The 144,179-nt window shown below is 40.3% G+C and overlaps 4 protein-coding genes and 1 long non-coding RNA gene across 8 annotated transcripts; 1 reads left to right on the top strand and 4 right to left on the bottom strand.

Annotated features, from left to right (window-relative positions):
- Positions 1-37,251: 37,251 nt before the first annotated feature.
- Positions 37,252-46,180, bottom strand: RWDD3 (RWD domain containing 3). 2 transcript variants are annotated; one of them, XM_075759985.1, is made up of 4 exons: positions 46,055-46,180; positions 39,789-40,273; positions 38,952-39,067; positions 37,252-38,853 (listed from the first exon to the last, which is right to left on the bottom strand). In XM_075759985.1, the coding sequence occupies exons 1-4, from the start codon at positions 46,137-46,139 to the stop codon at positions 38,739-38,741; spliced, it is 801 nt and encodes a 266-aa protein (XP_075616100.1). In that variant the 5' UTR covers positions 46,140-46,180; the 3' UTR covers positions 37,252-38,738. The 2 variants fall into 2 exon arrangements, with proteins under 2 accessions (XP_075616100.1, XP_075616101.1); XM_075759986.1 differs by lacking the exon at positions 37,252-38,853 and having other exon boundaries at positions 39,740-40,273.
- Positions 46,181-51,145: 4,965 nt separating this feature from the next.
- Positions 51,146-58,508, bottom strand: HCCS (holocytochrome c synthase). Its single transcript, XM_075759984.1, has 7 exons — positions 58,378-58,508; positions 57,669-57,818; positions 56,776-56,924; positions 56,020-56,168; positions 54,769-54,888; positions 53,863-53,949; positions 51,146-53,606 (listed from the first exon to the last, which is right to left on the bottom strand). Exons 2-7 carry the CDS (start codon positions 57,781-57,783, stop codon positions 53,408-53,410), a joined length of 819 nt encoding a protein of 272 aa, XP_075616099.1. The 5' UTR covers positions 57,784-57,818; positions 58,378-58,508; the 3' UTR covers positions 51,146-53,407.
- Positions 58,509-64,923: 6,415 nt separating this feature from the next.
- TLCD4 (TLC domain containing 4) lies at positions 64,924-106,121 on the bottom strand. Of its 3 annotated transcripts, none has more exons than XM_075759982.1 (7): positions 105,919-106,121; positions 85,427-85,592; positions 80,745-80,834; positions 75,281-75,339; positions 73,359-73,453; positions 71,105-71,178; positions 64,924-68,404 (listed from the first exon to the last, which is right to left on the bottom strand). In XM_075759982.1, exons 2-7 carry the CDS (start codon positions 85,579-85,581, stop codon positions 68,089-68,091), a joined length of 789 nt encoding a protein of 262 aa, XP_075616097.1. In that variant the 5' UTR covers positions 85,582-85,592; positions 105,919-106,121; the 3' UTR covers positions 64,924-68,088. The 3 variants fall into 3 exon arrangements, with proteins under 3 accessions (XP_075616097.1, XP_075616096.1, XP_075616095.1); XM_075759981.1 differs by lacking the exon at positions 105,919-106,121 and adding an exon at positions 90,836-91,025; XM_075759980.1 differs by lacking the exon at positions 105,919-106,121 and adding an exon at positions 90,479-90,644.
- Positions 106,122-106,402: 281 nt separating this feature from the next.
- ALG14 (ALG14 UDP-N-acetylglucosaminyltransferase subunit) lies at positions 106,403-129,688 on the top strand. Its single transcript, XM_075759983.1, has 4 exons — positions 106,403-106,717; positions 108,940-109,091; positions 113,932-114,054; positions 129,308-129,688. Exons 1-4 carry the CDS (start codon positions 106,528-106,530, stop codon positions 129,536-129,538), a joined length of 696 nt encoding a protein of 231 aa, XP_075616098.1. The 5' UTR covers positions 106,403-106,527; the 3' UTR covers positions 129,539-129,688.
- LOC142602765 (uncharacterized) lies at positions 107,683-142,563 on the bottom strand. Its single transcript, XR_012836555.1, has 6 exons — positions 142,305-142,563; positions 130,211-130,283; positions 125,406-125,859; positions 124,177-124,433; positions 122,080-122,151; positions 107,683-108,220 (listed from the first exon to the last, which is right to left on the bottom strand). It is a non-coding gene; the product is annotated as an uncharacterized LOC142602765 (long non-coding RNA).
- Positions 142,564-144,179: the final 1,616 nt, after the last annotated feature.

Genomic DNA, 144,179 nt, shown 5'->3' with positions numbered 1-144,179 from the left:
TCCTTTTGGGGGAGGGGGGAAGAGGATCACACCTACTTTCTTAATTCTCACCTTCAGAATAAGCGTAAGTATTTATGGAGGTAGCAAAACTCTATGCCTTCAGAATTATATCCTCCTTTTGCTGGAGACAGACACTGTGAACACTCACAGCGTCCTTTTCCGTTTCCGAACCAGGCAAACTGCCCCAGCCACTCCTCGCTGAGACTGATCAAGCAATGAGACTTGCTTGAGGCTATACATAATTCTTAAAATTGTACTTTGAAGAATGATTTTTAACTCAAAAGGGTGGTGGGGTTTTTTTTATTTCAGTCTAAATGGCTTATGGTGACACATATTTCTATTGGTCAGCTAAATGAAAAGATTGGATCTGCCAGACATTTCAGTACATGAGCAGTGTCGATCAGGAAAAAAAAAACCCAAAACCCCACAAGATTTACAACTGTGTGGGTAGTTTATATCTCAGTCTACTTTCTTAGTCTGCCTTTTCTAAGGCCATTAAAAACTTCTTTTGAGTTGTACTTACGACAAACCTTCTAATATATTACAAGAGAAATATCAGTACAAGATTTCTTTGCTTCTTCAAAGGGCTGTTCTTGCAGACACGTGGGCTCCCATCCCACAAGGAAACATTTCATGCGTTCAGTATCTATCACAAGTGCTCCACTTACTATCCCAGTTTTGTTGCCTGGCTGAGCACGTTTAAGCAGCAACACCAGGGGAAGCACCAGGCGCCGAGGGAGAGACCTCGGGCTCCTCACCGGGGACCGATGCGGCAAAGCCACCCCCGCTGCCCCCAGCCCTCACATCCTGCACCGGGGCACGGTCCGGGCACACAGCAAGGGGGGTGCTCGCCCAAACCGGGAAACCACGGTGCTCATTGCGTTAGGAAGTAGATTTCCATTTAGGAGCAGAAAAGGCTGTCGTGTTACAAGGTCATTGTATTTCCTATTTCCCCAGCCTCTCTCCTTTCTTCTTTCTTTTTTAATCTAGGAATGCATTTGATTTTGACCATAAACAGAGAGGAATATATAGAGCTCAAGCATCAAAATCCTTCAATCTATAACTAGATGTATGAAGTGCTTAACAGCTAGCACAAAAGAGCTCCTGAATAACAGTAGGAAAAGCACAAATGTGGCTGAAATGACATCTACAAAATTAAGACTCAAATTTCTGGCATTTCCTAAAAGCATTGGTTGCAAGAAAATTGCACTAGTGGTGTACTAGCGTGGGGAGCAACCCTCCTCCAAGTTGCTGACAAAATAGCTCACTGCTGGATGACTGGTAGTTTTTGCATCATTCAGAAGAAAAATTAAAAATAAAATTTGAGGAGCTGAGCTTAGTATATAGCAACATTGAATGGTTATTATGTTCTGGTCACCTGTGAGAAAGCTGTTAGAAGATGATACCCGCTTTTCAGAAGAAAACCATACTTAAACAGAGCTTATATCTCTTAAGTGTGATTGATTTTTTTTAAGGGATGCTCACTCAATATTTTTTCAGACATATTTCTTCTTGTCCTTTCCGACAGCCTAACCATAGATCCATTGTTGCAAATCTGACGGATACCACTCCATCCTCTGCAGGAGTCATGGTCTACTTACAGATAAGAAGGCACTTCCACCACAAGGTCCAAGTTACGGTTTGGCTTTTCAATGCTCCTAAAACACCAAAGTGTCCTACTTCCTTCTTCAGCCCAATCTCAACCTCTTAAATAATTGAGTCCGGGTTTCTACATTATGTGCAAATAGAGCTGTTGCTACTTAAAAGAAGGCAGGGAAGTCGAACACAGGATTTCATTTTAGAACAGGGTCGCTTCTCAGATATTAATGACAATTAGGATATGCAGATATATGCAGGTTATGGACTGGTTTGATGAGGAGAAAATCCATAACATCCCCTAGAAAATGCTCTAGCCAGTGCAGGAAAGGTATAAAATATAAAAATTAAAAATCTAGCTAAAGACTGCCCCTCCATCCACAGACTGATTGGTGTGAGGGTTGGTTGCAACAGCCAGTTCTTTACTAAAGTCAACCGAGTACAGAGAAATACAGAGATAATACGAAAGTTTCTTCTGGTGTTCTTTAGGGAATTAGTGGAAAACCTAGGGAATAATTAAATATTTTGATTGGCTGGGATGTCCATTTCAGCAATTCAGGGGACAAAATATTAACTTGAGAAGCTACTTGCAGGAAATTTCAAAAGTCAAGCACAAAAGAGGTTAGCACCACAGGATACAATGAAAAAATAGTGTAGTCTGTGATACAGAGTACTGTATTATTTTTTAAAAGCTTCCACAATGCTGGAAAACTGTACGCTGTGCTGCCAGCAAATAGTTTCAATAATAAGTTTTTTGAATGGCAATTCTTGCTTTTGGTGCTCATTTAAAACTGGTTTTTGTTTCTTTTGTACCATTGCTCATCATGTTTTGCTGTTCTGGACCAATTCTTTCCTTCTTGATGTTTCTGGGATGCTCAATCTTCAGAATAACTTATCTTTTAATCGTGACATTAAATATAGCACAGCAGTACTACTTTTTTGTTATCGTCCTTAAGTATCTTTTTTTGAAGCCCTGTCAGAGAGATTGACCTTCCACTCTCTTGCCTTGAGTCAATGGATTGTCACCGAAGTCTGTGCTGAGCTTTTTCTCTTTACATACGTTTCCATCCCTGTATTTTGTCCCCGAAGGTTGCTAACTTCCCAAAAGTCAACAGAGCATCACCTCTTACTGACGGTGCTACAGGCCGATACATCCAGGTACATATACCATAATTACACTCCCATGCAAACAATAGGTGGTTTATCCCCACGAGGGGTTTTACAAACCGTGTAGTTACCAATACTTCATTTCAGTTCTTAGCTGCTGTGACAATTACTCTCAGGAAAACTAAGCATAAAGGCTCAATTTTACCCTTCACCAGTTCAGAACCAATTGTTTTATGAACTCCATTAGAAAACATTTGTTTATGGACACATTCGTCTGGACCAGAATATTTGTATTTCTCTACTATTGGTTAGGATTTCTCTTCCACCCTGACTCACTATGCCCACCTCTGGACAGATAACAGCACAGGCCAGGCACCATTATTTAATTGCAGTTGCATAACACAATAATTTTGAGTCTATTATTCCCATTCTGAAAGGTCTTGTCAAAAATTAGCTTTTTAAACCAGTGATATACTCAGGTAGTCTAAGTCCTGAAAAGGTATGCATTGGCTGTTTGAATCAGGAAACTGAAAATTTTAGCCGCATGAAATATTTTAAGTTAAAAAACTACAAAGAACAAATCATTGTACAGTTTGGTTTGTGACCGATTCCACACTGCCTTGGCCCATTTCAGGGATGCATCTCTGTTCAGGAAAGCAATCATGGACAACTTCAAAATAAGCATTTGCTTAGGTGCTATCCTGAACGTAGGCAATATCCGGGCAGTTTTTATAAATCAGCTGCCTTAGGAAGGTTTGGACAATCTATATTTTTGCCTTTCTGTTTTTGAATGCAGAATTCAAGCCGAGTAGTCATTACAAAACATTGCCAACTGTGCAGTGATGAGGGCAGATACTGACAGAAGGACTTTACCTGCTTCTGGTTCCGGCTGTGCAATGTACTCACTCACTCTCATGCACACAAAGGAGGTGAATCTCCCGTTTCGTTCATTATTACACCCCTGATTCTAAGACTTTCTAGAGTTTTTGCTAGGAATATGCATTTTCAAACAACGCTTACTCCAAGCTATCCCTTTGACAGCATAAGGACCTCCACAGCAGTTCTTGGAAATCTTCGCTCCTTGCAGCAGGTTCAGCCTACCCCAGTACTCCTGCACAGCTACGCGAGACCTTGCAAGACAGGGTGATACGTGGCACTGAGTATTGCTATGAGGAGAGGAGCGTTCTCACTCATGCATGCACGTGCAATAATGTGCTGCAATCACCAACAGTCCTTTCTATTTAAAATTTTACTCCCTTTTCATGTCACCTCCAAGGACCAGTAGAATAATAGACATATCTGCAAAGGGGAGCAGGAGATCTTTACCGATCCTCCTGCCCTACCATAATTTACTGCCTTTACATCCCATCCGGATGCCTGGTTGCTTCCTTCATCACCACCGTGCTTTTTCCATTATGACACAAAACAATGAGGCAAGAGGAAAAGACCTGCAATCACGAAGCAACCCAGCGATAGCCCAGCTAATAACATGAAATAAAACGCATTGCGCTTCCCTGCTTCTGTGAGAGAAAATGATGAAGCACAAACCCAGCTCTCATCATTCAGCAGTCTGGCTTAAGTCAGAAAAGAAAAAAAAAAAAAAAGAAGAGACACCACATGACAGCTGAAGAAAAAGATTTTGGACTGTGTCACAGAAATTGTTCTACTTTCTGTATTTCATAACTGACCATTTTTAGGTCTGTCTTTGTACCCACATCTGTGAAATTGTCAGTCCTGAGAAAAGTGAAGGGATACTACAGTATTTGACAATAAATCACGTTCTTGGCAAGCAGTAACAGCCGTTACATTTCAGAAAGCACATGCATGTTCTGCTTTGCATGTGGATTGTTCCTTCCAACAACTTGTGATCAAACTTCTCCTCATTGCATTTCCCATACTCCAAAAACTGCAATGATAATTGTAATGTGAAAATCGTTGTAACTTTATTGTGTTTAGTCTTTTTCCTAAAAGCTAAAATGTTAGAAACACAATCCAATAAAACAAAGAATGTCTTTGCAGTTCATTTCATGACCTTTCAGCAAAAATTTTATTTTTTCTAGAAGGTTTTTACCATTTTCTCCAAAACCAGAAAGAAGTCTTTATCGCTTTCCACAAAAAAAAAAAAAAAAAAAAAAGGTTTGAAAAGCTCTGACTTTCAACAATATATTGCCTCTTGTCATCTTTTCCAACAATGGCTGGATTTTGTAATCCAAACTTTTATTTATTCCTTAAGCAGTCTGACTTCTTGAGGAATTGATGAGAGCAGTCAAAACCAGCCTGAAAATCAAGAGAGGCCCCCAGAGCCCCCCAGGCACAAGGCGAACGGAGGTGAGGACCGACGCCGCACAGCGCCGGGCGCCGCCGGGAGATGGGGCACGAAGCACCTGGCAGGGCCGGTAACCCAAAAAGCGCTTTGCACGCAGATGTGCAGAGCCTCTTGCAACAAGAGGCGACAGGTGGTAACACGCTTCGAGTCACGCGTGACCCGCACAGGGCTTTCCAACGGGAATGGCCGAGCTGTCCGCCACCCAGCCCGCCTCACAGGATTTTTTTAAAGGAGGTGAGGAGTTTTCAGTCTCTGCTTCTCTGCCTCCAAGCGCTTGATCCGAACACAAAGTGAGCACCCTCAGGATCACAGGGGGAAGAGATCTAAACCTCTTCTGCCAAAGACATCACCAGACTTGCCTGGTTTTCACTCCTATGATTTTATAATTAAGTAAACACCATTTTTTAAGAATATTGCAAAGTGTTGGGTACCATCTGAGTACGTATACTATCAAACAAGGGGTTTTTTCTTCAAATTATTTCCTTCCATCTTAAATACAAAATATTACATTCCGTTTGCATTACTTTTTTGTTGTTGTTGTTATTTGTATTATCTCTGTGCATACAGAGACTACATATTCTTTGCTATTTTACAGAGGAGCTCTTTGAAAACAAGCAAAGGCATAAGTCAATTTATGAGATACAGAAGTGTATTAGCCCCTGAAATTGTAGCTTCCCATATTACTGTAGGTCCACATTTCTTTGCAGCATTTCCATTTTTATCAGTGTTTCATCAGAGTACAATGATGAACGGCTGTTGCATACCCCCAGGCTCACAAGCAGTTGAGAAAAGATCTGCCATTACAAGAACACACAAATGCGAGATTTTAATAAATACACTGTGCCATGCAGCTGTATGGAGCAGACATGTATAACATATTGGTGTTAGAGGCACAGGCATATTATATAACTTCATTCGAATAATGCATTTATACCCTGATTTATTCAAACTCTATGTGATAATCTTAATTATAAACAGAGACAAAATAAGCAGTGTATCACAATCTTCAGCTCAGAGGCCAGTACCTACTGTGGTGGCCTTCCGCACAGGGATGAATTTTCCTCTTAAAAACCACTGCGCACCATAATTTGGAAGGAAATCACCTCCTTTGTCATGTTTGCATCTACCCAGCAAAAGGAAGCTAGTGATTAATGCTTGAGATATTTTCCACAATGCAAGAATCTGCTTCTTCCATATACTTTGATTTACTCTCTCTTATTAGTGTGTTGTATTTTGATAAAGGACGTTGTACCTGTCTATCAGGCCTGGTCTTAATCTTTGTAACTAACTCCGCTCCTGAAATACTCAGGCTTCACGCAAACCATTAGTGTTTGTACACAACCACATTACCAACTGCAGCAGAAATAAAGCCGCTCCTTGCTGCCAGGCTACCCTTTTAAAAAGCCTCAATATTTTCTCTTATAGGGAGAAATATAATCAAAACAAGGCACCAGAATTCACCCTGCAAAGTGATATTCATTGTATAACTTTATGGCAGCAACTTCATTTCCTGCCAGTTGCCAATATATTGGATCACAAGTTGTTTGCTCTCAAAATCAGTACAACTGATTTTTCCCCCTCACGAGGTTTTGCAATACACCCAGCCAGGGGGCAAGCGCCCTGTTCCACGCCACACAGCGGGCTGGGGTGCCGGGGCAGCAGCGGCAGTGCAGGGGCTCACCCTGACACCGCTGAGCACCCTCTTGCGCAGGCACGAGCACCCACCCGGCAGGTATCCAGCCCGTCCTGACCACAAGTCCATGCCTTCCTAAAAACACCGAGCACACGCAGCGTTCCCTTCCCCATCGGGGGTTCACTGCACAGGTGCCACAGTCCTAAACCTCCACGGTCCCCTCAGTCTTCTTCCCATCTTCCCTTCCCCTCCTAGCTACGTCTGTCTCGAGCCATCCCAGCACAGGGCCGAGACGTCTTGCATCTCTCACACCCTGCGGTCCGCAACCAACCGCAGGGCAAAAGCCGCAGCAGCGGCCATGGCCAGGGAGGCTCCTGACTGCGAGGCAGAGCAGCCTGCGCAGAGACCCCGGCCGCCGCTTACAAGCCACGCTTGATGTGAATGCTACCACCTGCTTGGCTATGACATTTGTCTAAATAACAATTTAAAAAAACCCCAAACCCCAACACTTTAATTCTAATTGGAATATATTTAAAAACACTTGCTGAACAGAGACAACAACTTGCCAGGAGCACATGATGCTCCAGGAGTCCCTGCATCAACCCTCGGTATGAGTACCAGCATTTATTCCCTGCAACTTATTGCTCAAAATGGGATAAATGCTGGAAAATCTCTTGACTTACATCACTCAGGAGCCACAGTGCAAAGCAACGTTTGTTTTGGAAGTAAGATTACAACATATACAGTGATTCATAAATATTTGCATTTTATAATTGTTTCTGCAAACGAATTGGCAAGTCTATCTACACAGGGATGAGATTGTTCCCCCTACGAAGGGAACGAGCTGCAGAATTTTAACTAGTTTCCTTCTTAGCCCTGTGACCCTGGTTGCTTTTCTGCTCTCAGAGCTCTTCCCTCATGATATGCAAGGGAAAAATTACTAATTTTTCCTTTGCATGTCTTCTTACTTGGAGCTGTGTGGGAAAGGCAGCCGTTCCCAAAAGCAACAAGACTGGCGGGAATAAAGCAATGGTCCATTTCAAAATAGAGTGGCGTTTCATTCAGACTCCTGCAGTTCCTTCCCTGTATATACATTCGTACAAGAATGTATATCCTTAAGGCGATGCTGCCACAAAGAGGCAACGTGCTCCGGCTCTTGCAGCACACAGAAATCCACCCATTTGGTTCCAGACAGAAGGACAACCATTCCTACAAATACTGTTTACAGTGACATTAAAGAATTCCCTAGTAATACTGGGGAAACTAGAAGCAGCTTAACTAGCCCATGACACCAGGGCAATGCACACCCTTACGGGTGCTGTTCCTGAAGTCCAGGTATCTGGAGGGCCAATCCCAGACGTTCTCTTCATCCTGCCTGACCTACGGACATACGGAGGCTGGAGATCCCTCCCCAGGCTGCTGAATGGCAAAATCAGGAGTACATGGAAAGGAACTACTGAGTCACTTCTCTCTCCTGCCTCATACACCGTGGAAAGAAAGGGAGGGAACCTTAAACGGTTTTAAAAAAAAAAAAATCAAGTCACAAAACAAGTATCACAGGGCAGCCCAAAAGTGAGGTGGTCAACCTACGAGTGCACAAAGCAATGACAGCATTACATGGAGACAAAAAGCACCTAAAGCTGTAGCTTGTGGCCAAAACACCATGAGACAGCCTTCTACCGTGCTTTGTGCAGATCCTTTGTTGCTCTCCCAGGCCTCTCCTGGGAGAAAGAAGAGAAAGTGGCATGAGCAGGGTTTCACTTGGGAACAACGACACCCAAGCCTCCTCCCCCCTGCTCCTTCCCTCCTCCACCCAGACAGACGGGTATACGCACTTGGAGGTTCTGCTCTTTTTCCGCACTGAGGTGGACTCTCAAGAAAACGTGAGGCAGAAGCTGGTGCTGCAAATGCATCACCCGGAGGGTCTGCCCGCTCCACCAGCGGGAAAGCACTGCCTTCAGGACAAGTTTGCTTCTCAAGTAGACCGTGCTGAGGACAGAGAAGATAAGCGTGTCTAAAAATGAAGGAAAATATGCACATTTACAAACATCACAAAGAAACTATCCCTGTTCACCTGCCACAGAACAAGCCCTCCATTACTGCAACAGTGATCGGGGCGTACCAGGAACCCCGGCCGTGCCAACCTAGGCAACCGGCAGCGCATTTCAAACCAAGTTGGATCAAGTGCACGTGCCTAAACTGATCGCAGTAGGGGTTTCCCTCTCCATTTTGGACATCGGCTCCTTTCTCTCTTTAGCCCGTGTACCTGGCAAGCTCCCTGAGATGTCTCCCAAATTCCAGCAAGTATACCAATTTCTGATCATTTGAATGAGGCTGTTGCTAAGCAACACCTTTTCTCTCTCTTTCTGCCCTCTTTTTTTTTTTTTTTTTTTTTTTTTGGTTCAATTACACTTAAAAAAATCCAGGCTGTGCTGGATGTGAGCAGAAAAATGTTGCTTAAAGTTTTACTAATGTTATCACGGATTCTCTAACAACACACACACACAAAAAAAAAAAAAAAGAAGTTAAGATTTAAAATTTTCAAGTCTTTAACCATAATAATGCCTCAAAAAAAGATCACTTTTGTGGGACACTAATCTCAGTGCAATTGTATTTCCTATCTTCTTCTCAGTCTTCAAATGAAAACCAAGTTTGTTGGTTAATAATATGATGTTACTAATTCTTACCTACAGCCCATCCTACATTTTTGAGGGTTCCAGTACTTTCTTACATCCAGCCTTTCCTTCCCACACGTAGTTCTGCTCATGAGTGTGAAGCCTTAAGGAGCCTTTTCCCTTACTGAGTTACTGCAAGCACGTGAAATAAGAAAATCCACATATGAGATGACCCAGCAATACTAATGGGGGATTTTCTTTCCATTTCAACGGATTTTGGATCGGACTCTAAGAAAAGAGTCGGGCCATTTACAAATTTCCTTGCAGACACTGCACATAAAATTATGAAGCGATTTCTGTAAAAGCAGCTCATTAATTTAAAAGGGTGGCTGATCCCTGAAGGGAAGACCCACTTCAACAGGAAGGTTCTGATGTCACACCGGGATTTCATTAGTGCACCGGCTAGAAAAGATGCTAAAATAAAATGTAAATAACTAACTAATTATGCATGCACTACAAAATGGAGCGCCTCCAAAGTAATTAGAAATGTCCATACATGGCAGTCGGAACTGTAAGCTGAGCGCAGAGGGTTCACGTTCTCCAGCTATGACAACGGAATGATCACGGAGAGTTTCTAGGCTGCGATGGGGCAAAAGGAGATGGCATTTCCTAAGCGCACTGCCTGCCACTAAATTTAAATTAATAAAATTACAAGAGATTAAACCATTGCCAAATCAAGACATTCTGGATTCATCCTTGTCTGTCAGCCCCGTGTTAAGGAAGGCTGAAATCTTACGTTAGCAGAGAGATGAAACTGGATTGTTTTTAACAGAGCTGAACCTCAGTAAAGACAAATATAGTTCTGATTATTGCCAGTGAAAATGGTGGGAGCTACGAGAGAGAATGAACACAGTGACAAGTCGGGAACTAAGATGTTTCCCCTTCCCTTCACCAATTAAAATTTTCTTTTATTTTTGTGTCATTATTCTACCTGTAAAACCAAAGGATTCAATGTAAATGCTTCATTATTTTTTTAGAACTCCTTGTTAGACCTTTTTAATCCTTGGCACAAAGCAATGTCATTTTGAAATTATTTTCCTTCTAATGAAAGTACCATCTTTGCAAGGAGATGTAGGAAACTTTCTTTGTAGAGAATACAATTATGCAGAATGGCACAAATTTTGCTGTCATTTGTAATCCAAAAACTCCTGTGGAGCTATTGAAGTTACATGGGCATTTCAGAGAAGAATCTATTTTAGCTCTTATGCACTCTCCACTTTCTTTACAGCAAGAGCTGTCACTTCCCACTCAATTCTTCCGCTAAGACATCACTTCTTCTCTGCTGCAATCTGCACTGAGCCCCGTTCTGTCACAGCGATGTGACGCTCGGTACCTGCGCCAGAGGTTTTGTACCTGAGGTCGGGTCACTCCTGTAGGAGTATTAGCAGCCAGCATAAACACCGGGCAAGGCTCCTCGGTCTAGTTCTTCCCTCCATTTTGATCTAAAAATCGGTACGCTGGGGGAGAGCCTCTCACGGCTCTCCTTCTTGGCTGGGTGTTGTGGCTGCTACTGCTACACACGTACCTTTTTTTTTTGTCATTGCATAGTAAAACAAGAAACACCCCTCAGTTTTAAGGTTCCTTACGGTTCACGCTATGGGCACCCAAGCCACGGTGTTTCCTCCTATAGATCAACTTTCTGTGCTTCATGCAAATGGCTTTCTTCTTGTTGCCTTTGTCATATCTATTCATAACTTCCACTCCTCCCAGCATCTATCTGAAAATGCTCCTGTCTAGGAAAGCCAGATTCCTCCTCCTTTCTTTTTTTTCAGAGTTATTTAAAGCCTTGCATGTTACAAGAGGTATTGCAGCCCAACCAGCAATAATTTTATATGTGCTTGTATATTTCCTTACATGCCACAGGTCTCTTTTGGTTTAAACCATACTGGATTAGACACCCCTGACCACCGTGTCCCCGAGCCTGGTCTGTGTTTTACCTCTCTTGCATCTTTAGGTGGAAAACAGAGCTCAACAACACCCCGAACCAAAGTCCTGCTCTGAAACAGCCTTGGGTCTAGTTACCTGGTACCCCCTGCAAAACGAAAGCAGCCAACACCACACTTGTCATAGTAACCTACATTTTGGAACAGACGCCAGATAAAGTGTGAGCTGCTCTCACTGCGTGGTTTCAGTGCATTTCTCAGGTCAGGTTTCAGATGTACGCTCCTAGAGAAAGCACCGCTGCTCCCCCGCTCTCCCCTCCTGCTCCCCTCAGGCCAGCAAAGACAAATAAATTTGAGGCAAATAACGAGGGAAGAGCTGACGGTCTGGAAGAACAGTGCCTTCTGGTAAGAAGAGCCCAAGATTATCGTGGGCTCGGTTGCAATTTCTGTGCATTTTTCTTCAAACCGTGACGTATGTTTACCTCGGGCGCCTGGGGTTCCTGACACAGGGCTGATTTTTGCATGTTTTAAGGGAGAGACCGTGCTCGTGGGGCAGAGCAGCGGAGGGGCGAGGCAGGGGTGGAGGTGCCGGCCAGCCCGCCCGCGGAAGGCACGGACCCCGCGACGCGGGGCCAAGGGGGGCTCGCCTCGCACGACGCCCCAGTGCCGCCAGTAACGCGTGTTCCATAGGTAGCGTGTGGTGGTTGCCGTGGCAACCACCTGTATTTTCCCCGGCAGAGTACACAGATGTGTGCAGCCCAACTCGCTCGCTGTAAATTAGTGCTTTCCCAAGGGGTCAGTAACTTACGAAGGCTCCTCTCCAGAAGTTGCTTGAAGCATTGTTAAATAGGCTCCTTTTTGGGGTACAGAAACGACACCCGTGCCAAGAAAGGCAGGCGGCTGCCCAGAGAGAACAGGGGAGCGAGGGGCAGGAGATGGGGTGCGCAAAGGCCATTGGGTGCCCCGTCCTTCAGAGCTCCCGCACGGCCACGGAAATAAAGGGAAACAGGTGAAGGAGGGACGTGAATTCATTGATCAATTATAGCAGGTTTCACTGGAGCCACTATTATAAGTCCTTAAAACCCATAGGGGTTTTTTTAATAGCATGTAATTTTAAAAACCACCTGCAAGTTTAAAAGCATACCTCAGTTGAAGCTGAGAATTGAGAACAGAGCGTGAACGAGGTGGGTTTATTTTGCTATGATTATTAAATAAAAATAAATGCTCTTTTCAAAGTTTTAGAAATGTTTTAGAAATGAAAAAACCCACAATTTAATACAGATGTACACTGTATACTCTTTCAGGATTAAAAAAAAAAAAGTTAGAAATCCTTTCTGCATAAAATTTAGTTACCAAAATTTAAGAAAAAAAAAAAAAATCAGTGCATTCACAGTCATTTACTTCTTTGCCTTAGCAAACTCTCCAGAAATAAACACACAATTACTAAGCTAGAAATCCTCTGCTTTGTTGAAGTCCAGGGGTGAACACTGGATTCTGAAAAGACGACAGATCCGAAGGGCAAAACACACTCAAATTTCCCTGGGAAGCTTTTGCTGTGTGAGCAGAGCATTTACAACTCTCTCTGTGCAGTCTTCAGCATTTCCTTTTTTTTTTTTTTTTTTTTCCTTTTTCTTTTTTTAGAAAATAAAGAAGGGGGGAGAGCTGCTTCTGGTTTACAGGCTACAAGACGGGATTTGCAACATGCCATATTTTGTGTGGTCTAGCAAGCTACTACTGGTTCAGGGAGCATACTATTTGCAACTGTTTTCCCAGATAATAACACCACGTGCAAGTGTTTTATAGCCGAGTCACATAGAAGGTTTATAATCCAAATGTATAAATACTCAAATAACCTTGTGCTAAAGCAGGTAAGAAATGCTAGAGGGAAAACAAATAACAAGAAATCATGTTTGGGGAAGGAAAAAAATCCCACAAACCCAGGGAGAGTGAGGGAAGGTGCTGCTGCTATTTTTCCAATGCAGTGAGGTGGTTTGTGAGGAGCTTTACATTCCTGGAAGATAATGTTAAATTATAACCATACTTTATCCATTCAAATCATTAACAAGATGATTTAAGCTATCTCCTACCAAGGACTTGATCTGGGGGTAGGAATACACAGGCAAGAAGGTGCTTCACTGCTTGCTGTACTCGGGAAGTATTACTTAAATTACATTCAAGTCATCAGATAATTATGAACTTTCTTTTCCTTTATATTTATATGGAATATTTATTGAATTGCACAGTGTGCTTTTACAATAAAGTGCTTTTTACGTCGGTTTCTTTGTTCATCCAAAATAAAACTGACAGTTATCCTTTTATAAGCTATTCTGAGAACATTTTCTCTTCTTTGAAACTGATTGATGCACTACTTTAAATGTTCCTGCAAATATCGTTTCAATTCAAGTTTCTGCATAATGTAATAAGAAGATAAAAGAATTCTATACTTCAACAAGAGACATTACAAAGCAACTAGAGACATTATCAAGGACATTAACAAGCTCCTAATAGCAATAAAACCTTTTAACTGTCTGATGTAGAACATGCTCCCACCAAACCACCACATATTATGGTAATTGGCTCCAATTTCTGAATCTTTCATTGTAAAGTTACAAAGAGTTAGGTAGAACTGAAAAGTGAACCTGGAATCCACAGTTTAGTTGCTTATCCGTTTTTTATTACTGTTATTATGGTGTTTTCTTTATAATATACAGAATCAGCATGAGTCCCAGCTGCAGCAGCAGCATTTTATATTCCACTCTAAGGTTGCTGAATCTCATCTTATTCTTGTTTCTCAATATTTAAACGTATATGGTCTTAGTCCTTCTAACAGCTTATCATTTAAGGAGTAGTACAATGTGTGAATTAGTCATATTTCGGCCACTTCACGTGTTCCTTCACTGGAACATTGGACGTTTAGAAAATGAAATATAACTTAACTCCAAGGCTCTAATTGACCTTAGGAAATAACGTGGGGGATGTTGCTTACTTTTCTTTTTCGGGTTCCCCTCTTAAAAAAATAAAACTCAGGCTTCATCCAGAGTCCCACGAAAACAAACACAAAGCTCTGTAAACTATAAAAAATAAAACCAGAACCTGCAGCAGAAAAGTGGAGAAGTGACATGAGGCTCTCTGGTGATTAACCTGCAGTGTGAAGCCATATGTCCTGCTGACATGTCTATCATACCACGCCATTCTTCACAGGCTGGCAACCTGTTTACTTGAGAAGGGCAATCCTATCGGTATCTAGAATCGTGCTCCGAAAAAGAAGCTGTCATTTTGTGTCTTTGGAACAATCCTGGCTTAATGGATAAGACGCCAAGAAACAAAGAACAGCAAAAGAAACTGCAAGGGGAAAACAAACAAACCAACCAACCCAACCCTATCACGTTTCCAGTCCAAGGCTGGTGTTCAGACACCACAAGACACGTCAGGCGCGATCTGCGTTAAAACGATCGGCTTTAGGGGCGTAAGTGCCACGCTTACAGAAGCAGCACACACTGGAAACACCAAACAGGATAACTCGACTACACACGTCTCTCTCTCGGGAGAGGGAGAACTACCTCATTTCTGAAGTTCTTGCTGATGGTGTGCAAGAGGATCACTTGGACTTCACCGAGATCATAAAAGCACAGCATGCTATTTCTATCTACTCTGGAAAAGTAGTTCCACTATTTCCTGTCATGTTTAATGGCACAATCCTTTCATTACAGTGTAAATTAAAGTAATCCTTTATTATTGCCATTATCAAAGGCTGCTTTAATTAGACTCACTTAAAGGTTTGTTAAGGTTTTTGACAACAGAGCACACAATTATTATACAGTTACAAACACGCTTTTCAGCACAGCTACTGACAAGCCTCCTGAAGCCTACTCAGAACTAAAATAAAACCAGGACAAACAAAATTCTGTGAGTGTGCTCTTCCCACTGCAGCTATTGGGAAAGTTTGGGGGAGAGATATATAAAAAAAAAAAAAAAAAAAGACTTGAGGAGCAACAGAAACAGAATAAACCTGCAATGACACCAATTATGTAGGTGAAACATTTTATCAAAACATTGTAACTACCGTGACTTCACTTTCACAAAACGTGAAATGGAGTTTTTGCTTGACACCAGATTTTCTTTATAAATTCCACTGAAATCTGTGTAGCCTTGCCTTTTGCTTATTCCAATCTACTGTATCTTTGGCGTTAACTCATTAACTATTACAAGTGGGATATTAGCCTTGCGAAAACAAAACTGCATCTCTCAACGCCGCATTATCTTACGCATTACCGCAGTGAATCAAAGCCTGCTGCTAATGTTGGTCTCTGTCATGGATCAACCTTTTCAATGGTGGCATCGCTAAAGGCATTTTTAGGGCATTTGAGAAGACTTTCATTCTTAAAGCGGTACATTTTCAAGTCATTACTTTACAGGAAATAAGCAGAAAGAAGCCAACAACCACAGAGCACGAGAAGGGGAATAATCAGGCACCACAACACTGTCCTCAGTATATAGTCGCGATAAGAATCTCGCTGATAGCGCCCTAAGAAAGGGAGACACGTTAGTTATCCCCTGTAGACACAGTCACCGCTAGATTATGGCTAAGGCTGAACGACAGTCAAGCCTTCCCGATAAACAAGCGGGTCTGGACCGAAAGTTTAAATCACCGTGTTCACGCCTCGGAGGGGAGAGGCGGGGGAAAAAAACCAAAAAAAACCAAAAAAACCACAAAACAAACCACCAGAAAAGCCAACCAGCGCACGGGGAGCGGCGCGGAGGTACCACCGAGCCGCCTTACTCCTGCCGGCTCTCGGGGCCGGCACGCGGAGCGCCCCGCACGGGCGGGCGGCGCCGGGAGGAGCCGGCAGCGGGCGCCGCGGTGCACGAGCAGCCCCTAGCGGAGCCGGCGCTTCGCTCCCTCTCCCGGCGAACGGGCGGGCCCCGCGCGGCGCACCCGGCGGCACCGGCCTCCCCGCGCGGCTGGTTTGCGTTACGGTGTACGTGTGCACGCGCGGCAGCTGCCAACCACCCGTGTCGTCTCCGCGCGGCCCGTCGCTCGGTGTAGTGCCAAGGGAAGCCGGTCGGGACTGGACTCTTACCTGACTCTTCCTCGTCTGGCGTTCAGAGAGGGGGGAAAAAAAAAAAAAAAAGCGGGTAATGCTCAAAAATGTCCATTTGTCTCATTAAAGTATCATTATCTTCAGAAAGAAGATTTCACAGACAAGCTGCTGTACGCGAAGGGGGAATCCTATTAAAAACTTCCTCTTACAACTTCCTCAGATCGCCCCCCTCGCTGTGTTTAAAAGGCCATCTGTGATACTTGGGGTCTAATACGGACCCCAATTTTAGGCAACGAACCTCTCGTTTGCGGAAGACACCAGGAGCAGCCCCAAAGTGCCGAGCGTCACGGCGGGGTGGAGCGCCCGTGGCTACCTGCCCCCAGCCGGGGACGAGCTGCTGCCGGGGCCCCCCCGGCCGCCCCGCTCCCACCCCAGGACGTGCCCACCCAGCAGGAAAGCTCTAGCTGCTCCACGGCCTGGGCCCAAATGTCATCCTAACAAAGACTGCGGAGCTCTGCAAGCCTGAACTGCTCTTCCAGTACACAGGAAAATGAAAGTGGTAAGATCAGACAGTTTCTGGTTACAAAAACCAGCTTGATTATGATTTAGAGAGATCAGTGAAATCAAATAAACCGCTGAAAGGGGGATAAAAAGCTCCTTTGTAAGTTTCTACTAAATGTCACTTTATTTGAACAAGAAAGGGAGGAATGAACGTGAGGAAAGCAGTGTGAACAAACCCAGCCCAAACTAATGATTAAGAGTTGCTACTCACCTGACACCAAAAGGCACCACGAGAGCGCTGGGGGACGGGGCCCTCGCAGACACTGGGCTGCCGTTCAGAGCCTCGAGGGGTCCACGCTAAACCCCAGTCAGGGGTCACCAGGCTCCTGCACGTGGTGTCACCTCTCCTACGTCCTTGTGGTCCCCAGAAGGGAGACGCCTGGACACACCGAGCACCAAGCACGGGAGCCAGCGCTCAGTGCCGGGTGGCTGCGCGAGCACGGCGGGCAGCTCAGGAGCTCAGGCCGCCTCACAGCGGCCCCTTGGACCTTCGTATCTCACAATAACCTCTTCATGAGGACAGACCAAACCACTACACATCATCCGCTCTCCTAATGCTGCCTCCTTTTTATAGACAGAGCTGGATGCTGTTTGTAAGCGCTTCGACATCACCGGGCTAGGACGGCACGAGCAACTCGCGTGCTGCCGCTGAGCCGCGGGAACTGACTGCGGGAGCTGCCATACCAGCTGACAATGCGAGGCGAAGCACATCTGCCCAAATCACGAACCCTAGCACGATTCATGACTCATTCTTGCACCTAGGAAAGGGATTGCTTTTGCTCATTCATGGAGCTCAGGTGGCACCAGCAGCTGAATTTTACAACCAGCTTCCCAGCTTTGCTTCTCCCCGTACAAAAAGTGTGGCCCTGCATTTTGCAGAGTATTCTTGAAAGTCTACTATTGCAGTGTAGCTGCACAGTATTTAAGATGCACCCCAGCTCAGACTAACCATTTTTCAGAAATAAGCGAGCAAAATCAATCTTTTTTAAAAAATAATTAAAAATCCAAAATGAATAAAGAAAAAGAGACTCACCTTTAAGATCCTCATCTGAAGTTACAAATCCCTCCAGGGTCATTTCAGCACTAGGAGAAGTGAGCAGGACTGGGCTCTCCTGAGTAAAAGCAGCTAAATTAGCCCACGGTGTTATTTTCAGGAATTAGCAAACTAGAACAAATACAAGTGGTTAAATATAATCTAAACAGGCTGCACTGGGCAAACAGATCCTGGTCTAGGGAGTCCACGGAAATTCTGAAACCCAGATGTTTAAGATCTTCAGCATTAAGGTGTCCACTACTGAATTTCTGAGCAATGTATTTTGATCGACTCTTCTTTTTTCTCCCCTATTTCATAGGCCCGTCAGACCATTCAGGTTGGAAGGGACCACGGGAGTCCATCCTGCCCAGCCTCTGCTCAGGACAGGGTCAGCCACGAGACCAGAGCGGGTGACTCAGGGATTTGTCCAGTTCAGGCTTGAAAACCTCCAAGGACAGAGACTGCACAACATCCCTGGGCCCCTCCTGCGCTGCCGGACCACGCTCAAGGGGAAAGTCCCTCCGTGCATCAGCCTGAGCCTCTCTCCTTTCAGTTTACCACCGCTGCTTTTTCTCTCCTACTGATGTAACATAGGAAGGAATGTCAGTGTACAAACCTGCTCGATAGAATAAGCAACCCAGTCACTGGAAAAGACCATTTCTCCCACCAAAGAGTGGAGAAGTAAGAAAACCACAGGAACATCCTGCACTAGACTTTAGAGACAAGCCTGCTTATGCAGTTTGCAGCATTGCCTTCTACTCTAAGTGCCTGCGCAATTTAAGGAGTTATTACGTAGTGCAACAGATGTTTAAATACTTGACAGATCTCATTAGCAAGTAAAAGCCACACCACGTTGCTGTCACCAGCTTCAGTGCAGACAGGGAAAGAGGTAACACCCCACCCCACCCCCCCATTTTTCTTTCACAGCATTAACTTCTTTCCTCGTCACCGCCTCTCCCCTGAGTCCCCCTCGCCTTCGCCCTTCTGTCTCCCTGTGTCAAGGCCCCCATCTCCCCGCTGTCCCTAGGGTCCCTATTTCAGTTTCCCCTCTCCCGCCACCCCTGAAGGACACAAGCAGCCAAAACCAGACAGGCCAAGCCAGACCTTTTTCCGTGGTCAAAGAGACCCAGGCGAGCTTCTCCTGACTCCCACCTGTCTCCTGCTGGGGCTCTGCTGCAGGTTGCCTCCAACACTTCATGAGGAACATTTTCCATTACAGTTTTCATTTCCAACTCTCAACCTTTCTATCGTATGATTTCACGTTAAAACAGCAGGAATTTTGTACAGCTTATCTAGTTCAATATGATCTTTCTGTCAGCTGCTGGAAAAAGATTAGTAGACGTTAAAGCCAAAAGCCAAAATCCAGCTGTGATTCGTCTCCAACCTCACCCTAGAAACTTAACCTCATCCCAAACACTGGAGTTTTTCTAACTGAAACCAAGGGCTGGTACGCATGAACCATCATTCGTGACCTTAACACTCACCACAACACACTTTCAACTATCACAACCAGATTTTCCTCAGCCATGCATGTTTTTTAGTGATTAACATAGTACAACAGCTAAAATAGAAGGTACCATGTAGTTTCAGGTACTGAACCTGTATTTAACCCTGCGGGACTGCCAGTGCCAGTTTTGCAACAGGCAGGTAAAAGAAGCGCGTGAGAAGAGTCACGTTGGCTTAGACCACTGGTGCACCAGGCAAGGGCTCTAACCGGGGCCAACGGGGAAAAGAACACATACACCTACAGGGATACTCCCTCTGGCCATCTCTGGCCTTAAAGATAACGCCTTTGTTTTTAATAAGAAAACATACAAAGAAGAAGAATACCTCACTGCTGTTTCCCATTGCGTTCCTAAAAGAAAAGAGAAAGCCTCTGGCAAAAGGACTCCTTCCCCGAAGTGATGGTTTTCAGCGCTCCTGCCGGCACAGCTCTTCCAGGGGATCCAGAGCAAGCTCTTGCCCTGAGCCTAACGCATAACAGCTCTATAATGACACATGATTTATGTGTATTATCCCGGATTAGAAAAGAGATAAATGTTATTTCTGCCATTTTAAAACTATTCCCATATTTAGTAGACTTCATATATAATTTCACAGAAGGATACATACTCATTTGTTAGCTATCACGTCTGTGCCCTGGACTAGTTTCTGTCATATTTTCCATCCACCTTGTGTCGGAGCAGCGGCTCCTGGACTGTAGTCCACCAAATGACAGCAACCGATCCACAGGAAAAGGTGCACAGCTCTGCAATGCCGTTATAACATTCAGTAGAGTTTAACGAGGAGGACGCTTTATTCCTCCCATCAGCCCACCCCTTGCAACTTCACAGTTGCCTGTGGAAAGGCAAAAAAGCTTGGGAGTCGCTGTCTGCTTTCCGTTTGAAAGAATAAGGGCTTTATAATGGAATTTTCCAACGAGAAAATTAATCTGGCCATATAACCAATTAGGATAACTAAGAACTTCACAGAAGTCCGTCTCTGCAGCAAAGCACCCAGATTCCAGAATTTTGCAAATCCCAGACACTACCTGGCTTGAGCTTCTAATTTACACTGACGCCACATTACAATGACCTGCCTACATCTGACCTTAAGCATAACTTAATGCTTGTTAATCAACAGTGAGGGGAAGTGTAAGCCCTGCGTTCCTTATCTAATACTTTCCCTCTCCTCTGCTGAGAGACTTGGAGGATTTGCCTTGTTCTGTCTATCATCTTCTTTGGTAAACACCAATCACTGGAGTAAATCTGATAACTAGGCTGTCTTCTGACCTCTTTGTTCATATTTGTGTCATATATAAATATGTTGTTGGCAATATTTTCCAGTGGTAAACTTCTTGGGGTTTTTAATCCATTAAACAGAAATGCCTTATAGAATGGAACATAAGGGAATTTCAAAGTATTATAAATATAGGATTAGGAAACTTGCCAGCAATATCTATTGCTGACAGCTGACTTTATTAAAGTTCATCAGCATTAATTGCTTTATTGTTGAATGACTTTTGCATGTAATTATCACCAGTCTAAACACAGATTGCCTCAGGTACAGTATCTAATGTGATCGTGTGTTCTGAATCCTATTAAAATAGCCAAGATGTAGCAGAGATTATTCTCTCCCTAACCGTAAGGAAGCAAAAGGAGCAACAGAAACAGGGGGGGAATTATTTTGCTCAGCCTAAACAGTGTTAATTTGTCTGTCTCATTCCAACATTTCCAGCAATGCTCTGGTGCCATAGATGCTGAAGCAAGACTTAGAGATGCCAGTTCTATACCAGTGTCATTTGTCTCAAGGACAAGTGAAAATTCCTGTGCCCCACTAGAAAGAAAATGCCTGAGGCGTGATTGCTAAAATGGGCTTTAAACGTCATGCTATATTTTAATAGACAGAAAGATGGATACATCAATGTCTAAAATAATAATTCTTAGATTATATTTATCAGAACAAGGCAAGGCTGGAATTGTAATTTGGAGAAGTCTGAGCTCCAGCATTGTGAGCTAATACCCACGGAGAGAGGACACACAGCCCCTTCTTTGAACTTCTATGCTGTTTTAAGATGTTTTCAAGATCTAAAGGCTCAGCATCAAAGACAAAATTTCATACTTTTTTTACACCAACCTAGAATCTTCACACCATATTACTATCCCATTCCCAAACCTTACTTTCTCAATAAAAAATAAATAAATCAATTACTATTCCCTTTCCTCAATGTACCAGCTCTTTTGAAACTTAACAGAATACACTCTACTCTTCTGAATCATTACATGCCATAGACACATGAAGGGGTTTAAAAAAAAATTAAATAATCCAAAATTTTGCAATTTTGCTTGTAGATTTATTTAAAATCTTCAAAAGGATGATCTTAAAAGCCTCAATATCATCTTAGGAATGAGTTGCTCATCATAACAAATTCTGTCAATGTCAAATATGCACCATTCTCATGTACATGCCTTCTAATATGCGTACCTACCCATCACCTGCCAGGGTTCTGGAGAGACCTTTCAGAGAAATTCATGTTCAAGATTGTATTTCAGCCACAGATTTAACAGCAAAGTTAAAACATAACTATGTTACGCAGTATTTAAGAATACAGCATGAAAAGCTATATTGAATAAGGACTTTCAGCAGTGAAAAAAGGATTTGTCTATGGAACACAGACAGCTTCAGAAATCTTAGAATATTTTTAAACACTACGAAGCTGTTCTTGAGTTGATGTTGTATGTTGTCAAGGGCTTTTGCAGTTCTCTTGTACGAAAAGTAGCTGCAGACATAAATGCTTGAATAAAGACAAGATTTGTCACATATTACCTTCCCTTACTCCTCCTCATGTTGCTTTTTCTCTCAAGTTTATTAGCATTAATAACTGGAAGCACTGATGTAGCCTTTTAGGGTATTAGACCAAACCTGTAAATTAATGCATTGGTTCATCACAATTCATTAATCAAGCCTGTGCTGGATTTAACAGACAGCAGATTATTAAAGACACCAAATTACACAGACGGAAAAACCCAGCTCCCAGAGGGTCAGATGTAATGTGAATGGTTTTGCATAAAACCATAAACCTGCTATTAAATTAAAAACAGGCAAAAATTATGTCTGCTGCTTATCTAAAGTAATTTTTTTTACAGGGATGTTACGCTAATTTACTTCTTAACTGGTCCTGGTTACACAGCAAAGGACTAAAGGTTAACTGCAATGGCTCCTCTGATGCTTGGTTAAGCAACTTACACTAACATATCCTGACTGAGGTGAAGAAATTAATGAAATTACTACTGTAATTCATTACTAATGGAAAATTGTCAATGCTTTCAGCCAGCAGGTCACACAAATTTTCTGCAGACACGAAGACCTGGTACAGTGACTCATGCTCTTAGACTTGCTACTCTTACTTCAAGTCCTAGCACCATTCATCACGGCCGAACTTTATGCCACGCTATCAAGCGAAGTTTAGCAACCTTTGATCCCAATAGCTGAGGCCTTTCTACTTCTGTGACACGGGTTTATGAAGAAAGGAAAAATAACATGTAATTTTCAGCATCAATCTAAGGAATGCTAAAATAAAGAGAGAAGAGAGGCAGAATCACCGCGACCAGCATCCAAAATGTAACAAACATAGGAAAGATTGTAATTTGCCAACTAATGCCAAAAGCAAACTGTACTGTAAATTTTATATATCAATTACCAATTTCAAGGACAACATTTACAACAAATAGTGAACGGTAACAGTGAAGAGCCTGAACAAGACTGGTCTGTTGTGCTGCGTAATCCTGGTTTCCCTTCACGTTCTTCACTAACCCACAAAACAGAATATCAAGCTGAGAAAGGGCAGCAAAGTTGTCCAGCCCAAAGAGAGATTCATCTGTGACTACGGTAATAGTTGTCATCTACAGATAGCAGGAATGTGTTATATTCAGTGACTTTGCCATAAATGAAGTATTTAATATTACTTGACTGCATGTAACATGGAACTTCTGATAGCAGCACTCTTTTATGTTAATTTCTAGGACAATGTTTTATGGTTGTGGGGTTATGCTGGGAGGAAGCTAATAAAGATAATCTTTATGATATTCCCATTGATTTTTGCTTTTTGGTTTTGAGCAAGAAAGATACTGTTTCTGATGGCCATAAATACCCAAGAGACGAGAATTTGTGCAGCATGGTTCCCAGTGGAGCAGAAGGGTTAAATTATGCAAACAAAAATTAAAGTTTGGTTATCAGTATGATTTTCCCCCATGGGGAAGGGCAGAATTCAGAGAGGCAGGGAAATCCCTACCCATACAGGAACTCGACAAAGCACACCCCGAGCTGCTCTGACTCTGTTCTGTGCATCCCACCATGTGAAATGGAAAGAAGATCTGGCACAAAGAGAGTAACACAGCGTAGAGAGCACGCCTAATAGCAGACGACAGCAGATTTGCTGTCGCATCCTTCTCTTCCTGTGGGGCGTGGGGCTCTGCAGATGAGGTTCAGCAAGCGTGACCAGGAAGTCGCTGTACATCACCTATATTAAATGTTACATGGTCTCCTCAGGAGAAGCCAGGGCAAGTAAAAGCCGAAAGGATGTGGAGCGGGGAAGAGCCTCTCTGCGGGTGTTGCCCATTCCTTATACTCGGTCCACAAGCATCCCACCGCCTGCTCTCAGGGACCGAGTGCTGAGGCAGACAGGATCCCCGTGCACCCCGAATGGTATTTCTCAGGTTAAGCTCTTGCCGAGTTCAAAAAATTAGCATTTGTCGTAATCCAGTGAAGGGTATTACAAAACCTCTTACTCAAACTGCAGCTAACCCCGGCGTCACAGCGCACACCGAGAGCACAGCGGTGGTGAGAAGGTGTCTGTCTGCTTCACTTTGCAGTTGTTACTCCCACGGATTAGTGAGCTCAAAAATTAGGTAATGCAGCCTAGAAATCAAAGGAATGATAAGGTCTTCATAGAAAAAGGATGCTTGGAATATATTTAATGTAAAAGCCTCTGGTTATGTTATTAATACATAAAAATGACTTACAGTTCTAAGTTAACTCTCACTGAAATCAGCTGAGCACTGCCTTTGAGCACACTTCGGCTCTGATAGACTCGAACGTACTGTAACAAGTGCAGCCCTTTTGCCAGTACCCCTGGCCAAATCTCTACTTCAAACACTGGACTCGTAACATCTTACGATGCAAATGAGTAACTCTTCTATCAAGTTTTGAAGCATTATTCGTAAACCCCACTTTAGAGTTCAGTGGGATGGTATACACAGTCCCATTCTTTGCACCAAGTGTCCCAAAATACTCTGTGTCTCTGTGTTACAAGCAGATGAAAACAAGGACTATTTTAACAGCAACAACAAAGTGCACCTTCCTAGCACTATAAAAACTACAACATTTTAATATTGAATGTGTTATTTAATTATATAAAACTCTGCAAAGAATAACATGGCTTAAATTTATTATGCAAATGCTCCTAATTTATGACAGATTGCTACTTCAAATACAAGTATTAAATCTCTATTAGATTCGTTGAGGTAATGCACTAATATGCATCACTAAGGTCTTAAATTTCTAAGCAGCAATAGTGTTTGTTAGATGCAAATAAGGATTACCTTAATTAAAACACTATCCTCAGCAGCTCAGAAGATTTAATCCAAATCTTTATATAGGGCACATTCATTATCTATCTCCAGTTAATAAAAATATGACCTACTTTGGTTACATTTTAGAATTTAACGTTGATTACCATTTTGTTAATAGAAATAAGATACTAAAGACTTTAAAGACAAGCCAAAAGCAATTTTGCCAGCCTAATTAAAATATTATTTAATGGCCTCAGAAGGAGCTTTATATTTATTCATAACTGTAGAGGTAGACTTTTTAGAAATGTTTTTAAAATATCGAATTAGACAACAGACTCCTAAAAATATACCTGAGGATAACAAGTGAGATTTATAACCAACGAGCTTAAAGCAGAGCCTGAAGAGCTTCAGAGAAGAACTCCTAAACCCCACAGGGACACTTTCGAACATGCGAGCTGTTCTGATAAGCTCAACAAGACTCCTCACTTCTGCAGGAGGAGGCCCATACCATGTGCCTTTGCAGAAGCAAGGCCTAAATTAATCATAACACTCCAAATGCAGCGTCAAGTTACTGCTAAGTAGTAGTTTCCAAGGAGACACGATGCTTATCAAAATACTCGGATGCGCTGCAGCCTGCCAGATCTAAGACGGTATCTGAATGGGTTAGCGCGCTTCTTAGCAAAATGCAGCTTATTCTGGATTAAATCAGGGGCACAGCGGGCTCGGCGAGAAGGCAATGTTTTGGGAGAGCAGGGGGAATATACGTCCTCACCGTAAAGCTTCTCTTGTACCTACTACTCCTGTATTAAATAGGATAAAGGGGGTCCAGAGGGACCACAGCCAGCTGAAGCGTGTGGTCAGAGACCCCGTGGGGCCACCGCTTCGCCAGAGCGATCCACTCACCTCCATGGATTCCTCAAGCCCATACACAAAGTTGTCTTTTCACAGTTTTGCTCGGCAAACTGTAGCCTCTTCTCCATACAGAAAGGTTGGACAAAAACATGCATCCTATAGAGACATTTTGTTGGGATTTGTCCTTCAAACCCTCCCACGGGTGCCACTTCAATATCCTAAACCAAAATATTTCTTTTTAAAGGTAAGAATGTAAGGTGATGGCTGAATCCAAAGCCTTGTACACATATCACCCAACAACTCTAACATATAGAGTTTCTCTTACTAAAAATAATTCTGATTGGACACCTCTAGTTATTGCTGGGTTTAGTTTACTGAAAGGTTTTGAGGGACTGAAGAATCTTGCTGCTTTCAAGAGACACAGTGTTTATGGCCTTCTACTAAGAGTTATTATCAATTCCTACATTGTAAACCTGGAAGTATTATGGGTGAATAATGCCACGAATCTCTCATTCGGGTTCTCACCATGAGTGGAAATTCCCAGTGTAATTAAAGTCAATACACACTGTTTCCTCTTGATCTCCATCATGTAGAAGCCACTTGCTCCAGCAGCGGCTACACCTGGGGTTTACCTGAGGTTGGGAGACCAAGTGGCAGGTTCAGGCAAAGCGACCTTGGGCAGAGAGGAGGCCATGGGAAGACATCAGGACACACGCAGAGCTGAGCAGCGCCAGGGGAAGCTCCCTGTGCAGAAGATGATTCTGGCTGGAAACACAAGGAGCAGGGCTGGGAACAGCAGTGACCCTCATCCTCTGCTTCTCCCCAGGCACAGGGCAGGGAGCTGGAGGCACAGCCCGCCCCTGAGCCCCCGGGCACCCTGGGGCCACTGGGACTGGCCACCTTGCCAGCTGGCAAGTGAGGGCTGCTACCCACAGGGCAGGTGGGAGGCGGCGTGACGCCCCGCAGCCCCCAGGCAGAGGGAGCCGGGGGACCCCGGCAGCCACGCAAAGCCTCGCCGCAGCCGGTGGTCTCCATCCACACTTTGTGCTCCGTCTGGCAGTCTCTGCTCCATTCCCTCACACTGGTTTCAGCATCAGTTTCTAGTCCAATGTCTTTTCCCTTCTCCCTCATTCAGTATTTCCACTCTATTTCTTCTTTACTTTGTAATTCTTTGCCGGCCCTATATCACAAAAGTGATAGAAAAGCTCCTTCCTAACTCCCAAATGCGTGTTCAGAAAAGACACAAAAGGGTAAGGACACATTTTCCCCTCCGCCTCTGTTGCCAGGCTCAGCCCAACAGCAGCAGCCACTGCAAACGGCCCTTTTGGCTGTGCCGGGCCCCGGGACAGCAGCGTCCCACCCCGTCCCCCTCGGTCCCCAGCCCTGCAGCCTCCCGGGGCATCCACTGCACCTGCGGGGTTCTCCTCCGCAACCCCCAAAGCTGATCACCGAACACAAGGAGTTAACTTTATGAAAGAAGGAAATTTTTAAGCCTAAAAAAACTGATGACATTAGAAAGCTCACTGTAAATTTTGCATAAAGAGGTCTTGTCTCTTTATCATGTACATAAATGTCACCCACTGAAAGACTGTTGTCACAAATGCCTCCCATGAGTGCCGGATCTGTCTGTAACACGGCATATAAGATGCTTGTTCTTCCAGTAATCTGCACTTTTCAGCAATTATTAATTCCTTAAACATTTAAAATAGACCTTTTCAATTGTGCTTTCACCTCTTCAGGTCACTGCAGCAATCTCAGCCTGCTGGCTCATAGTCCCCCTCTTAGCATTCCTTCTCAAAGGCATCCCAAACACCCAGACAAACCACAAGTCAAAAGCAGACTTCTGAAGCTAAGGTATGTTTTTTCCCCAAAACTCTTCCATATGTTAATATAGCTCCCTTTTACCAGGTTTCATGCATGAGACAAGGGACTCTAAAATTTTCCTTATCTCAGGGAAAGCACAATAATCAGGATTTTTCCCCTTTCAACTCTCAGCTACTCCTTTCCATGAGTGCATAGGCTGAAAAGACGATAAGGAGAGTATTCTAGCACATCTATCCCTCTCTCTTCCTCTATTATTAAGAAAGCAGAAAAATAAAAAACCCATTACCTCCAAAATGGAGGCAGGCTTTTTGCGAGATAAGCCACTCCTCCACATCATGTATTCCACCGGAGGGATTCATATTGGGCTCAGTATCTTCTAATGGTTTCATCAGTTAGTATTAAATTGGTTTCAGATAGGAAAAAAAGAATTTTCCTTGCACCGCACTAAATAATTTGCCTGTATAATATAGACCACATGAACTACATTTCTGAGGAGGAACAAACAATTATTGTTCCATTTACATAAGTGACAGTGGATGGATTCTCACAGATTGACAGTCTGTATCCCATACTGTTCATATTTTGCTGTGTAGTTGACTTTCACTATTCAGTCATTTCCCTACACTTTACAAATGGAAAGACATTTCCCAGTAAAAACACAAAAGGATGGTGTTTCGTAGCACAGAGCTCTGGAATTAAGGTCTTCCCATCCTCCTGATGGCAAGATGGTCCCTAGTGTCACGGCTAGAATTGCCCATATGAAAACAACCCATGTAACAACTTGGACAATTAACGGGATAACATGGCACATAACGCACATGGGGTAAGTGTCAGGTGTTCCCAGAGGCACTGTCAGGAGCAGTTCTCACGCAGCCTAAAACCAGCTCTGATGCCCACCTAACCCCTTGCGCCTGTGACAAGGTTGGCCAGGGACACCCGCTGCCGGGGACGCCCTCCGCACCCTTCGCCGTTTCTTCCAGCCCTCGCTGCCAGAGCTGCTCTCTCAGTTCTAGGGCCAGCCAGACTGAAATCAGGCCCCCCCGGCGCTCCCTCAGCCAGCAGACACCAACCAAGGGAATGCGAGGAAGACCACCGCTTTCAGGACAGACCCATTCCTTGAACGAGCAAACCTTTGCTCTCCTCTTCAGGTCAGTACGGGCAAAGGCAGCAACCGAGGTGACACCCAGCCTATCCTGACCACAGGCATGCTCCGCAGGAAGCTTAGGGCGGCTTCACCGCCGCCAGCTACCGTTTCCCAGGGAAATGACGCTTCATCACTGAAAGCCTTAGGATGCTGCCATCATAAGCCAATCAGTACACGAGCCCGTTTAATTGCTCTGCCGTCTAGGTTCAGTACGAAAGGGGCTGTGAAACAAAAGGGACCAAATGAAGAGCAGCCTGCTAACCACCACACACTTCTGATTTTCACCACGCTGTGCGATAATTTCCCAGAACTGCCGAAGCTTCCTGGGCCTGCGGAGCCTCAGTTTTCTGCCTGTCACTGGGAAGTCCACCATTTTTACTTTGTATCCAAAGGGAAATTGCTACCTTTTGGAACAACTCACACCATATTTGACCTTGAGTGATGGCCTGAGGTTTACCGCAGGTTATTTCTTCACATACTAGTTCTTGTTCAAAGGTTTTAGCATGTTCCAGCATCCCCTCTGGCTTTAAGAGGAAAAAATACAATCCAAACCAAACCAAACCCAAAACCCACCCCTCACCTGTGCAGACAGTAGTCTCTCAAATACGTCCGTGCACAACCTAAGAGGTGTCAGTTCAGATGGCCACAAGCTATGTTTTGCCACGAAAGTTGCCTTTTCCCAGGCCTCTGCCTCCTCTCCTGCTTGCTGCCGGCCACTACAAAAGTAAGTCTGTTACACAAGAGAGAAAGAAAAGAATCTTCTGTTTAGGGTAAAGAAACACTTTGATATTTCCATCTGTGCGTGTTGTGGGTTTTGTTTTTGTTTGTTGGGGTTTTTTTAACTTACGAATGAGACCTACAGATTTGTTAAAAGTTGTGTTACCCCTTCGTGGTATGCTTCCAGAAGTACATCCCTTTTCTCTCTGCTCTTGGAAAATGGCGTAATAGAATCTCTTGCTGCTGGCTCAGGGGAAAAAACCCCAAAAAATCCTTATCCCTATCCAGAAAAATCTTAGACCTCTGTGCTGCTACTCCTAAGAGCCCCTGCAAAATACCGAGTAACGGAAATTACACGCACTCACATCTTTCTCTCTGGTAGTTTATTCCACAGCAGCTGAAATTTTGTAACATTTGTTGCTCCGCTTTTAATGATTTGCTGTTAAGAAATTTTCAGTGAGCTGTAACCCATTACTACTTCAGATCCATAGGAAACCTAACAGCTAAAATTTCTCTTTGGACTTTCAATCTCACATTCTACCTAAAGGCAGGAAAACTTTTTATTTTGCTGCTAAACAACTATCCACAACTCATTTGTTTCAACTTAGCAATGAATTTATAGAAAAAAAAATCCATAAACTACATGAGTAAGAATCAATTGTTGCCCTTTTTTACACAGCTATTACTAGGAACTATGCAAAAAATCCCAGTGATTCACTTTTCATTGTCCTGGCTACCGGGAACAGTCCAACCACCAGCTTTCAAAACCAGTGCTCCCCAGTACCGAGCAGCTTCACCTTCCACAGTGACTCTCTTCCTTTGGAACTGATTATATGGGCTTAATTTAGTCACCTTTTTCCAATGGATTTGATCAGTTAACTAAATATTTCTGAGCCAGTACCAGTGCTCCTGTGGGTATTACAAACCCTGTTACACATCACGGAGCCCAGCTTCCATGGCTGTTCAAAAACTGAGACCTTAAAAATTGCCAGCGTGCTGCCTGCGCTTCCAAGCTTTGCCTTTGCCTTTAGCTGTCCCCAACTCCGTGTGTCCCCCCCGGATGGGCTCTTCAGTGCCAGCAACAGGCACTACTGCTCAGGTACCAGTTCTCTGCTGAGCACTAATGGCAGCTTCTGCCAGGAGCACGGAGAGATGGCAGCACTGGAACGGTTTGGGGACATGTCTCTATGCCCGCTCTCCTTTACGATTGTCCTTGTCTTATGATAATTTTTTTCACAGCACCAATATGTAAATAAGCAGTTTCTCCTGAGGTTTTATCACTGTTCCTTTGTTTTAAAAAGCATTCCCCTGATTCTTCAAAATTAGTCTGAAGGAAACCTGTAGCATCTTTTAATAATCAGTATTGTAGGAAGCAAGTAACAGAATTCATAGCAAAAGCTTCCAGCGCCCTTTCTGCAGCTGCTTTTAAATTTAAAAAAAATAAATAATTAAACAAAAGAAATCTGGTGCTTGGCTGGCAGGAAAGACACACGCTCTGTGCCAAGCTCCAGGCACCATATAGCCCAGCAACTGACTGACACCCTCAGAGCCAGCCAAGCTTCCAGCATTTGGCTCCTTGTCAATGCAAAGGTAACCCTGAAGCCCTCCTCTGCCATACCGGTACCTCAGAAACAATTTTCTGGAACTCTTGTAGCCATTCCGGTGGAGTATTTTCTTTCCCTCATCTTTCTGCTCTTATTACACATGCCTTGACTAACCCATACCTAAAGGGTGGCTCTTAATCCTATAGCAAATCGTCGGCCCAGAATAGGTTTGCAGCACTTACATCTTAAATCACGTAATGCCACTGACCACTGTTATCATCCAAAACAATCTTTGTAATTGATGTGGAACCAAAATACCTAAGCCCCCCAAGACATTACACGCTGTTTGAGCAAGGACCATCTAACATCTCCACGCCAGGTCTCTACAATATCAATGTAGAAAAAGTCTCATAAAATTAAACACTTACCTGTGTTCTCCGATTCCACACATAAGCAGACTTTTCTTTTTCTTTTTTTTTTTTTTCCTGAAAGTGATCTGTCAACCCTCTTAGTCTTTGCTTTCCAGAATGCCCATATTTGCAGATAACCTGCTCCTGGTCACTTCTTCCATCAATCTTCCCAACCACCCAGAGGTACAACAGCCTGATTTCCCAGTCTTACGAGACTTTTGGAGGTTGTTGCCTCAACAAAGCCCCTGTCACCCGTGGCTGATTTGAGGAAAATTTCTAAGAATTGCTCTAATTCCTTTGTGGACAGCCTACAGCTCTTGGGAGAGGTTAGTCATCTCTACACCCATGAAAACTTCCATTACTTGTTCTCAGTTCCACATGCCGTTTCTGCTAAAAAGATAAAATTACAATGAAGCTGTGTATTTATTTCAGGCATTTCTACTTGGAGCTTGGATACAGTAGCAATTTCTTTGCTCATATTCCCAAACCTCTTTCCAGAGAGTAATCAATCCAAAAAAACTTTCTTTTGGCTTCTCTGAGAGCCACATCACCAGTGTTTTTATTGCCGTCTGTTCCTTTCTAACACCTCCATTTCTACCAAATAAAAATCAGCCTCTGGCATAGCTCTATCCACGCAGCTCAGCTTCTGTTCAGCATCTCACGTGGACAGTGTTCTCACAAGTAGCTCAGTTATTCTACTTCAAAAAAGAACTGCTTTTTATATTATCTTGACTGAAAGGTACTCATAGCACCAATTCCCATAAAAATGTACCATGCCTCTGTATACTACTACAGATTAGCGATTGATCAGAGACCAACAAGATCATTTGGCATTGATTTTTTTCTAAGCGCATCCCAAGAACGGTAAAGGTAAGTTGATTTTAGCACCTTCGGTCTTAAAATCGTGGCACTGACTTTGCTCTGCAGCATTCTCTGCGACTAGCACAAGTGTCAACTTCAGGTTATGAGCCCCTGTGGCACTACCAGAAACAGAGTACTGGCTTGCTCTCCTGATGTAAAGCTCAGATCAAGCAGCAGTCAACCATTCATTTTCCACATAGGTGAAATTAGCTCCCTCAATGCTCTGCAGAAAGCTCAAGGAATATCCAAGCTCATTGCTTCACTGGAGCAGTTAGACGATGCCAAAAGTGGTCCCACCCCGCCTCCAACCAGCAGTTACCAAGATCTACGATCACACAGTGAGTCGACCTGTTAACTTTGGCTCAAGGATACGGTGATCATTTGACTACCTCCCATATAAATGAGCCCTCATTTCTTATTTGCAGGAATGTAAAAGGTGACAATAGGAAAAGAAGCACCAAGTAGAGCTATTGTTCTCATCCAGAGATCTTTTGTATCAAGCCTCACCAAAAATGACTCTTCGCATTCCAGTTACAATAGATAACAATGCATACATACAATGAATCATAGATATTTATAATGGGAAATACTAATAAAATATTGACCCCAATTCCACAGTCAGCTATGTTCTAATGCAGTATACAAATGGATTACTTGTATTACACTAAGAAACACAAAAAAACCCAAAAGTGTAATAGTTATTACTTTATTAGCATAAAATTAAAGCACCTGAATGCATAATTAACTGAAAATATTAAGGGCTTCATTTTTAGAGTCCAAAGAATTCCTTAAATGAATGTGTCTTTTAGGCAAATCTTTCTGTCACTCTGAAGAGTTTTCTTCACTGCAGGTTAATACTGTGAGGTTAGAAAACACGAACTAATATTGATATAAAAGCCAACATATGAAAATAGCACAGAACAATAACTGCAAAATGCTATTAGCATATTTACATTTCAAGTTCCATTGATGTCTATAATTAAGCCTATAAACAATCATAACTCTTGCATAAGATAACATAAAATTAAGTATACATATAAAATATGAAACCAGAAGAGAGTGCTGCCAGTGTTGCATGTGTTATACACAAAGAGACAGGATGATAATGCTTAATACTACTATAAGATATATGAAAGTTGATTCCAGCAATTGCACTATTTCATAATATAAGCAATTTCAGTCTCGAACTCTGGCAGAAATACAGCGTGTGCAACATTTCATCATCTTATTTCAAATGAACTATAACATGATTATGTTTGTATTTTCACAGATAAAGCTGAACAAATCAAGGGACATCAGGTTTTAAATCCTCTGTATGTAGGGTTTATTAAAGTATTTTTAAAAGAAACAAGGTAAACAAAATATTTTTCCACTATGAAGTTTCTTTAGGCTCATTACAGTACTTCTGCATATAATTTATACTAATCGCAGTGGTTTTTGTGGGTCATTCACACAGAAATAAGAGACAAATAGTCTTACAGGAAAATGAGGTAGAACAACAAAACCACAAAATTTACCCTTATTCACAAAATGATCAAATCTACTTTCAATTTTTTTTAATTGATTATGCCAAGGATTTTAATCTATGAGGTCTTACAGTGTCTCATCCTCCCTGGAGCAGCAAAAAAACAAAGAGGGGGGTGGGGTGCACAAATTATAACCTTAATGAGACTACGTGGAAAAAGCTGGTGAATTCCCAATACTGATGATGTGCCCCATTAAAAGCATTTCGCTCCTCTGGAACTTTGCATTACTACATTCTCCTGAATGGTAGGCTACTTCACAGTATGTGCTACTCATAAAGGTTTCTTTCCAAGAGACGATAATAAAACCCCTTAAATATAAATAGTACATATTGATGCTATAAATAATGCCTTGAAAGGTTAATACAGAAAAGAAGGGAATTTTATTCCTGCTCCTCCCTCTACCGAGACAGAGATGGTTTTATCTACAGACCTCGGTCACAATGGCAGTAACCACTCTAAAAAACGAAACTGTAGAAAGATTGATTTCCTGCAGAATGGAGTAATTTAATCTGTTAGCAGTCCAATGCCCTTGTTTCCACAGACATCACTACTCTGCCGTAGTAGTAGCATATATATGCAGCCTGACCTGATGTTACGCATAATGGTAAAAATTACCTGGATCTGATGTTGCCCCTTTGGTTACTTCAATTTACACTTGCTGCACAAGGGGTGATGAGAGAGAACAGCTCCTCAGATGACCAGACCATCCTCCTTCTCGTACCACAGAAAACAGAGACATGTGACACTTGTGAATCATACGAAGGGAGCCGAAAAAGTGAATACATGCCATTCGCCAACGAACCTGCCCGACACAGCCAGTCCCATCTCCTCTAGAGACTGGTGGACACCCACCCAAGGCAATCATTCAACTGTGGCTTCGCAGAGCCTTCTGTGGATTGAGCACGTCTCTGCCGGATTAGTACGGATGCTTTGGATGCGATGTATTCACGCAAAAACAACCAGCAAACAGGGCTGATGTCGGGTTTGGGGGTTTGCTCCTATTTCTGTGTATCTTTCTCTCTTTCTTAACCCACTTTTTTGTTTTCATCACACTTAATAACCCAAGGGATTGAAAAAGGCCAATCAAACATCAGTTTTGTCCTAAAAACTTGATTCTTGAAGTAGTCAGCCCTATTACAACAGCTTTCATTTTGGCTTGATTTTCAAAGGAAACTACGATTATGCAGCTGTGCTGTCCATACGGAAGCACGTACATTTATACTATAAAGTTCTTCTAGAACTTTTGAATTCAACTCATTTCAATTAAAAGGAGAGGTTAACAGGCTGAAAGAAACCAAGTTCCTACAACTTTGACGAAAACAGGTAGCAGAGAAGAAAAATGCTATCGATATGATTTATGCAGAGAGCACAATCAGTACCAGGCATTTGGGGAACCCACCTGGGAGAGCATCATATTGAATGTCGCTTCTGCAAGAAAGGCTTCATGTGCCCAAGTGTTTAGAAACAAGGAAGTCCACAGGAAATGAGGCTTTACTAACCACAGTTCACAGAACTATTTATAATACAGTATCCACAAGAAAGCTAGCTTCTTACTTGTTAAACCATTTTTTCTTTGTGGATTTCTTTTTCCTTGCAATTGAATTGTCTGATTCTGATAGCTATATACACCTCACTAACTTTTTAGAAACTGATATGCATTCTTTAACGATTCTCAGGAGTTTTGACTTTGCTTCACTGCGTTTTGTTCTTCTGTGTCTGCTTCAGTCCCCTTGGAGGGCAGAGTATGCACCACAGTGTACATTTCGATGACTTTTGTGCCCCAGGGGCTCACGGGCTTGCCCATCTCTTTTTACTATAAATGCAAACAAACCATCAGTTAACAGACAGCTGCAACATCCTTCCAAAAGAACAACCTTTAAAAATACCGTTTACTTGTGTGAACACAAGATATCCTCCTACCCTTCAAAGTAAGTGACTGATTGATGGGTAGGCAAAAGCATTTGCTTTGACAGAATCAGACTGACATCAGTTTTCATGTTCTCTGCTGTCTGAATAGTATCAAGCTGATCAGATTTGTAATTCTCCTGAAGCACATCAAACTGGGCAAAAAAACTGCAGTCCTTTCCTACACTGGACTTGTTGATTTGTTCAACATAAGTTAGTGAATAACAAATTCAACTATGATAAAAATCCAGTGTATAAACCGCTTTTTACAACTCCTGAAATACAGAAATCATCTAACTTCTTACAACAACTTCATTTGGAAAGAAGATGAACACAGATCAGAAGAAAGCTGCAACTTCACCAATTGTCATTTTCTCTTTAACATAGAATCACAAAATGGTTTGGGTTAGACAGGACCTCAAAGACCATCTAGTTCCAACCCCCCTGCTATGGGCAGGGACACCCTCCACTAGACCACGTTGCCCAAAGCCCCATCCAACTTGGCCTTGAACACTTCCAGGGACGGGACATCCAGAACTTCTCTGGGCAACCTGTTCCAGTGCCTCACCACCCTCACAATAAAAAAATTTCTTCCTTAGATCTAATCTAAATCTACCTTCCTTCAGCTTCAGGCCATTCCCCCTTGTCCAGTCACTCCATGCCCTTGTAAACAGTCCCTCTCCAGCTTTCTTGTAAGCCCCTTCAGGTACTGGAAGGCTGCTCTAAGGTCTCCTTGGAGCCTTCTCTTCTCCAGGCTGAACAACCCCAACTCTCTCAGCCTGTCTTCACAGGAGAGGTGCTCCAGCCCTTTGATCATCTTCGTGGCCTCCTCTGGACTCGCTCCAACATTTTTTACTTTTTTTAATTGGCTGTTGCAGAATGCTAGCTCTGACCAAATACTTAATCAAGAAGGCATCAGGCAATAATATTCAAGAAAATACATGAGTTTATATCCAAGTGCATCTGGCAACCACTGACTCTACAAATGGCTTTTCTTATGCAGCCAATTACAGTAGCTGTTACAGTAAGGAGGAAAAAGTTGGAGAGTCTGCATCTAATCTTGCAAGAAAGATGACCACAACAACTGAATGACTCAATTATTTTTGCAGTCACATGCAATTTGAGATCACGTGATTAGGTACACTATTCAACTCAATTCCCAAAATCAACAGAAAGCATATACAACTGATTTATATGCATGTGGGATAAGGCCCTGGCTAGACTTGTGATATAGGCTGTGCTGAAGTGCCTTACTCTGCTCTTTCCAGAAAGGTGGAGCACTTTAAAATAAAGATCTGGCTGAGGACATCAAATCCATCTGGCAAAAGCTTAAAACATTTAGATTTGTGGAGAGATATTGATTACATTTTCTTATGCTGTATATGCATAGGTCTTTTCCTGGGTTTGATACTTGTCAGATCTATCACACAGTATAAGGACAGATCTTCTGTATCTTTTCAAGACTTTATACTCCACTGACACGCCATTTTTCAAACATAGATATTTTAACTGAGAATAGCTCAATTCTGAAAACTGTAATTTTAAATACATGTTATTTTAATATTTTAAAGATACTTCCGTTTTTTTATTCTTTATAAAAGTAAAAATTCATCTCCGCATACACTTAAAGTGATAGATAATTAGATTTCCCTTCTCCCAGGAAGCCATTTCAAAATAATATAGAACAGATTTGTAAAACCTGTTTAACCCAGTCTGTTTTCTACTGTGCCTGAAGTACTATATGTGCTACACATGAAAGACTCATTACAAAGAGCTTTTGCTACTGTCTCATTAAATAAGCCTCGGTGCATAAAATAACATGCAACATATGTATTTGAGACACTCCATATTAGAAAAATTACCAACCTCCTTAAAAACTTAAAAAACTCTCAAATAGTCTGCAACCCTTTATGCATTTGATACCTCAAATAGCAAAACCTAAAAATCTTAATAGTTTGCTTTAGTGGCTTTTCTAGTATACACAAAGAGGTATGATCTCATGGTCCGAGTATCCACTTCTCCCTAGGCAAACAGAACTGGCACAACTTGATTTGTAAAAGTGAGGTATATAATTTATAACATTATACTGAAGTAAAACACAGAGTAGTGATAAAAAAATTAAAAGCTGGCCAAGACCACTGACCAATCAAAAAATTAATGCTAAAGATAGGGAAAATTTAATAGGCAGTTTTAACTTACCAGCTTCTAAAATGACAGAAGACTTGACAGAAGTCTTGAGAGACAGAAGACTGAAGTCTGTATATATACTGTTCTGACAGTTTAATTAAATCAAGATATCTAAAGATGCACAGACAGTAAAACCAGATAAAGTGCAAAAAGGAATCTGTAAACAATCAAAGAAAATATTACAATTGGCCTTACTTTAGCTTTTTAATCAATTTAAATTCTCCAGTTGGGTGTTTTTATACATTGTAGAATAAAGACTAACATTCAAAAAGACACTTCTAAGTTTTTTCAGGCCCCAAGTGACATGAACTTTTTCTTTAAATCAACAGTCTAGCATTTACAGTCAAATAATTGGAGAAGGAAAAGTTAGCAGATGAACACCTAAGGGATATTAAGTATATGCTGTCCTCGCATATTCAAATCTGTGTTTGCTATGCTTTTTATAGCAATATCTTCATATAAGCTTTCAAAGCAAATTAATCCTGCTTTCTAGCAGGCCATTACGAAAAAACACTACCATGAGAGATAAAAACCGAAACATTGAAAAGCAGGGATTGCAAAACAGAGTCTAACTAGAAGACTATTATTTTAACATGATTTCTTCCCAATCTATTATGCTTGCCATGCAATTATCACAATTAGCTCTACATTCCTTGGAAAAAGGTTATCAATACATAAATGTCAAAAAATTATTAATTCTTAATGTATGAATTGCCTTTTCCTTCTTGCAAGAGGATGGCTACTTCTGGCATTTTTTTTCAGAAAAGCTTTAACATTGTTTGCTGAATTAGTCCTTTTATCTTCCATCAGCATCTGCAGTCAACTACTGCTTTGGTTGAGGAGTCCAGTGTTTTCTTTTAATTTTATTTTAAGAGAGGAGGCACAAACTCGGAGAAAAGAGTTGTAAGTCCTGCAGTTTCAAATTCCTTTTGTAGCTCATCCAGTGTTGAATATTCTTTCACTTCAAACATCTGAAACCTACATTGTAAAAGGGAAACTCATGAATATGCCTAGATTTGTCAGAATGTAATTATCGATTCTGTTACTTTTCTATCCACAACAGTACTAAATTATACCTTTTATGCTGTGACTGTACTTTTGTCTCACACAGTACACTAATCATTTTCTCTTTGCATTTCTTTCCGCTTGAGTCCACATCTACCTTAGAAGTTTTCTGAAGAATCAAGTACTCCTAAATGACAAAAAAAAGAACAAAATATTAAATGTCATCTAGTATCTTTGAAGTTTAGTAAAATGAAAAAAAAACTATATAAAACATCCAGATTTTTTTTCAGAACATAGCAAGCAAACTTTGAAAGTGCCCATCCCAAAAAGTGCATGACTGTTTCTATTCATCAGCTTGAAGTTAAGCACAGTCTTAAGTGATCTAGAGAACACGAGTCTGAAAAGCCAAAACATTCTCCTCCACTATCACCACAAAAACCTGCCTAATGCAGTGGGAGTTCTTAAGTACAGACAAGAAGTCCAAAGCCCAGGCGTGCACTAGGAGCATCACATGGTCTAAGTCAAGAAAAGAGACAGTTTGTAGTGAGGTAGAAATATGTCTGTTATTAATTTATCATCACGAATTTTCTGTTTTATAGGGCATTTGGGAAATACAGGAGACTGAACCTAGGCATTATTACAGTCAGGAAACACAGGGAATACAGGGGTATAATTACAGTGGGAAGCAAAGCAATACAGGTCACAGGTCTACAAGTATCACTGGCTTCTTTCTCATTGAATACTTTCTTTTTCTTAAATACAGAATATAGTTGTTGGGCCTTCCTACTCTCCTAATGATCAATCTGCTTCCAAAATTGTTTCTCTTAGAAAAACACACACAAAATATTCAGACACATACATTTCAGTGGTAAATCGATAGAACTAGTCAACATTCATTGTTCCTGCACCTTAATGTTGCTCTTGTCACCCTGAAGAAGAATCAATATTATCTTGCCCATGAACATCAGTCTTCCAGTCAGCCTCAGATCTGAAGCCCATTTTTCCACGGTTTTGATGTATTTTGCCTTTGCTCTCATGTGATCTAAATGCAAAAGGAGCATCCAGATACCATCCTCTGTACTTGTTCCTTTTGACAAAGTAGTTTTTTCATTGCAAACTGTTGTTGATTGCTTAATGACATATTTAAGATGCTGCTGTATCCAAAGAATCAGATCATGTACCATGGGTTCAGAAAGATGCATCTTCGCTTGTTCAAGTAATTTATCTTTCACGTCCATACATTGGGCCCTTGTAAGCTGGTCTGAGTTAACAGAAATATCTGGTAGAGTTGATGGATAATTGACTGGTAAATGAAATAACAGCTTTAAAAGCACATCTGTATCCAGCAGTTCTTTCACATTGATTTGAATTCTAAATGTGATTCCATGTGTCTCTGGAAAGTATCAAAAAATAAACATTAATAGTTTGCTTGAAGTTGAAATATATATATATTTTTAAGTCATGTTATTTTCTTCAACAATTCAACTCAAATGACTGCCATTCCATATAAAATAACGAGTGTGGGCTTTTTTGCATGGCGGGGTTGCAACTAATGGCTCAAGCTATATTTGCAGGGAACCCTGAAATGAAACACTTCCATATCATACTGGAAGGAAAGTTATTAACACATTCTAAAAAGCATTCACATCTTCTGGCTCTTTCAAAGTCTAGACACACCAGTAATAAAGAATTGTCTCTCTTAGAAACACATAAGTCAGCTTCTACAGCTCAAAAGCAGCAGCAAGGACAACAGAAAATACAGACTTTTCTGGATAGACTCAGCACTGCCCTAACTTTGCTCCTAGAGAAATCTGTAAGACTTCTAACATCAATACCAGCGCAAGGCAAATAGACTTGTACTGAGTATTAAGACAACCATTCAAAAGCATTTCCACACTAAAGAGAGACTTGGAAAGGAAAAAGTCAGATTCTTTGTCCCCTACAACTTTCAGAGAAAATATGCTTAATTCTTCTCTGCCAGATTCTCTACATTTACAACTGTTGGATTGGCATAATGAAAACATCTCTGTTGTACACACAACTCTAGATACTACATACATACATATATGCATATACTTGTATAAATATAAATATATGTGTATATATCTGCATATCTACTTAAAACCTATTGTTGGCCTACTTTAGAATAGAATTGTTTTCCGAGTGAAAAGGATACATACAGTATGTAGCAGGAAGGGCAATAGACTACATCCTCCTGATGAATCACACAATCAAAGATGTTCAATATCAAAGTTATATACGGTAATTCCTGCAATAAAACTTTCTTCACTAAAACATGTTTCACAGAAAAACAACACAAAACTTCAAAAAGTGAAAAGCAGGGACAAAGACCTAACCTACTTTTGCTCCTCTGCTGTGAAGAAAGAGGCTATCAGATAAAAGATGATCTTCTTCAGATGTTCTCTGCTTCACCCCTTTGATACATTCTAAACACTTCACCCCTTTTCTTTAAAAACTTGCTAAAATGTCAGGTTGATTCATTCTATGAGGGCAGTAGAAGCCAGATTTGAAAGGCAGATTAGAGCAGAGCTGAGTTTCAGAGGAGCTCTTTTGAAGTGACTTCTCCCCCTACCTTATCTTACCTTCCTTTACATGACAGTCAGTTGAATTATGTTTGATTAGCATTGCTGACGCCGCTAACCAACCTCAGTGCTCTCTATGATTTTATATTTGAACCCTACTAAATAAGTGAAAGAACCTAAAAGTGACTTGGACAGACAGAAGCACTTTAGAGAGCTTAGCCAAGGGCTTGTTTCCAAACCTGCTTCCTGGGTCAGAGAAAGAACTCTCTAAGTCAGAGCAGCCACAAAATAAAACAAGCAAACCCTCCAAAGTCAATAATCAAACTCCAGCATTACTATAAAGAAGTCTCCAAATACCTACAAACCATCACTACCTAAACAGAGTAAAATCCAGTGCTGAAAGTAGTGGACACAAATCCAGTGAATTAAATGAAATTACACCCAACCGTGCCCACACCTACAGGTCAAAGTCTCGTTCCCTGCCAACATGAGTTGGTCTCCAGTCTTCTAAGACCCTATGAAAGGTTCCAGACTATTTTTAAGGCAAGTTTATTCCTCAGAAACACACCAGCCTTGGAAGAGACCCCAGTGTCCACAGCATCCATCAGGTAGCATGCAGCCCTCACGCACGGGCAGTAGCTACACAGAAGGACCTCAAGCCTTCCTGTTCCACTCTCTGTCTTCTGCTGTCCTGACAAACATTTCTTACTGGGCACCAGCGAGGACAGCTCCTCTGCCATTACGCTAGGCTCAGTACATATAACCACGTGCACAAGAAGCAAAGCCTGCACTGCACCTCCTGGGACCCCCAGCACCCTCCCAGCCACCACGGAGGGTCTCCGCACACCCCTGAGCGTCGCACCGCACACAGACAGTGCCTGCCGACCCACCTCCTTCCAGCTGCCCCTTACACAGGGCAGCCTCACCAGGCAGGCGGCCGGCCGAAAGCAAGCTGCATTTGGCTGAACAGCATTAACGTTGTTATATTCCTGCCCGTGCATTGCTTTACTTTAAACTACATTGCCAAGAATTTTTAAAATGCACAGCCTATAAATGAGCTGAAGAATACTACTCTATTGCCAGCTTAATTACAGTGACAGAAAAACATGCTACCTTTCTGATAATCCTCCTCAGATTTTTTCACTACCTTGTCATAACAGATCTCACCAACTCAGAAGTAACCGAGGGATAAACAGAGAGGCCAGCCTTGCCCCTTTGGCAAGGGCCTCCTGCTGCAGTGATCATATTCTTAAGCCTGCAACAACCTCACACCTTCCCCTGTTCATCATTAGATGATGAACTAATCCGAAGGAAGCAGCGCAGCCTCGCATCCCAAGGTGTATCACTCTGAGCCATTGCGAAAAGCCCAGCCGTGCTCATTTACATCCGCCTCAGACTTACTTTTAAAAAGGAGAATCTGTTCAAAACGTGTGTGGAGCTAGAGCATCTAAAGTTTATTTAAACATTCCAGCGTCCATTTTCTGCACCAGCGCTGCAGACGGCTGGCAGAACAAAGAGTGAACCATCGTCGCCCTGCGTAACAAGGCTCTAAAGAAGTATTTCCTTTGTTTGCACACGCTACAGGGTCTGAGTTGTCTTCACAGCAAAATGGTGATTATTTCTGAAATAAAAGCTTGGGTATGACCGTTCTGTTGGCATTTAATGTGCTAATAAGACTAAACTCAATACATTTTTAACTCATTTTTCCCTCATAGCTGCATGCTTATCAGTATATTTAGCTCTAGCATACTTCAGATTTTTTCTTATGTTCCATGTCAACCAGACAGACATCCCCCTCCTCTCCTGCCCAAAGGCATTTTATGCAACACATGCAGTCTATTTTTAAATTCAGAAAATAGCACCTACTAACGTACAAGCTTAGAATATATAAATATATTTTTATGGCAAGCTTGGTGAGCAAACCAGAAGAGAACAGATTAACAAGTAAATTATGGATTTCTATCTGAAGGCTAATCTCTGTAAATAGATATGTAAGGTAAGACAGATACGCTGTAATTAGTTTATTTAAATTCATCAACACATTGGTTTTGATAAAAACACGTTTTACATTCTGAATACTTCATTGTTAAATTCCGGAAAGCCAAAGTTTTTAGCATACCAAGAGACCTGCAAAAGCATTTCCTGACATTCCTCAAAACCGTAAATCCCTGATGGCCTCCTTTTTGATCCTGTGGATCTACAGGCAAATTACTCTTAATGTATTAGAGATAGTATAACATAATAGTCTTACCGGAAGTTACTTCTGTGCACCATTTGTCAATGACAATTTATATGGTTTGAAGAGATAAAGCAAACATAAACTAACAAATACAGCAAAAGTTAATTGTATACAAACTAAAGGAGTCTATAGCTCCACAATAAGATAGAAGTAAATTCCCAAACCAAGAAAACTACCAATAATCACTGTGGTAAATAATCCTTTCAATTCCGGCAGAAAATGATTGAAATCAACCAGATATGCATGATCCTAATATACCATGAGCATGGTGGCCCTGCCAGGCCACGTAACATCAATACAAATATAATAGCCTGTTCCCGTTGTGCACTCGTGGCACTTTATGTCCCAGGAAAGTTTCTAAGGCTTTTACGTCCTGGTAACTTACAAACACAAAATCATTTTTCTGTATATGAAGCACAGAGAAGGATGTGCGTATATTTCTCAACAGATTTGGAGGAACAGACGCACATATGCAATGTTCAAATATGTTCACATTTTTTAAAATAAACATCTGTTAAGCCTGGATACCGTATTTTCAAACTACGCCTGAAATAACATTTCTGAACTTTTTTACTTTAAAAAAATAAAACTCAGCCAAAACATTTCATCCATCATATTTTAAAAATACACCTCTAAATATCAATCAAAAAAATAAAATGGCAGAACTACCTGCCTACACTGGAGCAAGAGGCATGTCACACAGATCTAGACACAAAACAATTCTGCTTCTAGATTGCCCCAGTTAGTTGTGCTCCATGCAGACAATAATGTCTTCATCCATCTGAGGCTGTCTACACACAAAGTCCTCTCTTCAAGTAACTGCTTGCTGTTCTGTGCAAATCTATTTCAACAACTATTTCAAATAAAAGTTTGAGGTTTATTCAATTAATTTCTTCGTAACATTTTAGTTAAAGTGAGTCACTCAAGAGCAGCCCCATGTAGTATCACACCAAAGCAGCAAAACGTTATTTTCACAGACTCACAGAGCAGTTGAGGGTGACAGGGACCTCCGGAGGTCACCTTGTCCAACCTCCCCGCTCAAGCAGGGCCACCTACAGCAGGCTGCCCAAGGCAACATCCAGATGGCTTCTGAGTGCCTCCAAGGATGGAGAGGCTCCACAACCTCTCTAGGCAATCTGTTCCCGTGCTCAGTCACTCGCACAGTAAAAAAGTGTTTCCTTATCAATTGCAGTTCTTTTGGCCTAACAACACACACAGACAAAACCTGAAGGCAGGCCACTGGATCCATTTTCAACAGCATTCTCCAGGATTATACTGCAGCCCACCCAGCAGGAAGCTGCTTGCTGGCTGTCACTCTGCAGGGGAGCAGGGCAGCTCGCTGCAATAGCTCCCAGGACACCAGGGAACAGAAAGTGATACACAATATATGCATATTCTCTGTGCGTGTGTATCTCCAACAAATATATAGGGGAGTTGTCACATCTGTGGTAAGTGCTAAGCAAAATTTACTTATGCTCTGGATCTGAAGACATGCACCACTTGCATATCCCACCTGACACTTTCTTGAAGCCTGATAGTAACTGCTGTTGTACACTGGAACTAGTGAGATTTATTCTCCCTTGTTGAAGGGGCATCTTCACAGCACTGTGACAGCACAGACTGATAAAAGTAATCTCTTAAAATTATGTTCTGATCAGTGACTACCATGGCTGGTGCGGAAAACATGGAGTAAAGGCGCCTACAGTTACTGCGTTCCTAGCCTACGGCATCCAGCAGCTGATGGGAGGAAGCACTACGAATCTTCCCACCTTCCTACTTACAGCAAACATGAAAGATTACCCTTAGTACCCTGTAAAACCTACAGGCACACGCATATTGCTGAAGCCAGAGCACATTTGGCACATCATGATGCCCAGATCACCACCTTACCCCTAGAAAGACAGAGACGACCCAAGGCTTCTCATGCATAGCAACAGCTGCACCCCTATTAAATATGACAGGATAAATACCTGTTACGTGTGAGATGCAACTGCTTATTTACCTAAACCGCAAACAGCCCATTCCCACTGCTGCTCTTCACCTAGTGCAAGTTTCCGTACACACCGCAAACAGCTGCAATTAAGAAGGTCGCTAATTATAAACGAGTAGGACCCACTAAGATTTGTCCCCTACAAAGAGGCCAGCAGCAAAGGCTACACGAAGGCATCCATCTTTGGCGCGATAGCAAGCGATTAAGGTGGTGCTGCCCGCTGGGCAAGAGCCCCCCGGGACGGGCCCCGGAGCCCCTCCTCTGTGGGCCGGGGCGGGGCAGGGCCGTGCAGCCGGCGGATCCCTGCCTGAGGCGGCGTCGCGTCTCGCTTGTGCAAGGCGACGAGACCCTGCCGAAGGGGGCGACCCGCGGCTCTGGGCAAAGGAGCGCCGTCGATTTCACCTGAGACCGCCAGCACCTCGCAGGCGTCCGGCTCGCAGTAGATGGCGGCGAGAGCCGAGAGTTCTTCCAGCGCCAGCTCCGACATGGCCGCGGCTGAGGGCCGAGGTGGTGGCGGCGCCCCCTGCCGGCGGCGGGGTCCCGCCGCCGGCAGGGGGCGCCGCCACCGCCCGCGGCCGGCGCCTCAAGGAGGGTGCCGCTGCCGACGGGCCCCTTCCAGCCCTGCGGCGGCTTCCCCCGGGGCTGGCCCTCGGTTCAGGCAGGCGCGTTGACGAGCAAGCCTCCGAGACAGCGAGCGGCAACGGGCAGCAGCACCGGGGGCGGTGGCTGGAGCCTTTCTTCTCTCGGCGCCGAACAAAATGGCCGCCCTCCGCAGCGGCCGGCGCGGCCCGTGCTGTCCCCTTCCCTATTCCTAGGTGTGCAGCTTTGCCGTGACGGTCTCTGACCCAGAGAAAGGAATAACAAGAAACGTGAGAGGGCTGAGCTGGGAATGAGGGGAGGAATGTGGGGGGAAAGACGACGGGAGCTGTCAGGAGTACTGCCAGGTAGCAGCTGTCAGAAGGAAATTAGCCTTGGAAGTGCCTCATTCTATTACGAAGAACTTCCTTGCCCCTGGTCTTTCCCCCTTCTCCTCATCGACTTTGCATATTCCATTTTACATGTTTAAATAAAAAAAAGTCGATGTAAATGTCTTTTAAATTGACACTATCGCAAGACACTGAGGTCCCTATGAATAAGTTACTGCACTCTGACATTTGGAAGTCATCAAATGAGACAGTATAATGTCAGCTTGATATTTTTCACACTATGAAAATATCAGCTTCGTGTCAAAGATCTAAATTCCATCTTAATGTAATAAATTTTCTTGTATTCGCAGACTAGTGAAAATGCTAAATATTTAAATTTGAAATGAACTTCTACAGTTACAATCTGGCCTTCATATTCCATTATTATTAAATTTGAAGTCAAGATCTTATTTTCCCTTTTTTATGTATTATTTCTTCAAACATTACAGTGTTTGATAGAATAATATTAGCCATATTCATTTCTGTAAATGAATGCTTTCCCATCAACATGTGGCAAATAAAAGTTTAAAAAAAATCTTGCTTTTTATAGTCAGCCTATATTAAACTAGCTCCAGCATCCTGCCATAAATCGATACGCCACTGACGATACCGGTATTTTCCCCTTTGCCTCACAAGGCAAACAGAATGCAACCTTTCATATATAGGTGAGATTAATCTTCCTAGTGTTATTTGCAAAAGTAGTATCCATTGCTTTCCATTTGCTATAATTGTGGTCCGAATCAATTAGGTGCTGCGTCGACAACCACTAGTGATTATATATAAAACCATGCACGCAGACCTGTTTTTTCCTAACCTGAGTGGCAAATAAGAGAGGAGCACTAGACAGACATTTGGGAAAAAATGTCAATTTCGAACATCCGTCTACATCTTTTTACCGTCATTTCCATGCCAACCTCCTGTCCCAGCTACTGCAACTGTAAGCGGTCCTAAAAGCATGTACTCTAGAAGGCATTAAAGTCTAAATATCACTGCAGTTGCCCATTTTAGGGTCACAAAACAAAGACTAACGAGGAACCCGTAACGACAGCGAAGTGTGATGGCTAACCTATGCAACACAAGTAACGTCCATCTTTTGGCACTGCTGCAGGACAGCTGCAGTTCCTCCATTTTCTGCTACAACAACGCTGACAGCTCTGATGGAGCTCGAACTGTATTCTTACTGGCTAGAACTGTTCTTAACTGAGTTAAATAGCTCTGATTTTTCAGGTACCTAAGAAAGAAGCCATTACTTCTGTAGTAACAACTGTAAGTGTTATCACAGTGGTAGAAGTTTTCCCAAAAGTGGCTTGTACAAAAATAGTAGGGAGAAAGCAAAGTGAAAATCTGTAAAAATCACACCAAATAAGCTAAAAGGCAAAAGTTTAAAGAAAACAGAAGGAGGAGAAGCAATCTCTGTAATTGTGAAAAATTGTGGTAAAACATGGCGATGTTTTTCCTCAGTTTTCTCAAATACAGCTAGTAGAAAAGTTTTCATCATTTTTCTTGGCCCAAAGTGCGTGTTCTTTTAACGTTGGAATAAATACATTTAACAAAAAAATTACGTTGCAAATTAAACCTGCCAAAATTTGCATGGTTTGTTCTAAGTTTAACATTTACATGAGGTTTTGCTCTTTGGTTTTTGAAAATGAGCTAATGAATTCTCAGTGATATATTTTAAAAAGCCTCTAATTTGAGAAAAAAAAATCAGAGGAAAAATAATTTCTATTACTTTTAAGTATTTTAGAAGGAAGTTTTTCAAGGATCTGTGGTCTAGCAGTGCTTTTTAAAGGCACTTGCATTTATCCTCCACGCATCAAACTGCTCTAAGTCAATTCCCTAAGACACTTAATCTTTTGGCAGATGGAAACTCATTTTGAAAGTCTACTAATGATCAATTAAAGCATTAGTTATCTCTATAGACAGGAGGTTTATGGGGTCACAGTCTTCAGAAGCTGGAGGCAAGAGCAGCAGCATGTTAGAAAAATAGCTAAAACTTTCTGTAGTTACCACAAAACTGGCATTGGAAAACAAAAATCATGACTCAGTCTTTAACGGTTTGGGGTTTTTGCCGTATGTTGAAAACAAATGTGATGGTTTCTATTTTATAGGAGGCACCATGGTCCAAATTGAACATCAGCAAAAGAAACTATCTATTCTTTTATATTTTTAATGGGGCCTAATAACAATCCCAATACTTCCAATAAATTTCCATTATCCTTTGAAAACTGGATTCGTTCAGACTCCAGTTGTAAATACACAGACATGTCTTGTGAGTAGCCCTCGTTGCCATCAGTGGGACTATTCCCACTGATTCCAGTGGTAAGTAACGCATCCTTTCACACGTGCTCAAGGCCACACGTTTAGTTTTGCGGTCAAGACTAGTACCCTGCACACAAGCTTCTATGCAATTTGATGCAAAAGTAGTAAGACCAAATAGGTGCAATTGTCACGTTCATAAAAGAATTGAAGATTCTTTCTCTAAGAGTTTGACAAGCCATTTTTTCTTGACAGAGATGCACATTAAAGTGATTAATCATCTACTACAAACTAAAAAGGATGCTTTTTACAAAATGGCATATCTGGTATGACCATAGGTTCCCACTAACATTGCCAAGAGAATCAATACTTACTCGATTCACTGCATATAGATCTTTGCCTGCAATTTACCTTGTACAAAGTAAGAATAGAACAACAATAGAAGAATTTTCTTCCAGTGAGAGTAAAAATGCATGAAGTTGCCTACCAAAAAATTGTTGAAAACTAGTCATGCTGTTATTTTTAAATGCACAGTAGTGCTGTGTATTTTTAAAAAGCAGGTATGTAAAGATACTTGTGTGATACCGAAGACATAGCACAGCTAGCATTATGAGTAGTACATTCTATCCTCCGAATAAGTTCATCTCCCACATCAAGTACATCTGCTTATGGAACCTCACTACATGGATTTTCCTCCAGGTGTAAGCAAAGGGACACAAAGGATTAAAGTGTCATTTAATTTAGTAAATGTTGGGGACAGATCTCTTTAACAAGTAAAGGAGTGGAGGTTTTGAAAGAGGTGTTTTTACCCCCTATGAAAACCACAACATTAGTAAGAGTCAAAGAATTACGCAGTGCTCCTTAGTTTAGCCGTTCCCTTCATGTTTAGCTGCTGAGCTACAGCAACTTTTGGATCCGTGCCTCCATCTTTGGAACTTCAGCACATTAGCTAATACTGCCCCACACTTTGACACAAGAGTTGAACGAACAAAACGGGAGTGTGTAAGGTGATCATTTTCAGAGCACTAAGAGATCTCGGGCCACTCTCGGGCCTTTTGGAGGAAGAACAATATTCATCACCATATTTTAGACTTTAAATAGTGACTTAAAGAGCACATTAAAGTCCGTCCGGATAGTAAACACATCGTGTAAACGTTAGACAGCATTGTTGTCCCTCTTCACACTAAACTAGCGTACCTCTTTCACATCGTAATTCAGAAATGGTAATCCAGAACACTTTGCTTTGGCAGTAAAATACAGCAATAATCAACAATGGACACAAACACCTTTTACCAGCAATACTACCTCTCTCTTCTATAGCAAAGTAGGGCAGAAATTCTAGGGATTAGCTGAAAAAAAACTTAAAGAGATTGGAGCTAAAACCATTGGCATAATATTGAAAGGGAGGAGCAAAGTTGTCTCTAGAGGAGGAGGAGGAGAAAAAAGGAAATTAAAAAAAAAAAAATAGTAACGTATGGCAGAAGACCTATAGCTCCCCCTTTCCAAAGCACCTGCTACTATAAAGCAAGGCCAAAATATCATAGGATGACTCAACATAGCCAGGAACTCCAGGCATCCCGGAATGACAAGCCAGTGAATTCTGTTTCTTCTGTTTCAGCCTGACTGGGACTGGGAACCTGATGCTGCTGCAGAATTCCCTGAAAGGGCCTGGTCAGGATGCTGCTTCACTTTTTTGAGCTTCATGAACTCTCCATACCTTTCTATACATACAAAGAAAGGATATAAATGTATTTATTAATGCATATACACACACACTTTATCTTTAATCTAGCCTAAACAATAGTTTTACAGTTAAAACATCCTCCCGAAGGGTAAAAAACATCCACTTAAATCACTGTGTTTCAAGTTTACATTAGAATTCTAATCACTCTGACACTGCTGTTCTGAGAAATAGCCAGTTGCCAACTTTATGCATAAAGTAACCCAAACCTAAAAGAGAAAAATCCATGTTTACTTCCTAAATTTTTATTTACACTTCAAGGACTATTTAAAAAAGAAAAAAATTCCTTCCATTCTTCTCTTCAGAAGTTAGCCAGACTCAGGATGATTGTATTTGTCATATGCTCTGAGAGCTGCTAGTTTGGTTGGCAAACACTTGAATTTAGCCCTTGGTTTTTGGTTCTGTATTCACCTAAATAACTGAGTACCATATATTCAAAGATGTAATTAGTTGTAACAGACTACAATCCCATATGCAAAAGTTCACCTTAATAATTCTTACAGCTAAAAATATGGTCACCAAATACCAAAGTTAAGAAAAGTATATTTATTTGATTCTCCTTTTTGTTTGATGACATAGTACATTTCATTAACAACAGCATAGAAAAGAACAATTCTGAATCTATGTGAGATGGAACATAAGAGAAGACAAATGCATGAAGTTGCATGTGACACCTTTCACCAGATTTAGCAGCATTTACAACTTCCATAATGTGCTCAAGATCACACTTCCAAAATCAACAAAGCAAACTCATTCTTTTGAAGCTTCTGAAGCACGCTCTACGTTGCTGTACCTTTTCCACATTTACTTGTGAGAAATACAAAATGCTGTGTATATCAAGTTACCAAATGTATACAAAAAACAATCAAACAAAAAAAACCCCCACACTAAAAAGCAGTAAAGCCTCAGTCTTTACCATTAGACCAGAGAGGAGCAGCCCTTTCATTATCAGATAAGCTTCATACAACCTCACACAATTCTCTTAGAGCTCATATATGCATTGCCTGCTCAGATGGAGATTTTTTCTCCACCCTCAAACTATTTTTCATTTATATATATGAATCACTAAAAAGGTGAAAAAGGAATCAGGAAAGTGGATAGGGGTAGGAGTGTGGTTTTCTCTTAGGATTCTGGACTTTTGGGTAATATTTATTCCTACCATGCAGGACAGTTCCCTCTGAAGTAGGAACCATTCCTCTCCTTTAGTACCTTAAAGTATGGAAGCTTCCCTGAATATTTTTTTCCTAAATGGGAAGTTACTTCACTGAAACATTGAGGACCTTTCCCCTCACGTAAAAAAAAAAAAAAAGCTTCCCATGTCAGTTAAAAATAACCGCTTTCAGAAAATAAATAAATAAATGTAAATAAATGAAATAAATGTACAGCTGGTTCCCAGTTAAGGTTGTGAAGTTTCATGACAGAACCTTCTCCCATTTGAGAAGCTACAATGTGATACTCTCTTATTCCTTCCATTCCAAGCATTTTGCATGGACTCATTCTCAAGAGCAATATATGCTGAAAGGGAGGAATAATTTAAATTCCAGGGTATGTGGTACCTGAAATTTACCAAGCCATGCAAATTTAAAGCTATTCCATTTATTATTTATACTTTAAAAAAAGTTAGCTTCCCTTATTAAGCGCAAACATTAATCAAATCTTTAAGCTACACAGCATTAACATGCATCACTCTTGGAAAAAAATCAACCTTATTTCTTGACACCTTTGATACCATTTTAGCCAAGTTATATACATATCTGTAATATGCCTCACTATAATCACTATGCAGACACATGTATGACCGTGTAGTCATACGCCCTTGTGCGATTCTGTATGATACAAAATAACTAAAAAAAAAGACCGCTACAGTATAGTTGATAAAGCCAAGATGCAAAATACAGATGCACTGCATGACAGTTTCTTTATAATAAGGCTCAATTCTGTCCTGAATGCATTGAGACACACATTAAAGACATGAAAATACTAAAAGAATAGTTTTCTTATATCAGAAAACAAATCTTTTAAATACTCAAATAAATAGCCATTACATATCAATTTTATCTCCTTTTAGAAATGTTGTTTTAAAAGTAACTGACACTCATTTCCTGCTTCTAACAGATGTTCTGCTCAAAGATAAATTGCAGGTTAAGGCATGAGTATATTCTCCTTACTTTCGACTTCACATACCTTTAAAAATACTCATACTACACTATACTTCCTTTAACAGAATAAATTTGACTAAAATTTTCTGAGGAAGCATGTATTTGAACAGGTAAAGTGCCTATGTGAAAACAAATGCATGGTTTTATATAGTTAATAAAACATGCAATTTGAAACAGTCCGTATCTTTTACCCTTTATTCATCATCTAAATATCCAAACACTGTAACTATGTGAAATTGTTTATGAAATTTCCAGTTTTCACTATTTAAGTAATACTCAAAACTCCAGGCAGAATCAGAAACCCAAAGTATTTGGTGCAGCACCGGAGTCATGAAAAGAAAAGAAGGCAAGCTTACGCAGAATCTGTGACAAAACAAGAAAAGATTTCCCAGCTCTTAAGAAAACTAAGATACATGTTTTTGCTACTGTAACTTTATTATTTCATTCAAAACACCATAAAGCATTGGTGTACTTAACAATGGATTTCCCCATCCTCCCTTCCCAACCCCAAAGAACAGTGGTGATGATGAAAATATGACAGTTACAGTGAACTTCGATTTCAAGTCCTAGTATTCACTTATCCTTAGCCTAGGAAGGAAGTGGTTTAATTTTCAATTACACACCACAGGAGTAGTTATGAAGTCCACCGCCACCAAGCTACCTTCATTCTGTCCCACACAGCCGAGAGAGAGTCAAACGCAGGGCGAACATCCAGGATAGTGAACTGGTAGTTCTTATCTACTGCTCCACCATCATAGTAATCAATAACATATCGCACTTCTTTTCCACATCGGTCAACAATCCAATCGTGTCTGTCAAAGGGAAGTTCATACCTGGAAAGACACATAGTACACCATGTAGATATTTTAATGGATATTATGAACCTGGGAGAGAGATTTGAACTCCTTCTTAAGAAGATTTAGTTATCCAGATACTGGCATAAGATCCCCACTAGTACTTCTATCTTCTGGTAATTACAACTTGCAATTCCAGTTCTGAAACATCTTAAAGTTGATTCTACACCATGTTTTCCAACACATCTCCCTGCTCTCCCATCTCCCTGGAAGACCTTCTTTCCTGCCCACGTACCCCATCCATGAACGTATTCTGGCTCTTGGTGAATACTCCTTTGCTTTGCCTCCAAACCGCATCAGTGATGGTCCACATGGACATTCCCTGTGCACACAGTTAAAAAAGAAAAGGTTTTACCTTTTAAAATAGTCTTGTTTTTTAAATGTTTAAACCACTATGGTAATTTGTTTTAGTAATAGAAGAGACAAATAGGAGAAAGAGCAACAGTAAAAAAAAAAATTAACAAGTGATCTAAATCAACGTGTTGTTTTTTTTAAAGGCTTGAAAAGCTCCCCAGTTTCTGACAGCACTTAATGCTGGTATGACAAAGTACCTTTGATATGCTCCACACCATTGTTCTAACTTATCAACACAGCAGTTCTCAGCAAATCTAAGCCACAGATTTAATAAAGAACATAAAACCATTAAAGAAAACTGTAATCCAAACTAACGTGTAACAAAGGTCATGGCATTTCAGAGAACAATTTCTACACACAAAATGCTCTACTAGTATGTCTCTTCTAGGAACAGGGACTAGACTGACCTAAAAAGTGACAGTTTGTATTACACCAGTCACTTTTAATCCAGGTTTACATCTCGTATCTTTTTCAAAACATAAAGATTTCAATTATATAATTCCCAAATAGATACAGGAAGAAGTTAATTTCTCCAAATCCACATTATACACACACCACCAAAATGCCCAGCAGTTTTATCAAATAATAATTATTCATTTCTAGTTAAGTTCTTCTGGATAATCTTCCTCCATATTAATCGAAATGCAGGCTCCTACAAGACTGTAACTTTTGAGATGTGTCAGCACCAGAATATTTCTGCGGAAACTAAAGAGACATTCTACTTTCAAAAACTTACAAAAGCAAAAGCTAAACAAAAAGATTTGCTTTTCATTTTATATGTACGTACGCAGCATGAAGAGCTTCCCACTTCAAAATCTCCTTCCAAGCTTGCTCATTATTTTGGTTGTGAATCTTAATGATGTTGGTCATGTCTTCACTTGTTATGTCATCATCTTTCCACCTCCACCTAAAAATGAAGAATTTGAAAACAGTTTATAAGCATTACTACTCCACCTTCCTCAGTTTACCTGATGGCCTTTTGAATCACGAGATTTAAGGGTTTATGCAAAGACACAAAGCAAGTATGGAAACATCTAGCTCATCTGCTAAGAATTTTGAGAAACACTTCATTTTCTGTGTAAAAGTGTAGTTATCAAAGTTATCATCATAGAGATCCACAAATTCTAGTCAGCTAAATTAACAGCTTAACTGGATCAGAAAGTTATCAGAGTGTGCAAACACCAGCACATCCACGGTGTTTGCAAAAACGCACAGGAAAAATCTCACTTGCATTCCTAATGCAGAGAAGTCCCCTATTCAAGACATTTTGCATACGCTTAGAAACGCCTTCCACCTCTCTGACCCTGCACTATGACTACACGCGTGCTTCCTTTTCAACAGGCATAAAATTGAACACATTTAAGTGTTAACAGGATCAAAATTTGTGTGTTCAATACAGACTACTTATGACATATTGTCTTAAGAACAACATTGATACATAGAACAAAGAATTACTATTAATAGTAACCGCCTTTAAAGTTGATCTCTTTGAGAATGACAAACAAATAATTACAAAAGAATGAGAAAACAGCAGCACAGAGGTTTTTTAGGCCACAGGAGACATACATGATTCAGTTAGATCTTGCCTACAACAAATTTTTGTAAAGACTGAAAACATCTACTGCTCAATTTTCACATTTTTAGCAATTTTGCAAAGTCACGTTCGACGTTCTCAGAATCACAGAACTTTTACTATCAGTTGGACTGAGTTTGGATTAGCAGGTATTGAGTTTGAAAGCTGGCAATGATGCAAAGTTTGCCTATACACTGACTTTCAAGAAAGTTTTCTGAGCTCGTGTCAGTTGCCTGATGTTCCCTACCATCTTGCTGATCACTAGAGGAGACATGGCCTTTGAGACCAGCTCACCCTTTATTTTGAAGCTGTTTATAAAAATAGTAATTTTTAAAAGAGCTAGTTATTTACTGCTTAGAGTCCACAAACTCTTAAATAGTATCGATGAATAATAACTAGTGATATTATTTCATGAATTCCAGACTCACAGCACAGACTCCATCTGACAATTCACAGTGTACTTACCCTTTCCTTAGCATCGCATTCCAGAACATTTGCTCTGAAGGGTAGACCCATTTCTTGTCAGAATGTGCTCTGGGAATGGAAGATTCTTCTCTAACAGTTGACAACGGAAATGGCTGACCTGGGGATGGCTGCTGATTAGGAGGAGGCATCTAGAAAAAAAAAAGGAGAATCAACAACAAGCGAGAGTAGGAATTACTTTTATGTTACAGTGCTTGAGAAAAATCAAAGCATAATTAATCAGCTGCTACAAAGACCAAGAAGTTCAGCCCTTATATAAGTCCACTAAAGTTACCTTTCTCTTTTGCAGTAGAACTCTCTGCACAAGTTTGTCATCTGAAGACTAACATCCCTTTTGCCTAAACTTCAACTTTCAAGAGTAGTGCTTTTTGTGAATGAGAGGAAATCTTTGAGAAATCTGAATCAGAACTTACCCATACTGCTGTTACACGGAACCTAAAACCCACTAATGTTGCATAAAAACTATGCATGTAACTAACAAATAGAAATAGACAGCAAAAGATATTTACAAACTGGAAAACCAAAAGATGTAAATTTGAAGAAGAGAATGTTGAATAAGATGTAACTTGGTTTTATACAAGTATTTGCACACAAAATGAGAAAAAGCAGTGTTAAAAATTAAAAAACAGTGCTATTTGCCAAAGTTTACACCTTAGACAGTATCACTATTTACATTTTGGGGAGAGTATTTCAGAAGAAACAAGATCGAAGAAAACATCTGAAACAAGCAAAAGTTACCATATTGCTAGGATCTATGTCATCTTTCATTTGAGATGCACCAGACTTCACCGGACACGCTACAAATTCATACGCTCTTTCTTGATGCGCAGGAACATCATCTGTGTTCTCAGTTCTGTGATCAGGAGTCTTCTTGTGCACTGGACAACCTGAAATACAGGAAAAAATAGTACAGATTTTGATACAATACAAAAACTTTAAGACACAGCAGGAAATGGAAAACAGCTCGTTGAATGCTCACGTAAATACAAACTGGTATTTTGCTTTTTCTTCTGAGCTTTGCAACCATTTTAACTATTCTCTTTCCTGCCTATTTTAGGTCCCAGCACCATGGTAAGATCTAAGATTCTGGTGTAGTCCTTGAATGCTCATTCCCCAACCCATGCTGGCCCCTGTACTGAGCTGTCTGCAGCTACAATCTCCACAGCAATGTTAATCCAATGGGTGCTGACTGTGTCACCGGAAGAGCTGATGTCCTCCTCCTCCAGACATTCACCTTATCCCATCCTTCTGCTGCCCTTTTCCAGACGTGTGTTCTCTACCGACAACCACCTGCTCCCAGTTACATCTCCAGAGGGGCCCCTGAACCCCCCGACCCTTTGTGGGCATACCGCCCGACGGGAACAGGTCTGCGGGACTGTGGTGAAATGTGACCATCAGGAGTGACCCCCAGGTTCTACAGCAAGCACCTACTGTCTCTACAGCAAAAGCAACTTGCATGCTGTTCTGGTGAACAACTCGCTCCTTTTTATGAAGGGTTACTTGGTGGCTATTTTTGCTAAAGAAAAACTCAAGTTTTTATCTATAGAGTAATTTTTCTTTTTTTGCCAATTATTTTTTGATTCGTTTTCCACGTAAAGAGTTTATGTCATTTAAGTCTCAAGAATAATTACCGTTCATTTTTTCCTGATGCATAGGACATTCTGAAGGCGGAGTTGCCGTCTGATGTTGCTTGGATGCGTTCGGCGACTGACCTGCAGCAGCCGGGGAGGATGCAGACAAACCCATGGCTTCCACACACCTCGTCTTTTTAGATCAAGTTTCTAAAGAAAAAAAACCCACAAAACATCCATAATACAAAACTATGCTAGTTGGTTATTAAGGTGAATGCGAGTACAGATATGTTGCTCCATCACAAATATTTTTTTTTTTTTTTAAATAAATAATGCAAGGGTTTAAGTATCAATCACCCTGCCTAACTAAAAACCTACAGCCCGAGCACCCACCGGGACTGGCGGGGACAGGCGGCTCCCTACAGGTTCCGCCGCACTCGCAGCCGCCTCCTCGGGCCCGCTGGCGGCGGGGCGAGGCCGCACGGCGGGAGGGCTCTGCCGCACCCCGAAACCCGCCGCAGCCCCGCCAGGCCCGCACCGGGCAGCCACGCGCACTCACACCGCACTGCCCCGCGGGCGGGCCCTCACGTGAGGCCGCCGCACCGTTACACACACCGTGACCGACCCCGCAGCCGGCGACCGCGGGCAAGGTCAGGCCCGCCCCCTCCGCCCAGCCGGCCCGGCGGTGCGCGCCCTCCCTCGGCACCCGCCTCCCACCGCCGCTGCCGCGCGTCCACAACTGCGGCCGCCGCCGCCGCCGCCTCCTCACCTCAGCCCGGCCCGGGCCTCCGCGGCCGGCCCCGACGGCAGCACGACGCCCCGCGCCCCGCCTCGCGAGAACGCGACGCCGCTGGCCCGCTCCGCGCCTGCGCCCGCCGCCGGGAGGGGCGGGACGGGGCTGCGGCAGCCCGGTCCGCGGGGGGTGCCGGCGCTGTTGCAGAGCGGGGAAGGCCGGCCGGAGGCCCCAAGCGGGCGCTGTTCCGCCAGCAGGGCGGACCGGGGGCTGCTCCCGGCCGCGGTGCCGGCTGCCGGCAAAGGCGGGGTGGCGGGACGGCCTCGCTGCGCCCCGCCAGAGGCTGCGGCTGTAGGGGCCGTACACCGTCTTCTGCGCGCACCTAACGGGGCCCAGAACGGAGGGCTCGGGCGGTTTACGTATAGAGTACAACGTTGGTTCAAAATTTGCCAACAACAGTAAGTTTTGTGTAGTGAGGCGCACGCTTAATGTCTGTACGGCTGTGTTAGCGTGAGGTACGCGTGATTTTTTTGCTTTGTGAAATCACTATCCCATACAGCCGCAAATAATTTTTTTTTGAAGTATAGAAAAAAGAATGTACCACCACCATGAATCAATATAGTAAAAGTGTATCCTTTCTGGTATAACAGAGATACTAAGGTTCCTTAAGATGCCTTTTAAACATCAACTAGTCAAGAAAAGTATCACAGCCCTATTAGATTTACTAAGAATATTGCCTTATTTCAATGCTAGAAAAAGCAGTTTAACCGTATGCGTGAAGCACTGTGCATAACACTGCAGGCTGAGGAGTCAGAAAGTGGAGCTCATTTTGCATCAGAGGAAGGAAGACTGCTTTCATCCCATCCCTTTTTGGCCAACGGATGATACGAGCGAGCTAGGCAGTGTCAGCTGTAGCAAGGAGTACAAACCTTGCAGGACTATTTCAGTGTTCATCCCACAAAGTGGGCTCTCAATAGGCTGAGAAGTGCAAAAGGCAGGTGAGGAGACACAAGACAAACGTTATCAATATGGAACTATTACAGCTGCTAAAAAAATTAATTTTTTGAAACATACTATTTCATTGGAGCAACTAAAAATAAAGTAGGAAGGAATTTGAGCTTCAAGTGGCCCAGTTATTACATTAACTTGGGATGAAGAAAATCCAAATTCAAATCTGGAAGAGGGGTCTCTTGCACCCTCTATGCATTTTGGTGTAAAGAAAGGAGTGATTCTCTCCCATTTCTTCTGAAAAAGATCAGAAGGATTAATAAATACAATTTCTAAACCACATTGAAGCAGTTCTAACAAGCATTATTTCAAAATATGTAACCACCTGAATTAAAAACTTCTTACACATTCCTCTCGAGTGCTTTTAAGAACACATTCACATACCATCTTTCAAAATAGGATCTTTCTTATTAACGAGGACATTGCCATTCAGTGTGAACACGAAATAAAAATACAAGTATGAAGCAATATCAAATATCCATCCTTTCACTCATTTTTGCCCTTCTATAGTTGTTATTATGTAAAAGGAAATAGTTTCCTACCCTTTCTGCATGCAGGAATTACTAGCACAGCATATTGAGAACCTGGAGTTAGGGAAGTGGCACCACGTCAGCTACCGAGCCCCTATATGCCATAGAAAACATTACCACTGCCTCCACCACTGCCCAAGTGTTGGGCGTGTTTGGCTTTGCTGAAATCTCTAGGGCTGCATTCACAGTAACAGCTGTGTAAGCAGCACTAAACAAGATAGATACAATCATTTCAGTCTTCGCTTGCTGCACTTTACAAGGCAGTTGAATAAGAGGAGCCTCCTGTAGGCCAGCTGACATCTCTGCTTCCAAATATTTTAAGTCAGCGGCAGAACGACTCCAAGGTAAAGCACGTTTGCTCTCTCTGATATTCTCAAACAAGGAATTGTTTCTACACCCTCCTCTCAAAGTACACTATGTTGCTGATGTTAGTATGCTGTCTCCCTGCTTTCCACCATCACGCTCCACCAGAAGCAACAACTGCTCTACTTATTAGTCGTATGGAGAATAGTTTCACCCTTTATAAGACAAGCCAAGTAGCAAATACTTTTTCCTCAATGTAAACCATTACAGACACCACCAAGGTCACAACCTCAATGAAGCACACAATCTACCCTTAGGTGTATTACACTGAGAACTCCAGAAAAGCACAGCAAAATAAGATCCAACAGTAGTCCACCATCTAAAACACGACAGATAACCACTGTGAAGATTAAATAATTAAAAAAACCCCAAACACTAATACAGAATTATCACACTGATACAAATACAGAAAACAAAGTTTTCAGCAAGAACACAAAGAGTAATAAAAAAAAATAAATTCAGGAGAAAATGAAGAGCAACTTGGCACCAGAACATGACAAAGTGGATATACAAAATACTTTCCATACCCTACATCCTGGGAGAGAGGTGTTTGTCACACTTTAAGCAAGATCTGTTGACTCTATCAGGCTGAGAATGGCATCCCTTGTTCCCAGCCATGCGTAGTCCTTCCTTTCCACCATTCCGTGTGAAAAGCTGCCCAGTGGCAATACTAACGCCTCCCACCAAGCCCCCACTGTCCTTTCTCAAGCGGTTGGAAATCTGACCCCAAATTACATTTCCAGACATTCCCAGTCTGAGTCACTTTCAAACAAACCGACTAGTTAGTAAGTAGTTTTCTACACTAACAGTGTAAAATTAGTACCCTAAGAATATAGTTTACAAATGGAACTAAATTCCCCTTAAAAGATGAGAGGGGGAAGAAGTAAAAACCACTGGAATGCTTTGTGTTTTCTTCTAGTAATTTAACCATTGCATAATACTAAAGAAAACTCAAAGAAACACAAGCAATTCCTGTGCTTGGAAGCCAACGGTTAAGACATAAACCAGCAGCAACTTCCTCTGAGGATGCTCAGAGAAACCTCCGACTTCTGCCATACAATTCATGCTTCCTAGGCATACGCTTACTGCACGTATAGAATCTAGGAATTGCTGTATTAAGGAACTTGGTCCCTCACTGAATACCAAGATGGGCAATTATGTAGTGCATCATATTTAGAATATGCTGACAGCAGTAGCTCTTTATCCCTGCAGCCTTCAGACAACTGTCCAGCTTATGTCCTGAAACATGTGGTGTAACAATACAGTGCAATATAATTATATTATCTGATATAAATGTTTTTCCTCAGTACACAACAAAATCTATAGTTTAAGTTACATTCCTGACCCCACTGATGTCCTACATAGAATTTCACCCTTTGAAAGTCCAGCCACCTGCACAACAGCATGGCTCAGACCTCATAATCCCTCCACACCATTTTTTAAATAAAAAAAAAGATACAGCACAAAATTTCAAGATACCACATAAGACAGTTTCTCTGAACTGAACCCAAACTGTTCTTTCATCATGCATTCATTATAGGTACATCAGTTATTACCATATTAAGAAAGAAAAATTCACAAAATAAGAAACTGTGTTCCTTTCCTTTATTATGAAGTACCAATACTTTGCATACAACATGCAATTTATTGCTTATTGACATTATTGCATATATCAAAGGGAAAAAAATAATCAGCCAATATCATTTTATGCAAGCTTCTAAACTGTTCAAACAAAATATAGAAGTGCTTTACAATATCACTGAAATGCAAACAAAAAAATTCAGATTTTTTTCTAATAAAACATACATTTAAACCCATAATAGTTAATCATTTGCCTCCTTACAACTGATTACTTTTCTCACTGATCTGCAGAATTGTTATATTGCATTTTTAAGTTCATGTGCCATGATAAGGATTGCTACTACAATCAGGCCACATTACTATTTGAATTTAATAATGTGATCCTGACATTTTGGGACAGTATTAATGTTTACTGCAAACCAGATTGTCAAGATTTACCAGAAATCAGTCTAGCAGAATTTACAGTTTCTGTCCTTGCTCTGCACATAAGTTAGATATATCTATCGAATTTCTTTTTAGACAGAAGATTATATAAACATTTTTTAATTACAGGCTCCATTACTTATGCCTCATTTGTTCACAACAGTTTTTGTAATTTGGTTTTATATCAGGTTAGCTGTGCTTATGTGTTAAATTATTCTACATATACAGGTATCTGTAGATATTAAAGAAAACACTGCTTGGTATATGCATGCTAGAAACAAATCCAGGATATTTGGATGTGTGCATATTAAGTGTGCAAATTATATAGCCGAGCTCATGATTAGCCCTTTTCCTCCTTTCCCCCACCATATGATGGATTTCTCTTGTGAAACTGAAATAGGGTTACAATAAACAAAACCAATATATCTCGCATTGCATTTAAAACATTATGTTCTGTATTACTGCTTAGTATTAATATTTAAATGTTGCTTTCAAACTTAGCAAATTTTTAAAAATACCAAAATTTAAAAACTTAGAAGACAATTCACATGCAACATGTTCCACTTGGGTGCAGATTCTCATATACTTAAATATTTATAGGCTCATAAAAGCATGTCCTGTCCACGAGACAAGTACAATGTTTGACATCCCACGCATAGATTAAAAATAAAGATACACTATAGAATATTTTATTTGCTTTTATATTTTCAATTTCAGTAAGTAGGAAGTTATAAATAGCACACTGAGTCATTATATGGTTGATACCAAGCCATGCTAAACTCTTCATAATTCACTCTCAAAGACATTTCCTTTACAACTAGATTAAAAATGTATATACATCATTATAATCAGATGTCCTTTCAGTGCAGGACATCACACAATGAAACTGATTCTCAGAAGAAGTGTTGCCAAAATATTTCTCGTGCCAAACAACACAATTTATTCTTCTTAGCTACCTTCCATTCTTTACTGAGCTATAAAGTGCTTGGTTATTATAAATAGAGCAAGAATGTCAAAGGAGGTAGCTAGTAGATATTTGTAATGGATAAGAAACCTTACCAACTGTTACCACCTAAAAGTATTATCCCAGATCTCTAAACATCCCAAGCAGCATGTCTTTCATCTTCTCTACCAGAAAAAGGACTTTCAAGTTGCTGTCAGAAAATCCTAAGACCTTCACCTATCCAACAAAGATTTTACCTGGGTTTGGATGAATGTTAAAGTTCATAAATATTGATCACTATTTCCATTTGACTGCTGTCAGGATCTCAGCAATGAAGTACTGTTCTTTTTCCAGCTGTCAAATATATTCCATAGATAGAGACACTCCAGCAGGAACATATCCCTCCTCGTAGCCAGATAATGATGTTGTACAGTAGACTATTAAAATATGAAAGAGGGCTGCCCATACTTTTCAAAGTCTTCTACACTTGCATTTCTTCATCTGAAAATTCTAGTCCCTTTCTCTTTGCTTTATTAATGGCTTTCACCAGCAGCCAACACTGCACCAGATCCTAAGCTGGAGTAATTGTCAAGCAGCCCTTTATTTTCCTCTGAAAGGCTCAGCAGAAGCATCACAAAAAAATTTTACAAACTTCTCTATCAAATGATCTTTTACGGAAAGCCTGCATGTACAGAAAGACACACAAGTCCGTGATAAAATGTCCTCTTCATACAGCAATCAACAACTGATAACCCATTTTATACAGCTTGAAATTTTGAAAGAATAACAGTTCATTTTCCACTGTGAACAGAGATATAGAAATACCTAAACCTTTCTGCTATGTATCAGTCTGCTGTTGTCCCAACCACAGCAGCAGGAAGACATCTGGATCTCTGTACTTGCATTCTCTAAGTCTCCTCCACCTCTCCTCTTTAAACCTGCTTGAACACATTTGCTCACTTGTGTAAGCTTTTACTCTTAGGTTAACGTTAGTTCTGCAGTATGAGTAATCTCCTCTCACAATTTTATAAGTAAAGATGGAAGTAATTATCTTCCAGACACTGTAATTAATTTAATTTCTAATAAGTTTTAATACAAAATTTGGAATTGTTAAGAATTTCTATATAAAGTCAGCTCCCCTCTTTTTCCTGTACATAGGATATTTTTCATTATTCAATAGATTCTATTTTTTAAGCAATTAAGTTATTAAATTATTGAGCTCACTCAAGATAGCATGTATTTATAGAGGTAGAGTAGGCTTCAGAGATGTAATTCTTACCACTGAAGAATGCGCACAGATAACCCATAAAGCATCTCTGTAATGTAAGGCTCTCGACTTCATTGAAATCCACTGGAACACTCACCAAGAAAATGAGTATTTGAAGTACATTTCCCCTCTGCAAGTACTGCATCCTCAAATCAATTATAAAAGCAAAACTTGACCTACCATTCCCCTGTAGTAGTTCTGAAAGTGGTATTTACTCATCTTTTGATGAAAAAGTAAAGCCATAAAAAAGGGAAACTTGCATTCCTACATACAGCCTGACCGGTACAGATAGACTCTCCCATGATCATCATGCTAATTTTAGGTCACCTGATACTGAAGAACGTAAAAGAAAAGAAAAACAAGGTATCTGAGCATTTTTTACAAGATTAACTCCTTCCGTTTGATACAGCCATGGTAAAGACTCCTGGTGACATACCAAGAGTCTGCTTTTACACTAGACAATGCAGCTGTTAAAAACAGAAGTTTTAAGCCACTAATAAGATAATATTACATTCTAAAGGTAGCATTTATTATGATGCTACTTATCATGCATTTACTTTTTTGCATAAAAAAAACAAGACACAAGCTTGCAACATTAAATTTCAGCAATATTTCAACACAGTTTTTAAATTAATAAAGTGCAATTGAAAAATGGGTGCCACAAATATCTAATTTGCTGTATTATAAGCTTTTAATGGCAAGTAAAAAGTGCCCTATACTAATGTATGCGGTACGTCGCAACTTTGCAGACTGTTTACTACAGTCTTTGCCAAATACACAAGTGTTAATGATTTTTTTCATTAGAAAGTTGTCTTCTGACACATGGTAGATGCATCAGGACATAACTGTAATACATTAAAATAACAAATCAGAAAATTTAAGCCTAATGCATTGCAAAATATTGTTTTAATTGCACTAATTTTGTACAGCAATCCAAAATATTACATGTAATAAAAATAATTATCCCACTGCCCTTCCATTCTGGATTGTTGCCCAGTGTGTATTATGCAGGGTGGGGGTTTTTTCCAATCTAGTTTTAACTTCATTTTATTATAGCTTTACTGACTTTTTTATTCCCCTATCAGACACAAGCCTATCTAGAAGTGAAGAAAATGATCCATCTTAACTAATGTTCTCTATTGAAAAAAAAATACTAACATATTAAACATTAATGCTAAGAAGGGATGAATTTCAAAAAGTTTTCATGGGTTATCACCTTAAGAGTTGCTCCAAATCATCTTCCTTGCCAGCTTTATACTTCCTGAATAACAAAAGACTTCTACTTTCAAACACATTCTCCAAAATGTTTGAATTTACTAAATTTAATATTTTTTTTTTAGAAAAGACAAACCATTACAAAATGATTCCCTGATCTAGTGACTTAAAAAGCACATGAAACAAGTATTTCATTTAGATCTTTAAACCATAAAGGTGATACCAACTTAGAGCCTTTGTACGTAGCCTAGATTATGCTTTAGATACACTGAAACCACTAATTTAAAAGATACCAGCTTTGGCACATTAGTATAAAAGGGAGTCTGTTCCTTTCAGCAAAGCAGGTCACAGGACCGAGCCACAAAGATTTACTGGTACCCGAATAAGGTGCTGCACTCACCCAAATCATACAGCTAAACAGATTAATTGGTAACTTTCCCAAGGCATAAACAGTTCTTTTGTCTGCAGGCTTGTGAAGTATTAATAAGCACAGAATCCAAAAAACCAGAAGTATTAACAATCCTTGATATCTCCCTTAACAAAACAGGATTGGGAAACTGTTTTGGAAAAATGCCTGCCCGGTTAAACAGTGGAACTGGGCCTATAAAAGTGTGTATTACGCCATCCCAAACAATACTCCCTGGCATCATTTTACCTGGAGAACTCAACTCATGGCAGCAGCCTTGGGTTGCACAGCATTTCAGCATACGTGGTCCTCACAGGGTCTTACAGGCATCTGATTCCTGGAGAATGGGAGCGCTGCGTCCCTCACTCCAGAGCACTCACACCTCCAACTGCAGAGGGGAGAGTCAGTGTCACCCAGCTTTGTGAGAGGGGACACTAATTATCTTACCCAGGGTAAATATTTTATCTTTTTGTTTAAAAATAAATTGCTTAAACGTCTGCTACAATAATTGGGATGTGCACTGAAGTACTGAGTGAGAATGGATACTTTTAGCACATCGTACCAGAAGGTATAACAAATAACAAGTAATGTCAAAAAAAAAACCCCACTAAACCAAACCAAACAAACCAAACCACCAAGGACAAAACCAGAAGTTAATCAGTCCCAATTCCGATATGGATTAAAGTAAGCAAACCAAAACCAAACTACAAATACAGCTCTCAAAATAATTTAAAAATAAAACCCAGAATTTCCTCAAATTGTATTATGAATTAGATTCTAGATGGTAAGACTCCTCTCTGATGTCCTCCAAACCTTTAAGTTTACAGAAGAAGGAACAGAATACCTATTGACAAATATGTGGGTTTTTTTAAAAAAATAAAATAAAATTAAAGAGTTGTGCCTACAGAAGTGAACTGTCATTCTACAGCATTACCGTACAGCTTTACAGAAGTTTGGCATGGTTAATTCAAGAATGTTTTGAGTCAACACCTCAGATTTCTGATGTGATCAACAAGGAAAATGTGACAAAAAACCTCAACACTTCATATCAAATGGGTCATTTCTGTGATAAAAAAGTATTACTGTAAGTTACACATCATGTATACAGAAGAATTTTATCTATTTACAATTAAACTTCACATCCAAATAGCCAATGATTAAAAATACTCTGAGGACAGTTGCAGCACTTCTCAAAGGTAGTAGCAGCAAAGGAAAAAGCACTCCAGTTAGAATTATGCTGTTTCCACACATCATTTACCATACTAACTTACAAAAAACATTCCACGGGCTATTTAGAAGATGTACCATCGCATGTAATCTAACACAGCAAAAGCAAATCCTTCCCATCAAAATCAGAGAATTTTAACAATTTTTAAGATATTCTGTAGTCTTATAATACAGCATTTTAGATAAAATTATTTCATAAATTTCCCAAAGTGGTTTGCATTCATATAAGGCAGAACAAAAAGCAGTAAAAGACTTCACAGAATCAAAGCTAAATTTTTAGCTTTTCTTGCAAAAATTAAAAAGTTGTCAAGAACGACATCTTGATTGTTATTCCTAGAAGAAAACATACAAACATGCCAGGAAAATTGCACCATGTCAGGAGTTTGGGGAGGGTTTTTTTCTTTTTTTAAAAAAAAAAGAGATGTCAGTATTCACTGGATTTATAAAACACATTAATCTGAGAAACCTGAGTGATATACTTTGAACACACTGGTGGATAACAAGCAAGTAACCAGTCTGCTCCTTTCTAATTTCAGTAGCTTGTAACTGCTTCGAACAGACACGTGGAACTCATTTGTGTGAGCTTTTGCTTTGATTCCTCACCAGGCAGGATCCGTAAAGCATGGCCCTGGGTGTGCAGGCAGTGTGGCTAGGGAAAGAGTAAGGTCAGTACAGAGGTAATGCCTTGTTTCCTTAAGAGGAGCATTCCATGGCAGAAATGTGCACTGTTTCAGTGAACCCAAATTATTTTCATAGCAGAAATTTTGTTTTATGCATGTGATTTCTAGTCAGATTTTCCATTTCTATGAGTTTTGGCTTCCTCCTGTCCAATAAGACAAATGACTTTGTAGCATCCTTTTGCAATTTTGACCATCCACATCACGTTCATAACATCCAAGACAACACTTGAGATAATCCAGGCGCTCTGGGCTGCAAACCCTAATCTCTGGAAAGCCTCTGTTCCAAATGAAGAAATTACATGGCTGTAATATATAGGCATGACGGCAATCCTCACCACGAAGAACACAACTGTCATCAGCACACCATTGATCATGTTGGCCTTTGAAGATTTGGGATATCCCAGTACTTCAAAAAACCACCTGAAAAAGAAGTGTTCACAGATACCAGGCAGACTTGAAGCCATCTCATTAATAAAGGATTTTATTTCATGGGGTTTTAAATAATCATTTATTAATTGCTTCTACTCGTCTCATTTCTAAATTATTGCACTGTGTCTTGGCTTAGCTGCAAATTCTTCTGCTTGGCTGCATTTTTTTTCCCCACTTAAGCAGTGTGTGATATCCAGTACATTGCAAAATAACACATAGAAAATCCTGATTTGAATTGTAAACGAGTTCACAACTCATCTGCATTTCAGGGACTATTGTAGAATACGCTATAATTCAAATTCTCTTTTAAAATTATAAATACAAATTTATTAGATGTTACTATAGTTTGCACCAATGGGCAACTAAAATTCTGTTTCCCTGAAAGCAATTCTAGCATTGTATTTGGGTATGGTAATCTAGACAGAGCTCTAATTTCCACTTTCTCAGATTTGGGGTCTTCTGATTGCTTCTGTTCAGCCCAAAACCAGAACTTGAGAACCAGGCATTGTAAACAGCACTGTATCACATCACAATTAGGTATCTTATGCGATATAAAAGATAAATCTAAAAGCCTACTCTCCCGCTACTACTCATAAATGGTCTTAAAAGAAAAAAATCTTGCATATTAATTCCTTCGATAAGCATAATTTATCTATTGCCTAGCACACAGAACCTGCAGGTTGGATTCCTAGAAAAAAGGAACAAACTCCTCTAATTCTTTATCATTCACACTTAAACCAGAAATAAGAAAAAATTGTGCAACAATGGCAGGTTAAAGACAGGACTGGAGGAAAATTACTTAAATCACTGTATTCATGATGGAGGATGGGAAGGGGAGGTAGAATGATCAATTTATTTTCAAGAAGATATGAGGGTAAAAGTATTTAACAAAGTAACAGTTCTAAAAATGACTTTTAAAATCAGTTTTATTTTAATTACCTAGAGATTACAACCTAGGTAATTACAGATATACTAAAAAGATTTGCCAGACATCCAGCTCTAACAGAAATACTCCAGGAATTCATTAAGAGTGCAACTGAGAAAATTAAAATCCAGGCACTCGAGGCGGTAGTCCAGCCTGGAAGTAGCATACCTCACCACAGAAACACTTACTGGGATGATGAGAGACAGCTGATATATTTGGTCAGACTAACAATCAGAGCCTGTACTTCTGTTAATATTATACAATGCAGATTCCAAAAGTAATATAAAAAAAGGCTTTAAAATATACTGTGATGTGCCAATATAGATAACTGTTAGGAAAAAAGGTAACTGGACATTGCTTAGCAACTTCCCTCTCCCAGCGAATTAAAAAAAAAAAGTCAGTAAATCACAGTTATCATTACAATCTTACACACCACAGTTCATAATTAATTACATAAATGCTGATACTAACATTAAAAGATGCTTGGCATAGAGACAGCCTCCAATTAGATATCCCTAACAACAGGCAGGAAATACAAAGAAAATACTAAAGTTCTGAGATTAGAATATCATTTTATATTTTAATAGCAGCTATTTTGGTGATACTAAGAATGCAAACAAGAAACATAATGTAAGTCATTATCATTATCCACTACATACTGTCTTAAGGGTCTGGTTCTCTTCAAATTTAATGAAAAAAAACCAAACCCCAAAACAAACCATTCACACACTAATGAGATGACATCCCTTAGTGCAAGGGACTTTATCTCCGACAGAGATTTCCGTTTTTCTGAGAAAGCAGCAAATGTGGGTATTCAATGACACATGGTCTCACCATAGACATTTTAAAAGTATAACATATATTTCTTTGAATAGCCAAGTGTATCACAATACTTCCTAATGCCACAATCTGAAAGGTAAGCATCAGTATAGGTACCACATAAATCCAGGATGAATTCCTATCTTGGTAGAAAGCAGTTGGGAGAATGGCCATTCCCTAGGACATGAATTAATGTGGTACATGGCATTATCACATGCCTTTTCTGATGCTCACAGCAGCAAATCTAGTAGCAACACTAGAACTAGAAGCCATGGCAGGCTTGACTGTCACTGAGCTCCACAAAAGAGCCTTCTGCCGCTTCCTTCTCTGATCACAAGCATGAAGATTAGCCATTCCAGATACATTTAGGTGCTTTAGTATCTTCTAATTTAAGTGCTCAAAATAATTTCCAGAACTAATTTTGAAAGTAAATAAAGAATATACATTTATATTATTCTATATATTCATATATAGATCAATATTAACATATGCATATGTGCAGTACTGCAAAACAAATTATCTAGGGCAATGCAATTCCATTCTAGGATTCAGATGACAATGTTACTTTGCTTCTTTTCCTGGTCCATGTAACGAAAAAGAAATCTCTATTGAAAATGATGGCTCTATTATAATAATTAAGGCTAATAAAAATATTATATTTTTGAACTTTTTTGTTCAGTAGTTTCATAAAAATTTGGCATTTCATAGGAAGCCTGGTAAACTCTAAAAAGGAACTCGGGGGTGAATACATTAGTTATACTGTTGCAGCTATAGCAGCAAAAAGTTTTCATGGAAAAAAAAGGGTTTCCACATAATAATGCTTAGTTATATATATATAATATCCCTTTCAGCAGGCATTCAACAACAAAAAACCCTTCCTAGGTGACAGACATAATAATACAGATTAAAATTCAAAGGAACTGTGCAAAAATTCCCTAACTACTTACCGCTGATTGACGAAAGGAGTGGAGAACTCTGCAAGCAGACGGAAGTTTCCAAAATAAGCCAACAGACCTTTGCTCTGGTTAACAAAACAAAATAGACATACACAAATCAACAATGTAGATGTGAAATCTTGATTAAAGTCTTTAAGTACACACAGAATAATACAATGTCTCAACTTCTTTATTAAAACTAAGAGTAAGTGAGTTTGCCAGCTGTGGCCAGCTTCCTTACAATCTCGAAGTGAGGTTTCCTACAAAAGCTGCAATTGTCCTTCAGGTATCGAATCAGTAGTATCTTACTTTAAATAAATCTTTAAAAGACTTACAAGTTAAGTGGCCATGGAAAGCTAGCTAGAGAAGACTGGCGCAAGTAGTCATAGGTTATAATTATAATGATACTATTACTAAGAGAATCATAAATATTTTGGATTTCTCAATGTTTAAACAAGCCCAATCAGAAACACTGTAAGCTAAAGAAAAGCGTCCCTGCATCGTTTTAGGAACATAATTTGCAAAGTGAGGATGAATTCCCAGCTCTCACTTGGCAGCAGAAAGGGCACCTGAAGTCCTTTCTTCTCCCCTCCCTGCTGCAGGGGAAACCCCTTTCCAGGGCTCTGTCACAGTCCTGCCATGCCCTGAGCACATCTTCTCCCTGCCGGTACCCGCATCACCACGTGGTGCTTTTACACTGATACACGTTGTAACCGAGCACTTTCCTCCAAGTGACAAAGTACAGCATATTCTCTGCCTTATCATTTGGTTGTGCTGGAAATAGTATCCCATTACACAAGGGCTGGGTAAGCATCCGTTTGCAGATGTAGAGATAAAAAGATTTTTAAAACAAATTCAGAAGGTCACCTGAACAACCTATGGAGTGTGTGTCATCATCTCTTTCCCCCACCGAGTGTGCTAATACCCACTACTTCGGGCATTTCATGTCAGTTCGCAGTGCGCCAAACAGAAAATCTGTGTTCTTAATCCAATTCTCTCCTATCTTCAAGAGCAATTTTTGAAAATGAGTAACTTTCTCTGAAGATAAGAGAATGAACGTAACACACAGACATCCAAGGGCAGAGCTAGATCCAAATAATAAGACCAGCTTTAAAAGAAGTTCACACTAACACTACGCTTTCTATTTACTCCAGAAACAGCTAATGAATTTTCTGCATCAGGGATTAGCCTTGGTAGTGATATTTTCATTTCTCTAATATTCAGTTCTAATTCACTTTCATCCGTGAATACTAGCAGATCTAATTATCTTCAACCCGAAACAAAGTATTTACTTGTCAGCATACTTCATCCCCTTTAAAACGTTACATGGGAAATCTGACAGTAATCTGGCATCTCAACGCTCTTAATATCATAAGCCTGGGATTCACACAGTAGGCAGGGCAAATGTGGTAAATAAAGAAATCTTATAAAATGCAATTTATTTCATTTACTGAATGAGCTTTTCAGAAGAAATTCAGGAGCATTATTCTAGAGGTCAGTGGGATTTCTACCAAGTCACATGGACATCTTTGAGAAATTCCAGCAGCAGCAAAGAATAACTACGTTAGTCTTTATGCTAGAACAGTGTCCTTTATCCTAGAACAGTATCCTTCTCTTCCCCTTTCCCCTTCAATGTATGTACACCATAGATACTTATAGATATATACAGTTAATCATCCAATGTTTCTGTACCAAAGTAACTTTACACAAGAAGTCTCAGAGGATCAACAGTTTGTGTCATAACAGATTTAAAAAAAAAATTAAAAGGAAAAAAAACCCCCACCAAAACCATACCCAGCTGGCTGTAGTACATTCACCAGAGTTAAGGATCACTGACCTATGGCCTTGCAAATGCAATTGCAATCAGAACATAACCACTTGGAACCATTTCCTTCTAATTTTCCAACTAAATCTTCAGACTTGTGGTTTTATTTGAAACTCTTTTCTACAATCGTGAAAAAACCCTCTGTCAAAGTCTCTCTACAGCAAAAACTGAGAAGAGTTTTAATTTCAGCAGTTAAATACATTAAATACAGCAATTAAAGTTTTGTTGAAGGACTGTAACACTGGAAAGGCATGCACTTACCACAAATGACTGATAAAACCATTTAGTAAGTAATGATTATTGAAAATATAAACATGCCTTTCACAAAGCTAATACACCAACCAGTAAAGAATTTTTTTAAAACATTAAGCAAAGAGATCTATAAAAGCATTGTCTTCAATCACATCTGCTTGTTATGTTACTGGAAAATACGGCACTCACCAGTACAAAATAGTAAGCATACAGAGCTGCCAAGTGATGTATTACAAAAAATTTGTCACCAATTGCCTTCCAATAGCAAATAATAAGCAACAAATCTACAAGAGAAAAGAAATAATTATAAAGAACAATTTATTAAACTACCATTGACCTCAATAGTGTTTCTCTAAGTTTTAGAGGTATAAATGCCAACATATGGCATCAGCAGAAACTCTCTGAATTAATTATCTCTGAAGAGAACATCTTTATCCTAAAGACTTCACTTTAGTCAAAGCATTCTTCCAACACTTGCCATAAATTATTACTTTCCACATCAACGGAAGTACAGAGGCAATAGCTTTAGCTGAAATATTTTGGAAGGAAAAAGGGAATCTCATAGCAAGACTTTGTACTAATGGACACAAAAATTTGGAACAAGTGACCAAAAAAGGTGGACTACAGGGGACATAACCAATATACAGACACGCACAGTAATTGCGAGGATCTGTTATGGGGAACTTCTGAATCAAAAGGTAGTTATATTAGCAAACAGGGAACCATTTACCAAAAATATTTTGCAAGGGGCACTTGGAATGAGAAGCATGTTTGCTTTATATAACCAGAAATTTCCAATTACTGCAAAAGTGATAGAGTGGACTTGAGTTAATGTTATAAGGAAAGCTTTGACAGAAAAGTTCTTGTCTCATGACAATCTGAGATTTCAGAAGATTTTCTTTTCTGTACTGGAACAAGCAATTTCTGCCCCTACTTTCTCCACATGAGAACTTTGGGCTGGTATATTAGTGACCCAGGTTCCAAATCAAAGACTTTATCCCTGTTCCTTTCGTATCTCCAGTGAGTGCCTTGATCTCTTTTATATTAGCTGTCCTCAGGCAGGACTTGATACCATCTGACATAGCCGCTCCACTTTCTACTAATAATTAAAGATTAACTATATAAGGAAGTGAGAGAGAATGAATGGCCAGGTTCAGGTCTCTGTTCAAAGGCATTCATTAATTCATAATGAAAGTCTAATGCATAATTATTAAAAAATAGATACCAATTAATTTAAACATGGGAGCTGAAGTTCTTATGGAAAAAACAGAGATTTAAACTAACCTACAGCTTAACTGGCTGTGCTGATCATCAGATTATCAATTCCCTTGGGGTGAGAAATCTAGTCTGACAGATAATCAAGTCCCCAGCCCAGTCTCTGACCAGAGACTCCATCCTAACATGAGAAGTTTTCCCTGAAAATACTCCAAGTCATAGCAAGTTTTTGCTTTGATAAGTTAGCGTTATCCCCAAACACCATAAAAGAAAGGTCCAAAGCATTTTGTAGCAAAATTCCCATGCCAACTTTAGTTGACAGTAAATGATTAAGAACACAAAACATATGCAGGGATAAATGCCATACCAAGAAAATAATTTAAAATTTCCATGTTTTATAGATGACTGAATTTTGGCTTAAAGTAACACTAAAAGGTGGGCAGGCAGGATACTATGGCATCATTTGCCTCAGCTTGTATTAAGGTTTACTAAAATTCTTCCACCAGCATTCTGAGGTCACAGGAAGAAACATATGATAAAAGAGCTACAAGTTGTAGATACCCTGAAGGGAGTGAAGGGCATTGCTTTAACACCTTCTCAATTGGCTTAAGGACAAAACTGAGCTTGAGTTGGTGGTTGTGTATCAAACTACCATAAAGCCACACAGTGGCATTTCCTCAGCGCTTAGGGAGATATCATCCCATCTTTCACATCCGCTGGCAAGGTCCTGCAATTTCACCACAACCTACAACTCCATTAGCAATTTTAAAAGCCACAGTAAAAACTTTATTACATACACATATCACATCTCCAGCATAGTGGCTCTGTATAAATATATAGGCATAGTAACTCAATATAAATGCACAGGTTGTGTTATATACACGTTGCATAATTACCAGAAATGAGGTAGCCTGTGGTAATAGCAATATTCAGTTTCACAATTGAAGGGTCACCCCTGTAAACATACCAAAAATATACAGTTACAGCCTTTATAACAAGGTAATTTGCAAAGGACATACACATATCAAACACATAATATCCGTCAGGTCACCTTATTCTTGGCCCTTCAGTAAGGCATTACAAGATTTGGTTAAGGGATTCCTTTTCCACTCAGATATAAGACATCTACTAACTACCCTAATCAGGATTACCCCCTGCCTCGGGGTAGAGACTGCCCCAACAGCCTTGCTTAGAGACTAGAACTGAAACCCAGCAAGTACTCTGAGCTGGCTTCTCTGGGAACAGAGGATAGAAGAGAATGGCCCAGGCAATGTCTCTCAGCACTTTAACTGACACTCTGCATCTCCGTTTCTGTTCTTCTGCCAGTGTAAAAACTTTGTTAAGGATGACAAAAATATCTTGCTCAGCTGGCACTTTTCAAATTCATAACAAGATGGATGTTTATGTGGATAAACAGAGTAGAAGGAGACATGAAACGAATTATTTGCCAGTTCTTTGGAGACAAGGAACCTTTGAGGAAAAATGCTTTTCGGAGTAGTTTCACACCTTCTGTCCCTTCCCTTTTGGTGTGAAACATTCAGCAGGCAAAGCTCTTAGTAGCACACACAACTTCAGTTCCTCTAGGATGTTCAACAAACCCAGACTTGTGAATACAGCTCAGGAAAGGGAAGCATCCACATTACAGCAAGTAACATTTGTGCTTTCCTCCACTGTCCTCTGTACATTCCTACTTTGAGAAGCTTGGTAAGCAAATCTCTTTTCCTTGGCATAAAGATTGTAACTTTTTTTTTTTTTTTTAAACTAAGTTGTGCATCTAATCTAGGTATGTTTTGTGAAAGTATGAACTCAGCTTCAAGCTACACATCTACAGATTTATAAAATGTGGACTGCTCAAGACAAGCTGTGAAAGCAATCTCTGCTGTAAACCTTTCAAGAAAAAAGGAACGTAACTGTGCTTACAGCCACCTCCAATACAAAGCCTACCTCAGCTAGAAAGCAGTACAATGCTATTACTTAGCTATTACTTTTTAATCCTATTGGAATGAAGCAGCAGAAGAGATTTCCTGTATTATTACAATCTGTTTGCTAAACTTTAAGGCTTTCTTAGCATCTAAAACTAACTGCTTCCCTGAGTGAGAGGGTAGCTTACAGAAAAATAGAAGGACTTACAAAACCAGAATTCTGCTGTTAGATGAGGAAAAACATTACCAGGAAAGCCTGGAGCTCACTCCATCTCTTAAGACTGGCCATAGAGGCTCTCTTAACTACAACTTGAGACAGGAACATTTTTCCATGGCTTCAGAACCTGGCTTCATGAGCTACATAGGTTGTGGGCCGAGTGCTTCTTTAGGTGTAGCTCTCCTGAAAGCCACAGCTAGACATAGAGCATAGACAGATGTGTTCTCACAACTTTAACAGAAACACTTTAGTTACAGCCCTCCCATGAGAGCTCCCAGCTGCAGCAGTGACAATATCATAACCAAACTTATAAGTGCTCCCAACACACTGCAGCACATTATCACCAAGATTGAGCCTGCACTCAAAAACCTTCATATTCTTCTCCAGAGAAGATGCAAAGGACTATATGAAATTGGTTCCTTGATACTGGTAAACATGACTTAACTGCATGAGACAGGGAATGATTGACTTCCTTTTGTTCTTTGCATGAGAATGGTCACCTTGCAACAAACCTCTAGACTTTCTAAACCAACACTTCAACAACATATATGACTGCACTGCCCATCTGTCACCTCCCTTCAAGAACAGTCCATGTTAGAATCCCAAATTAATCTCAATTAATGGAAAACTTACAATTTAGTCTAACTCTTCTAGATTTCCTGATCAGTCTCCTTGAATGGGAAGTGCAATGGAGCTTATGAGCCCTGATGTTTGCAGCCTAGTTTTGATGCAGGCAAGAGCCAGGAGTGACAAACAGGGAGTGACTTGAATAAGCAAGAGGGAAGAGCTATCTCTTTTGTGATTGCTAAGGACGTATATGCGGCAAAGGAATTACACACCAACATGCACAAGGCAGATGTAACAAACAAAAGTCCACATGAATGACTCTATTCAAACTTCTTTGCAGACACAGAGTCATATAAAAAAAATAATCAAACATCAGACTTCAAAAAGTGTAATGGCTGTAAAGCGTACAGTCATATGAAAAAGTCTACTCTTCTGTGAAGCTACAACTTAATTCACTTATTTACATCTTCTCCCACTCCTTATCTAATCTCTACCACCTCCACATTTTCTACCATGTTATTCTAACCACCTCAAAAACAATTTCTACATCATCTATTATTAGCTAGTCTGTATTATATAAAGAAAAGAAAAGGCAAAGTGTTATGAGAAGTCCTAGACCATCAATGAAGGTGTATGTTACAGGGAAGCATCAGCATTGTGTACTTATCAATGCTCCTGTCTTTATTATCCTTTGTTAGGATCTATCGTACCTAGTTTCAGGCATTACCTGACAGTAACACCACATCCTCTTTCCACTGAACCCAAACCCTTAGCAGCAGTCCTGATCCCTTTCAAGACATATGGGTATCATCATCACCATGCATTTAAGCTTTATATGAACCCAGAAGTTAGGCTGACACACACAGAAGCTCAGAACTTGTGATTTTTCCATTACAGATATAAATACCTTTAAATGCCACAGAAGAGAACTGATTGGATACTGTCTTACAGTCAATGACTACACAAAGATGGTGGCAATAACCAGAGGGAAAGAGTGCCTGCATCAAAATCCTCCTAGTAGTCTAAAATCAGAGCATCTGTGTAATGTTTTCAGGCTACCTGGGCTAGAACAGTGCAAAAGAGCTGCATGCAGGATTTCTGGACATTTACTTACAAACTACTGAAACTACATTCACAAATGGTTCTTGCACTATTAATAAGAGACTCCTGCAGAAAGGCTTATGCATCCTTCATATCTGTAAATGACCAAGTCCCACAGCTTATGCCTGCATTTCAAAAGGGCATTAGATTTCCAGACTGAGCAGCCTTGCAATAGTCCATCTGGCATTTGCCATATAGTTTGGGTTTTTTCCTCTTCAGTCTTATTCAGTTAAAATCAAGACTATGTGGATTCAGCTACAAATCAATATAAAAGTGATAAGCAACTTAAGACCATGTACAGCTAAGCCATAAAACAGACCGAAAGAAAAAAGAAAAAAAAACCAAAAACGGTTACAGCTCTACATGGTCAAGCTGTACAACCTACAGCTTTAATTACTGTATACCGGGAACCAATATGATATATGGGAGAATGCATAAACTAACGCTAGCCATCTCATTTTTAAGAGTAATGTAAAAGTCAACCTCAGAAGAAAATGTACATCTGCAAATTCTGAGGAATTCTAACGATTCTGGCTTCACTGGCAGAAGAAAGTCTAACACGAAGTTGTATTTTACTTGCAGGCTGCATACAAGTACTTTTAAAGCCACAGGCAATATTATGTTCAGTCTTCCTTTGCACTTAATCACTTGTATGAACATGTATTTGAATAATTGCAACTGCTTTAAATTCACTAAGTGATACTTCATATATTTTAAAAATTTTAGTTTAATAACTAAAAATACTGATTTCCACATCTAGAGCGTTCTGTGCACTTTTAATTGACAAATTCCTGAAACCTCTAAGATAATTTTGGCCAAGAAACAATTAACAGAAACACTGCCATGAAATAAACCTGAAGTTTTGATTTAAAACACACAGATTAGATGTAATTCCACTAGATTTTTAAATAAATACATAGTTTTCCTTACTTTACCAAAAGTAAATAAAACCACTGGTAGTAATCATTGTAAATGTATGCAAACAGAAGAAACTATTTAGAAGCAGTAGTAGAAATACACACAAAAAGTCCCCTACAGGCAGATGGATTTTGTCTTTTAAGATGTAAGGGTTTTTTACATCATCTAGGATGCTAAGGCTCCCTAAGTAAGATTAAGTTTTCAACGCAGTATACAAAAATACCTAACATAACTTTTCTCAAGCTTACTAAGAACAAAAAAGTGGTTCAATTACTACTTAACTTGAATTTTTCCTGGAATTATACCAGGAAAATTTAGTAAATGTGAAGACTCAATTTATTTATCATCACCAAGAGGCTTTTATTTCTGCCTTTCATGACTTCTTTCATACTGTTTAGAACAAGGTATGCTTAAACAAACCAGGATAAAAGCTTCTATCTGATAAAGCTCACCACAAACACACTGTTACAATAACATGCTGCTTTTCAACATGGTTAACAGATCTCATACGATATTCAGACTGTATTTGGTCTCTCTAAAGATACCAGAATACAATGAAAAAAATCCAAAACAGCCAACAATTTAATCATATATCACTACACACAGAAGAGGCCAATGTTGCCTAAATTACAAATTAGCGTCCCATTTATTGAAGCCACTTAACAAGTCAGTGGCAGAGAGCTTCAAGCACCCAATCCTGTCTAGTCCATGCTGCATTGTCATTAATTTACAGTACCAAAAAAGCAGAACAAGCATCAGATGTTAAATTTATGTAAGTTTAAACTGATGCACAGTGTGGTCCTTTGACAGGGTTAAAAACAACAGTCTATGATAGAAATATGAAATGAAACTTAAAGTAGTTAGTCTTCAGGAAAAATATGGCCTCTTCCTTCTATAGGGAAAGAATTCCAGAGGCTAACAAGTAAAATATCAAAACAATAGCAATCTATAATTAATTCAACTAAAATGAAGGCATCTTGTTCCTCCTCCCTCAAAAGAAGTGTGAAACAAAACAGTATAACTAGAAATCAAGAAAAGATAAGCTTAATATAGAATATTTTGTTAACTAGAAAAAATATTTTAAAAAATATTTATTAAATATTCCTATTGCTTGTGAAGACAGCACTTGAAACTTTCATACTTATTTTAAAACCAAGATTGACTGAAGCTTTATCAGAGGTGGAAACACAGGCATCTTAATTTCTCAGAGTAGACATATATATTTTATAAATATAATAGGACACTCCAGCTTTTTCACACGCACACACACTCTCTCTCCAGACCTGCAACACCATTTTAATTTCACTTTAAAATTATTACAGTAAATAGCACAGTTTCAGTCATGCTGATGTACACTCTTGGTTCTATGCTTTAGTAATTTAATATGCCTTTTCAAATCAATTGCTTATGTTTTATCTATTCCACTTCACAGAGACACAATGCACTAAGACATTAATACTGACAAAATAATTTGGAATTATCAAATAGTCCAGACAAAAATGGACACATCATAACTGCATATTTTATGGGAAATGAAACAATTATTTCAGTAATTAATAGACTGCAGGATTATTTTTTTATTTTCAGTTACATTATCTTATTGCGTAAACACAACATATATGTAACGTGCCTTACCAGAGACGGTCAGCATTAACAGCATCATCGTACAACAAAATATATAGGCAAAACCCACCAACCACCAAGGCATGGAATGTGGACACTGTCCTGAAAAAGAGATCACAGTCACAAGGAGGTACTGCCATTCACCTTTACATACTGTGCTTAAGGTAGGGTCATTCCAAAGACATTCTCAACTGCATCCAGATACCTCTGTGGAAGACAATCATCTCTTCTCTGCGCTACATCCAACCACTTATACAATGACAGGTGGGAAAAACAGTCAAAAAGAAGGAATCTATTAGATTGGGGTGGGGGCAGTGGTTAAATAGAAAGTAGGGTCTTGAAGTAACTAAGATCTACATTTTCCTCCAATTATCCCATATATTAATGAATCCTTAAAGACAATATGACATCCAGTTCTCTAACGAACACTTACCATGTTGTCCCACTTGCTGGAAAATGTATATGTGTTTCATATTCAGATTGGTCCAAGAGTCCTGCAGCAGCAGGTTTCTCCTTTCAGGCACCGAATTAATAAATGACCCATGATAAATCTGCCAAGTTCAGGTTTTGGAAAGAGGGGTATTAAATGAAAAGTCCTATCAAAGACAGTTTCAAAAAGAATTTCTAATGCATTTGAAGTAGATTTTGGTTTTCAAAGAGAAAACTTGCATAACCAAAGGTTGTAGCTGAGTGTCTGAGGTGTAACAGCTACAGGTTCACGAGCTAGCAGCTGTAACTTTATTTTATACGGCTGTTGTCCTAGATAAAGTCACAGTAATCAGAGAGTTGCCTTGTCCACAGTTGGGTACTAAACACTTCCTTTTCCAAAGATACCAGTCTCAAATATACAGGCTGCATGCACACTGTAGACAAACTCTGAATGTTAACAAGGACTTAAAGAGAATCACCTATTTAGAGAGGCCCCGGCAGGGTTTCTGCCAGCACGCAGGCCAGGGCCACTCCTGCCCTTTTGAGTCCACACGTATTCTTGGAAGGTAGAACAATGCAATGGGCACAGGTCCAAACTGTGTAACCTTGTTCCTCTAGCCATGGGTTTAACACTACTATAAACTGCACCTAATACCATGTAGCTACTGGCTGCTTTCACACTTTAAGTGTGACTAGGAAGAAAAAAAAATTATGTTCCAAAATAGCTCTACTTAATTGTGGATACTATTTGAAAGATGAGAACTTTAAGTTAAATGCTGTGTGATCAGAAACACCTTTGCACCATATTCACAGCATTAACAATATGCACATAAATGTACAGATGCTTTTAGTTACTAGTCTCATCTTTTTACATATTGAATATGTGTATTTAGAAGTTATTAATATTTTAAATGTGCATAAGTCACTCTTAAGAGTGACTCTACCATTCAAGATTTGAAGTAAACACCTTACTTCCTGTGGAAGATTTTGCAAAGGAAGAGTAGGTTATAATCCCTGGTCTGCTTCCATTAGTTATATTATCATCTATTGGCATTAGAATATTCTGTGACTTTTCATAAAAGAAGTCTCTATTTACAATTTGTTTGAAGAGTGTCATCATGCTGTTTTTCAGCAGTTTTTTCAATAGCGTTCAAAAAAGAGAATGGTGATTAATATAATATGAATAGCCAAATGAGATGGATGAGAACATTTTCTAACTGTTATAGCACAGGCTGCTTTTTTCTTCCTTTTTTTAACAAAGAAAGAAAAATTAGTTATCAGAATTTTAATGATAATTAATGGTTTAATTAAAATCTCTACTCTTGCAATGCAGAATTAACAGAGAGCTAGGAACATTGCTTCCTTTTTAAAACAAAGCATGGCATACAATATTAGTGTTTGAGAAATACCTGGGATTTTTGAACTTTAGGAGAGGATAATGCTGAAAGAAGTAAAATTTGTCCTAGAATGTAGCTCATTAGTTTACAGTTGCAATTTGTCTCAGGAGCGGCTGTTTATCCAAACCTTAGTGTTTAGCATACAAACTACACACAAGCACAGCACTTGAGGGGGGGGGAGAAAAAGAAAAAAAAAAAAAGCAGATTTTCTCCTGAACTGTCGACTTTGAAGTTTCTCCAAAGAAGAGGGGACAGAAGGGAAACAGTGCAAGACTCCATTTTAATATGGAATCTAGGTCAAGCTATCAAGCTCAGTACATTTCCTTGAAATTACTGACAAAGCCTGCATCCTTTAACTCCTCAATAAACTGCAAAGAAAAAAGTTGCACTGATAAGTTGCATACTTTTTCCTTTATTATTGATTTTTTTTTCCACAACTGCTTAATAACAGTACAAACATATATCGTAGAAGAGGTGACAGAAATTTCTGTACAACAAATTGAAGAGTTATTCTACATCTGTGTTGAAGTATAGTTTTTAACTCAATTTAAGCACCTGCATACTTAAGATTCCAGAAGCAATTACTTTATTGGTTCTTAATTCTTGGAAGGTTAGAATGAACAAACTGACAGTATGGAAAACACAGTCCGGTGCTGCAGCTCAAATGCTAGATTACAAAACCCTCCAAACTGTAACAATATCTTTTCAATGCTACAGCTCATTTCAGGCAGATGCCCTCTTCCAGACCCAGCTGAGCTGATAAAAATGCATAACCATGCTCTGTGCCAGTTTCCTTCAGGACTGCCAACAGAACCATTTGTGTAGCACTCCCCACACCAGTTCAATATAGGACAAAATAACAAACATCTACTTTTAAATCATTTAAGCTAACCCAACTCATTTTACTGGGAAATAGTAACTTTCTCTACCTGCACAGCTGTCTGCAGAGTACATATACGTCCATCTACATTCTCTGAACATATAAGAGACTCTTTGGGGCATCTCTTCATTTTGGTGAAACACTGGAGAGCCGAGGCAGTTTGACAAAACACTGTTTGGTCAGCAGAGTTCAGAGTCAATCTTGCGTAGAAATACAAGCACAGTCAGCCCTTCCTTCACTTCATGCGCTCCTCAGGTATAACATCAACAAGCTGTTGATGACCCTGCTTTGTGTTTCATGCCTTCGAACTCCAAAACTGAATGTAGCACTGTGTGTTAACATCTACATCCTGCTATTAGCCCCGAGAAAAAATGTGGAAAGGAGTAAAAAAAAAAAAAAAAAAAGACACAGACTGGGGTGCCGTATCAACTTGAGTAATTAAACATCTTACTACAAAGTAGCCCAGATATTACAAAGCAGCTTATTTCCAGCACACTTGTGATGTGTGAAACAATTCATATGCTATTATGCAAAGCACCACAACTTTGCATAGTGCTACCAGGTATGGGATACGTTCTCAGAAAGCCTATTATGCAATTCAAGGGTCACTTGACGTGGCTTAGAGACAAAAGTTCAGCTCCAACACGACAACAGTTTAGTTTAGTTTCCCTGTTTGCCTCTATTGTCGACTGTAACAGAGAGATAAGCCTAAGCTGCACTGATACCACAAACTGGCATCCTACAAAGTTGTTCTGGCAGATAGGTAATTATTCAAAGATCGAACTGAAATTAAGATAGTGCCTTTAAGAACACTGCAAGTGGACATTTGCCAAATGGAAGGGCAAAACAATTTGAGTTGCTAATGCTGCCAAGAACAATGGAAAGAACTTTAAAAGTATCCATCTGATACTTTTAAACAGCACCGAGGAGGAACAGTGATATGACTAATGTATTGTGAGATCAGTGACAGTTGTACAGTACACATTTTTGAGCTTCAAATTTGAGAAACACCTGAAAAATATTTTAAAGGTGTAATAGGTTACTCAAGCACAAAGTTATACTGTGTCAATTCATTTCAACCAGAGAAACTTGTGCACTATATGTACCCTTTCAGAGTAGTATATCACAAAAAAAACCCCACCCTCAGTGATCATCCCATTTGCAATTACTACCCTGTACTTCATTTGTGGCTTAAAAAGGGAGGAAGGCACCCAGGAAAGGTGCACAGGGTTGAACAAGTTTCTAATGGTACTCTGTCTGAGGAGACAAGTGTAATGCAGGTGGATCCATCCTAGTGATGGAACTGCAGAAACACCAAGGGAGTGAGGAAAGTTAGATTGAGTTTCCACAACTCCTTCCTGAATGCACACCCTGTGTCTGTCATAGCTTCCCGCTCCTCTTCTTGCGGTCTCCTTCCCCACCAACGCACAGATGAACCTGTCTAACCCTGCCTCACTCCAGTACCACACCAAAGATTCATCGAAAACCATAATGTATCTAAAACAGGGTGTAGTGTAGCAACACCGGGAGAACAGAGAGCAATTTGCTTTGCACCCAAAAGCACAACCAGAGACACACTAGCATTTAGATCATAGAATAAACTGGAATACTTTTGATTTTCATGTATGTTTGGGGGAAGGGAATTTTGTACCTCTTCCCTTTAGAGGTGTCACAGAGAAGCCATTTAAAATTAATCCCCTTTACCTTATTATCTCTCACCAGTCACTGTTTTCTTTTTCTACTGACTTTCATTTGGACATCACTGTCTAACGAAGTGTTTAATGTAAAAGTGTTTGTAATGCTGTGTGTTCAAGAAGGGGCCTCAGCATTTTACATTTGGAATTTGTCAAGTGCCCAGAACCATTCTTCTAATCTTTACAGACATTTAACTATAACATTTTTTGCAGTTTTATATATATACACCAGGTGGTTCAGATGTTGACAATTTCATGTAGTTCATTAGCTGTAGTTTGTTTTGAACACTATACCTTGAATTCCATTCGATCTTCCTTTTTTGGCTGAGATTGTTAAAACCAGGTGTTATTCGTGTTGACACCCAAGAACTTAAAACATGGAACAGGAGCTGAAATATGGTAAAACTGGCAACAGCAATGCCAATAGTCAGGTTGCTGAAAGGAGCCATTGTTCTTCAGCCTGTGAAGAGAAGCAGAAGGTAATTTCAATCCATTCTCCATTTAACTATTTTAAGCAGCCACAAAGTGGTTTTCATAGCTAACTTACCAACCGAGATATTATTCACTAAAAGTTTCATCCTGTTCAACATTTCTACTTAAGCCTTAACAGTATAAAAGTATCCCCAAACTTTTATATGTAAAAGTTGCATTTTGGGTTTGTTGTTTTTTTGTGTTTTTTTTTTTTAACATTTGCATACTATACATTTTCGTTGCCTAAAGCTGCATATATTTTATCTGCACTGAAAGGGCAGGGAGGACCACTGACCAGTGCAACCACCAGCTCAGAAGCCTCCACTCCTGTCCCAAGAAGTTCAAAGCTAAAACTCTTCTCATTCTTACCAGTTTGACTGCTGCTGATGAGTTTTTAAAAAGCAACAATGAAATCAGATAAGCATCTTAGAGAAATTTTCAGGTCAGCCTCAGGAAGTAATAAGTTTGTATACTTTACAAGCACAGTAGTTCTCAATTCGCACTTTGTTCACAGTTGAGGGCTTCTCTGTGGTAACACATAGGCTATCGTATTGAACTTTTTTCTTCTTCATGTGAAAGTCTAAACTTCAGTTTCAGAGCATGCTGAAAGGCTTCCTATCATCAGAGCTAATGCATTTTTCAGATGCTGGATGTTTAGCTATTTCATGAGGCCTAAATAAATAGCTAAACAATTCCAAACTTAAATGTCAGTCTCTCTAAATGCTTCAGTCATTTCTCCTGAGTCGCCAGTATTTTGCAAGAGAGAATGATATTTTCCCCGAAGCCACAAACTTCTGACATACATCTCCAGTTTGATGGTGTCATGAAGTGTTTTATATTCCAAGACTGGCAAAGGTTACAAACTCATAAAAAGTCAATTTGTATTAAGTTGAACAGAAAAGGGGGGGAAAGCCAACTCACTTCATTTAAGATATTTAAATTATGATTTTAATAACTGCTGTCGCATTTTAGTTTTACTAAAGAAAATATCTAAAAATAAAATGAAGACATAGAGGCTAGCATAATTTGATGTTACAACCACCACCTAATGGTCAGCAAAAACTGATACAATTATATAATAGACTTATGTCCACCTTTAGTTCACATGCATTATAGAATGAGGGAATGTGCCTTAGATTTTTGAAATTGTATCTGTGTTGCAGATAGAAACTTGAACTTCAGGGGGAAAAAAAAAATGAAAGAAAAGTTCACCAGTTAAAATAGCAACTTTTTAAAAAATTAAGTACAGTATCCCCACTTGGTGGTATAAATGGTGAGTATATTGAAACACAGTTTGCATTTAAACTTATAACTTTAACAAAAGGTGTATTACATAGAGATCAGGAAGAAAATACTTTTGTTTTCAAAGATCTAGAAGCAGAAGGTTCAATGATCTCAAACTGCTTCCCCTCCTCCTTTCTTTTATTTTTTTTTCCCCCCAGAACTGAAGAGTAAGAAAGAAAATCATTTGAAAACTTTCTCTGACTAGTACCCACAGTAAAAGCTACAGCTATATAAGCAAAATGCAGGACACATAAAAGCAGATTTGCTGACTGAAACCAGCATCCGTATCATATGGATTTCATGTGTTTACTTCATACCAGCTTTAATCCTGTCCTAGGGACTCTGCAGTCGTTAGATCATATTCAATGTGCTCTTCAGGCCTATCTTCCGGCTCAGTTTAACCCAAAAGGAATCCAGCTTGCATGCTCTGGGACATGCAACACAAACCAAAGGGGCAGCAAGTGAGGGCGATCAGAAGATTCAGTTTGTAAGTGCATTTTAACTCCAAACTAAAATTTTGGCGTATGCACATTGCAGTGCATTGCAACAAACTCTGGTTCATTCCAGTTGTGTATCTGATGACCTGTTCTAGTTCAGCAGCATACTCTTCTTGCATACTTTTTAATGTTGGTCTATCAAAACTTCCAGTTTCAAATACTATCCTGAATATTCAGTATTCTCTCAAGTACTTTTTACACTGTTCTCCACATACTTCTCCATTTGCCTCCACTGACCAAGAAGATACAAAATACAAATCAAGTTTTATGTATTTTTGCACAGTTTAAAGTACTACAGACAATGGGGTTTAAGCCTAATTTTCTAAAACTTTTCTGTTTGAAGGAATATAATATTGAATTGATTGTTTTATCTTCCAGTTTAAACCAACTGATAAGCACTGTATGGTGCCCATCCCAGATTCTCCTGAAGCCAAAACTTGATTATTGCATCATGTCATTTGTAGTAAGCAAGTCCTCTCTTGGAACACATACGGGGAAAAAAACCCAAACAAACAAAACAAAAAAAACCCCACACAACAGTTGGTTGAATTCCTATAGTGCGTGAAGGAAGCCAAAATGCATGGTGAAGACAATTCTCTTCAGAAAAACAGCAAAACCACTGAACATCAATCATACCTACTTCATCCTTCTGACTAAAATATAGCAATTCTCATGATGCTACCAACTGTATTCATCTGCAATGACTACAACCAGTACCTCTGAGTTTCAAAGACACTGACATAATCTCTTGGACAAAAGAAATCCATGTTTTGTTTTGTTTCCTTAGCACCAGAAGATTTTATTAGATAAGTAATTTTTGAGTGCATGACAGGTGTTCATTTTAGCACAGGAGATTACGGAATTAAACAAAAAGCCTCCCAACCATCCCTTGCAAGAAATGAATTAGAACAACTAATCTTTTTCTAAGGAGCCTATACAGGGAATTCATTATAAGAAAAAGCAGTTGCGTGGAAAGTACAAGATCTGACTTCCAGAAGCATTAGGTACCTATACCTCTCAGCAGTTTTAACAGCAAGTACAGAACCATGATGCCAGCGAGGGAGAAAGGTATGATGGTAGCAGAGAAGAAACTAGTCACTCAGCCACTGTGGTTGGTCTCACAGATACTCACAAGGTTTTTGCAAGAATGATTTCAGAAGGTGATTTCATATATGCTTATCAAGATGCTGGTTAAGTACATTAAGTATGAGGTCTAGGAATAATTTCATGTTTTACTTAGGCAAATTAAGAGTGCTGTATTTTAATTCAATTCAAAGACCAGGTATAAACATAGTGTTTCATGTGAGATGGAAGAACAGTACAGCTATAAACATTTTCTCATGCGTCTAAGTTGTTTTCAACTATATCCCATTTAACATGAAAATTAACTGTTATTTACCAGATTTTATTTAAAAGAAAAATCATTCATGTTGTTGAACCAAAGCTTATCACTTAAAAGAAATGTAATAAGCTTCTGATGACATATGATTTCTTTGCCCTGAGGACAGTGGCCAAAGTCAGTAAGTCAAAGGTAGCTTCAACTACGCTGTGTTTTTCTGCCCAGTATCTTCTTATGGCTGTCCAGCAAAGCCTGACCAAGATACAGAACTTCATGGATTATATATGAGCAGACACTTTATCTCCCAAACTGCACAGTCGTTGATTACCATTCAGTCAGCTGATCGTTTTTGAACTAGCGGAAGGCTGGGTGGGGAGGGCGGGTTAGTATAACTACTTTCTAATTCAGGAGAAAAAGTACTATATCCAGGTTGGGTCTTCACCATTGTTTTTTGCAGCAGTGGTCTTTTCCTGGCATAACTAAAAATACTGTCTTAACCATTCAGTTAGACAGTAATTACAAGTGATCAGAACTTTACTCTTGCAGCTTTTCAATGTAGTCTTTAGGTAAATAAGTATCAGCAAACACTTACAACTAACAATTTTAGCAAGGTATTGGTTACACATGTCTAGCACAGTATCAAATTGCTCTATTGGCCTCAGTAATTTTGAAAAAGCTAATACCGCAGCTCATCAGTCATACTCAGTAAGAGCTGAAGATAGACTCTTTTCATCTGCTAATAACATGCTGTGGTCTTTCTGCAATTCTGTTTCTACTTGGAATTTAAAAGAAAAAAAAACAAAAAATACTAAGACTCAACATTAATTCACCCCCAATATGAAACCATTATAAACCTCTGACAGAAACAAGTCAGCATTTAACTGAGGATAAAGGAGCAGAAGAGTTACCAAGCATTGTACCATCACTGGCATTTAGCATGTATGTTCTTCTCATTTCACTGTTTCCACATCATAAAAATAAGAAATGCAACTGTATAGCCACAAGACATAGTAAGGAGGTACAGAAGAAGGTGTAAGGCCCACAGCCCTTACTTTCTTCAAGGCTGGATTTCAAGATGAGTTGGATTAATTTCCAAAGAAGATTACACCCTAAAGCTGTGAGTGATACCAGGACATCCCATTCAGCCCTACACTCTCCTAATCTGTTTAAAACTGAAAGCCAAATCCAATCGTTGTAAAACTTGCCACACTAATTTGCAAAGAGCAGTGCAAGACTACTAACTGCTTGCCCATTTTATAATAAGCCTAGTAATAAAACATCTGCAGTGCTTGAGTTTTGCTGTGCTGTTTGTTCTGAATGGTAGTTTCTATTGCTCCAATTAGATTAGATGTACAGCGTTTGATATCTATCTTAGTCGAGTAAACAACATTAAGGAGACACACAACAAAATTCAAGCTTCTCACAGCTTAAGCCATTCCCTTGGCTGTGTAAGGCTACTCACACCCCAAACTCCACTTTGCTTTCTGCTTTTTACACACCAAAGCAACTAGCAGATTAGGCACGCTTTTTATAAAGACAGGGTAAAGGGGGTGAGTACGGTATCGTTTACCTACATCACCAATTTCCCCAAACCTGCAAGAAGCTTGCAGTCGGAAAGCAACAGGGATGGGAAAACCCCCCAACTCGGCAGAGGTACCGAGGCGCAGGGGCGCGGAGGGACCCGAACAGGCTAACTCCCGAGCAGCACAGCGCTAACGAGAAGCCGCCGGGCGCTCCCCCCGAGCCGGGCATTACCTAGCTGTCCCCGTCAGCCGAGGTGCCCGCCGTTCCCACCGTGCCCGCCCGCGGCGGTAGCCCCGGACGAATGGCAGGCAGGCTGGCAGTCGCCGCACACACCCGCTGCCGGGGCGACGGGAGGAGGGGGACGGCCGCTGTACTTTGCGCTGTCAGAGCGGCGAACGCCGCCGGCTGCGGCCCGCGGCCCCCGGGGGCGGCGCCGCGCAGGGGACGGCCCGCGGCTGAGGGAGGGAAGGGGCCGCTCCGCACAGCCCCGCGGGGCGGGGGAAGGGGCTGCACCGCCCCCGCCCCGCCAGCCCCGGCCCCTCCGCGCCCCGCCCGACCTGCGGCTCCCTCCCTCCCCGCCCTCCGCACCTGGGAGCGGGGCTACCGGGGCCGCGCCGCCGCCATGCCTCCCCGCGGCGGCGGGGACGGGACGGCCCTTCCCAGGCGCAGGATGCTCCGCCGGTGGCGGCAGGATCGGGTTACGGCAGGCGTAGCCTTAAAGGGGCCGAGCCACCACCGCCACCTGCCGCCGGGCTCGGCTCGCCGCCTGTGAGGAGAAGGCGGCTTCCCCCGGCCCCTCCCTCCGGCCCGCCCGCCCCGCGCTGGCGGCCACCGCCCCCCTCCCTCTCCACAGCAGCTCCCGCTGCCCCTCACCAGCGCCGTGCCGGGGCTCTGAACCGGCGGGCTGGCAGCAGCGGCTGGTGCGGCACCCAAAGCCCGGGCTGGGCAAACGGCGGCGCAGCAGCGGCGTTCACTAAACCAAATAAATAGACTGGGACAGTCCTTAAACTCCTCGTCAGAGCGGCGCAAAACGCTGCCGCTGTAGCCGCGCAAAGAAGCCACCGCCGGTGCGGACAGCGCGGCACGGCAGGAGGGAGCCCGCGGCCGGCCAACGTCCCGCCAGCCAGCCCGGTACCGCAGCTGCCATCGTGAGCCTCGGAGCCCGCTCGCCGCCTCTGCGAGCTGCCAGAGCCGGTGCATGTGTACCACAGGTCCCCAATTCCTGCTAAATGCACAGGGCTCATGTGTTGGTGGAGGAAAAATTCCTGTTAGGTACAGCATCTTCCCTTCCAACACCGTTTTAGTCGCTATGCCTTTCATTTATATAGCCCCATTGTCTAAAATGTATCACGGGCAAAATGCTGATGTGACTGTTCGTGCCCTAGGAATCCATTTACTCACTCCCTGATAGCACTGCGCAGCATAGGATCATAGGTAACACACCCATCATATGGAGAATAGGTATTGCTGATACTTGCTATTTTTTAAATTAAATGCTGTGATTTTTGTCAAATTATTTTTGGGTTTACATTTTTAAACTGTTGTATAGTATTGAAAAAGAGAAGCAAAATTATGTTGACAAAATTCAATATTATGACAATGAATGGACTTAGTTTTTTACTAACTAGAAAGCGTAATGGTCAGGACTCCGTTCCTCTTGGCATGCTTCTGCTATCATACACATCCTAAACCACCTCAGCTTTCCTTTTCCGTTAAGGATTCCTGATCTTTCAGACCAATAATTTAAAAATTCTCTCTCAAACATCATAATGTTGAAGGTATTCATATATATCTCACACTAGATATAGCTGCGGCTGACGAAGAAATCATCTACCCCAACTCCGTACACTAATCTCTTGCAAGATGTCTCCCACGGCAGGAATGCTATGGCTTAAGCCTGAACAGAAACTGATGTTGGCTTGCCTTCATACACTGATCTGAGAAATGCAGAAACTCAGGTACTGATTAATGTGGCATTGAGCCATTCCTGCTGTAGAAACGCTAATCTGTAGGAGGTGGACAGGGCGCACCGCCAACATGGGTAACTGTTTCAAGCCATCTTGGCTTAATCCATTGCTGAACATAAATCAGCTGCCGGTGTTTGTGTAAACATCGGAACTACTGAAGTTTGACTACCTATGGACTTGTGTCTTATGGTTAACCAGCTTTTAAACTAAGTTTTGTTAACAAAATTCCACAGAACATTCTCAACTGAGTGAAAGAGGGGATCCCATTCCTGCTTGCAATCTTCTTCCATTCCAGAAATGAAGAGATGGACAAATAATGACAGCAGTATCATATCAACACAATTTCTGAGTGAAATTGGGATAAAAACGTCATCTTTTACTCTGATGTCATATAATTTTATTCCTCATATAAAGGAAGATTTCAACCTATTTTTCTATTATGCCTACAGTTTTTAGCAAAACAGACCAGCCACTAAAACCTAAAACTGCACAGTGGGATCATAAACCACTTTCAAGATGACACAAACTATAAAAATTCTAAGAGAATTTTTTTCTTCAATAATTCACCTCCCAAAGAACAGTCCTCACTTTTTGCTTAAGCCAGTATCACAGATTTTGAAGTTTATACGTACTCCTCGCCCTCTTAAGTTGTAACAACTATGACAACAGTCTTCCATAGGGACAAGCAGCGGACCTCCGGGGTGACAGAGAAGCTGCAGCGGCAGTGAAGGCAGGAATGGCTGTCCTCAGGCCTGCGGGCACAGGCAAGGGCTCTCTCCACTCAAGGTTAAGAACGACAAGCTCTGGCAGATTTAGCTGCCGTGTTTTAAGCTGTTATTTCTCCCAACTGCCTGAGGTCACGATCACTCCAGTAGAGCACAACAATGAAAGTAGGTAGTTTTTTAATATGCCAGCCTCTGACCTGGAGTTTCCACTGTAAAGTGTGGTAATACTTCACAGCAGGGTAAAGCAGGCAGCTGAGAGAGGTAATGTCTGAAACTGAACAGGTAACTCTGCCAGAGACCACATATCAGAGCTCTAAGCCTCAGAATAATGCATCACCATTATGCACTTTCAGGATAGGAAGCACCTAGAAGACAAACCAGAATCTCCCCAGACCTCTGTATCAGGCCCGTGTAGCACACAGCCTACCAAACAATTCTTTCGGCCCAGTGCGCAGTGTGGGTGACAGAAACTAGTTTAACCTGCCTCGCTGCTCTCTCCTTGGCCCATGATCAGCACGTTGTCAAGCAAGCAGCAGATCGTGACCAGAGGCAATGCCATCTTTCAACAGCTCAGCAACATGCGCTACGTTGAGTGCTGCTGCTGGTAAAGCTGAGAATGACGATGCACCAAAGATTCCTGGCTGGCAACTGCTCTCCACGTGAACACACTGCAAGGTCTCTCAGCTTTTTGATAAAGAGAATTTGAAGAAAAAGGAGAACTGGCTATGGGGGTATGAAAGTGCTGGAGTAGAAGGGAGGCCTGTAAGCATGCTTAGGTATAACTACCGTAAGTCCAGGTTGCCTTAGATTGGTGGTCTGTCCTCTTTTCTAACCAGAAATGTTCTCCAGGAAGATTTTGAGAACTGCCTATACATCTGGGATCGTTGGTATCTAATAATCTCATCAGGCTGGATGTTACTGCCTATGTCCAGCAATCCCAAAGACGTCCTTACGACAAACACACTAGGCCTGTATTGCATATGCAAAGCACTTCCAACAAAGCCAAGAGAGCACTCTACCACTCCTACAGAGTGTTGCATGAACTTACCACACAATTACTTTGAGCATTCCAAGTAAGTCCTAAAAGTGTGAGGCTTATGGTACTTGCATGATACACCGATTCCTGCGTCAGAAATACAGTAGCCAAAGGGTGGGATAAACAGTCAGCAGTGTAGTATCACAGCCAACTGGTTGCTATACAATGACCACAGTTTGGCTTTCACAACTAATACACCTTTTCCTTGCTCCCTTGTGATATGCAGCCACCATTTTCCAGCAGCTGCAAACCAAAGTTGCCACTGCTAAATGGCAACTGTCAAGAAGTTCCCCAGTAACAAATGCAACTTCTGAAGCCAAGCTTCAGCAGGGAAGGGAAATACGGGCAATGGGCTTGCGAGGGTGAGGTGTAGAACAGAGATTTCGGAATGCTGGGCAAAAAATAAAATTATATTCCATCTCGATAGAGGGCACATATGCTGAAAGACCATAGGGAAGGTAGGGAGGCCATGGAGGTATCACAGTAGCATGTGCAAATAACAGCATAATTCTGTTGGCTTCAGCTGAATCATCTCATTTGCACTACCTAAGAGAAAAATAGGGCTCTGCCTTTCATCTATGCTTTAATTACAATTACACTTCTTAGTTATATTGATGCCAATTATGCCCAGGAATTTCATAAATGAGGAGCAAATTCTGCTGAAATGGTGGGGGTCTGCTAAGACAGGGTAGTAAAAAAGAGGTAACTCAAGAGAAGTCAGTTGAAGTCTGCAGTAATCCATCCGCAGCCAAGTTGTACACACCTGTTCCATAGCCTTCTCCTTCTGTAATTGACTTTCAGGGTGGCACTTCAGGTATGGTAAAAATTTGTTGTCTGATGACTGCTTGTAACTTCACTAAAATCTGCGAGAGGGATGTGACTATGAATAGGAAACTACATCGTACCCTTTCCTAAGTATGCCTGTAATTTCAGAACGGTGCTTTCTCAGAGCTGAGCCTACCTCTGCCAAGAATAAAGCCTTTATCATGGTTGCTGTACTGAAAAGTGAGGCATATGTGAGAAAGGAAAATACTTCTAGAGCATTTGAAAATTATTTCAGTTGTGGTTTTGAACTTACAGAGGACATAACTAACCTTTCTGTCTGATTTTGACAATTGTAGTAAGAATAGAGTCTTAATGAACGTTTAAAGCCTGATCAGTTTATGAAAGGAATTATATAACATGGTGTAGTAGCAGCAGTAGATTGAACTCAGTGACCTAAAAAATGCTTAATTTTATTTCCATCTTTGGAAGTTCCTAGGTCTACCTGTCAGCGGCAGGAGATATTCCCAGAAAATCAATTATACATGTAAGCAAAAATATCATGGAGATGAAGGAAGATATGAAAGAGTAAGCACAATTCTCCTTTCACAACACTGTGAATCAAGAGTAACTGCACTGAAGCCAACGAGTTACACTGGTGTGAGTGAGAAAAGAACCAGCTCCTTTGTCTGAAAATTGCTCAGGCCACCCATGGAGTCCAATCACAGTAACTGTAGGCAGCTAATATTGTATCGCAGCATTTAATTCAGAAAGCCCAAGACTGAAAAGAAAGGATCTGAAATTGGTTTCAGCCAAAAATCTGAAAAAATAGCAGGAAAATGGTGAATGGAAAAGGAAAAAAAAAAGATTCCATTTATAAAAAAATCCTCTGTCCCACAAAAAAATTTGCATAGAAAAAACAGGGTTAATCTGCATACCTTTTTTTTTTTTTTTAAACTCCCTGCATGTACCCAGTTAACAGTTGCTGAGCTGTATGCTTCCCTGAAGGGAAAGTGTTATCTTCATTTTCCAAACAGCAGACACATTTCGTGTGTTGATGCATATTGTGTTATACCTACTCAGATTGAGTGCTACAGAATGTGAGGCTTACCTTTCCAGCATAGGTCACTGTAACATATACTGCTATATTTTTAGGTAGCAATGTACTAAAGAATACCTTCATTTTCCCCTGCTTTAGTTTACTTCCTCTAAACACACCCTCCCTTTTTCATCTTAGATCGGTTAGTTTAGCTTTCCTAGCTCCGGTCACCTCCCCATTTGCAATAGCATTTCTGGCAGTGGCACTTACTCTCAGTAATGGAACAAAGGCTTGTTTCTGGAAAGCTGTCTGGTCGCTAACCTCTTCCTGTATCTCAGCCTCCTTTCTTCAGTTTTCTTCCAGTTTTTCTGTCTTCTCCATTTATCTCTCATCACACGCTGTCTTTTTCATCCAGTTACACCTCACCTGCAGCATTACCCTCTCTATTGGTATTATTGTCCTGATTATAACTGTCCAGAAGCTACTGAAGACCTGTAAAACAGCACATTGTGAGTTCGTTACGCTGCATTACAAACTGCTACACCGATGCACCATGTCAGCATTATGACAAAACATCAAACTGCATTAAGACAGATGTGCTGAATATGATCCACAGAACTCACAGGAATGCCATGTCTTGTTTTGTTTTTTGCCCAGGTCATTTTGTCTCCTCTTTTTCCCCCCCCTCCCACTTTATCCTCTATTTTCTTATCACCTTTTCCTCTTCTGTCACATTTTTTTCTTCCTCCCCACAGTCATCCTCCCCTGGCTTCCTTCATTGTCCACTTCACATTCCTCCATGAATTTTCTTTCCTCCTATGTGTCCGCACAAAGGACTATAACAGAGGCAGCACAGCAGCTTTGTTCAATGTGGTTTGCTCTTTAATAAACAAAGCTGCACCTGAGTGCATCTCTGGGATCAGCAAACTGAGGGTCTAGAAAGCATTCCATTCCCAAAGGCTTAAACCAGAGAGCTCTGAGATTAATCTGACTTCTCGGTTCCCTAATCTCCGAGATGGAGCACACAAGAAACAGCAGCAGGAAGCTTGAAACAATACCAGGCTCTTTTCTTCACATGCACATACTTCCTTTTGCCTTGTGCGAGTTGAGGCTCTTAGCAACAAGAGCACTGTAGACTGTAGGGGCAGCGACTAGAATTTGATGGTGTCAGAACAGCAAAAAGTGAAAGATGTACTTTGTAATGGCAGACAATTGAAAAGCATGAAATTGGTGCCAAGCCATGCTAAAACCAAACAAATTATATCCTAACAATTCAACATGCAAAGGGTCAGAAAGCAATGCTTTTTTTAATATTCAGACACTTAATTAAAATCAGCATAATTCAAGTAGAGAATAAAACAGTGCTTGTTGATACTAGGTGTTTTGGTTTATATGATAGCATCAGAAATTGAGGAGCAGCACATCAGGTAAAAAGACAGAGCACACGCTTGGGATAATATCACTCATCTGTATGCTAAAGATAGCTTCTAAGCCTCGCTTAGATCAGTCTAAACTTTGGCACATGCCATAGCAGCTGCACAGCATGTAACTATGCCTCTTTCAGCATGCGCCATGGTGCAGAACGAATGGTTTACCAAGATATTTTAATGGCAGATATATTCACCTGAAAAGGTTAAGTAGTTTCTTCAGACTATAAGATTTTGCAAAAATTTGTCTATCATTTTTGGTGATTTTTCCATCCTCTGGTGATCTGTGAAAGCCTTGAGGAAACAAGGAAGGAAAATTACTTAGCGGCACAAGGAAACAATGAAACCTGGTGCACACTCACATTATATATATCTAAGCGCTGTTGAAATCCATCAAAAACCCCTGAATAAGAAAACAAAGAATTGTTTTTCACATGGGTCTCAAATAGATACTCAATAATACTTGTAATAATTATATATTTTTCAGAGAACAACATGATTTTTAAATTGGTATCTCTTAAATATGATGGCTTTTTAATTTCATATTTGGGGATAGATATTAAAGTGGTGTAATATATTGTTTCAAAAGGAAATATACTTTATGTCCTAATTTTGCCAGTTTAGGTGCTCCAGAATTTACTATCAATTTTTATTTTTTTGCTAATAATGTCTTTTAGCAAAGACTCTGCTTCTAGTAGTACTATTTGTTAACATTGTAATTATTTGCAAATTTTGTATTGGCACTATTCTAGCTTCTTATCTAGAGTTTAATTCTTAGTTTCCACTGATATCAGCAGGCTCAGTGATTTCTCCCCTTTCTAAAGCCTTGATCTGTACCTTATTTCATACAGGCAGATTTCTGCGCCTCTCTGCAATTCTGGTCACATGAAGGAGACAGTGCTCTGTACCGTAACTTCCACACCTAAGATTTAAGACAGCAGTCCTGGTAAGAAAGATATAAAAAGAGAAGAAACAGTACACTTAAATACATCAGTGCTAAAACACAGAACTAAAGCTTGCCTTTCAGATCAAGTGAGGAATTTTTTTTAGGTTTTCACTTCCACTAACAGTATTCAACACCATATACATTTTACATGATAAGCAACAATCACTCTGATTGACATACTCAAGTATCCACAAATACGAGGAAAAAAAATGAATACAAAACCCAAGGATAATTAAAAATAAAGAAAAATACAAAAATAATCCTAATTGTATATGTGATATATATGAAAAAATGCTAAGGTGAAAGAGTTTCACCATAAAAGTGTATCATGCAAACACTATAAACAGCTTTGAAAAGTGTCTTTGTGAATTGCACCGAATATATTGTGTAATTGAATAAATTGCAGGAAAATTGCATTGTAATATACACTAATTACATCATCTTGGTTTGTTGGGTTTTTTTACAGTGTTGCACATTTATTTTGTTGTACACATACACATTTTGCTGCAAGAATTCCACTGGGACTGCTTAAAGAGACAACATTTCAGCACCTGTTCATTTGATTTGCTGAATAATGGGTATTGCACATCTGGAGTTCCTCTGATGATGTCCTCTTTTTCTACATGAAAATTATGTCCGAGTGGAAACGAGAATCTCCCTACTGAAAGTGGGAACTTTCAGATTCAAGATATCTTGGGCAACAGCACCTGCACATATGCAGACCAAGACATTCTAGCCCAATGCCGTGTTCTGCAGTGCACGAGGCAGATGTGTGCTGGACATACTGTACTTCACCCACACGCACGGAATGTTAGACTGGACATCTCTGATGCACTGGACGTGCCGGACATACCATGCAGCAAGTCCATGATGTTCAGAATTGAGCAAATTTGATGATAGTGTATACTAGTGTATATACCATCTGGGCACTGAACAATCTCTTATATGTCAAGTTATCCTAGGGAAAAATACATGAGGCCAAGTGCTAGAGCAGGTAATGCTCTGCACCTTGTGTAATTAATCTTTCTTTAAAAAAAACCCAAACATATTTCAATAAATCTCCTTAAAACAGGGACAGTCTTTTCATCTGACTTTTGCATAGCACCTGCCCCAAAGTATTCCTGCATGTTGGGACAATAAAAAAAAAATAATCTGGATGAGAACGCACTGCTTTATCCCCCCCATCACCACTGCAGAAATTACAGGAATCAAGGGTTCTCGTGATCTGATTCCTAACTACAAAAATACACAAGAAAGGGAGAAGGTATCAAGTCCAGGGCAGTAAGTCCAGTTTCACTTTGAACAAACTACTTTTTTTCTTTGTGTATACAGTACTCTCTAAAGGTGATTGCAGTTTACTTTACAAATGGTTTTTAATTAGATTTAAAAAAATTAAAAAAAAAAAAAAATCGAGGCTTATACAAGCTCTTGGCCTTACTATTATCTACTGAAGAATTGCTGGTATTTGCAATTGTACCAGTCCTCAAACACAAAGGTACCATGAAAAAGACAACAAAATTTGTCTTCAAAGTATTCCAAAAAGGATATGAAATCACGTGCAAGATCCCTATTTGGAAATTATTTCTATTATTTATTTGTCTTTGGTCAGCGTTAGTAAATCAGAAGCTGCTATGAAAACTCATGAGTGTTTCCGCATGCATAACATTTTTCTTCTTGCCAGTAATATATTAGTCATCAGTCAGCAAAATAATTAATACCATAACTTAACTCTAAGCAATTGTCTCATTATCACTGCTTAATTCACAACAACAGGAATCGACCAACTCTCTTGACACTTTAACAATGCATTAAATTCACAATAACTAATGCAAATGATGTACAATTTCCTAACATTCATTTAATCTGTAATATAGGCAAGAACATTCTCTTCTTGTACTGTCAACCATAGAGAGAACAGTGTTACACATCACCTGTGGTTGATGAAAAAATGTGAGGAGTTTCTGGTTTTAAGTTTTGTGTTATCACATATTTAAAAACTGTTAAAATGTAGTACAGAAGGCGAGTTATATTGGCTATAGCTGGACTTTTAACTGTGACAGCTTTCTGCTAACATAGTTTGCTGTGCTTGACATCTTATGTATTTTTAACTAAACAGAAACAATAGAAGGAACTTCAGATTTCAAAATTTTAATATTTCATCTTGTAAGAATTATATACAAATGTACAGAAATTAAAATGCTGAGATAACTTGACCAGCCCTTGCAAACTCTACAAAGAATTCAATTTATCTCCATTGAGACCTAGTGGAGTCATTACATTCAATTGACTTTAATAGGGTTTGGACAAATCCCCAAACCTACAGCCACAGCTGGCAGCATCCCCAAAACAATAGTCAATAAATGACATATTTTTAAATACAACTGCATAAAGAAAGGACACAAGGAAAACAAGAGGAAAAGAATGAAAGACAGTGTAGAGCAAAACCAGAACACATCATCTCTTCTCTTTCAATATGACCAGATCTTTCCAACTCCAGCATGTCATCAATTCAGTGCTAGACCTTTAGAAACCAAAACAGCTCAGAAAACCATCCTCACTTTTAACTCAGGAACCTGTCTTTACAGTGGACGGTATCAGGTCTGATGCATTTTGTACACTCATAAGGAGAGGATGGAGAGAGCATAGAAGGGTAAGAAGCCTTCTTCTCAAGCCTAAGCATGCTGAGGGGTGGGGACTGAAATCTAGAAGACGACCTGTGATGGCAGCAGCGACCCCCCAACTACCTGATTTTTAATCTGAGAGAGGAAGAAGTGAGCACGGATACAAGCTAACAGATGAGACCAGACTATCTCCCTGCACAAGCAATTGCCAGTTTTCTGACAGAAGGGATCCGGGAAAGGCTAAACAAATGTGCACTTCTCCTCATCCTCCCTGCAGATCCATGGAAAGCTCAGGAAAACCCCAGTCAAAAAGCAGCGGTGAATATGTAGAGAACCCTACATCCGAACCCCCGAGTATCCTGCAAATTTCGTTTTACATTATAAACCGATTTGAAGATAGATTTCCAGGAAGGTAGTATCAGACTCCAAATCTATTTTTAGTGGTATTTTTATAAAAGGCCTTATTTTAACAGGCTGAGTGGCCAGAGGCACCCAGTGACCTGCAGGACACTCAGTACTATTAAGATGTGAAACAGTAGTCTCTTTCTCCTGGCTTTTTGAATAGCTAGAACAACATTAGTTTACATTATGTTACAGCGACTGCTCCCTAGGCACGCTACGCAGTAATTAGAGCAAGTTGCGATATGTAAGTTTGGTGTTGTCTACTACAAATGTTCTTGCTTCATAAAATCAGGCTCAGAACGCGCCCAAACGGTTACCAAACCTTGTGTCATCAAAGCTACACACGCCGGCTCTCGAGCCACGCTGCCAGATGCAGTAGGTTAAAGCAACACCTGCTAGCAGCGTGGCTCACGCCTGTTAGAGAAAAAACATTTTTCCCTACAAATTGCTACCTTGATTCTAAATTTAGACCCAGACAAATTTCTAAAGACAACCTCCTCCCTCCTCCCCCACTGCCAAAGGCTCTACACGGAGAACTCACCATTGCCAGAAGGAGAGAAATCTTTACAGAGTGGGAGGGAAGGATACCTTATTTATTGAGTCCCTGTAAACTCACAACCGCTTTGCTGCCTGTCACTGAGGGCAGACTTGGACACCAAAGCACACCGCTGGAAATTAAAGGGTAACGAATGGCAAACGTGAATGGGAGAAATAACGCCATTTTAGTAGAGAATTAATCTCATCATTTGAGGGATTTGGTTCCAGTTTTTTGGCTATTTAGGACAAGCAGTGTTTAAGTGTTTGCAAATGCTGTATCTTTGTATCTAAACAAATGAGACTCATTTTAAATATATACCAGGAAGCACAGCACTAACTGCAACATTAACATAAATATTACAGATGTTATTGATCACAGATACAAATCATGACTTCTAAGATTACATTCCTATAATTGTAATGACTTACAAGAAAGTAAAACTGCACTTAGCCCAAAGTAATTGAAAGTAACTGCTGCTGAAAGGGACGGATTCTGCCACAGACTGGCTCTGATAACATCTTAATTCTGCCATCAAGTGAGATCAGCCAGCAGCTTATAGATTTATCAGCTGCCTGCTTCTTCCTGTCCCCAGCTGATCCCCAATGGTCTAGTCCACTGATTTAACTAAAAATCCCTTTCCTTCCTAACAGCAGAACTGTTTACAACACTTAAGATGTTGTTACTGTTCTAGAGTCTTCCAGATGCAGCTTGCATTTCTAATATTAATGAATATTGAAGAAGAATCATTAGAAACCCAGTCAGAATTCTTCAGGTTTTTACTAATCGAAGAATGCAGTACCACTGCTCTTTTTGTTTCTAAAAACACTGGAAGCATATAAAAATAAATAGTTGTTTTCTGCAGAAAATCAAGTTTACTTATATAGTATGTCTTGTTTTCCTCATCCCTTCTCTTATGAAATTTTCATGCAGAAACTAAGAAGAATATTTAGATACATTTAATACATGACTGAGGTTTAACAGTATAAATGGTTCCACATCACAATTTTTCCAGTAGCACAGCCTAAGAGGTTCCTGCTCTCTTCCTCACCCAACTCCTCCTACCATTTTGCTAGTTTACCCCGCAGTTGTGCTGATGCAACTGTTTGTGGAGCTGCACTCTAAGCCAAAACAAGGAAAAATGACCTCCTTTAACGAAACATAGACCTATGAACAATCACTTTTGTTCATAGGTCTGTTTTTAGAATTAATAATTAGAAGAAAAAAAAATTCTTAGAAATGCCACTTAAGTCCTGAATATAAGGTGTATTGCAGCTCCATGGAAAGACCCTCTAATAGTTAAAGCTAGATGACTTAAAAGTGGAATGTCAAAAAGTGAATGACCATCAGATAGCCAAAGCTGCCTACATTTCATTTCAGGGAAAAAAAGACTTTTGTTTATATTCCAGTTGCAGCCTTTCCTGCTGGAGACAAAATAAACTGAAACTACAGAGTGAGCTTTCCTCAATTCAATTTAGTACTCACCAGTGTAACTTTCAAAGGAGACATTCACCAGATGTACTAGTAAGCTTTCGCAGAGAATACTCACATATAAAACAGAGCACAGTAGGTTTTTCTTCAGAACATTGTCTCACAAGCAGTAAATGGAAAAAATACTATACCATTTCACAAAAACCTATTTTTTTCCTATTCAAGAGTTTCAAAGTTTTCTTTTGGCCAACACTGATCAATTATTTAGAATGACCGTGGTTTATTTCTCCTTCAGTAAAGGAGTTCAAAGCTAACTTCCTGCCTCAGTAGCAGAGGTACCAGAGACAGCCCTTATAATTACTGCACTTGCATCATTCTCTGTCAAATGACTTTTCAGGGCAAGTGCACTGCTTCCTCCCCAACCAACAGGTTACACGTTCACTTGCAGTATTATTAATTTTACAAACTGGAGAACAGTGTCCAGCACTAGCCATTGCCTTCCTCACAGGACTCCTATACTTCACCTGCTTCACATTATACAGCTAATGTGACCATGATGTGCTAAACTTCGGGAGTTACTGCTTTTTCATATTAACTTTCATGTGCATGTCTGATGCTCAGACGAAGTATTCTCAAGGCACTTGACAGATGGAAATCAATCACCAAGCACGCAACGCAGTTGAATGAGTAGAGAACAATCTGTTTGCTCCATGACTCTTAGAGTTCCCGGACTGAAGTCTCTCTGGTCCAGAACATTGCCTGTACCAAGTGAGCAGGGAGTTGCCAGCATGAAAAAAACACAAATACACGTACATCCTACTGAGACAAGACATAGTAAGCAGTGTTATATTGCACATGGGATCTTCATGGGCTCTACTCAAAAAAAAAAAATCTGCAAAATTTTATGGCAACTAAACAGTTGCAGACTGTAGCTTCAACCTTTAAATAGTTATTTTAACCAGTCTCACCAAACTCTGACTCTTCCCTCAAGCCTTGCAATCTGCTGTGGATACTACTTGAAAACTATAATCCTTATTCAAGCAGAATTCCTAATGAGTAAGAAGACTTCCAGCACTTGTTCTAGTAGCTTAGAAGGCAAACTCACTGGTTAGCTTTTTAGACTCCTTGAAAATCAGAATTTTTGCTTTGCATTCAAAGAACTGTCAGATCCTCAGTTTTCTAGTCCAAAAAACAGGTATTTTCCCTGTACGCATCACTCTCATTTTTTCCTCTTGTTTTTAATGATCTGCCTAACAAAAAAACACCCTTCCAACATTACTGGTTTTAGGTCAGTTTCTCATGAATTTCACCAAATAGCCTTATGGGAGAATTCTACAGAAAAAGAGGAAGTACGTACATACAGAAGAAATAGCATGAAAAGGAGAAAGTTGAATTTTTTTATATCACTCTCTGCTGCTGAGATTCCAGGATTGTTTCTCTGAATAAAATGCCTGATAAAAAGCAGGACTTGAACACTTCTTATGGTAGGAAAAATAAGAGCAAAGGGAAGATATAAAAAAGCCTTGGGGAAAAAAAATCCTTAAATAAAACAATTGCCAGCTACACCCCCTGGGGCAACCTGGGATACATTTGACATCAATGACAGTATTTTCATTGAAGAAGGTACAAGAAGGGAAAGGTCACCACAGACAAAATTAATATTTAAATTGCCTACAGAAGTTACTGTCTTATTAATAACATAGTAGTTTATTTTCTGAAAAAGGACTGTGGTGCTTTCTTACTCTTTCTTCTGTAATTTAGAAACTTGCATCTCTATTGTCCCTAATTATTAGTTTTATGTAGCTAAAGTGGAAAGCAAAATGTTTTTTTTAAATTCATGCATCATCAACAGAACTATTAATTAAAACCTTGTTGTTTCCAAATGTCAACAATGACTATACAGTGAGATATTTTTTGTGAGGTTACTCATTTGGGCGGAAGACCTTACCATGGCAACATTGTTTTTAATAGTCTCAGCTTAAAACAACTGCAAAATTGTATGTTGCATTGATGTAAAGAAAAACAAAACATAATCTGTAGAACTGTGAGACATGAATCTGAAACATTCACTTCAGATCCTACAATGGCAAAGGGTAGCTAGAAAGTATATATTTTACTTGTAAGTTATGCAGTAACCACTGGAATCCATGACTGGCAGAAGTTTTTCTTAAAAACGAGAAAGAAACGTTCCGCTTCCAAGGCTGGTAGGGATACAAAAAGTCCAACGTGTTCAGGATGAACAAGAGGAAAAAAACAGTCAGAGAAACCATGGCAGACAGATAAGAATTGCAATGTGTTTGATCTATTGTGTTTGTGCACTTGAGGTACAAGCGCACAGCTGTCACGTTTCATATGCTTGACAAGTCAACCCATAAAGCAATGGTGTCAAACCACTCCAAAAAGTTCTAGAGTTCATTGATCCTGATTTGCAGGCCAAGAGGAGGGCCTTGCTCCCTGGCAGATAATTTAAGGACAATAATGAACAAACTCTACTGTTTCCTAATCGTAACATGCAATATCTTACTCTTTCTAGCAAACACACATCCCATCTGAGATTAGTCCGATGGCTGAATCATCACCATCTCCCCAACAAAGACTGGATGCTGACAGAGATGAAAAGAGTGCTGATCTGTCGCTCCACACTTCTTACTGAAATAAAAAGCTGAAGTATTAGAATGAATTAAAACAAGACTCGTGAGAGGCGGTGAAATATTAATATTCTTCACTTTATGCATTACTGTAGGCTAAGTGAAATTATAGTTCCGTATAAGCATACGTACCTGGATATAGAGTATGCCCGCGCGCGCTTGCAAATTCCTGCAGGACCCTGTCCGCCAGCGGAGCCACATGACTACTTCTTCAGCACTTGTTTCTCCATTTACGCATTAATTAGAGCAGTTCGATCTCCTCTCCGCTGACAAGGCAGACGAGGGCACAGGACTGGCCCAGCAGGCAGTGCTCGGGAAGCACCGCTGCTCCGCTACCCCCGCCGCCGCGCTGCGGCGCCGCAGGGGCTGGGCTGGGCAGCGGCGAGGGCCGGCTGCTGCTGTCCTCCTGGGCGAAGGACGACTCTCGCCAGGCACGCACGGGAGTACAGACCCAGCCTCGGCACACTTGGGAAGCGTCTCACACTTTATTACCGCGAACACGCATCGCACACCCCGAGCGCAACCGCGCCGCCCCGCTCAGGCGGCGGCCTGCGCCCACCCGCGCCTGGACCAGGCGACAGCGTAACCCCCCAGCCCGGCCCGACCGCCGCCGGCCCCTCGTACTGCTGGCCTGGCCCGGCCCGGCCCGGCCCGGCCCGCCGGGGCCACCGCAGCCCTTGGGCAGCGCGGCTGGGGCAGCATTCGGAGACGCGGGGAGGTTTGAGCCACGCCGGCTGCCGTATGCCGGGAGGTGCTACCGCCTGCCTCCGCGCGGGGCGGCGGGACGGTTCCGGCCGCGTCATGGAGCCGCCACTGCCCGCCGCCGCCCTCCTCCTGCTTCCCTTACTGCTCGTCCCCTTGGCGCTCCTGGCGAGGAGGCGGCGCGGCCGGCGGACACCTCCCCTCAGGCTCCTGGTGGTAGCCGGCTCCGGTGAGTAGGGGTTGCCACCAGCGGGAGCGGGTCGCGCCCAGAGCGCCCGCGGCCGGCTCCAGCAACTACGGCTCCCGGCATGCAGCGCGGAGCGAGGGCCAGCGCGGCGTTCGCCGGTGTGCCCTGGTGCATGCCGGGAGTTGTAGTCGCGGGGCGGCAGGAGAGTACCGGGCTGAGGGGAGGCCCGCCCGCCGGCGGCCCTGTGTGAGGAGCCGGGTGCCGCCACGGCCGCGCCCAGACCCCAGCCGTCCGGGCCGGGCGCCCTCGAAGCCACCGCCTGTCTTCGGGTTGTTTAGTTCTTGAGTAATGGTTAAGCATCATCTTTATTTGGGGCCTTTTCGTCCGTGTTGATGTCTGACGGTTTGGTTTCTGAACCCTTCCTTCAGACGGCACGTGCGTTTCACCAAAGTCATTAACGAACATATTGACTAAAACTGATGGAGGACAGACCTGTGCGGCTGCTTGGTCTTCTGATAGAAAATTATTGATGGCGATTCAGGCCCAGGCTTTCCATAGATCGGTATGCCCCTTACACACGTGACACTTTGTAATAATTTCACCCAAACCACGTTTCAGGGGTTTATTTGCGAGAGTCTCGCGTTGAGCATGTCAGAGGCAGTACTGTTGTCCAAGCGTGTCACCCAGACATCTGCTACTCCTTGTCAACTCCCCAAAGTTACAGGGCAATTAATTTGCCCCCCCAAAAAATTAGACTACCTTGAAAATTTGCAGTTAGCAAATCCAGGCAAGCTTTGATTTCATCACCTCAGTATCCCTGTGGTTTTTGCACACTGATTAATTGAGTAATAATCCCAGGATCTTTCTGCAATCTGAGTTTGACTGGCAGTTTTATAATTTGTCAGGTCATCTTTACTTCCAGGGCTGGAAATGTGCTTGTTTTCCTTCAGTCCTTTGGAAACTAGTTTGTACGTATTTTTTTAAATATGTTCACTATTACTTAAGCTTACCAGGTGAAATAATTCGTAAGTCAGTTAAGATTGATATAATGTTCAAGCCTATTTTTCAAGAATTTTTTCAAGTAGGAAACGCCTGCGTTTCTGTGAATACTCAGATGATTGCATTAAAATTTGTGAAAGCTTCAACAAACCATCGCTCATGAGAAAATCCCTCCAAATAAGTTTGAAAAATACTGCATGAAATTCTATGGAAAGGTGGCAAACTCTCGTGTCTAATGCAACAACGTAGCTCTCACTGCTTGTCAGTTGTTTGCCAGCTACAAGTGCTTGACTTCTATAGCAAAGTCTCTTAGGAGGCTAATGACGCTGGTCAGCAGGAGGTGGTAGGAATACATTTGGTTTACTGTTTTGGTCTGCAACTTCCAGCAGAGTGAAAAGTGACACATCCAGTAAATGCTTATGCACATACTTACGGGTGCAGTTTGATGTTAAGCCAGTCCAGCCCAACAGATAAAGGAGAGCCAGCTCCACTTTACCTGTGCACACAATCTTCTCTCTCCCTTCTTCCACTGATATTCCTGTAACTCTGGTTCAGAAAACTCAACCGACAAAAAAAAATTAATGCTGCTCCCAAAACACAGTAAGTACACCCTCCCGTTCTCTCCAGTTTAGTGCCAATTTAGCTCCCAGAACAAAGCGACCTTGCAGTTAGAAGGTTGTCAACACCCGTTCAAGGGCAGTGGTTAAAGTATTTGGCTGGAGCTGACTGTTTCTTCTGTAAGCACTCAGCTTTTACACTGGTGTAGCTGCAGAGTAAAATTTCTGCCTGCTTAATTTCACTGTTACGAGCTAGGATAGTACAGCCCCTGTCATAGGATGTAGCACTGGGTAGGGTCAGTGGGAGGTACACTTCCATGGCACAGCTCTGAGCCAGATCCCATCCAGCTTCATTTTGACAGCTGCACCATGGTATATGGCCTTTGAGTATGGACTACAGTATAACTCTTTGCCCAGTTGTATTTACATTGTGTACTGGATGTTCACCACAGGTGTCGTACTTCTGTGTGACCCTGGCTCAATCCCATTTAACTGAAAAACCTCCATCAATATAGCTTCAGTGGAAGCTGAATTGTCTTCATTTACTTAAACAGTCTCAACCATCCTTTCACTGAATCGTATACTCTCAGAAAAGTGTCACTGATAATAGTAGTACTAATAAGTTTTAAAAGGAGAAGTGACTGATTAAGCTGAAGATATTGAAAGTTACAAAATTTTTCATATACTAACTGCAGTTTGTTTTTACAGGTGGGCACACAACAGAAATCCTGAGGTTACTTAGCTGTTTGTCAGAGTCGTACTCTCCTAGACATTATGTTTTTGCAGACTCAGATGAGATGAGTGAAGCTAAAATACGTTCTTTTGAACAAAAAAGGGCTGAAACATTCTCCAGTTCCCAGGTAACTTGTTAAATATGCTCTTTAAGATAAAATGATCTTAACGTGACATTCTAATTCAAGACAATGTGGAAGTGATTCTTCAAAAGTATTTTTTAAGATTAGCAGATGCTTTTGATTTTCTAAGTATTGATAATCAGTTGCACTAAAGTTCAGATAAAGGTGCCATTCTGTGCAGACTGTTTTTTATGTTTCTAAAAGTGAACTAAATAAACACTATTGATTAATGCTGCACTAGAGAGACACTGAAAATGCAAAATAAATATACCTAAAAATAGCAAACACCATTCTTGCTACCAGTTTTCACTACCACCTTCCTCACTTTCTCTTAACGGTCTTTAACTCCTGTTAACATGTTAACCATTTAAAGCAATGAAGGAACATAATTGTAGTGAAAGTGTCTGTACAAAGGCAGCTATCTCTTGCTCAAGAAAAGCATGCTGAAAATAATTCTCTCTTAATTTTGTAAACCAGCTAGCCATAGAAGTGTTATTTGTAGGTATAAACTACAGGGGCAGAAATAAGGTGGTTTGGGGGGTTTTGGAGGTGGGGGTTTTTTTTGTCTGGCATTTCCCTCAGTGACATAATGTATTTTTTTGAAAGAAATTACATCTAAAAATTTTTTATCTGAGAAAACTTTAATTGAAATTGTATTATTTTTCAGGACTGGTTTTGGTTGGATTTGAAAATTAAGCATTAGTTACACATTTAAAAAGTAGGCAATACCTCTTAGCGTTAGATAGTTTTCTGGTTGATGACCTGAACAAATGCTGAACTCCTCAAAATCATGAAAAAAATAATGAACGTATCTTGTTTATCTTTTTATCATATGTTTGCTGGCTTTAAGCTAGTTTGCTGTATGATTAACAGACAGCAGTATGACTCTCTGGTGACTTGAAGTGTGATCTGATGTTCAGTGAAATTAGTAGAAAGATTATATTTTTATTTAGAAATTGGAATAAGTACAATGGAAATGAATGCTCGGACTACAAAAATCTTAGTCGTTTTGAGTTAGTAGTACAACACACAGTGAATTAATTATTTACGTAGTATTGATTTCATATGGTGCACTTCTGATATTTCCATTGTCTTCAGCAGCACTACTGGGACAAATGATTATAGGACTTGGCACCAATGATTTTCAGAATAAACCCTTTTAATGTAAAGCAGCTGCTGCTAAGGTGAGCAACAGAATCACTTAGGAATGGCATTTTTAAGTTTGTTTATCCCACGTTCACCTTGGAAGATGAAGGTTCCTTGCCTACCGTAAGCTGCTGAATCAAGTTGGGATGACTTAGTTTAAAATGGAGCATGCCAGTCTTTTCTCTCATTGTGCACCAAGGATGAAAGTTTAGTAAAGTGACCAGAGGTATTTCTTGTTCAGAAAAATCTTGTTAGGTAATTAGTCATTCACACATACTTGCTTCTCTGAAAAATGTCCAACCCTAAATTATTAAATTTCTTAACAATACATATTTTGAGTATTAAAGAATTATGCAGTTTTCCACTAGTTCACTTAGTTTTGCTAAGCAGCTTCCCTTTTGCACCCTCTCCAACTGCTAACAGATCATATAGTTATATTTTCCTTCAACATTGAAAGCCAGAGGAACATTTTTGGCTGCATCTGAGTTTGCTGTCTGGATAACAGATGCTCATTTTCCTTTGGCCATTTTTTTTCCACTGAGCAAAAATATTTAGAGTGAAAATGGAAGATAAAATTTAGAAAGTAAAGGTCACTTGCCTATAACATATATTTACTAACTTTCAGAGTGTGCTTTCAAGTAGTATGTGTTTTGGCACTGGGGATGCTGTAGATCATCAAGCATTTAAAAATCATGTGCTAGTAGTTTCTTGCAGCTTTGAATAAATGGAAGGGAAAAGCCTGAATGCTTCAACCCATGGTCATTCCCTTCCTCATCTTCTCAAGGTAGTGAATTCTTCCAGAACTAAGACTGCAGACAGACTACAATAATGACCTAAGAGAAAAATCAATGTACACATTTAACAAATTCTGATTTTTAAAAACCAAATATGATCAATGTCTCTTATTGATCTGTGGTCTAGCCCAGTTCTAAAAAGTTACAATATTCAGGGGGAAGGAAAGGAAGCCAGAACGAGCATCTTGCTTACAAGAAGCAAAATGCTGCATCTCTACCCACTAAGTCTTTTGGAAAAAAAATTAAAAATTGAAATGCCTTCTATGAAAAGTCTCTGGTCCTGGTATCACTTGCCTCTTTGTTCTCCGTTACCCCCACGCTGTAACCACACCTAGTCTGTGTGGATGCCCCAAGAGCTGTTATTCAGGGAACCTTCTGCGCTCAGCATAGAGAACCTGCTTCAGCTCCTGCTGACCTACTCTAGCAGCAGCAGGACAAAACTTAGATTTGTTGACTGAAGAACAGGGATTCTTCACTAGCTCTTATGCCCCCATTTGTCATGTCTGAGATGAGCAACCAAATTAACTAACCTTTACATAATGCTCATCTGACTGCATGTTCTTTTGCATTTTATGTTTCATGAGAGATACTATGCTAAGAAAGCTTGTTTCTCAGCAGGAAAAAGAACTATGTAAATCCAGTGTCTTTGCAAGCATTACAGTATATTGAGTTGAGCATGTTATAATGATTCACAGCAGTGGCAATTTTCCACCTACTTTTCCTTGCATGCTTGCAAAACAACAATATTAACCAGGTAAAGGACTACATCACTGGTTTTGAAATTGCAATACACAGTCACCCATTCTAGAATTGCAAGTTTGGAATATTTGTCTTCAAATAACAAAAAGGTTACTGACTCCACTAAAGATGTAAGGAAAAATAAATGCGACAATAGGACACCATAGAAGATAGGGGAGCAATTGGTCAGTTTCTAGTATCAGACATACTAGGCAGTTTTCCAGCAAAAGATGCAGGAGGTACCTTTGGAATACTAACAGTACTCCATCAGATGGGAGGCTGGGATTGCTGAAGCATCTGGCAGTGGCTTTTAAACACACACAAAAAATCTGGTTTTGTTTCTCAGCTTAATATTTAAGTGTTGATTGATATGAGGTTTGAAGGCCTAACATAAGACATAGACACTGATGTGCAAAGTTTCAAGCATGTTTTTTGAAGACCATAGGTAAAATCAGTTTGATCGTTACTTGAATTCTGCAAGTTAAATTTCTACTTTGATGCTGTTTGGGGTCCCTGCCAAGTTTTGCTGAAATCAGTTTTTTATTGTGAAGAAAATACCATACTTTTTTTGGCAAATATTGTTTAACAGCATTCTTACAGTGAAGGGAGCATCCTGAATAGTTCCACTGAAACCTGCTCTGCCTAAACCTATCTTATCATACACATATTTCTTGCAGGACTGAATACTATGCAAGGGTCTAAACTCCACTAACGATATCTCTTTTTATCACCTGATCTCTTCCAAAGCTTTGAGAAATAGAAAGGTAGTGATAACCAGAATCCTGCTGAATGGGGAGCAGGGGGCATGTTTATTTTTCCATATTCTGTTGTCAGACTAATGCAATCTGAGTTTCAACACCTGCAAATAAAACATAAAACTACCAATTCATAATATCTGTTAATGCCTGCCAGCATCACTGCTGGCAATTTTCACTCAAGAAAATTAACTTAATATTCTGCATTTATAAGGGTTTTTTATTCTTATTCTTTCCACCTTATATATTAAAAAAAACCCAGGTATTGCTATTCAAGACTGATTTGTAGTTTCTATTTACTGTAGAGCTATTGGCAACTTAATCTTTCCTGGTTACAAATCACCAGGGCTAAGCTATGACAATTGGCAATGGTATATTTGAAGCAACTGGGCAATTTTCAGTGTTTATAATGATATTTAGAGTCTCTCAGTCCCAAAATGAGTTCTGGTGGAACAGTAGTGATCTGGTGTCCCATATGAAGCAAGATAGTGACCATTGTCCAGATCTAAACAATGTCAACACCAACGAATAGTACACTGCAGCCATTGCATTTGTCTTCCATTTAAACAGTCAAAAATTTCACTGGCATCAGGACTGCCTTCTGATGTAGCAATAGTTCTTAGGTGTAGTTCCTCTACATCAAGGTAAAAGCCATCTGTGAAGAGTGCAGGAAGCCTAACTACTGTTTACTACTTACAGTCTTCTGAGACAAGCAGAAAACATCTGAGTTTTATTAATTTGATATCTTTTACACACAGTGAATAATCTCTACTTTTTCCTAGGAAAAGAACAAAGAAAATTATTTCTTAAATTTATTTTTTTATTTAATGATAAGATGTTCTTTCCTGTTTCTTTATACAAATATTTTGCATTTTGAATATACATCTTGCATATCTTTTGAATATTCATTGAGTACTCAATATAAAGGATAGTATTATTTGCTGTTGCATTTTTAATAGTATGCACCAGATGTTACCTGAGAAGACTTGTTACATTTTCTGCAGTCTAAATCCACGAAGAATTTAAACAGGCAAGAGACAGAAGAGTCACCATGTTTGGATTGTATGATCAGACCTAGACTTGTGTCTCGGTGACCACGAGGTGGGGCACTACGTTAACGTACTGCGGGTGAAGCTGCTCTAGCTGAATTATTTATTAAGTTAGGAATGTTTTAAAGTAACATCAGAAGATTTTAAAAAGTAGATATATAGTTCTAGTATTTCATTTTACTTTATTGCCAGGAGCGCTAAGCACAACACTGAATAAGGTATCTAAGGAAAGGTTTCATACCCAAACATTTCCAAACTAGATTTAAAATAAAAAAAGTTGGCACAGACAGATCTAATAACTCTATAGAAAGAGCAACAACATTCTTAGAAAAATAACAATTCAGCTTATCGTGCTCTCTTCCAGTTCACCCTTGATCGCATTCCCAGAAGCCGTGAGGTTAGACAATCTTGGACCTCCTCTGTGGTAACAACTCTGTACTCCATACTTTACTCCCTTCCTTTGACCTACAAACTGAAACCAGATTTGGTAGGTAAAGTAAATTTTAATTTATTGAGAACTTGCTAATTGGCATCATAAAAGTATTTGGAATATCAAGACATTGCAGACCATATCTCATATGTATGCTTAAATTTACAGTTCCCAGGAAAAGTATTTTTGAATATAAAATTAAAGCTGAAAGAGATATAGCAGCAACACACCAAGAAGGAGAGAACAGGTTGCACTGCTAGTGAATTAGAGTAGCAAGTACCAATTTCCCCTCTCAAAGTTTGCAGGTAACATCAGGGAGGGAGTCACTCCCTCGTTAATGCTGGTACAGCTAGCGCAGACAAGGTTGCAGATTCTTGATAATATCTCTTCAGGATTGCAACAGCACAAACTGTGCCTGAAAGCCTGGTTATCCTGTTGGCTGGTCTTGCTCCTGAAATGGTGCGACCAGTCTGGAACAGGCAGGTTCAGACTAGCAGAAATATATACAGATTCAATTCTTGTGCTTACATGGACTTTTCAGCTACATGCATATTTATTTAGTCTTTGGCTGACTGACATTAATTATCTCCTCTAATGACAAAAAGCGTCACTGCTGAAGTGGTAAGTCCTCAGCACTTTAGTAACTTTTTCAAGCTGTTTACAAAACTGCACTCTCATGCTAATTACAACATTTATTTTAAAATATTCCACACACTGAATCACGTTAAAGGCATTCAGGGTCGTCAGATTATAGAACTAAAGTAGAGAGTTTTGTGTTGATACAAGACTGAAAAGGTAGTAGACTCCCAGGTGTAAGTCCTACAATTCTTTCTCTTAAAGAATTTCTTTTTTTCATTAAAGCTGGCTTTTTGCTAGGGAATTGTCGTCTTAAGGAGTCAGTTATCCAAACTTGAGGTTTTTTAAAAATGGCATTATTTTAGCAAAATTTTCAAATTAATATTTTATAGGTTTTTAAATATTTTAATGCAATCTGTAAAAACTTCTGCAGTTACAATATTTTTTCATAATTTAGTAGCAGCATATATGGACCCACAGAGGATGTTTGTAAGCAGACTTTTTTAGCTCTCTCTGTGAACTGTATGGGTAATTCTAAAGAAGCTCATATATATTTGTGATATTTTGAATGTTTAGAGAAGCTGCTGTGAATAATTTGTTCTCATTAGCTTCAATAGTACTGGTCAGTTCCTGTCAGATCAAAAGCTACTTGCTTGCTGGGGTTTTCAGAGCAGTTTAGTGTGCAGAACAACAGAACTAGTTTTTTGCAGTTCTTGTTTTTCAAGCCTATTCTTAAAACTTGGAGATAAAGTTGGGAGGGAGGAGGAGATGGCATACTGTTCTTTTTACAGTGATTTGAATTTGGGGTGGGTGGGGGGAATAGCAGAGGGATGTTTACATGAAGCAGACAGAGCAAATGTGAGTAACAAATACTTAGAATCACTTTGCTACACCACTGGTTTAGTTAATGTATATACTTTTTTAACTTGCAAAAGAAATTGACAGGAAAATCTCACTGTGTGGCTTAATATATTACAAAAAGTGTCAACAGGACATATCATAGTAGAAGAGCAGGAAGTTACAAATCCAATTCCATGGTTTCTCTGTTTACGAGAGGAATTTAAAGTGACAGTGGGATTTACACATGGAATTGTTAGAAACAGTGTTGGAGTTGATAAACTGTGATAAGCTGTCAAAAGCCTAACACTTTTGAAAAACACTTGTCCTTTTAAAATTAAGGATACATTTTAAGCTCTTCATAGTGTTAAAAGGAATAACTGACTGAAAATGCTATCCAGAGTCCTTATCCATGATTAGGGAAGGGCTGGAGGGGAAGGAGTTCCCAAATATTTTTTGCCAGGTACCATCATCAACCCATAATAGCAGCTGGCACTACCACTGACAGAAGCATCTCTGACGTTATTCCAGCTCTTATACCACTTGAAAGCTGCTTGCATACTGCTACTTGTATGCGTATCTTAGTTTAAGAATTCTGTAAAATATAATAAGTCAGAGAGCTGTAAAGATTTTAAAACACTTATCAAAAGAGAGTGATTCAGGGATTAAAATACCTCACATTGCCAGTGAAAAAATTCTGTGTGTTATGTGAAGCAACTGGTAATATTTAATTGCCTTGAGGAAAAAAAAATGTTCATGGTGAATTGCAACTCCTCCTACTCTCCACAAAATATAATGCTTAGTAGTTAAAGAACTCGAAAGGGTGGGACAAATGCTGGCGTTTACAAGACTCATCTATAACTTCTGGCACAGAAAGCAACACCCGAGTTTAGAAACAAGCACAGTATTACATCATGCCAAGAGCTTTGTATTTTTAAACATTAGAGCTTATGAGTACTGTACATTTTCAGTCTAGGCAACTGGTTTTGTTTAACTGCAGGAGGGAAGGAGAACTTTGAATTGCTTCTAAGTCATTTGTATGTACGAGTTATCCACAAATCCTTAGACTAGCTTTTAATCTTGTCAGAAATGGGTGCATGTTTGAAGGAATGACTGAAGCCTTTGAGACTTCCAAAGGCTAGAGAAAAGCAGAAATGTTACAGTTTTCAAGTAACGCGGGGCAAGAGAAGTACTGCAAAGGGAGCCTGAAACCATTAGATGCACAAAGGCAAGATTTGGAGCAGATAGGCTTAGGTTGGCATAACTAACATATCTGTGGAGCCAAAATAGCTGTAAAGGGGATACAGCAAACCTAACTGCACAGGAGTTACTTTATATGTGCTTATTTACATGAGGACTGTGGCCCCTTTGCATCTCACACTGATCTTCTGGCAAAGCTGCTTAGTTTACTTTGACATGAGAAAGCAGTTTCATCTAATTCTTCAAGATAGTTCAGAAAGAACTGAACAACTTCCAAGAGACCTTTGCTGTCTTGCAGAACTTGACCCACACTTGAAATGGGCCCCCAGAGAGTTTAAGAAATGTAAAAGTTAGCTTAGTTGTTCAGTTTGAGATCATCCCTAAGAGGCCTGTTTCTGGGTTCTGAACATCTGCACTCTGGAAAGTTAAGTTCCTTTAGAGATATTAAACTAAGTAACAAATGAAAATGTCAGAAGTGATGATCGGCTTGTGTTCCTATAGCCAAGAATTATAGAAATATAGGTGTCTGTTTTGCAGGCAGTTTTTACGTGTCAACTATACTGGGCAGTTTTTACATGTCAACCTTAGATAGGCTTCCTATGCAGAGGCCTAAAATTCAAGGAAAGCAAGGCTTGTGCCAGCTCATTCTGCCTACACCTTCCTTCCCCCAGAAAAAGTTTTTAAAACCATTCATCAGTTGCAGCCAGATTTAATATGCAGTCAGAGCCTCAAAGACTGCAAATTCCTTCCATGAAAACAGGCAGATGGTCAGAGAAGAGAGACTTCTATTGCCTTCATTGAAAGACTGAAAAGAAACATAAAACCAGAGTAAGATGTTAGAAGATCTACCATCTAGGGAAAGATGCAAATCCTTAGACAGTTACAGAAAATTAGACAAGCTGCACAGATTTTTCTCAAAATCAGAGAAAATTACTGGATCTTACATAGATTATTTGATGTCCAAGAAGGAATAAACTCATGTTACAGCCTTCCTATAATATGCTTGTACCTACTGACTGACTGCAAGTTCAGAGGAAACCAGTCTTCAGTTCTCTCACTGCTTATGGAACTATTGTCCTTGTTGTCTCTGGGCTGATTTGCCAACCCTGAAACCAGGTCTTCAGGTGATCTAGCCCTTTGGCTGGGTCATGATTATTCCAGTCATTCTAGCCTACCTGAAATTCAAACTGAAAACAAAGGATACGTGTGCACCACACAGCAACAAGCTGTACAGATTGCATCCAGTCCTTGTTTTCAGTCATAGATGGGCTATGTAATTGGGTCAGCGATTTGCTTTCCTTTAATGTAATTAAATTTCACATAGAATTGTGCAGAAATTCTGTGTAAAGCTCCATTCTCAGCAGTTCCTACTGCCTCAGTGCTCTACAGAGCCTGACAAACAGATATTTTCATATCACTGCTGTTTGGAAAAGCCCGGGTTAAATCAGGCAAAGAGGGCAGTCCTTCCACATTAGGGCCTCCTTCCCGTGGGAAGCCTGTAGTAAGTTTACATTTGCACAGCAAGTACAACAAGGTCTGCTGTCTCCTTCCCTAGCAGCTGTCAGCTGAATGGGTCTCTCCTTTTTAAACTTCCTTCCAGAAGCCTGAAACCTACACAGTTGATTATGCTTCTAGCAGTCTACCGATTCTTTTATGACTGCACATCCCATCACACATGCCTGGTCCCCCAACTGGTTAAATTCACTACAACAACTTCTAGAGTTGTTACAGAAGCGTTCACACAGTAAGCTATATGAAAGGCGATCATTCTTTCATTTAGCTAAGATTTTCCATTCTTTCTGCCCTGCCCAAAATGTCTTAAGTTTATAGCACTTTAACAAATCACTATGACAAATAAGTTATTGTCCCTTAAATCATGGTTCTTAGAGCTTTGTGGAAAGCTACAAAATCTGAGTGGTGGCATTTTTTCTCTATTCACTTCATAACAAGTGAACTTTGTATAATGCACTATGAAGACTATCTGGTGCATTTTTTTTGTACACTGAATCTTTCCCCGCTATTTATAATTCTTTTGGACTGGTTCGATTTTACAGTGTCTGATCTACTATTCTTCTGGAATCAAAACAGGTAAAATAAGCAACACTGGATTAAGACCATCAGTGATACAAATTGTATAATCTAAAAAGAAAACAAGCCATCCAAATTTGTGTTTAACTTCTCAGTGTTAATGAAAATGAGTTGTATTCACCCCTCCTCTACCTTTTGTGCTGTATACAGCTACCCTGCAGCCATAATGCAGAATTACCCTCTGCTGAGCCCAGATAAATGTCTAAAGCCATTCAAATCAGTTTAAAGCTAGGTTGTAGCTCTGCTCTTTTTGTGACTGCCAGTTAGACATGCCTATAGACACTACATTTCAGAGGGAGGCTAGAAGTTGGAGTAGAGATGAACTGACATCTTAGCTGAGATTTAAGCAGAGTTTAAAATAAAGACGGATCAGTCTTAACTCATCATCTATCAGGTTCATTATAAACCTAATGAACACCCTGGACACACTTCCACACATGTTATAACGCATGGTTTCAAGTAAACAGTCTCACTGAATCTGACCACTGAACCAGGCCATTTCAGGCAGGTATTTGATGCAGATTCTTTCTATACCAACTGCAGTGATTAGGCAGTAGCTTCAAAGATATTTATATACATATAAAATAGCAGTTTTAGCTAACCTAAAACACCACTTTCAAGTTCTAGTTAAATGAATGCTTGACTAATGAAAGACACATTGAGATTTGCAATTAAAGGCTCATTTTAGTCCACTATTAGTAATATGTATGATTATATTTAACAGTCTTTGGATTTAATTTCTCCTTTCCTTTTGAATAGAAGCAGGCTACTATAATAAGCAGTACTTTTTGATATCAGGAGATGAGATAAGCCCTTAAATAGGCTCTAAAAGGTTCGATGGTATTTCTCATGGTGCTCTGACCAAGAGACTTTAGTCAAGTTCAGACTCAACTAGGGTAACCACTTAGAACAACAGCTTGCTGAAAGACAGCTAGTCTCTAGTCTTTGTAGCTACAAATGTAGTTTGTTAACTACCATTTCATTGCCTTGGCAAAAGCCTTTTACTGAATTGTTTTATGACCAACTTTTCATCCACATGAAGTCAAATTTCCTTTAGTTCCTACTAGCTCTGCTGCAATACACCACAGACCCACTCCATGGTAACATAGATAGGGAGTTACTTTATTCTCCATCCTGCATCTGCCTTTGTAATCTTGTTCTTTTTTAAGCAACCTTCTATTCATCTCCCACAGTTTCTCACAAGACTCACTGGTGCCACTATTTCTTGACACAAACTTCTGGCAGAGATCATGATCCTTGGTTGGTCCCACTGGCAGTCTGGGTTTTAATTTAATGTTTTAATAACCAGCACTAACATTCTGACAGACTTGAGCATTAATACCACTTTCACACCTGTCATTATTTTCAATTGATTGGTTCTATGCTTCTTATTTTACATTTGGCAGCTAGGCTGGGAAATATGCTGAGCTCATATGTCCCATTCTGCTTCCACATACCTGCCAAAGCATCATATGTATGGATGGAAACACAAAGACCAAAGACCTTTATCACTCCAAAGACCTTTTAATCCCAATGATGGACCTGCCATCTTTCACCTGAAATATGGGGGCAGTTAAGTAGGGTCCCTATGGTTAGCTTCATTTAAAAAAAAAAAAAAAAAAAGTCAAGTCTGCATGTTTCTTTATGTGTCTAAATCTAGATTCTCAAACTTTCCTCACTAAGCTGTTGCCTAACTTCTGAGGCTCTTAATGACCCCAATTATCTTTCTTTTCATCAGTAAAGCCCCTAGGCATACCCAGAAACAGACCTGAGCTGTTTAGGTCTTTATAGTGTCAAACAGCCACATGCATAGTAAAACTCCTGAGCTCTGCTAAGATCCAGAAACCAGGAGCTTCCCTCACTACTTTGCATGTAGATGCTGGTCCAAATCGCATCAGTTGGACCCCTTCCCTTCTCTCTTGCCTGTCAGGACACTGGGCTGGTAACTCTGGGTCAGGCTATTAAGTGCCTAGAAAGCAGAAGTGACAATGCCTAGTGCTGTTACAATTAAATCCTGTTAAGTCTAGTTCCTAGTGGTTTTGTGGAACCTCTCCTTTTCTCCCATAGAAAAGTCCACTAGGTAGGATTTCTGTCTCACTCTCCTCAAGCTTTTAATGAAGTGAGAGCTGGGGAAATGAGGGAGTTGGTGATGCTTCCCAATATGTTTCATTCTATGATGAAAGTAATACTCAGAAAAAAAGTGGTGCACATTAGAAACACAACTGCACAGTGAGCTAATTTAAGTCCTTGCTCTTCCACTTCTCTTTTCCCCATTCTGGTGTTCACTGATCTTATTTATCCTAGTTAAGTAATCTGCCTGCAGGACCACACATGTCTCTGCTTGTTTTGACGAGCACCTCACCTACTGCCTGTATCGTACGATAATAGCAACAGGAACCATACCAGCAGAATGCACAGAAGTGGACTAGGGAGGTTTTCATGGCAATGCTACAAGCTATAGGTGCTGACCAGCCTGAGCGCAAGCTGCTGCTGTAGACCACTATTTTTTTGTACCCCTGATGGTTCAAGTGATTTAGAGAACAGAAGATGAGCATGTACCCAGGTATAATTCAATTCTACCTTAATTACCTGATTTACATCAGACTACACATCTAGATTTTTTTTGTCCTAGCCTGCATTCCGCAGGTACATTCAAACAGCAAATAGAGTGTGAAATTTTAGCTAGTTTTATTTTCAGGTTGTGGAAGGAAGTGAACTGGATAAGATCTTCACTATTCAAAAAGAAGCAGCCAGTAGGTAGTTTAATGACTTTTATATTGTTCAAACAGAACCTGAAATTATTCTTTCTCCCCACCAATAGCAATAATAAGGAACTGTTGGAAAAGGTTCCTGCTTTTTTTTAAACCTTAAAAAATATTAAAAAACCTGAGCTAGTTTTCCTTGAGGGTCAAAACCCCCTTGAGGGTCAAAACTTGACTTTTCAGACATGCTAAAGAGCTATACTAGCAAAAGCTTTAACAAGGACAGTCCCTCCCACATGCTTAAGTGTTTGAGCTAAGAAGAAATCCTTTTCTCTCTTAATTCTCTTGTTTTTCTGATTACCAAATAGATTTATATTCCCTAGAAGAGATCTTATGTCTATCATAACTGCATTACCTCCACGTAGATGAACAATGTATCTCTTGAAACCTTTTAGAGTTACTCATTTATGAAAAAAATAACAGTTTGTCTCTGTTTGCCATCCAGGTTTAAGTTGCCATTAAAGTTACTAGCAGAAATTTATTCTTAATGGATATGGCCTGCTGTGTCTAAACATTTTTTTTTTTTTTTTCAAAAGAAAATAGCACATACATTTTATCTCATTCTCGGAGTATGCTACTGAATCAAAACACACGATAATAAAAACAATACTCCCCATACCTGGAGATCTTCACCAATAAGGATATACAGGAATCTTGATGCATCCTCTGTGAGGAGTAAATTATTGTTTTCCTGGTGTTAAAGCAAAAAATACTGATGTGAGAGAAAGTAAATGTTGTGCCCCAAATCCTGTGGTGAGTCCACAGCAGAGCTGTGAGTACAACCTTGGTTTCTTGACTCTCTAGACTTGCATTTTGGTCATGAGCTCATAAGGTAAATATATTTATAATTAAAATATGAGCTATTTGTTCACTGATGCTTTGGTTAGTTTACATTTACAGTTCCAGCATCTCCAATATTAAGAGAGCTGGTGCCAAAACTGCAGGGCTGTAATGCTTGCACTTCAGTTTCCCACAGGCTTGGGGGCTGCTCAGGGTACACTGAGCAGTCACCTGAACCGGGTCCTTGGGAATTGCTGGGCAGAAATGGGGACAGCTGAGACCCAGAGCCCAGATTGCCACTGCTTTTCTGGGTAGCACTCAGTGCTTCTGTAGGTGAAGGGAAAAAACCTCCAGCTGGATTCTTCACCTTACAGGGCATTAGTGTGAAGTTTTCAAAACAGTAAGACAATACTAAAAACAAGCAAGGGCTGATGAGCTCACAAGATGCTGTCATTTACATAGCAGAATACAAATGAATTCATTGCAGATTCTCTCTTCTTGTGCCACAGAAACAAAAAACTTCCCCCCAGCAAAACAAAAACCACATAACAAAGTTTGTTATTACACCGAGATCATAAAAGGCAAAAAACTCCTGAAACATCAAACTCCCTAGCTCCTACCTGATCAATGCAGGGGTCTAAAATTAGCCCTGACATAAAAAAATTAGTATGTTGTTATAGTTTTTCTTTTACTTTTCCTTTCAGTATCCAGGGTCCTCTACTCAGCTTTCACTAAATGTGAGTGTTCAGGTTCCCTGTCACTGGAATCATTCTCTGCTCCATTTCCCTTGTTTCAGAAAGATCCTTCAGGTTATTCTATGGTCAGAGTTGTAGTTTCGTAAAGGAGGCTTCCTTTGTGTCAAGACAGCGCGTTCTGCCCCCTGTTAGCTTTCTGTATTTGTATGTCATTGACTTGTGTTTATTGTTACTTCTGCTATCTTTGGGGAAGGTTTATTATTTTTGTCCTCCATTGTTTCTAGAATTGCTTAAAGCTGATTTTTTGAAAGGTTTCCATGTACTGTAACTTGCCATGGCACTTCATTTTTTCTTTCATTATGTAAGTCCAGCTACCAACAACACAACATTTGGGTGTCTCTGTAATGAAAATAAAAATATATAATGCACAGATTACAATCCCTTTTAGCTGCTTTCTCTATTTGGTGCATTTCCTTGCTGACCTTCAAAAACTCATTCCAAAGCCAGAATTCACTTTGCCTAGTCAGGTGAAAACTTGTCAAACTGGGTCCAAATTGAGGAACTTTCGGCTGAAAATATCTTTATCTGAGGAGTTTTGTTAGGTCTATAGATGGTCTAAGTTGTTCATCAGAACAGTTTATGCTCCTCCTTTTTCTTGACAGAGGAATTAAGGGATTTTTGGGTTTGGGGTTTGTTTTTTTTTTTTCAATGAAGCCTTATTTGCAAAAAGGCAAGCTGTTTTCTTAAGTCTCTTCTATAAGAGTATGGCAGTATGGTCATCTTTAAAAACTTTTTCTTCCATGTTTTCTTCTTTTCAATTATAATCCAAACTGGTTTCCTACTCCCTCTCTTCCATGTTTTCTTCTTTTTTATCCCTTTTCCCTTCCCTTTCTTAAAATATCAGGAACAGCTATTCAAGTTTCCTTGGTTTTTCTGACAAACCTCAGGGATGTCTTCTGGGCTTTCATATCTTAACAGGCTGAACAGTTAGTTTTTGTTCCCAAGTATTAAATAGCCATTGAAATGAAGTTTTATCAATAAAAGCTGAGTTTTAGCAGTTCAGCAAAAACACAAAATAAAATTATTAATAAATTACTTGCTTTTAGGCTTACATTTGTTTCTGAAAAGCAGAAAATATGTAATTGTTTTTTTTCTTACATTTTTACAAATGTAAGTCTGTTTACTTGCATATAGAAAGACCATGCAATTAACTCAGCTTGTGTCAGTTTTACATCACTCACCTTCACCTCTTTTAGTAGTTCTCTATCACCACCATCTATTCTCTTATTCTTATCTCCAGTTGTTTAGCACTGCAGGGAAGGGAGCATTACCAGGACTAAGGAGGCCTAAGCAATGTCCTGAGCATACTCAAGTAGGGAGCTCCATAGCTGGCAAGCAGCACAGTCTCCAACTCAAGTGTGCATCCCACCACAAGCCTGCTCCACCCCAGAGAGCCGGGCAGCTTTTCTACTCTTGTCCAGGTGGCAAAGCCCAATCTCTGTGTAAGTCGTTAAGGAGAACAGCAAGTGTTGGCAGTTTCTTATGCAAAGCAACTCTCACCTTAGTTTTCCACTTTCTACTAAGTTTAGGGGGACTTACATTGTCCTCCTGTTGATTGTTGTAATTTGGGAACATAAGCAGTACTCAAATACTTGTTCATTAAAGATATACAGCAAACATATGTTTACATATTTATGAGAAAAACTGCAAGTTTTCTGCTTTACTCATCTTTGTTTTAACCAGTGCCCTGACATTTAATCCCAGTGAAGCTGTGAGCTATGCTTTCAGTGTTTTCGCTGGTAAATGTCACTCTGCTACAGTGCTTCATTCACCTACTCTAAAAGCAGCTTTTATCAGCAGTGGTGCCATGTGCCAGTGTTCCCAGTGTGCCAGACTGCTGGCTTAGCTTGTTTTCTTTCAACAGCTGTAGAAAATATATGAAACAGAAAGGCAAGAACTATTCCATTTCTATATGAAAGTGATTAATATGAAATTAGATTTAGAGAGAGTGTTGCTGAGTATAAATTATGTATTTTGATCCTTTACTTTTAAACCTCCATTAATATACAGATTGATTAGTTTCTCGCACTGTTTAAAAGTCTGTTTACATTGAATTGGTAGAGGATTTTAGTATGTAGGATTTAGATTATATGCCAGTGAGCCAATTGAATAGTTAGCTGGACATTTCTCTGTAGAGAAACTTGCAGTGCTGGCTTCTGGAACAATCCCATACAGCTTGTTGGCAGCAAAGCCGCATAGCCCAGTGACCAAGAAAGTCCTTGGGCAGTTACAGCTCAAGAGGTCACAAAGGTGACACAAAAATTGTCTTTGGCCCCTTCTTTCCCCCTCTGCCTCACTGAGGAAGGCCGAACCAAATAAACTAGAGACCTTTGGAGACATAACTCCTGCAATGCGAATATTCTACAGGCAGCCTTGTAGCTAAAGTAAATAGATATTGGGAAACACTTACCCTGAATAGCTGGTTGACCTTGCAGAGGCCGCGGTCCTTTCTTACCCAATAGATGCCTGCTTCTTCTCCACAGCATACTAATAATTGCCACTGAATTCCCTAAGAGACACTTGTATTCTGCTGGAGGGGAAAAACAAAAGCCTTGGTCTTTTCAAGGTGGAAGACATCAATCATTCCCCAAAATTTACTTTGAAGTGTTTTGAAATTCACTAGTAGGACAGCTCATCTTCTCGTACATGCTTAAGGAAGGCTGTAGATGATTCAGTTCCTTTCCACCATCAACAAATTCGTATACTGGCAAAAGCTGAACAGCAGCATTTCTAGCTTATAGATTCTGCAACGGTTCCTCTTCTTTATAATGTGCATACTTGTTTTCTCAGAAGTTTCCCCTGTATCCCTTGGTGAGTGTACAATGTTGGATTCCAAGCAGCAGGAACACTGGTCTCCCTTTCTGCTGATGGTGTGAGAGGGACTAAGTAGGACTGGTCAGACCAGATTTTTGGAGGAGAATTGCCACACCAACACATGAGCAACTGCACCAGATCTAGGTATGACATGTCTCTAGACACGCACTGAAGGTTAACTGAAGAGTAATTTTTAATGATCAGAAAGGTTGATTAATAGTTCTGACTTGCAGATCACGACCCCAAATTCAGATAGGGATCTATTTGTCTGTTGGCTTCAGCAGGTTTATACCAGGGTCTTTCAGGGGACAATTCTTATACCCGAGCATTTGGAGTAGCAACATCTATAGTCAGAGCATTTTATGGGCATTTTGCATACAGAGATCCTATAGAGCCACATCTGCATTGTCTTGTTTGAACGGGTATGTGTGGAATGGGAAAGAGCAGAGGACATAACAGTTATGATCAGATCATGTTTTTTTAGAGATGCCTAGTCCATAATTTTCCTGATCCTTTTTCCCCTCATACAAGTACTTTTCCATTAATCAAAGGGCATCTGAGAAGCAGCTTACAAGTTATACACAGTCAGTAGAAGGTATAAATTGAGTGCATCATATCAAAACCTAGATATAGCAAAGGTATTTTATTACTATTTTAATTTTGGTTATTGCTTTTCTGTTTTGCACCTCAGCAAAGTAGTAACAGCAACTTGTTGTGGCCTTTAGAGCTACATATAGAGTCACAAATAGACCCATTTACTATTATTTCATTATGTGATCTTTTTGTGAGTACACTTAGTTTGGAAATCATTCTAGCATTTACCTTTGTGCATCTGGACACAAGAATAGCAAATACTAAAAAGACTGGAGCTGCTAGCCAAGTTTAGTAAAGGGGGGAAGTAGGATGAAGTATATGGCACAGTAGGTTGATAAAGTCCATGATTGTAATAATTCATCTTTTTATAAAACCTGTTCTACAATTCTCAACTTCTGAGCTGAGGAGAATGTTAGGATGTCTACCTGACCTAAATCATACGTGCAATTGGTGGGGGTTTTTGTGTCAGACTGTAGAAGGTAAGAGACCAATGTGAAACTCTCTCTTTGCTTTAGACAACTGGGTTGAACTTTCATAGTAAGATGGAGACTGAAAGAATGCAGAGCAAGTTCGAGTCTAGAAGGAAGACAGGTGGAGGGCACCTGGGAATAGGGATGTGGAGCAACGTGAATACCAGAGATCACAAAGAAAACCAGGGAAGAGAGGATGGGTGGGAGACATCTCAGAGGGCTGGGTGAGAGTACAGGGAAATATCGAAATGGAAGACACTGGGGAAAAGACAGGGGAAGAGGAGTGCAGTGCAACAGAAAAAGGGCTTGGGGTGCAATGAAGATGAGACAATATTTGTACTCCAGGTAGCTCTACTAAAGGAAAGGGAGAGTGGAGTTTCTGTTTAGCAGTGGTGTATATTTTATCTGTTTGCTTAAAGCTGACTTTTGAATCTGCAATTAGTAGTCAGACTGAATATTCAACTTGCCAAAAAAAAAAAAAAGTAGTAAATAATTTTTTTGGACTGTTTTGGTGCTTCTTATGCACTGGTCTGCAACAGAGCAGAATCTGCAGCAGGGATGCTGGTGGGTTTTGCCTGGAAACACAGGAGAACACTCCCAAGTTGTTTCCTATGCTGATGTTTACACTACAGTAACAGATGTTATTACAAATAGAGATACCTAAACATGCCTTAATTTAGATATCAGTAGCCATGTACCAGTAGCACAATCAACATCAGTGCAAATTAATCAAACTTGCCAAGAAATAGGGCAAAATGCCTGGTTTAGTTCTCACGTGTGGAAAAGTTTCTTTGAAATGCTAAAAGGCACTGTGTGTGGTTGGTTTATGTCCTTGCTTGCCAAGCCAAATGTGTAAAAAAACAGATCTTCATTCTCAGCAGATTATAGAGTAGGTTTTAAAGTCCCAGCATGGATTTACTTGAAATCAGGTTCAACAGGAGATTGGAAACAATAGTATATTACTCTGATTTAAAAAATCTTGTATGCAAAGTTGATGTGTTCAGCTACTTTGCTTCTTAGCTATGTAATTGCTAATATAAAATAATTATATTGTTGCAATTTTCTTTACACAAGTATTTGTGGCTGTTGATACCCTAAAATTTCAAGATTAAAACAGTATATGGCATGTTGCTGGTAAGGGTCTTTCAGAAAATGTCAGCAAGTCTTGCATGAATAAATAGTTCAATTAAGATCAACAATAAAACCAGAATAATTTTGCATACAGTATTACATTGTGTTGGTTCTGATAAAACACTGCACTGCGGTCATCACATCCCCATGCTAGATTTCTGGGGCCATCTTAAAGGCGAAGGAAAGTATAGGTGAGAGAGTTTGGAAGTCAGTAGCATGAACGCTGCTGCTGCTTTTAACTGAGGCAGGGTGCTCAAGGCTAACCAGTTTATCAGTGGGATCTTGCCACGACGCAGGGAAGGAAACATTCCGAAATATCTCCTACAGCCCTGAAACAGAAACTCTGATTCTTTCCCCCCCCCCACCAATGTAATACCTTTTACAATCTGGTGAACTTGGAACAAAAAAATGGGAGTTTATAGGATATAGGGCCATGATTTTATAAAAGAACTCTTTATTTCCACATAACACCCAGCTGTGCAGAAAAATGCTGATTACACAGTAGTAGTTAAATTTAGTAAGAAATTCTTTGCCTGAAATAAATTTTGATACCCAAGTAGAGTGCCTAATATACCCTGGTTTAAACTTTTTACTTTTAAGCAATCTGTTTTTCAGTTTACCAATGTCTAAAATTGAAAGAACACTTTCTTTTACTGTTGATGTTTATAAGTGAATTTGAGATCCTCTGCTACAAGGACCTTCCTTCTGTATGCTTATTTCTATGTACTAGTGTTTATTAAAAGAAAAAAAAAATCCAGTCATGCATATCAGCTAGTAGATTCTGATGAAGGCCCTAATTCATCAGCACTTTTTTGCTCAACTCTTAAGTGTTTTGCTGACTTAAGCCAAAGCTCAGGAGGTTTATAGCTGGATCCCAGGTATAGTAATCCTAATTAAACTTCTCTGGCCTTATTATGCCCTAATCTGTGCACAAATATCATGAGTGATACAATGCAAAGCTGGACTGAGATTGGAAGCTGTTTTAGTTATAAACCCATGAGTCAAGGAATTCTGCTTCCTTCATAGAAATTACTATGCCATCTCAGAGCTCTTCACCTCGTCCTTGACATGTAAATAAAGATGATCTGTTTTGGCAGCTACTTTAAATTATGTCTTTTGTTTCCCCCACTCCTCCCCCCCCCTTTTTTTTTTCATATTCACTTGCTGCTGCTTTTTTTTTTTTAAATATCTTTGGAAGTAATTTTTTTTAAAATGTAATGTTATATGAATATACACACTTTTAATTCTTTACTGTATGAAAAAACTCATGTTTTACTTTTGTAAAATGTTTCATCTCTTTTAGATATTGTGCAATGGACCAGGAACATGTGTTCCTGTCTGTATATCTGCTCTTCTTCTTGGGCTTCTAGGAATAAAGAGAGCAATCATTGTGTATGTAGAGAGCATCTGCCGCGTGGAGACTTTATCCATGTCTGGAAAGATTCTTTACTACTTTTCAGATTATTTCATTGTTCAGTGGCCTGATCTAAAGGAAAAATATCCCAAGTCAGTATATCTTGGTCGAATCGTGTAATAACAGAAGACAAGCTTTACCTAAAATAAACTCTGCAAGCTCCTCACTGAAGAAATGCATTCATGTAGCAATTTATTTTTAAGGATTCCTGTTAAGAAATTAGGCTGGTACTGGAAAAGGAGACAATAATAAAGATATCTCTACATTTAAGTACACTGTTGTGTAGTTGTATTTATTGCCATCATGTAGATCTGTTCACCAATACACCATAATGGCCTTAAGTCTATGCTGTCTCTGTTTTCATCTAGTTTTCCTGCTATGTGAATGGCAATTTTTGTCTACAAATAAATATGGGAATTTGTATGAATGTAACATTTCCTGTAAGGAAACTTTGTGTAGTTTTCTAAATTGTAAGAAACAAAGTCTTGTTCTAGCACAACAGACTTTATTTCCTGTATGCTAGCAGTGAAGTCCCTTGTGAATCCTTAGAGTATAAAGGAAACAGTTATATTAAGTTGGCTTCATGACAGTTTGTACTCCACAGTCTTCCAAAACCCCCAAAGCATTAAACCAGTATCATTTTTCCTCTGGGCTTGTCAAAGCTGTCCTTATAATCTGTAGTGCACCTTTTGAAAATTGTTGCTTACTTCTTAAGATAAATGAAAAGGTGCCAAGTGTCATGCTACAGGCACAGTACTTCTAGATTTAAGAACTACTTTCTTCAAAGCTTACGTGCAAAAATCCTGAGCAGGTTTACATCACGGATAGCAAACTGTCACTTGGGAAAATTGAAGTGGTTCAGGCTCTAGAATACAGAAAAGAAAAAAAAAAATTGTTACTATCAGTAATATGGGAAGGAACAGTTTCCCTTTCTTTTCCTGATACAGTGAATTTACTTTCAGTATATCCTGTTTTCTCATTTCAAGCACCTTACTTTCAGCAATACAATATGCACTTAAGATTTTGTCATGGAAAATGGTATTCTGTACATTGGAACAACTTTTAAATGGTATTTTGTTGAAGCCAAGTGTGTGAAAGTCTCCTTTAGCGTTTCACAGTCATCTGGCAAAACGTAATTCTACACACTGTTCCACCTATAAAGCAATATAAACACATCTGTCATCTGTACACACACAGAGCTATGTGTCTGGCTACAGAAACATATACAAAGAAGAAAGCTCAAAGTAGAAGCGCCCCACAGACTGCACAGCCTGGCACTGGTGAAGCCAACAGCAGCTCCTCCGCTGCCGCAGGAGGAGACTCGCTCGCCGAAGCCTTTTCCTCAGCGTCGGATGTCAAAACACTGCAGCAGCTCTTCTGGTAGGGAACGGGGGGTGCAATTTAGCTGAACAGAAACAGTGGTTTCTGCTGTTAGGAAACAAGGGTCTAGAGGAATAGACTGCTTTGTGCAGAAAATCGTTAGAAATCATCAGAAAATATTATGCAGAAAACTACTGTCATGACGTTGCGAGGCCCTGTGGGGAAGCCAGCCATTCCAACCTGTTCAACAGGCTTAATAATCCTCAGCATGAGTCCCTTGATGTGGTCACATGTGAGCTGAGAACAGAGAGTTTTTGTGGGTTTTAACTTAGATTATGTCTGACATGAAAGAGCAGTTAATAGGTTAAGACCATGTGGGAAGGACTCTCTGTGCAGTACATACTCAGGTCCTTGAAAATGACCTGGCTGAACTAAATCTGATGTGTGCAAGGGCTTTTTCTCCCTAAACTGGAGTGAGGACTATCTTATCAGGACTTTCTGCACAGTCACAGGTAGTTTGGTAAACTGGAGATACACTGGGCTTTATTATGGCTAATGGTAGTTTATTTTAGATGAGTGCTCTCTGCGCTAAATCTTGCGTTGAATCTTGCTTTCTGTTTGCGAGGGAACTAGAGTAGAGGGGAATGAGAGCGGAGGCAGCCTCTTCCTCTGCTCCGGCTAAGGGGCAACAGCACAGGATCAGCACCCAAGGCTTAGAGAAGCACGAGAGGAGGAAGGCAATGAATGCTTCCATTCATGCACCACATCCCGTGCCTGAATAGCCCGCTGGCCTGGCAGCGAGGCAGACTTCTAGACCGCCTCGTCCATAAACACAGCCACGGCTCAAACAGCGCTGAGTTCACATGCTGCTTCTGTTTAGAGCAAAGCAGAACATAGCCCATCCTCATCCTGCTCTAGATTTATACCTCAGTGAAAGAATCTCTGGCTGCTCAGTTCCTCCCTTCGAGCCCTGCCCAGGGCGGGATTTTGGGTTTTGGTGCAATTTCAAACTCCGGGTTCATAAACTTTGTGAGTCTGCCTTTGAATGCTGGGGAGTTCCAGGAATTTTCTTCCACCTGTCACCTGCATGGCAACAACTACTGCTAAAGGAAATCACTTCCTTGTCCAGACTTGTAACCTCCCATGTAAACGCTCAGAAGGTAATGGTGGATTTCTTCACAAGAGGCTGTTCTGAAAAACTGAACTGCTCCAGGCCATCTGATGTGAAGGAATCTCATTTTCAAGGACTTGGGAAGATGTTTCCTCCTTTACTTTGCTGCCAGCCTTTTGGGGGAGCAAAGCCGAGAGAATCTCTGCCCGTGTTCCCCCAACAGCATGTTCTTTACTCTGTCTGATCAATCTGGGAAACACAGGCTAAAATAGTGCATATAAAGTGGTTTTTAATCTGGATAATTGGCTATGAGAGTGGGACAGTACCCATTTCCTTACATTTGTTGCTATTTTCCTTGCTGATTACTGGCTCAAGTGCCAACTGGAGTTAAGGACAATTCAGCAGGTTATAATTAGTCTTAGTAAGTGAAAACTTGGATTAGAAATGACCCAGAAGTCTGTAAAGCTGAGGCCGCTGGAACTGCTCAGGAGAGCTCCGAAATGGAAGGATCACAGCCTAACTCTGACCAAAGCCTTCAAGAAAACGCTGCGTTGCAACCGTAGGGGCTGGAACACAGAAAGAGTTCCTGGCTTGAATTCTGTTAAAGGAAGTTTTGTTATCAACTAGATGATTGACTTTTCCTTGAAAAGATTATCTCAAGTAACTGCTAGTTCTCTCCAAAAGCACAGTGGAGCAGAAGTAAACCAGCATTTTGTTATTGAGTAGCTCTTATCTTTTGTTTGTAGTAGGTGGGTACAACCAAACTGTCATTGTTCCAGGGAAAAGCTGCATTCTTCCTGCTCCCAGCCTGGAACAGAAAACGGCGCTCCCAGGGTCTAGCCAAAGTCTTGAAGGTCGCTGACTGGATTTCTTATGTTTAGATCCTTGGGGTTTGCTGTGTGTCATTCTTTCCCTTAAACATTAACATCAAGGCAAAGGCGTTTGCGTTATGTATATGAGGGACATTTGCAGTGAAATACGTTACCTCTTTTTTCTCTACTTCCAAAAGAGGAAAAACATAATATCATAATAAGCAAAATAGGGAAGAAATGTATTCTTAAAGAAAACAAATATGACATTATGGAAATATCATCATCAAAATTGGCAAAGATTCAAAAGAGAACAGAAGGTATCCAAAAATCCCTTCCCCAAGTCCTAGCCGGGAAGCCAAATTCTAAATGAGTTTTAGTTACCAGATTTATTTTTCTAGATATGCATTAGTTGACAAATATTTAGTATTCAGAGTTGCTTCTCTTTTGACCTAGTTGTCTTCTAACGGAGAGTATATATTGCATGTGCATTAAAAAAAACATAGGTTAATTGTATTTTATAAAAGGAGGAAGGGAAGATAAGAGAGGAGTGCCAGTTGGACTGTAATAAAATAATATGAGAAGAAGGTTGACTCCTGATAAAAACAGCTCAGAAGATTATTTCCAAGTTGTGCTAGAATGAAGCTAAACAGACTGATCTACTTTCAGCCAGTGGACCAAATTTCTTACAACTCTGCAGTGACCATTCCAATAAAGTTCTGCTGTTCTGTAACATTTTGCAAGCCATCAAGGATTTCTGGGGACAGTAGTCAAAGTCTCAAAAGTACCTTCTGAAGTTGTACTCACGCAATTCTTCAGACACCTGTTTTTCATGCAAAAACACCCTGACAAAACAGATGACACGTAATGCCTTAAAACAAAAGATTGCTGTATACAAATAGCACACAGACTGTTTTAGAGATACAAATCATGTTTGCAAAGCAAAAAGATCCTCTTATATCTGTGCGAGGGGCCACAGAGCATAAACAGACCTGGTGAGACCATCTTTTCCATCCTTTTTTCACCCCCAGATGAGCTTATCAGTGTGCCTTAGCCAATGTGCTATCACAAATCGCATCCAAGCAGTAACCTGTTTTCCTTGGACAGGAGAGAAAGTAGGCTGTCTACACAGGAGAGTCTCTCCCAGACAGTTAGGTAGCGGCACTTGCACAAAAAGCTTTGCTAGTTCAGTGCCAAGTGGCACAATCCAATTGAACACATTTTGCCCCACACTTCAGTCTTTGACAAATAGCGCAAAAGGCTTGCTGTCACCATTTCTCTCTAAGGACTGCATCTCCTATGTCTTCGTGATGGAGATGAAGTGTTTTAACAGACCCTTGCTAGATGTCTTCATGGTTGCTCAAACACCTCGCGTACGCAGTACTTGTATTTCCCTTCAAATCATGTTTGTGCTGCCTTTCCCTCTGCTGATCACACGTGAAACCAAGTCAGCGTGGTGGGCTATGGAGTTACAGTACCACTCCGCATACAAGCTGCTGATCTTACACTGCTTCTAGTTCTTCTTTAAAGGAACTTTTGCTCTCCCAGCTGGAGGCGCTGGCAATGAATGCAAACGCGTAAGGACTGTACCCACGGCCATCCCATTTTGCTCCTGGTAGTTTGCAGCGGTGTGCTTAGTAACAGCCTGACACAGACTACTACTATGCATGTCAGGAGCGTTGAAGCTTTAAAGAGTCACTTGCTTAGATTTAAAACTTACTATGCCAATCAGAAACATATCTATTTATCTAACATTGCCTATTTTAAGACACTATAGCAGGGAAAAGCAATCAAATGCTCTTTATAAACATTTTCTACAACAAATTGCAATACCCCTCTCAACCTTGTATAGATCAGAGCGATTGCATTCATATTGTGCCTGTAATGCATGTTACAGATTCACTGTTAGTTTGGACACAGGTATAGTCTTCCCTTCCAGTCAAGCAAGGGACATCAACAACCGTGGTGTACATAAGAGCTTTGAACACCGGGGTACGTGTCAGAGAGTTCCCAGCACCAGGCACTGATCACACAACCCTTCAGCTACATTTTTGGACTGACTTCAGGAAACTAGTTCATGAAAGCAGTTATGAGCTGGTTGTTGAATGTAGTGTTTAAGACAACCTAGGGCATTAGTTTTTAATTATCATTTCAACAAAAATAGTCTTCCATTCACTAGTAATGCTGTGTGAATGAAGGACAGCTTACACGTGATGGACAACCAAAGATCATTTAACTGAAGCTTGTCAGTAGAGTAATGCACTGGGAGGGTAGTGTCTGTATCATGGGACACAAAAGACACAGTTCAGAAATTTTACCACAGAAAATGAGAGCTTTCAAAAAATGGACATTTAAAGAAAACCAAGTTGTATTCTTGCACTAGTTCTGACAGTCGCAGAAGCTAGAGAACTGCTTGTTCTGGGGACCATAAGGCAGAGCACAAGCGAGCGGTGTGCGAGGTGTTTGCAGAAGCTCCCTGGCTCTCAGGCAGTACTTCGATGTCCCTCCCCTTTTGCTGGCCCACGCTGAGACCACATACACCACCAATAAATGCCTGGTTGTTCCAGGAGGAGGGCGAGGATCAAGCAAAGTAAGCATCGAGCCCTTCTGGTTGCTCGCAGCACAGTTTGAACCTAGACCTTTCATGTAGCTTGGGTTTGACTTTTTTAAATCACCATACTTCCTTATAGCATGATGACAGTCTCATGATCAGTACTGTTGAAATCAATAGGAAATACTTTGAAGCAGAGGTCATCTTGCAGAAAGCAGCTTCATAAGGAACGGGATTTTGCACAAGAATTTAAGAAAACCAATAGCTTTCCCTGTAATAGCTTTGGACAGTGTTTTTCATCTGCATTGCTGTTTCATGCTGCAATGGTAATGGAGAAGGAAGAGAAAGTGACGTGCGATACAAGATCGACCATGCTTATTTAAACTCAGCTGACTATTCTGCACAGTGTAAAATTTCACATTCAGTATATCTTATATCTCTTTTATCTCCTCACCCCAAAAAAGTTTAAGATGTTTTATAATCCAGTTAATGGGTCAGACAGAAATATGCATGCAACAGAAAAAACAATTTCACATTTAGCTGTGTCAGTGAAAGGCTTTAACCATGCATGTATCTATAAAAAAATGTATTTGTTGCTTAATAACACCAGTTTTACACATACCTCTTGTTATCTTTGCTTATACCTGAGGAACAAAGCTAAACAAGATGCTTGACATGTTTGTTACTCTCTAAGCAGAGAGAGAGACTGAGGGCAATAATAATATTTAACAGACAAAAATGGGGGAAGTGAGGGTCTCTGCAAGGAATATTTCATGTTTCAAACAAGTTATAGCACTTTATCAATTAAGATATTATGCATATTAAACAAGTCTGTTGTAAATTGATGCTTCATGAATGGTAGCACAGACACAGTCCAGTATTACCAGATTTTTGTCACTGTTCCACCCAGAATGTTTCATTTGGGGTTTGGAGGACACTTTCTTTTTTTTTTTTTTTTTTTTTGGGGGGGGGGCGGGGAGCAGAGGAGAATGTTTTTGGGTCTTTTAGTGTTGGGGGTTTTTTCTTCTAATACAGAAATCCAGTATTCATGACTATGCAATGAGATGACCTTCTGGACAGTATTAGATTTATATAGGTGCTCAAAGAGATTTTGTATAAACTTCAGAAAGAGAGAGAGAGAGAAAGAGAATATTCATAGATAGATGAAGTTGTCCTTGAACTATGCAGCAGGTAATTTTTAAAGGAGTCCATAACACAAAGGTACAGGTATTTGGTTTTTTATCGAGATTTAAGAAGTATTTTGAACCATGCAGTGAAGTTGTTGTGCGTTATACTGCCCCTTCTATGCATTAGCGCACAGTAAGTTCTTAAAATCAAAAAAACCTGTACTTGGTTTAAGAAAGAGTGGATATTTGTCATGTTATCACAACAGTCAGATCTGCTCAGTTAGCATTACTGTAAATTCTACTTTCAGCTCCCAGTAGCTTGGCAATTAGTGTTTCCTGCTTTATTGTTACACGGTGCAATTGAACTCTGCTGCTTTTCATCTATGATCCAGCTTGGGATGTCAGCTGACACCAAAATTAATGTCCTAACTTCCAAGTCAGTGGCTTAAAGGATATCTCCCCAACATTCACTGCCAAGATGAAGTCCAGAAATTATTATTCAGCAGCAGTAAACAGGGCCTGTTTTTGCAGGCAACCATTTGTAAAAAAGCAAGCATGACAGCTGCGAATCAGTGTGACTGTTCTTTTTATATCCACACTGAAAAGCAAAATATTAAAAGTGATGCTGCAGTATTTGTAAAGAAGCGCTTAAATGATATCTTAACAGCTCTACATTAATATTTGTAATAATTCCTTTAAAAAGTAACCTGGCTGCAAAAGGGTACGCTAAGTCAGGTTTTACAGTGTAGTTAGATACAAAATAGGTACCTTCAAAAATTATTGGTGTAGGAATCTCCGCTCTTCCGTTACTTACGGACAGAAGGCAGCCACTAGCAAAGGTAGCTATCTTGGAGCACAATCACAATTCTAAGCATATTTTTAATTTAACTCCAGACTAGAAATAGATCCTGAAAAATCTTCATCTAACTTTTTCCTTGAATAACAAGAATGGGGGTAGAATAGGAAGGCTGAGGAAATACAGAGCGGTGCTTCCATCTAAAGTACTACTTTAGGAAAAATAGAACAGGTAATTCCGAGAAGAAAGAAATTAGTACTGCTGCCTTGCCCCCCTACCCTCACCCACCCCCTACCCCCACTTCTTTAAGGTTTATTGAAGATTCAGAATACATAACACAAAGCAATTAAGGTTTTATACTGTGTAGGCTGAATTTACCATTGGTCTGTAACACTGAACTGTGCTGGCTGTGATGTTTCCTCTGAAGCACGTTTATTATACAATGCAGATAGATACAAAATAAAGTTGGCTGTTTACTTACAGTTTTTAACCTCCATAACTAGAATCTTCCTTTGTGTTTACAAGTGAACGTTACCAATACTTTCTACTTGCAGGCAGCTCTCCCTCTCCCCCCCGCTTTTCAAAACATACGTGAGAACTGCAGGTACAGAACAGTACTGTCCCCAGCACTGCCTTTACTGCTGAGTAAGAACACCTCGCACACACAAAGTACGCCGTATTAACATCTCCGAGTTTTAAACAATAGGGATTCCCTGCATTAAAACTTAAGCAAATAACTACTTTAGATATTAAATCTTTGTTCCAGTTTGGGAGGGGAAGAAAAAAAAAAGAGGAGGAGAAAAAAAAAAAAAAGACTTCACAGCACAAAAAAAAAAAAAAATCCCTCTCCCACAACAGCTTGTGGAACTTCTGAAGTTTTGTGGGATGTAATACAAGCATAAAATGGACAAGAGTAATGATCTGGGATGAAGTGGCTAAAAACCTCAGGATTCTATATTCTGGTGCAGTCTCAGTTATCTGAGCATCAGCTATTCCTAATTCCCTTCTCTCCCCCCAAGTCTGAATCACATCCTCTGACATCTGCTGAAGTACATTAACAGTGACACGGATTATTTGAAACCTCTCTTATCCAAACAGATTTGGGATCCTTACTATTGTAACAACCGAGTCTCCCCGCCGCGGTAGCCAGCCCCTGGCCAAACGCCACTGTATCTCAGCTAGTCACTCATCATGTGCAACACTCGGCAGCCTTTTCTCCTCTGCGCCATTTCAGTCCCAAATAACCCTGTAAAGCACTCTGAGTATCACTGGCTGTGTATTGGTTTGCCCTTGAAATTACCTAAACTTCTCAGGAAAGCTTTACCATGGAAGTTCAAAGAAGGATAATGAACCGAAGTTAACAAAAAAGCAAAAAAAAACCCCACATTTTCTGAAGCTTGTAAGAATACCCTATCAGAGGTGGGAAATATTTCTGATGAGGAATTAGTCTCATTTAGAAAATACTGCCTAGATAATTAAAATTGGAAGAAGTCACAGAATTAGGCAGCAAGGAGAAGGTTTCTGTTCTTTTTTTTCTATATTCAGATTTTGACTATTAAGACAAGAGCATCACTGGATAATTAACCAGCCTTTTAAAATATCGGCACTGCTCAAGCATCACCTTGTTTCAATGAGTGTGAAGGTTTTAACCATCAGAAAACTCACCTATTCATAGGTCAATATGTTTTAATTATTTTGTGTTTGGTATCCAAATAAATAAGTTTGAATAATGCAACGTGAAGTTGCATTAAAAGTTACCACATACTATTTTAAATCAAATCTGTTCTGAAGTTATTATTGGGGAACGCAATGGAGGATGAAGAGGAAAATTGGTTGAACACACCATTCCTTGAAGGATGTGAATTTGTCCAGACCCTGTTAACAGTTGCACTCAAACAGAAGCAAGAACATACTCAAGTAGCATAAAAATCAAGCTTTGGGGTTCAGGGAGGGAGCTAAAGTGTTCAAACCAATCTCAGATGACGCTGAGTGGGCACCAGCCAAATACTAAATGAAATAGCCTCTGCCCACATCCTGGAGAGCTAGAAATTGCTTCTTCAAAATACATATGTGGAAAGTTATATTTTATATGTATATATGGAAAGTTAAAGTGGTAGCTAAAAGCCAAGAATTATGGAAGCACAAAATATCACAAAGTTATTGTTTTCTCCCTTCCTCTAATTCCCTAGTAGGGCAATCCCCTCTCAAATAGAGCAGAAAACCGACTCATGATGTTTAATAGAGAAATAGGGAAAGTTTCAGGCTTCAAAGTCATTCTGCATTAGAATTAACAGGTTGTACAATTCATTTTTGCATCCGCTCAGAGTTTAAGAAGAGTGGGACACTTACTTAATATCAAGTCTTGATAAGTGTAAGGTGTTCACCAGCAGCCCCTTCCCGTGGGAGCAGAGGTGCCCCGCGGCTGTGAGCGCTCCCTCGGCTCCCGGAGCAGCATGCTCCCCGGCTAACGTCACCGGCCAGCGTGAAGGCCACTCGGTGTTTCTCCCCATCAGTACAGTATTATGGTTCAAATACAGTTTGTCTGTTGGCAATAGTGGTGTGGATGCACGTCCTCTGCTCCCTGCCACTGGGAGGAAAAATTGTGGCGTGTGCTGGTCCGTCGGTCCAGACCTCGGCTCTCTGATGTCCAGGGCTGCCCAGGAAGCAGCCCGGTGAACTTCAGGAGCAGCAGCGTGACTGATGGGACATTTTAAGAAGAGCCATCAGAAGCAAAATAATTAAGAAGGAAAAAGCCACCATTTTTAAGGTATCTAGTGTTCTCTTTAACAGGAGCACAAAAATATAGTGCCAAGTTATTTGCCTACCAAAGTCTGCCTTAAGTAGAGATATGAAAGCCAAGGGGTGTGTTGGTTTTTTTTTTTCTTTGCAAGCATGAAAGAAAACAAAGAAGGAAGACACACAAGTCTCATCTGCCTCACAGGGACCAGTTCTGATAACCCACATTATCCCTGCAGGCATTTCCTTTGTGTGTTTTGCTATATTGTTCCTGCAGATAAACATCACTGTGAAATAAAACTGATGGCTGTTAATATTTAGCTTGTTGACAAAGGGAATCACACACTTCAGTACATGTATGCTGGTAACACAGACTGTCTGCAAATGGTTTAGGTCCTACTGATGGAGAAGTGAAGCCTACCGAGTACGAGGGAGAAATGACTCTCCGACCTACCTGCTGCAAGCCAACAAACTTACTTGCTCTTCTGATGCTTGAGGAAGAAAATTGTGAAATATGTCAGGCATTTTGATTGCACAGCAAACAATCTGAAGTCCTTTGTTGCCTTCTGCTTGTGTACTGGTTTTAGCAAGTTAAAAACCAATACCAGCAGCAAGCCTCTCACTCAGTCGGGGCGGGGGGGGACGACACAGGATAGGGAAAGATGACAACACAGGACCCTCAACACTAAGCAGGTTGCAGGTAAGTTATATTTGTAGTCTTTTTCTTTCATATTAGCTCTATCCAGGAACATACTTTGGCATTCAACTATTCTCTAGCTATACCCCCACCAATAAAAATGCAGCTATCACATTTTAAGGGAAGGACAGGAATCTCAAGTAAAAATACAAAAGCCCAAAACTGCCTTAGGCTTATTTATCAACAGCTAGCACTACCAGATAACAAAACTCCCCTCTATTTTTGTAAGAGGATGGAGGACAGAAGACAGCATCAGTGTTAGAATCACTTAAAAAGTGATAGCTTAAGAAGTACGTATTTAGATATTTTAATAGTCTCTTTTGTTTTAAATAAAGCTTAATCTCTACAAATACAAACATGTAGATAAGTCTTTCACTTCAGCAAGTTATTTTATCATGAATATGAGTAACATTTATGTCCTTAAGAATTAGACACAACAGGGAGTCTTTCCCAAAACTAAGACTCGGGCTCCCAGTCCTACAACTGCCAGAATTGATGCTTAAAAACCCCTCCCAAATCAGGGATTTCCACCACCACCCCCTCCTTTCAAGAAAAGTCGGGGTTTGTATTTCTTTTTCTACTGCAGTATTTTAGGTTTGGTGCTATGCAATTCTCTGAGCATTTTGGCATGGTGTGCATCTCCGAAGACATCGCCATATAAGGGAATTTACTCAAGCAAGATAGGGAAAACACAGAAATCAGATAATAATTCCATCAAGGCTGAATTTGGCCCCGTGATTCAGATTGTGGTATTTGTAAGAAGTCCATGTACTTAGTTTTTCCAGATGTTGATTTTAAGACACTTGCAAGCCGTCCTTTTAGGTAGAATTAATGACTGCCAAGAAAATGTTGTCTTCTGTCGTCTGGTACAGAGGAAAGAGGAGTGGGCTACAAACACCTCATAGCGCCAGTAATTGTTCTACAAGGCAAGAGGATCTCTCATGGGTTGAGAATAGTCTGTTAAAGTAGTCAAGGCACAATATAGCACACACAGAGCATGGCATGTTTAATTAAAGTACCACAGTACTGCACACCCCCAAAATCTTCCAAAATAATTAGCAGTATGAGCGCAACAATGTTTTAAGTAGGTATTTGAGGTAACACATGAACAGATGTCACACAAGCTTACCTAGGACACCGATTATTTTCAAAAGAAATCCTAGTAAATGCAGTTTTGGGTACTGCTAAGGCTCACCAGCAGCTCTTCTGTAGAGTTCTTATTCTGCAGTTTCTTCAGTGCTGCTGCATGCTGTACTAACGTTGGTCTTAACAGGCATCAACCAGCAGAAAGATGCAAGTCTTACTAGAGCCATAAGCTGTATTTATCCTACAGCTGTTTTAATAACAGCTGTTTTAATAAAGTTACATACATTAATTAGGCTAAAACATTGAGCATTAGTGTCACCAGCACCCTGGGACAGGGCATTTCACAACACCAGGACTAGTTAACACACTGACATGGGACAGGACAACCTAGGAAAAACTTCCTCAAGTTTAAGGGAATTAGTTTAAGGGCTTAGTTAGCTCCTTGCCTCTCAGCTAAGGCACTTCAAAGGGGAAGCAAGCAGTACAGCCTGTTCCTTGCCTCACCAGGTTAGTACTCACTCAACAGCATTTTTTCCCCCTGATCCTTAGAAGAGGACATAACTGTAACTCAGAAAGCTTAGAGCATCTTTCCCTTCCTCAAAGCACCAAGTCATTGGAAAGCACTTTCCTTAGCCAGCTCCCCCATCGGTTACCTGCAGGCCAGAGAGCTCCATCGATGGCAGCGCAGTGCAGCACCCACTCCTCACCAGAGCAACCCCCTGCCCGCACCAAGCTAGCGTGACTCCCTGCTCCAATTTCCTCCCACACTCCCGTACTTTCAAGCACTGTAGCTCCCACCTCCCACCCAGGAACCTACTCTTCTGCTCCAGGCAAAATCACACCCACACCCATGACCACAAACACGCACCCAGTGGTGTATTTTCTTCATCTTCTACCCAGCCCCATGGCTGGTACCACCACCCTCGCCAATTCAGAACCCTACTTCCCCTCGCTCAGATCAGCCACACCACTCAGCAAAGCCTTCCTCCTTCCCTTATTTATATTTATATTTTTATATAGATATATTGCCCTATGGAGCTAGTCCTAGCAAATGAACTTTGTGTACACAGTTTAGCTCTCCCAAACAAACTAACTCTATCAGGGAATCATCCCACTCCTCCTCAGCTGAGCCACTTGATTAAACCAAGGCCCTTTATCAGGATCAGCTGGCCAGGAACAAGCCAATGATCCACCTCAGACGTGGTTAGGCCTGACTCCACGTGTAGGACTCGCCAGTCAACCCCTTACACGTCTTCAATCATCGATGCTCAGTATGGCTCGGACACAGAGCGGAACACAGAAATCACAATGCATATTTGATCGTTTTCCATTGAGCCACATTAATTCTATAGATTATGGTGGAATTACACAAGGGATAATTTAGGCTGAGGGAGTTTAATAGGACTACGCATATGCTTACAATAATTCAATTGCAAGAATGTTTGTAAGATTATGGTCCGTGTTTCCAAGAAAACAGACTTTGTCTCTTCAGAGCCCTTTTTCCTTAGTTTCCAACTGAAATCATCAGCGCATGTTTATGATATTACATGTGGTTGCTGAAGAAGTTATTATAATGTCACAAAGAGGATTATGATTTCAGGTGGAGAATAATTCTCATACAAATCCTCTTTCCATACAGCCTTACTAATAAGGAATGTAGAAAAATAGGGCAAAGATAAGAGATTTACACTTAATGAGCCAGATTGCCCAGTATGCTTTGTACTGCACTGATGGGTTTAAATTTGCTTTGTGTTGTCAGAGTGATGCAAAACAGAATGTGTTTTTAACTACACTCAAATATTTCTTATACAACCTTTTCCCGTAGGGCACAGGCATATTACTGATCACTGAATAAATGGCAGCAAGCACCCAAAAGATTGGTTGGTGTCCTATCAGATGTTCAGCATCAGCATAAAAACACCCAAATGGTGTTTGTGCCCTGCTCAGATGAGGTAAAAAATAAAAATGCTAAATGATTTATTTGAGGATAATTTAAACCTGATTGTCCAGCAAGAAAATATTATGCCATATTTTTTGTCTGTTACTAATCAGGGCCATTTTATTTTGAAATTGATGAAACATATAATTTATGGAGCTGAGAAAAGCATACCAGTTGTAAATGTCTCAAGCTTCCCAAGCCACTGTGCATTGTAGTAAAAATGATTGAGAGCATTAACAAATAAGGTCCTGATCCAACTTTACTTAAGTCAATGGAAACATTTCCAAGGACTTTGGAGGATATTGAATCTAGCCCTAAATCATATGTTCTCTGAGGTCATGAAAGATGAGTTTATCCCAACATGAATGTCTGAAAACTAATGAACTTTCATTATGCTTACGTGAATCGCCATTTCCCTCACCCCATTCTTCAGTTTCCTGCTTCTCTTGCACAGTTTCCTTTTCCCAATGGGTAGCTCAGGCAGTTCTGCTTCCTTTAATTAGGAACAGCCCTGGCTGTTTTTGTTAGAGGCTGTGCGGCGGTGGAGCGGTTTAAGCTGAGCTGATCCACAGCACTGCAGTATAAAACA

Source organism: Balearica regulorum, chromosome 8, assembly GCF_011004875.1.
Source record: "Balearica regulorum gibbericeps isolate bBalReg1 chromosome 8, bBalReg1.pri, whole genome shotgun sequence".
Taxonomy (NCBI): domain Eukaryota; kingdom Metazoa; phylum Chordata; class Aves; order Gruiformes; family Gruidae; genus Balearica; species Balearica regulorum.
Note: the sequence above shows the minus strand (reverse complement) of the source record. Positions and strands in the feature narration are given on the sequence as shown.

Excerpts from the sequence above, each read along its gene's own strand:
- RWDD3 (XM_075759985.1), bottom strand. The coding sequence starts at position 46,139 with ATGTCGGAGCTGGCGCTGGAAGAACTCTCGGCTCTCGCCGCCATCTAC. Across the intron at positions 40,274-46,054 it reads CGAGGTGCTGGCGGTCTCAG|AGACACATGGAATCACATTT; the intron begins GTGAAATCGACG and ends GATACTTTCCAG. Across the intron at positions 38,854-38,951 it reads GTACAGTCACAGCATAAAAG|GTTTCAGATGTTTGAAGTGA; the intron begins GTATAATTTAGT and ends TTTACAATGTAG.
- HCCS (XM_075759984.1), bottom strand. The coding sequence starts at position 57,783 with ATGGGTTTGTCTGCATCCTCCCCGGCTGCTGCAGGTCAGTCGCCGAAC. Across the intron at positions 56,925-57,668 it reads GCATCAGGAAAAAATGAACG|GTTGTCCAGTGCACAAGAAG; the intron begins GTAATTATTCTT and ends CCTGTATTTCAG. Across the intron at positions 53,607-53,862 it reads AGAATACGTTCATGGATGGG|GTATGAACTTCCCTTTGACA; the intron begins GTACGTGGGCAG and ends GTGTCTTTCCAG.
- TLCD4 (XM_075759982.1), bottom strand. The coding sequence starts at position 85,581 with ATGGCTCCTTTCAGCAACCTGACTATTGGCATTGCTGTTGCCAGTTTT. Across the intron at positions 80,835-85,426 it reads AAGATCGAATGGAATTCAAG|GACAGTGTCCACATTCCATG; the intron begins GTATAGTGTTCA and ends TCTCTTTTTCAG. Across the intron at positions 71,179-73,358 it reads ATGCTTACTATTTTGTACTG|AGCAAAGGTCTGTTGGCTTA; the intron begins GTGAGTGCCGTA and ends TTTGTTAACCAG.
- ALG14 (XM_075759983.1), top strand. The coding sequence starts at position 106,528 with ATGCCGGGAGGTGCTACCGCCTGCCTCCGCGCGGGGCGGCGGGACGGT. Across the intron at positions 106,718-108,939 it reads CCTGGTGGTAGCCGGCTCCG|GTGGGCACACAACAGAAATC; the intron begins GTGAGTAGGGGT and ends TTGTTTTTACAG. Across the intron at positions 114,055-129,307 it reads ACAAACTGAAACCAGATTTG|ATATTGTGCAATGGACCAGG; the intron begins GTAGGTAAAGTA and ends CATCTCTTTTAG.